The sequence below is a fragment of the Malania oleifera genome, chromosome 10 (assembly GCF_029873635.1).
Source record: "Malania oleifera isolate guangnan ecotype guangnan chromosome 10, ASM2987363v1, whole genome shotgun sequence".
Taxonomy (NCBI): Eukaryota; Viridiplantae; Streptophyta; class Magnoliopsida; order Santalales; family Ximeniaceae; genus Malania; species Malania oleifera.
Window position 1 is genome coordinate 70,693,436 of NC_080426.1, and position 144,179 is coordinate 70,837,614.

A 144,179-nucleotide genomic window follows, 5' to 3' on the forward strand; every position below is an offset into this window, starting at 1 on the left:
GACCCGGATCCAGCCAAGATGAATCTGACCCGGCCCGTTTGAAAGGACTTGAATTATTATATTTTTTTCATTTTTTTTTTCATTCTCTGTTCATTACAAATCTGACTCTTCTAGAGCCCGTTTCTCACAAAACTCAAAACTCAAAAGTTGTAGATAATTATTTCCTCTTTCTGTAGAAATTTGAATTGTCTTGATCGGAGTTTGGACGGAAAAGTTATGTGTGAAATACGAACAGGTGTCGGTTTTGGTTTCTGAGATTTTTCCTGCAACAAAAAAATTACCAAAACTTCATAAATAGTACAATAAAGTTCAAGAATGATGATTTTGGCACTTTATTAAAATATTGGACAATTTTGGACAATTAATTAAAAATACAAACCATAAAGCCCGGGTTAAGATGCCCAATTACGCAGTTTTGACGCGTAATCAGCGGCCTACATCCTTGCCTCAAGCAACACACTATGAGGATTTCCTTTCCACTTTGTTACTAGGTGAAACAACCCTCTCTCCGTTCAAGGTGGAGATCCCTCTCTAATGAGAACAACTCTCTCGCTAGGCAACAATTCAACAATCCTGAACCGTCAAACAAAACAAAACAAAACAATTTTTTGTTCATTTAATGAAATACTCTCAGCAAGAGCATATTTGTACAATGTTAGAATCAATATACTTCAATAAAAAAACACAAAAATAAAGAAGTTGAAGTTCATAGTAATATCACTAAGGTTCTAATGAAAGAGTGAGAGAATCAAGAGATTAAATCAGAATTTCGTGAGTAGTTTCAGCAATAGCACAACAGTACTTTCAGAAAACTTTGAGCAATATGGTTTCAAAAATAGGATTTGTATATGCATTGTACGTTACCCCAATGTGTGAGAATAAAACATATAAATAGTTCAAAAGGGTTTCTTACCATTTTCCCCAAGTTTTCTCTTAGTCTGGGAACCAAGAAATCAATTTTGGAAACTTTATCAGCTCTGTTAAGAGTTTCAAACATAGAATTCAGACAACTAAGGCCCGAGGGTTAGTCGCCAGAGCTTTTTAACTTTAGCGTATTTCGAAATTCAATGCTGAGTCAATTAGCGGGACTTTAAGAGGTCATTTTTCTGCTTCTCTTCTGTCCGTTTATTAACAAAGTCAACAACACATTAGTCGTCTGACAATAAATCATCAGTCACCTGTCCTGCTTTCTACTTCTTTGTGTCTAAAAATTTGGTTTCAAAACTTAACTTTGATCTTGGAAAACTTATGTAAGACTTTCTGAAAATATTTTCCATGATTTAAAACAAGTCTCTAAGTCAATGATTTTTCCTAAGAGCTTCAAACATCAGTGTTGAATTTGTGAAGAACTTACATGAGACTTTTATAAGATAAAACCATCTAAGTGCTAAGTCTTCATGCTCTATCTTCCATGCTATGTCCAGCTTTAACCCATTCTTCAACATGCTTTAACTTCATCATTACTCATGGCTTAAAGTACAGACTTCATTTAAACTTTTCAAATACTTGAACTTGATTTCGTGAATACCTTTGAAGTCCTGAAAATTTACTTAAATAACTATGTTAAGTACCCTTGATTTATTATTATCAAAATAAGATTAAGGCTTGTTAGGCCAACATATACCTCAATGATTGAACCTTCTCGTCGTGCCTTGTTGTGCACATAACCCTTCAAAGTTGACAAGAAACTGTGCATTTTACATAGCATTAGTAACTTCTACGTACAAAGAAAGCGAGGAAATCATGTGACCATTGTAGAAGGACTTTATAATTTACCTCTTAATAGGATACATCCAACGATATTGCATCGGTCCTACAATTATGACCTCCCTTGATAAATGGACGGCTAGGTGGACTATCACATTGAAGAATGCTGGTGGAAATATTTTCTCCATCTTGCAAAGTATGATTACGATGTCCTCTTCCAACCGTTCAAGTACGTTTATGCTCAATTTATTGGAGCACAACTATTGAAAAAAGATCTCTATCTCAATCAGCACCAATCGAACATCTTCAGTCAAGTGTCCACGAAGGAAAATGGGTAAAACCTATTGCAAAAGGACGTGATAATCATGAATTTTCATTCCTAACATCTTCCCTGCCTTCGTGTTTATGCATCGAGATATGTAGGATGCATAACCATTAAGGAACTTCACTGATTTAAACCATTCGAAGAAATTATTCTTTTCATCCTTCTAAAATGTGTAACATGCTGATGGTATGAGAAGCTTGTCCCCATCTCATATCAGATGCAACTCAGGCCGTATTCCCATATCTTCTATATCCCAATGAGCATTTGCATTGTCCTTTGTCTTCCCATTTGTATCCAGCAATGTACAAATGACATTCTCACAAATGTTCTTCTCGATGTGCATAACATACAAGTTGTGGCATAGTGGAAGATCTTTTCAGTATGGCAACTCAAAGAAGATGTTTCTTTTTGTCCAATTTAACTCATTCTCAACACATTTCCTTTTTCTACTGCTCGTACTTTCCCAAATTTCACATCTCCTATCAATTTTAGCTGGTTTAATATCTCTTCCCCACTTAGTCAGTTTGACTGCAACCTTCATTTAGGTTTTTCATTAAAGCTTCTAGCAGCACGAGTCCTCCAAGGATGTCCAAATCATAGAAAACGACGATGACTCATAAAGCACAACTTGTATCCATGCTTCAAGGATAAGGACCCAACATCCCTATTACACATTGGGCATGCTAAGTAACCTTTTGTGTTCTCCAGCTTGATAGATTGCCACAAGCAGGGAAATTATTAATTGTCCACATTAGTGCAAAATGCATTCGAAATATTGTCTCAGTTTTCACATCAAATGTCTCCACTCCTTTTTCCCATAGTTTTTTCAAATCATCAATGAATGGCCTCAAGTAAACATCAATATCATTGCCAGGTGTCCTCGGTTCGAGAATAAGCAGAGACATGTAAATGAAGGGTTCTTTCATACATCGCCATGATGACATATTGTATGGCATCATCATAATTGGCCACATGCTATACATATTGTTCATGTTACTAAAAGGATTGAAACCATCTAAAGCAAGGCCAAACATAATGTTGTGAGGATCACTACCAAACCACAAATGCATTTTATCAAATTTAGCCTGAGCTTTCGAATTCTCTGGATGGCTAAGGGTTTTTTCCTTGTGAAGATGTTTTTCTTTATGCCATCTCATATCTACAGCAGTCTTTCTGCACATGTATAATCTTCAAAGCCTTGATATTAATGGACAATATTGCAAAACCTTTTATGGGATCTTTTTACCCTTCTTTTGATTAGTTTTATACCTCGGTTCACCACATTCTGGACACTCGTTTGTATTTTCAAGTTCACCATGAAAAAAAGTGCGCACGCATACCTACACACATGTATTGGAGTGTAACCAAGACCTAATTCATGCATGTATGCCATTGCCTCATAAAATGACATTGGAAGTGTTTCACCATCAGGCAGTGCCACCTTAATGAGGCCAAAATATGCATATTAAATGAGCTATAAGATAACCCATGCATTGTCCTTGCATGAAGTAACTTTATCAGGAACTCTAATTTTGAGAACTTTTTATAATTTGGATATAGGGGCACCCGTGTGTCCCTCACAAGATTAGCAAATGGTTTACCAAGTTGATTTAATTGACTAGTATCGCAAGGTATGGTACCTACTGAAGTAGATTCAGCACTAGTACCTGACACATTGACATCCTCCATGTCCACTGCAATCCTTCTTTGCAAGTCACCTAACCTTTTGATTAACTCTTACGAACATGTACACCACCCACTATATTTGTCCCCTCGTCTTCATCTTCACCATCATCGCTCTAAAGTGGGTAATATTCAACATAGAACACCTATTTTGTGTAGCTTTTCTGCATTTCATAGTCTAATAAATGTGTTTCAACCAAACCAATGTGTCAAAATGTTATATTTTGGCATTTCTTACAAGGACACCTTATTTTACTAGATTTTTCTGCACGAGGTCAATGCAAACTCTATGAAATCATGTACCTCTTTCACGTTCTGGAAAAAACCTACCCCGAGCCTTCATTCAACTCTTATCTAGGTTCATTAATTAGCCAATAACATATTCAACTAAACGATGTTGATTATATTCTCATAATGTTTATGAGGCATGCATCGTGAATCCTTAAATCAACCACCTTTTGTCTAAAGGGTGCAGATCCTATCCCATTTAGGAATGTTGCATTTACATTGGAGTCAATTATGCAAATTCATTGATCATAGTCATTATATATTTTGGCAACATCTCCCCATGGCTCTCCAAGTACATGAGATGGGGGAGGTGAACATGTTGCTAGTTTTTCATCACTAACAAATTGTCACGACATCCCACTATGCACCCAAAAGAGAGAAGTAAAGACGCTCCCAAAATATTTAATGACAATGAACAAAGCGTGAACAATGAGAAAAATGTAAATACAACTTCCAAAATTGTTCACATTGGACAATTCAAGAATGGTTGAAATATCTCACATATATGATGGGGCATGAATGTATAGTAACCATTCTTGAATGGGTCTAAGCTACAATGAACACATGCATATAATGATTGAATGTATAGGAACCATTCTTGAATGGGTCTAAGCTTCAATGAACACATGCATATAATGATTGACTAAAGAGAACAATGAAATGACAGTAAGTAATTTGGAATTTTGGTTCATATGGGATACAATTCTCAACTTTTCACTAGTCTTTTAAACATTGTTGTTCTGAAGGGGTTCCCATCTCAACTGTTTAAAAAAACTGGAAGGTAACTTTTTATTTTCATTATTTTCTAGTCTATTATGGCATCTTCGTGGTTTTTGGAATAGGACTCAGTTTTGGTTTGCAAAGGCGTTCATAGCTACACAGGGAGGGGAAAGTTATTGGCCTCATCCCACTCACAACTTTTAAGATGGTGTACATGGAAATGAGAATAGCGTTGTGTTTGTAAGCATAGATTTGGAATAATTGCATAAAATTTTCTCTTACATCTTATCCAAATACAAGGTCTATCCAAACTATTTGAAGACCAAGCATAGCAAATGGGTGATAGAAAAATAATCCCTAAAGATCCTCAATTCCTCCCTGCTCTTTTACCAAATGCATCAAACCACAAGCAAAAAACCCAAAACAATCCAACAATACTTCCTAAAACCAAAGCCCCAAAATTTGAAGAAAAAACAAGTCCTCGTTGGAAAATGGACAATAGGATTGTGAAATGAAAAATAAATAAATAAATAACTTGCTATTAATATCTAGGGATTGAATTGAATTACTTTTTTTCTCCACTCCTTAAATGCCACTATTAATCAAATGGTGCGGCAAAAAAGTCCTAACTTCTATAATGATTTCGTTCTTTAAAATTACACAAACTAATATTACATTTTATAGGAAATATGATGAAAGGAAATAACAAGAATATAAAGTTGTTTTACCCAATAATTAGAATGGATGCGCAACAAAAAAGGGGTTGCATAGTTCAACTATTAGATCAATAAAGTTTTCTGTCCTCCAATCCATCTTTGTTTCCTACTAAACACAACTTTAAAATTTAAGAAGATTGATGTCTAATGGTGAAGATATTTTGGTCCAACTTTAGGGATACTAGGAAAATTTAATTAATCCTATTGAACGCAACCGTTAAATGTTATGATGATTAGTGTGGTGAAGATATTTAGACCCAACTTTAGGAATATTAGGAAAACTTTAAATAGCATAAATAGAATTGCACGACCGAAGCTTGAAGTAATGTTGGCACAATATTGTTTAGTTGTTTAGAGTTGAAATTGGAATCAAATCATTCTTACTAAAAAAGAATCATAATGGATATTTATGATCAGTGCATTTGGATAACTAAAATTAGTTAACGAATTGATGCATTCAACAAAATAGAATTATTTGTGCCAGTATTTAAAAAATGCCTTAAAAAAAGTTCATGTCGCTGTAAAGAAACAAATAGAAAAAAGCATATAAAAATTGAACATGTCCATAAAACGAGTATTTAGAAAAGTCACATAGCCTTTAATAATTAAGCAGGTGCACCATAAGTGAGCTTTTTTCCTGGGCTATGACCTACATAATGATATGCATTAAATAGGAATCCCAAAGCAACATACGATTGCCAAACCTAATGTATCTTATGCTGGACAACTTTAATAAAAAAGGATAACTATTTTTCATTAACCAAAAAAATAAAATTATTAAATAAAATGAAATATGGACAATGCTATCAACCAATTCCCCATGTCTTCCATGCGCTTTTAATTTTCCGCACTTAAATTCCTGCACATGCATGCTCATATTTAAATTTACTATGAATGTACACATGTTTTAAATATAGTGAATAATTGGGAAATACTGAGCCTATTGTATGTGCTTTAAATATCTGCTGAGCTAAAATTTGTTGGGTTTTGCAATTGCTTAGAGGGATCCTAGGTTGTGCTATACTGCTTGTGATTAAAACTAAGCTTAGGAGAAAATTTTAAATACCCAATTCACCTCCCTCTTGGGAATACCCAAATTCCATTAGAACTATCACTAATATTGTTTACTTTTCCTAGGTCAACAAATACATTATTAGTGACGGTTCTATAAACCGTTACTAATAATACACTATTAGTGATGATTTATGAGAACTATCACTAATATTATTGACTTTTTCTAGGTCAACATTGCATTATTAGTGACGGGTTAAAAAACCATTACTAATAGTCCATTGTTAGTGATGCTTTTAATTCATCACCGATACAAATAAAACGTCGCTATTTTCTTGCGATAGTTTGAGCAGGAAAACTGGTTTTTAGTGACAAAAGTATTAGTGATGCTTTGAATTTCATCACTAAAAGTGTAGTATTAGTGACAGTTTGTAAACCAGTTTTTTGTAGTTTGTATTTCTTTAAGTGTTGGCTAAGTGCTCTCTGTTGATGCCCATTTTTATCCAGGAGTCTATTACTTAAGTCTATGGGCTTAAGAGAAGTATAAAGGCTTTAATTGCAATTCAGAGGCCCCTTAGGGGCCTTATGGAGTTATATTTGTGTTTTGAAGGTCTTAAGAAACCTCTTAAAGTTTTCAAGAGCCTCCCAAAGTCCCTTAGGCTTTTTATAAGGATCTTTTGAGCTTACAGGGCCTCTTTGGGCTTCTTTGGCACTCTTTGAGCCTTTCAAAGAGGATCCTTGCAGCATTAGGGATCTTAATTGTGCCTCATGGGCCTAAAAGCATGCTTTTTAAGCTTTAGGGGCAAGGTTGTTACTAACGTTGCCCCCAAGGGCACTCTTGTCCTTTTAATTTTTAGGAGAAACCCTAACTCCTCCTTTTTTCCTATAAATTGGAGGGGTAGAGAAAACTAAAAGGTGGGGTTCACTATTGGAGAGAAGGAGCTCAATTATGAGAAGAAGATTAGGAGCTTAAAGAGAAGAGGTGAGACTCAAGGAAAAAAAAGGAAAAATGAGGGAAAAGAGAAAGAAAAAGAAAGAGTACAAAAGAAAGAGAAAATGAGAGTGAGAAAAAAGAAAAGAAAAAAAATAAAATAAGAATAAAAAGAAAGAGGAGGAAAAAGAAAAAGAAGTAAGAGAGAGAAAAAAGAAAAAATAGATGTTGGCCTTACAAGGCTTAAAATCTTGTTATCATGTTTTGATGCTAACAAACAAGTGGAATTTAACATATTTGTGTGAGTAATGTTATTTCAGGGCTCGCATATGACAAAGCAAGGTCAAAGTGCTTACAAGGATCAAATGAAGCTTAAAAGAGGGAAAGCATGGATTTAAAGATGATATATTAAACCTTGAAGAATATGAGGTCATGCATGCCAAGAAATGTTTAAAGTAAAAAGAGCCAAAGAAAAGTAAAGTGAGAGAGCTCAAAGAATATTAAATCTTGAAGACCAAGAAAGGGCCAAAAAAAGCATGAAGACTCAAGAACCTAAAATGAGAAAAGTCTTATAAGTTTTCATGTAAGTACTTTAATGTTTAAAAAATCGTTTGAAATACTTTGAAGCTCTTAGGATAACTTCTTGGACCTAAATACCTTTTAAAATATATGGAAAATATTTTTATAAGGTCAAAAATTATTCTAAAAGGGTTAGAATCATTTTTCGAATGAAAAGCACAAAAAAGAGTTCTTCCAAATGTTGTCAGTTTTTATACAGCCACATTGAGGTGAATTTTTCTCTATCAAGATCTCATTATTTAAAAATTTGTTCAACATGAAAGTTGTATAATTTTATCTTAGCTTTCATTTGACACCAAGAAACCTATATGGCCAAAACACTGAAAAGGGGTCACTATTGTCAGACATCTGAACACTGTTCATGGGAGGGACTTTAGATAACTGAATAGCTGACCTCAGACTTCTGAAGATTTTCTGGATAGAATATACAGAAGGCAGTAGCAGTTCAGACATCTAAACTCGCGACTTCAGACGTCCGAACACTGTTCAACGGGAAGATTTTTTAAATTTTAATATTTTAAAATATAGCCGTTTGAGCTCTAAACTTTCTAAAAGTTTGGGAAACACTTAAAGGAAACTTTTGTAACATGGAAACAAGTTTGAAAGCCTATAAATACATGATTTTTCAAATCAAAATATATCCAAGAATTGAAAAATCTGCTTGTAAAGCTGAAAGAACTCTTGTTCTTTCAAAGCTCTTTTGCTCACTCATTGCAAATCTATTTTGCTAAGATATTCTGAAGTGCTAATCCTTCCTCCTCTAAATTCCTACTGCTAATCCTCATCTAAGAAGGATATTGGTGAATTCTACACTTGAGCTTTACTCTATTTCTTATTGATATTTTACATTGAAGTATATAGTACTGAAATTGTACTAACTTGCTATTTCTAGAGAGTGTTTCTTGTACACAGCTATTCTTTTTTATTTTTCTTGTAGATTGACAATTCCAAGGGTTGTTTGGATCATTGGCTAAGCAAGGAGTTTTTGCTTAGAGAGGCGGGCTCTAGCCTAAAGGAGTGACCGAACGAGGGGACATCGTTTGGAGAGGCGGGCTCTAGCCTAGTGAAGGAGTGTTTGAGCGTGGGGTATCACTTGTAAAGGTTTTGTTCCACCCATCAACGAAACAGGTTTAGTGAATCCTTTGGTGGTTTGCCAAGGGCGAGGACGTAGGCTGGGTATAAGCCGAACCTCGTAAAAATCCTCATCTCACTCTCTCTTTCCCTATTCTTTATTTTCAGTGCATATTTAAATTGCGTGGATGGTTTAAATTTGAAAATCATATAAACTACGTATATTTGGAAATAAAAAAAATTTAAGGTTTAATTTTGATTTGGGTTGCGGAAACTGAAAGGGAGTACGTTGGTTACACCATATCTTGCGGAAACCATACGGGAGTACGTTACTTGGTTAACATCTCAAAGATAAGTTTACCAAGAGTTTATTTGAGTTCTAAATATTTGGAAAGAGTGATTGGATTCATCTATACAGGGCTTTACATCAGCAAGCACAAATTCTCATACAGGGCTTGGTTCAAACAAACAACCATCTTGAGTTGTTATATTACATAAGTGTTGTGTATTGGCTTGTTTGTTTACTTTCTAATTGTGGTTGATTGGTTTGGTTGAATGATTGGATGTTTGTATGGTTAAAAATTAAGTAAAGAAACTAAGTTCTTGAGTGCTTAACAAATTAAACAAATCAGTCACGAATTGGTTAAAAGAAATAAAATAAGTTTAAGAATTCTAAAAGGAATTAAAAGAAATTTTTAAAAGCCAATTCACCCCCCCCCTCTTGGGAAGCTATTCCTAATAAAATAAAATAAATTTAAGAATTCTAAAAAGAATTAAAAGAAATTTTTAAAAGCCAATTCACCCCCCATCTTGGGAAGCTATTCCTAATTTCAATTGGTATCAGAGTGGGGTTATAGTAACTTTTAACTAAAAGCTATAAAAGGATCGTAATGGCTAACTTAGGCGTAGCTCCCTTTGGAGAGGGACAATCTTCAATTAGGCCACCAATCTTTTGTGGACAAAACTATACATTTTGGAAAAAGAGAATGCAAATATACATTCAAACCATGGATTGGAATGCTTGGGTGGTTGTCATGGATGGTAATCTAATTCCTACCACATTAGTAGATGGAAGACAAATACCAAAGGAAAAGAAAGACATGATTGAAAGAAATTATAAAATGTCGCAAATAAACTCTAGTGCCATGAATGCTTTATATTGTGCCTTGGATGCTAACAAATTTAATCGAGTAATGGCTTGTAAATCAGCTAAGGAGATATGGAATAAGATTGAAGTAACATATGAAGGAACAACGGATGTTAGGGATAATAGGGTTGATATGCTCTCAAGCGAGTATGAACCCGGATGAATCAATTACAAATATGTTTACTAGGTTTACTCATATAATAAATTCCCTAAATGCCTTAGGAAAAACTTACACTACTTATGAGACGATAAGAAAAATTCGAAGAGGCCTTCCCTCCATATGGGAACCAAAGGTTACTGCCATCACGGAAGGTAGAAATCTAAAAAATACATCCTTAGATGAGCTTATAGGTTCTCTTCTCACATACGAAATGGCAATGAATGAAAAGAGTGGAAAAACCAAAGCCCAAGAAAAAATAGCCTTTAAAGCCTTAGAAGAAAACTTAAGTTGTGAAATGGATGAAGATGAAGATGCCGTCATATCTAAAAAGCTAGCAAGGATACTAAGAAGGAGAAACAAATTCAAGAGAAAAAATCAAAAATCTGAATCAGATGAATCAGAAGAAGAAGTTACCAAGAAATCAAAGAATAAAACTCCTAAATGCTACAATTGCAATAAAGTTGGACATTTAAAACGGAATATCCACTATTAAAGAAAGAGTTTAAAAAGAAAAGCAAGAAAGCCATGAAAGCCACTACTTGGGATCGGAGGATGAAATAAGTGACCAAGAGGTTACTTACACGTGCTTTATGGCATGGGATAATGAAGAAAGCTCCTCAACTAAATCTTCAAATAATTCTTGTAGTGATGAATCAAGTGATGAGGGTATGCCATCTTATGATGAACTTCAAAATGATCTATTCAAAATACATAAGATATTGATGATAGCAAATAAACAAAACACCTCATTGAAGAATAAGAATGAAAGTTTAATGAAAGAGTTAGAATTCCTAAAGAATGCTGAAAGAGATAAAGAATCAAAACTCAAGCAATTAGAACATAAGTATGAATCGGCAATGAAAGAAATAGAATCCAAAAATCTTACTGAAAAAGAAAACAACTTGAAAATTGAGAAACTAGAAAGCAAGAAGGAACAAATGATAGAAGACCTTCGATCCCTATCCTCTACAGTATATGAGAAAGATATGTATATTTCTGGATTAGAGGATAGAATAAGAAAATCATCTCTAGAGTTAGAGAAATTACAAAAAAAGGTTGATAACAAGAAAGAGATAGAAAATCTTAAGAGTCAAATTGAAGATAAAGATAATATCATTCACAACTTCACAAAAGGAAAGGAAAACTTTGATAAAATGATTGGCTTACAAAGAATATCTCTAAATAAAGAAGGCATTGGTTTCAATGGGATTGAAAATAAAGAGAAAAAGAATTCTTACATGGGATATTTCTCGAAAGAATCCAAAGACTATACTTGCACATCTTCTAATGCCTACACAAACACCATATGCTATCAATGCAAGAAAAAGGGGCATATAAAATTTGATTGTTCATTTAAGAGGAAATGTGTTAAAACAAAACAAGTATGGAAGATAAAAGAAACCTCCCTTGAAAAATCCTCCAGACCCAAGAAAATATGGGTACCAAAAATGAAATAATGACTTCACACATATAAAATAGAGAATTGCATTGTTGGCCAAAATCATAGGATGATTTTTTTATAAGGCTTAACTTAAGAAAATATCAAATCTAAGCTTATTATATAAGCGTCTTGATGTTACATGCTACATGCTTACTTGCCTACATGTGATGTATTAATATGCTATATGCTACATGTGTATTAATTAACTTGACTTGATTTATATTGAAAAGTATGCCTCACTATGTTGAAAATTGAGAATGAGATTATTGAGTTTAAGCATAAATTTTTGATATAAGAATAATTCTTGAACATGCATGATTTTAAATGAATCACATGGATAAACATACTGTTTTTTTATCTATGAGCTATGAAAGATATAGTAGTTATATTAGTATCCATGAATTATACATTATGTGATATTAAGCTTTGGTATCTATAAAGTATTTTTGGTTTCACATGTTAAAAATTTCAATAGATATCAAATCTAAAAGCTCACTTGGTATCACAAAGTGAAATTATTTATGAGCATGATTGTGTCTATGAGCATGATGTGACATTGATGATCTTAGCATGATATTGGTATTTGATGAATGTGTTCATGAGAACATACATGATATGATTCAATATTTTACATGGGATGATAAAAGCAAAATTAATAACAAAACTGAATGCATTGAATTCAGGGGGAGTGTCATGAATCATTAATCAATTGATATCATGAATTAAATTTTAAATTATAAATTGGTATCATAAAAACCATCAAATTAATATCAGCTGGTATCTTGAATAAATGCTGTGAGCTACACACTACACATGCTATATTGAAAAACAATAACTTGAGTGTGTACATGTTTGGAATGCATGGTTATTGATATGCTTAAAATGATTTGTATTTGAATTTAAATCATTTCTTTTATTTTTGATTGATGTCAAAAGGGGGAGAAGTTGTGAAGCAAAAATTGAGCATGAACATTATATCTATTCAAAAATTAATATTGATTTTTTTAAGATGAAGCTTATTGAAAGGGGGACCCTTTTTAAGGCTTACTCACATTTTTCCTCATTGTTTGTCATCATCAAAAAGGGAGAGATTGTTAGCTTTATAAAGCTTAAAATCTTGTTATCGTGTTTTGATGCTAACAAACAAGTGGAATTTAACATATTTGTGTGAGTAATGTTATTTCAGGGCTCGCATATGACAAAGCAAGGTCAAAGTGCTTACAAGGATCAAATGAAGCTTAAAAGGGGGAAAGCATGGATTTAAAGATGATATATTAAACCTTGAAGAATATGAGGTCATGCATGCCAAGAAATGTTTAAAATCAAAAGAGCCAAAGAAAAGTAAAGTGAGAGAGCTCAAAGAATATTAAAGCTTGAAGACCAAGAAAGGGTCAAAGAAAGCACGAAGACTCAAGAACCTAAAATGAGAAAAGTCTTATAAGTTTTCATGTAAGTACTTTCATGTTTAAAATATCGTTTGAAATATTTTGAAGCTCTTAAGATAACTTCTTGGACTTAAATACCTTTTAAAATATCTAGAAAATATTTTAATAACGTCAAAAATTATTTTAAAAGGGTTAAAATCATTTTTCGAATGAAAAGCACAAAAAAGAGTTCTTCCAAATGTTGTCAGTTTTTATATAGCCACAGTGAGGTGAATTTTTCTCTATCAATCTCTCATTATTTTAAAATTTGTTCAACATAAAAGTTGTATAATTTTATCTTTTCTTTATTTTGAAATCAAGAACACCTAATTTGGAGTTATACAGAAAAAGTTATGGCCAAAACACTGAAGAGGGGTCACTGTTGTCAGACATCTGAACATTGTTCACAGGAGGGACTTCAGATAACTGAACAGCTGACCTCAGATGTCTGAAGATTAAGTTTAGACGTTTGAAGATTTCTTGGATAGAATATATAGATGGCAGTAGCAGTTTAGATGTCTGAACTCGCGACTTTAGACGTCTGAACACTGTCCAATGGGAAAATTTTTTAAATTCGAATATTTTAAAATATAGCCGTTTGAACTCTAAACTTTCTAAAATTTTGGGAATCACTTAAAGGAAAATTTTTCAATATGGAAAAAAGTTTGAAAGCTTATAAATACATGGTTTTTCAAATCAAAATATATCCAAGAATTGAAAAATCTGCTTGTAAAGCTAAAAGCACTCTTGTTCTTTCAAAGCTCTCTTGCTCACTCATTGCAAATCTATTTTGCTAAGATATTCTAAAGTGCTAATCCTTCCTCCTCTGAATTCCTACTGCTAATCCTCATCTAAGAAGGATATTGGTGAATTCTACACCTGAGCTTCATTCTATTTCTTATTGATATTTTACATTAAAGTAACAGTGCTGAAATTGTACTAACTTGCTCTTTCTAGAGAGTGTTTCTTGTACACAACTATTCTTTTTATTTTTCTTGTAGATTGACGATTCCAAGGGTTGTTTGGATCATTAGCTAAGCAAGGGTTTTTTTCTTAGAGAGGCGGGCTCTAGCCTAAAGGAGTGACCGAATGAGGGGACATCGTTTGGAGAGGCGGGCTCTAGCTTAGTGAAGGAGTGTTTGTGCGTGGGGTATCTCTTGTAAAGGTTTTGTTCCAGCCATCAATGGAACAGGTTTAGTGAATCCTTTGGTGGTTTTCCAAGGGCGAGGACATAGGCTGGGTATAAGCCGAACCTCGTAAAAATCCCCATCTCACTCTCTCTTTCCCTATTCTTTATTTTCAGTGCATATTTAAATTGCGTGGATGGTTTAAATTTGAAAATCATATAAACTACGTATATTTGGAAATCAAACAAACTTAAGATTTAATTTTGATTTGGGTTGCGGAAACCGAAAGCGAGTACGTTAGTTACACCATATCTTGCGGAAACCATACGTGAGTACGTTACTTGGTTAACATCCCAAAGATAAATTTACCAAGAGTTTATTTGAGTTCTAAATATTTAGAAAGAGTGATTGAATTCATCTATATAGGGCTTTACATCAGCAAGCATAAATTCTCATACAGGGCTTGGTTCAAACAAACAACCATCTTGAGTTGTTATATTACATAAGTGTTGTGTATTGGTTTGTTTGTTTACTTTCTAATTTTAGTTGATTGGTTTGGTTGAATGATTGGATGTTTGTATGGTTAAAAATTAAGTAAAGAAACTAAGTTCTTGAGTGCTTAACAAATTAAACAAATCAGTCACGAATTGGTTAAAAGAAATAAAATAAGTTTAAGAATTCTAAAAGGAATTAAAAGAAATTTTTAAAAACCAATTCACCCCCCCCCCCTCTTGGGAAGCTATTCCTAATAAAATAAAATAAGTTTAAGAATTCTAAATGGAATTAAAAGAAATTTTTAAAAGCCAATTCACCCCCCCCTTTTGGGAAGCTATTCCTAATTTCAATAGAAAAAAAAAAAAGAGAAAAATGATGAGAAAAAAGAAAAAGAGGATAAGAAAGGAAAAAGAAGAAGGGAAAAAAAAGAAGGGAAAAAGGAGGAAAAAAGAAGGAAAAATAAAAATAAAGAAGAGAGCTAGAAAGGCAAGACATGAAAAACTCTAAAGGATAGAGTAGGGGGAAGAGAAAGGGAAAAAGAAAGAGGGGAGTCGGCCTGCACACAGCCATGGTCGTATGGCCACCTGCATCGATCTCATACTTCCTCTCTTGAATGCGCACACCACTGCATGCAACCACGTTTACTTGCATACAACCTACTTTTACTATGCCTACCTTAGCCTCTCTTTTTCACTCCCACACGCCCACTCTTGCACGATTCACTGCTGCACACAAACCCAACCTCACATTCCCCCCTTTACTTCGATCTTTATCTCATCCCTCCCCTGTACGATTCATCACCCCTTGCCACTTATGCTCCTACACCTGTCCTACACCCTGCTAACACTACTCATGTGACTACATCCCATACCTGGATCTTGGCCCAATGATGTGTGCACCTACATAACATTCATCCCTTACACTTTTACACACCCATATTCACCCATAGATCTACTTGCACTAGTCCCACAAATCACCATGCTGCTGCCGCCCATCATAAACAACCCCAACCACCACCCACCACCAACTTCTCTCAACCGTTAGCACACACACACACACACTCTCTCTCTCTCTAGTACGTATTTCACCATTGCCTTGTCATCATCATCTTTTTCTTGATGTTGAGCTCAATAATACACATCTTCCTGCAAATATTGAAGATTTTTTCTTTATTCTTTATTTCTTTGCATGTTTTTAATGTATTCATTTTCTTTAAAAATCCCATTGTTTTGGCCTAGATTCATATGCAAAGGAATACTTTGGTACTTGCAGCATAAGTATTTTGTTGTCGTTGTTAATGAGTGTAGACACCCCATTTTTTTGGGGCTAATATAATAAAAATTAGGCAAAATTTTTATTCAATAAAATGAGAAAATATAGGACAAAATTTTTGAATACAAAATTTTCACATTGAAATTTTTTTTTTTAAAAAAAGGAAAAAACTGAAATAAAAAGAAGTAAGCTAGCATCCTCAGCTTCAAATTCAAACCTGCAAAAGAAAATCCTACAGTTAGATGTGTAGAAAATGTGAAAAAAATGAAATAAATTTGACTGATTAAATTTAGTGCTGAATGACCTAATCAGTATTAAACTGAATGAATCCCCAAATAGGATTTCTATGGGTGGGAAGAAACAAACACTGAGATTTAGGCACATAGAGAGAATTAGAAAGGACTTACTTTTCAGAAGAATTAAAAGAGAATTAATAGATCTTGGGTGATTGAAATTGAGGAAGTGAAAGGAAATTGTGGATTGAAAAGCTTGAAATGCACAAGCAGTGACAAATTGGCAGTAGGCTTAAACATTGGAGGATTTAGAAAGCAAAGAATGGTTTCCTTTAATTTTGTTTAGTTCTATTTAACTTCTTGGATAATTAAAATTACAAAATTCAAGATTTTATGGTTTGAATACAACTAGGAATTCTAATTTAGTTTGATTTTCCATCCGGATTCAAGATTTAGATTCGAATACCCATATTTGGCTACTTGAGATCCGACCCAAAAACCTAAGTAAATTGGATTTGGGTCAACTAACTTAAATAGCCAGGTCCAATGACCCAGGTCTGACCCAAATATTTGGACCCAAGTCAATGTTGACTTGGGTCGATTTCGCCCAACTAACATATTACTTCTTCATCGGTCTAAATGGCCGAATTCAATTAGAGCCCAGACACACGTTAAAGCCAAAAATATAGGAAGCCTAATTGGGCTTGATTCAAATGAAGCCAGCCGGCCCACAGTCAGTTTAAGCCCAACATTTTAAGACTTAGTTGGGTCTTACCCAATTAGGCCTGAGATAGTACAACCCATAAATCTAAACATGAAACTATTCAAATTCACGGCCCAACTGGGCTCGACTCAATTCAACCATAGCTTAAATCCCTACTCCTGACCCAATTTAACCACTAGTCAAATTCAACATAGCCCAAATCCCAACCCAATTAACTGAACCTAGCTAGCCAAAACCTAACCTAGGTTAGAACCTAGGTCAAACAAACCCCAATCCCCATTTGGCTCACAAGAATTTTCTTTGAAAATTTAGAGAAAACTACAAAAAATATAAAATATAAAAGCAGGAACTAGTAAATGAACGTATCTCTAAAATTTCTTATGTGAGCTTAAAAAAAAGGAAATGATTACATGCTTAAACTACGTAATTAGACGTTTTAATTCGTGCATTAAGACTTATATTTTTAATTAAATGCATAATTACTCTCAATATTTTAACAAGGTGTCCTATTTATAATCTCTGGGTTTTATTGAGCAATTGAAGAATTTTTGGTATTTTTTATCGTAGAAAATTTATCGGGAGCTAAAACCAGCATTAGTTTGTAATTCATGTATAACTTTTCCACCCAACCTCTGATCATGATGATTCAAAATTATGAAGAAAGATGAGAAGCTTATCTACAACTTCCATGTTTCGATCTTTGAGAGAAATGAGCTCCATGAGGGTCAAAATTGGCCTTGTTCTCAAAGAGAAAAATGAAAAAAAAAATAAATAAATAAACAAAAATTCAAACTTGATGTGACCCGGCCATGCAGTCGGTCCGGTGTTTTTTTTCGAGCCTCGTTGGGTAGGGTAGCCCCCCCTTCCCTATTTATTTGTTTCTTTCTTTCTTTTGTAGAGAAAGCCACAGCGCACCCTAACTCACCGTTCTCCCTTCTCTCTGCTCTCCCCTTCTCTTCCCTCCCTCTCTCTCTCTCTCTCTCTCTCTCTCTCTCTTTTCTTCCCTCTCCTTCTCCTTCTCCTTCTCCTTATCCTCTTTCTCCTCCCTATCTCCTTCTTCCAAACCACCCCATGAACAAGCCAACCCACGATACTTCTCCTGCTGTTTTCTCCTTCTCTCCAGCCGTTGTCTATACCTACTGCCATACCCGAAGCTACTGCACACCCGAGACCCGTCTGCTGCCCATTGTAGCTACTGTTGATCCCATGTGCTACTACCATGAAGGTCCTCAAGCCCAGCCACCCCAAACTCCGTACTAGTGAAGACCCAAAGGTCTAGCCACACGCACTACAACCACTGCCCCTCTCCACCTACCACCACGAGAAGCCCTTCTGCTACTTTTTAGCCAACTCAGAGCCTGTGGTTGCTGCTAGCTTCCCGCGAAGCTTCTCTTCCAGCCACATCCGAAGGTTCTCCACCATTTCTAATGAAGCCTCCAACCATAGCCACACCACTATAGCTACTCCCTCCTACAGCTCTAGCCACAGCTCAATGAAGCCCCATAGTCATGGCTCTCTCTCTCTCTCTCTCTTCTTTTTCTTTTCTTTTTTATTGTTAGTTGAACATTGTTATTTTTTTTATTGAGGTTTATTTGAAAAGTTTGAATTTTGAATATTGTTTAAGGTGTTTTATAATTATTGCAGTTTATTTATTTATTTATTTTCTCAATTAAATTTAGTGGTAGATTCAATTAGCGATTCGATATATTTAATTAATTAAGTTAAGTCTGGTTTGATTCTAAAAGAAAAGAATAATAATAAAATACAAAAAGAAAAAAATTGTTTTTGTTTTTAGAAATTAAATTAGTTGTTCTTTTTAAAATTTAATTTTTGTTGAAACTCAATTTAGTTTAGGTTTAGTCTTATTAAAGTTTGTATTTTTATTGCATTTAGTTATTGTTTATGTCATTAAAGATTTAATTTTTGTTCGAGTTCTTGGTTGCCTTTAAATTTTGATTTTGGTTCAAGTTCTTGCTTTTTTTAAAGATTCGATTTTTATTATTTGCGTATGTGTTTAATTGAGCTTTATTATTGCATGTTTTAATTATGTGTTAAAGTTACCGTCTTTAGTTTCCCTCTCGGAGTTTAATGTGTGTTTCGATATCTGCCTGATTAGACATAGGTTTTCTATTTATCGTTATTAAATTAAGTGCATGCTAGGATTAGGGTTTAATTTGCGTGTTCGTTTAATTTGTCAAAAGAAATCCCAAATAATCTTGAAAACCCCAAATCTGAACTGAGTTCAGTAACTTTTTATTTTCGATTGGAAATACGTAAAATTTGAGATTAAACCACATTTCCTAAGGAGACAATCTGGCCTTTAAACTGAATATTACATGACAGAACTCCTATACTTGGGATAGCTTCTGAACTGCTCATTTTTTGAGTGAGTCAAATTTTTGGCGCCGTTGCCGAGGAGTGCCCGTTTTAATTTCAAATTTTTTATTTTTCCAATTATTTTTGATTTTTCATTAAATAAATAAATAAAAATCATAAAAACATAATTAAAATTGATAAATTTGAAAAAAATTGATCATGCTTGTTTGCTGCTGTGTTGGTGGATTTGTGCTAATTGCATTGATGTTTGATGCCCTGGGTTCGAGATAATTTGAATTGACTGTCAAAAATTTCACCTACCACTAGTAGGGACACATAGAGCACAGAATCTGACTGTTCCCCTGTTACATTTACGAGTGATTCTGAAATTGATTTGAGCAATCTTTTTGACCAATTCTTTGAGGAAGTTGTGGTTGCACCTGCACCACGTACACTTCATGATTTTCTATAGCCCACACGCACATATACACCTTTATGCATTGTGTTGCCACAAGATGCACCAAACTTTAATATTAAGCATGGCATGTTATCTGTGATACCCTAGTTTCAAGGGATGGATTCTAAGAGTCCATACCAACATTTGACAGATTTGGAGTTAGTCTGCACCACTTTCATTAATAGGGCTAGAACTGGTGAATATATCAAACTTCGCTTGTTTCCTTTTTCTTTGAAAGATAAGACAAAAATCTAGTTTAATTCTCTACGATCTAACTCTATTACTAGTTAGGCTGAAATGCAGGGTGAGTTCTTACATAAGTTCTTTCCTTTTCAGAGAACTTAGTACCTGCAAGAGCAGATAAGTCAGTTTATGCAAAAATATAATGAGAAATTCCAGGCTTGCTGGGAGAGACTCAAGGACCTAATGAACATATGTCCACACCATAGATTCAAATCTTGGAGGTTAGTGAATTATTTTTATATTGCTCTAACCCCTGCATGTAAACAATTTGTTCAGACTATGTGCAATGGGGAGTTCTTTTGCAAGGAACCAGATAAGGCTTTATCATTCTTTGATTATTTAGCTGAGAGTGCCCAACAATGGAACACGTGCCATGAATGGGCACCAATAGCAGCACAACCTCTCAGAGCGATTAGTGGTGGATGTAGATACAAGGTCAAAGAGGAAACTAGCTTGTAGGCTCTTGTTGCTGCATTGTCGAAGAAAGTGGAGGTTATGGAATCAGAAAAAGTGAAATTAGAGGATTGTTCTATCTATGAGACCTCGAACCATAGAATTCAGGATTGTCATTTACTACCAGTTTGGTAGGAGAGTAGAGCTGATTGGGTACCATCGGCGAATTGGGTCAACAAAACATAGAATTAGCCGTTCTCGAACACTTATAACTCTAGATGAAGGAATTATTTGAACCTATCATGGAAAAATGATCAGTCTGGTTCATCATCCTCACAGTATCAGCAAGTTCCTCAACCTTATGTACCGTCTCCGCAACCAACATATCACCCAGTTGCAGCTCCTCAATCGCAGTATCAGCTACAATAGATTTCTCAGAGCTACGCACCTCCGAGATTTCAACCAAATTTAGTTGCTATTTCAGGAAAGAAATCTCCTGATGATAGCATGGCACTGATAGCGAACATGTTTCATCAATTCATGCAGATTCACATCATGACCAACAATTAGAGTAATTAAGGCTTCAGTGAATTGAAAGATGCCATGAATAAGATAAGTATGCAATTGAACACCATGAAGAAAGAGAAATTCCCTATACAGCCTCAACCTAATCCCCAGGTATATAGATAGCAATAGCAACCGGTGCACAATGTTTCACGGGATGCTTTTGAGTCAGCTAAGGCAGTTATCACCTTGCAAAGCAGAAAAGAGGTTACCTGTCCTAAAATGCCCACTGATCAATGAACAGTTACTCCAGCACCTAAAGTGATAGCTGAGCCAGATAAAGGAAAAGAAAAATCAGATGAAGTCAGCTTAAGTTTAACAAAGTGAGATAATAAGGAGGATGAGCCGGTTAAAGAGAATCAACCTGTGGTACCTTATCCTTAGCGATTGACATCTGGTCAAAAGAGTAAGTATCACACTGAGATCCAAAAAATATTTAAACAGGTGGAGATCAACATTCCGCTTCTAGAGGCTATACAGCAAATCCCTACATATGCAAAATTTTTGAAAGACCTATGCACAGTAAAATGGAAATTAAACGTGAAGAAAAAAGCTTTCTTGACTGAGCAAGTTAGAGCGTTCATATTAGGTTAGACTTCGCAGAAGCTTAGAGACACTAGGTCTCCCACTATTTTGATCATGATTGGTGAATCTCGTATCGGGAGAGCTCTACTTTATTTGGGGAGTAGTGTGAACTTGCTCCTGTTTTCGATATATAAACAGTTGGGTTTAGGTGAGCTGAAGAAAACTACTATGATGTTATGGTTAGCAGACAGATCCGTAAAAGCTCCACAAGGCGTTGTTGAGGATGTATTGATTCAAGTCGACAATTTTACTACCCAGTGGACTTCGTTGTTCTGGACATGCAACAGCCTGTTTCCACCATCTATCAGACCCCTATTATTCTTGGCCAAGCATTCCTTGCTACTTCTAATGCCTTGATTAACTGTTGAAGTGGAGTACTCAAGCTTACGTTCAGAAATATAACACTGGAGATGAACGTGTTTAATAAGATGCCAACTAGGTGTGATGATTCAGAAGTGCATGCGTTAGATGTGGTAGATGATGTGGATATGCTGAAGTTGTTTACATTTGGTCCTGATGGTGCATTTGAGAATGAAGCTCTCGAACAACCTGAGGTGATCGATGAAAAAGTTCCTTTGGTTAGCGCGGTACATGAATCAGAGGGCCAGTACACAGAGATAGATGCAATACCAATTCATGATGTGCGATGGAAACCACCAAGTTTGACAATATTAGACATCATCTATCCTATCACTGACATGTCATGCAGCCCTTGAGTTGATGATATTGTGAACTACTTTGCCACCAATCAAACACCAACGTAGGATAAGCGACAGTTCTTTTCAAAAGTCAAAATCTTATTTGAGAAGATGGGTTGCCCTAACCGAAAAGCCTGGCTTGAGAAATTGGTTGATGAGCGCTGGGCTTACAGAGCTGCAATCAAGAAAATTTCAAGGATGACTCCATGCAGGTTGAACTACAATAAGGTATGTTATGTACCTGTTAAAATTCAACATTATGTATTATGGATTATAAAACATGACTTTTTACTTGATAATGCCATAGGGTTGAGAAAGTTACAGGTGCGTGCGCTTACAAAATCCAAGGGGAAAGTCTATAACAAGGACCGCTTAGTGAAGAAGTGGATGATGGTGCTACATAAACTCAAGGATAAACAATCCTTCCCAAATCAGCAAGACCCTCTCTGTAACTCTAGACACTGTATGTTTCCTTGGAAGCTGAGATCCCAATATGGCTCGTATATCGTTGAACATGCTCAAGCCCAAGGAACAATAGAACTGGTGGATCCAATGAATGATAAGAGAGTCATGGTCAAGGAACAGCAGCTCAATCCTCCCACGATCCCATTCGATCCCAATAAAGAGGTCTTGCTTCTGCAAGACCCTAGGGGAGTCATTTGACCTTTCTATTTTACTATTTTTATTTTTCATTTTTTTCTTCTTTTTGTCTTATTTGTTTTTTCTTTCTTTTCCTTTTTTAGTCGCATTAGTTGATAGTGATGTTCTATTAGTTGTACACTCGTGCACAGTTTTTCTATTTCCCCTATGCTTTCACATTAAGGACAATGTTCAACTTTAGTTGGGGGGGTGAGCATTTGCATGTGACACTATGCACGTATACGTGCTCAGTTTTATATATTAAAATTGAAAAAAAAGATTCAAAACAAGAAAGAATGAGTGAGCATTGAGGATAAACGATTATGCCATGATTAAAACTGACTTATACCCTTCACATACTTGCATATAACCTAAGAATTACAAACTTGAGTCATTTATGTATAGTTTCTCTTTATATGACTTTGTAACTCCATAAAGAATTGATTGGTAGTACACTCGTGTTAATCTGACTATATAAACTCTTGCATTTACATGGCATCTCACGAGACTGAATAGACACATTCACGCAATTCATTGCACTTAGGGTTCCTTGTGAGTACTGAGAGAACACCCATGGAGACTATGACACCTAGTGAGATATCCTTGAGCTATTTATTGTCCTTTTGAGTGTTAACATAAAATTAGACTTCATAAAACTTCATTCTCTTTTCTTATGGATGATTCTTTGTACACTAGTCTCTATTTTTTATTTACTAGCCTAGAGGTGACATCTAGTGGGGAGATAGAAACCTAGGTTTTGTAGCCCACTCAAGATGTTAAGGCTGAACCACCACTAGAAATAAAGTTAGTTCATGGACCATTGTCTGAGCTTAATTCCCATTGATGGTATGAAGATAACAAAAGAAGTGTAATGATTGTCCTAATTGACTAAGAAAAGACAAAAATTAAAGAATGAGTAGAAGAAAGAATAACAAATATAAATGCACATGAAATGAAATGTCAATGCCTGCTCCACACAAGAACAACGAAAATTCAAGGACACAACACATGTTCTCCATGTATGAAGATTCTTCAACTGTTTAATGCCTCAGATGTATTCACACCAAGTTTGTGAATAATTTGATTTAGAGTGGTCTCGGTTGGACATGGCGAGTAGGTGAGAAGATGCTAGGGTGAAGGACCCGACACCTCACAAATAGGCTAGATCTCTTTTAGACTAGTCCATTCCATATACTTAGCGTTTGTTCCTTTCAATATGTGGGATGTTTGATTGCGACACTCCTCCTCACATATGATGAGTAAACCCATTCCTTTTGAGTGTTCTTGATGGTATACCAGTTAGGCTAAGTCAAAACGGCCATTCTATAGGTGTCCACTGGTATCCTAGGTGTAATGTGTCACACATATCACACACTTCTCGAGATTCACCTATTTATACTCAAACTTATATGACCGCATTAACTATGAATTGTACCACTAGTTAACTTCATGTGAGTATATTGTTCTTAAATGCTATATAATGATGAAACTTGCATAAGTGAAGTGCTTCAGAGTTGTGTGCATTGAATATGAACGAGTTTGCATGAAATTCAATTATATTCTTGTCTTTGAAACCATATGATTGTGTTGCATGTGTAATAATTTCATGTTTTCTAAATTCATTGACATTACTTGCTAGAAACTAGCAAAATGTTAGTTGGGGGGTGTGATTACGCGCTTAAACTGTGTAATTAGACATTTTAATTCATGTATTAGGACTAATATTTGTAATTAAATGCATAATTATTCTCAATATTTTAACAAGGTGTCCTATTTATAATCTGGGTTTTTTCTAAGCAATTTATGAATTTTTGGTATTTTTTTATTGCAAAATATTTATCGGGAGCTAAAACCGGCATTAGTTTGTAATTCACGCATAACGTTTCCATCCGAGCTCAAATCGAGATGATTCAAAATTTTTGAGAAAGATGAGAAGATTATCTATAACTTCCGTGTTTTGATATTTGAGAGAAATGGGCTCTAGAAGGGTCAAAATTGGCCTCGTTCACGGAGAGAAAAATGAGAAAAAAAATAAAAATAAAAATTCAAACTTGATGTGACCCGTCCATGCAGTAAGGTGGGCAGTTTTTTTTTTAGCCTCGTGGGGTAGGGCAGCCCCCCCCCCCTTCCCTATTTATTTGTTTCTTTCTGTCTTCTGAAGAGGAATCCCCAACGCACCCTAACTCACCCTTCTCCCTTTCCTATGCTCTCCCCTTCTCTTCCCTCTCTCACTCTCTTTTTCCCTCTCTCTCTCTCTCTCTTGGTTTCTCTCCCTCTCCTTCCCTTTTCTTCCCTCTCCTTCTCCTTCTCCTATTTCTCATACTTGTCTCCTTCTTCCAGACCCTCGTGAACCAGCCAGCCCATGAGACTTCTCCTACTATTTTCTCCTTCTCTCTAGCAGCTGCTTGTACCTACTGCCATACTCGAAGCTGCTACACACCTGAGACCCCTTTGGTGCCCGCTGTAGCTACTACTGATCCCATGTGCTGCTACCATGAAGGGCCTCAAGCCCAGCCACCACAAATTCCCTGTTGGTGAAGACCTGAAGGTCCAGCCACACCCACTGCAGCCAATACTCCTCTCCACCATTGCTGCGATTGCACACCAACCACCACGAGCAGCCCCTCTGCTGCTTTTCAGCCAACCTGAAGCCTGCGGTTGCTACTAGCTTCCCATGGAGCATCTCTTCCAGCCACACTCAAAGGTGCTCCACCATTCCTCCTGAAGCCTCTAGCCACAGCCACACCACTACGGCTGCTCCATCCTGCAACTCCAGCCACAGCTCAATGAAGCCCCATAGTCACGACTCTCTCTCTCTCTCTCTCTTTCTCTCTCTCTCTCTCTCCTCTCTCTCTCTCTCTCTCTCTCTCTCTCTCTCTCTTTTATTGTTAGTTGAATATTGTTATTTTTTTATTGAAGTTTATTTGAAAAGTTTGAATTTTGAATATTGTTTAAGGTGTATTATTATTGTTGTAGTTTATTTGTTTATTTATTTTTCTCAAGTAAATTTAGCGGTAGATTCAATTAGCGATTCAAGATAGAAATTAAATTATTTGTTCTTTTTAAAATTTAATTTTTGTTGAAACTCGATTTAGTTTAGGGTTAGTGTTATTAAAGTTTGTAATTTTATCATGTCTAGTTATTGATTAAGTCATTAAAGATTTAATTTGCGTTCAAGTTCTTGGTTGCCTTTAAATTTTGATTTTGGTTCAAGTTCTTGATTTTGTTAAAGAATCGATTGTTATCGTTCGTGTATGTGTTTAATTGAGCTTTATTACTGCATGTTTTAATTACATGTTAAAGTTACCGTCTTTAGTTTCTATCCCAAAGTTTAACGCGTGTTTCAATGTCTTCCTGATTAGATGTAGGTTTTCTATTTATTGTTATTAAATTGAGTGCATGCTAGGATTAGGGTTTAATTTGCATGTTTGTTTAATTTGTCAAAAGAAATCTCGAACAATCTTGAAAACCCCGAATCTCAACTGAGTTCAGTAACTTTTTATTTTTGATTGGAAATAAATAAAATTTGAGATTAAACCACTTTCCATGGGGAGACGATCTGACCTTTGGGCTGAAATTACATGACTGAACTCCTATACTTGGGATAGCTTCCGAGCTGCTCATTTTTTGAGTGAGTCAGGAAACCAACACTCACTTTTCGATATAGATCTATAGAACCAAGAGAAAAAGGGGTGAAATCTTAGATGAGAAGGAAAAATAAAACAAAAGAGAAAACATAAAGGAAAAAAAAAAAGATATTAGGGAAGGAAAGGAAGAAAGACTAGTGAGAGAATCACGAGGGAAAATAGAGAGAAAAAGAGAAAAAGAGAGGTTTATGGAGGGAGCAAGAGAGAAGAAGAGATAAAAAAGAAATAAAAAGAGATGAGAGAGGGAGAGAGAGAGAGAGAGAGAGAGAGAGAGAGAGAGAGAAAGAGAGAGAGAGAGGAGAAGAGATTGAAGAGGGAAAAGGAGAGAGAGAGAGAAGAGAGTGCAAGCGAGAGAGAACAAAGAAGAAAGAAACAGAGAGAGAGAGAGAGAGCGAGAGAGAGAGAGAGAGAGAGGGAGAGAGAGAGAGAGAGAGAAGAAAATATTGAAGATAGAAAAAAGGAGAGAGAAGAAAGCACAGAAGAGAAAGAAAATGGAGAAGAAAGACAAAGAAAGAGAGAGAGAGAGAAAAAAAAACTTTTTATATATCAATGGGACACGTATCACCATTTGTATGGTGACATGTGTCATAATCATGACTACGTACATGGGGAACGATGTGACACAATAATGGTCATCTAATCTGTGTTTTCTCTAGATGACCGAATCAGTACTACGTCAGCGATTCCTGTTACACTCCCTACGTGAACCACATTCTGCCACGTGGAAGCTAACATCATGATGATGTCACCGAGTTAAAAAAAATTCACAAAAATTTGAATAAAAACAAAAATAAAAAAATAATGCCATGTGTCACTACCAATGGGTGACATGTTGCCCTTGACCTAACTGGATCCAATCAATTTGACCCAAGTTCACTTGGGTTAACCCATTGACCCCATTCAAACCGGTTGAACCAATCTAAATCATCCTAAATTACTGGTTAATTTATTTAATTTTAAATTTCATTTTTAATTAATTTTTAATTGTTAAAAATTAAAAAATACAGTAAAAAATTAGGAAAAAAATTTAAAAAAAATAAGTAAAACTTATTTGAGTTATTTTGACACAAATAATGAAAAAAAAAATAAAAACAAGAAAAATAAAGAAAAAGTCTTTTAAAATCCTAGAAAATGTTTATAAAATATTGGAAAGGTTTTAGAAATTTTTTTCTTTTTTTTTTTTTTGAAAAAATTAGGGAATGTTTTAAAGACTCGTTTTGATCAAATTTATTGGCCTAGCAAGGCTTAATCTCAAGTTTTGATGATAACAAATTAAGAATACTTAGCATGTTTGTTTAAGTAGGATTCCAGGACTCAAATGCTTTTATGTGATCAAGATTGAGTACTGGAAGAACTCTTATAAAGCTCGTGCTTGAAATCACAAGGAATGATGAAGTTGAAACATGTTGAAGATGACATTTCAAGCTGAATATAAAGAGCAAGCCAAAGCATGAAGACTTAGTTCTCAAGATAGAGTTATAGTATATAAGTCTCATGTAAGTACTTCACAAATTCAATATTGATGCATGAAACTCTTAGGACATATTATTGACTTAGAGACCTGGTTTTAAATTATGGAAAATGTTTTCATAAAGTCTCACTTACCTTTTCCAAGATCAAAGTTAAAGTTTTGAAATCAATTTTTGAAAAAACATATAAGTTGCAAGCAAGACAGTCGACTAATGAATTTTCCTTAGGCGACAAACTTTTTATTTTGATGAATTATAAAGCAAACAGAGCTAAGATAGGCAACTGACCTTTAAAGCCCAGTTGACTGACTCTTTATGGTGTTTTCAAAGTACGTTGAACTTAAAAAGCTTAGGCGATTAACCTTGGGGGCATAGTCGACTGAGGTGCATGTTTTAACTTTTAAACATAAGATTTTAGGTATACTCCCAAAAGGGGGGGGGTGAATTGGGTTTTTAAAATTTCTTTGTAACCTTAAGTTTGTAAATACCTTAGTTAAGAATTAACGCTAGAAAATTTTATTTCTAGAAATCACACAATCACAACTATATTGATCAGCAACCTTACAAGAACATCCAACAATTCTTAATATGACAATGAAATGTTTCAATCTAAATTGAATCTCTTATATGAATGAATGATATTCATAATCAATTGTTGAATTCTAAGAACAAATATCAATATATGATTATTTAGAAATATCAAATATCAATATATGAATTGGGTTTTTAAAATTTCTTTGTCACCTTAAGTTTGTAAATACTGTAGTTAAGAATTAACCCTAGCAAACTTTATTTCCAGAAATCACACAATCACAACTATATTGATCAGCAACCTTACAAGAATCAGAAAATAATCATATATTGATATTTGTTCTTAGAATTCAACAATTGATTTTGAATATCATTCATTCATATAAGAGATTCAATTTAGATTGAAACATTGCATTGTCATATTAAGAATTATTGGATGTTCTTGTAAGGTTGCTGATCAATATATGTGATTGTGTGATTTCTAGAAATAAAATTTACTGGAGTTAATTCTTAACTAAGGTATTTACAAACTTAAGGTTACAAAGAAATTTTAAAAACCCAATTCACCCCCCCCCCCCGCCCCTTTTGGGAGTATACCTAAAATCTCATGTTTAAAAGTTAAAACATACACCTCAGTCGACTATGCCCCCAAGGTCAGTCGCCTAATCTTTTTAAGTTTAGCATACTTTGAAAACACAGTGAAGAGTCAGTTGACTGGGATTTAAAGGTCAGTTACCTATCTTAGCTCTATTTGCTTCATAATTCATTGAAATAAAATGCTAGTCGCATGATGAAAATTCATCAGTCGACTGTCCTGCTTGCAACTTATATGTTTTTTCAAAAATTGATTTCAAAACTTTAACTTTGATCTTGGAAAAGGTAAGTGAGACTTTATGAAAAAATTTTCCATAATTAAAAACCAGGTCTCTAAGTCAATAATATGTCCTAAGAACTTCATGCATCAATATTGAATTTGTGAAGTACTTACATAAGGCTTATATACGATAACTCTATCTTAAGAACTAAGTCTTCATGCTTTGGCTTGCTCTTTATATCCAACGTGAAATGTCATCTTCAACATTTTTCAACTTCATCATTCCTTGTGACTTCAAGCACAAGCTTTATAAGAGTTCTTCCAATACTCGATCTTGATCACATGAAAGCATTTGATTCCTGAAATCTTACTTAAACAAACATGTTAAGTATTCTTAAGTTGTTATCATCAAAACTTGAGATTAAGCTTTGTTAGGCCAACAAATTTGATCCAAAAGAGTCTTTAAAATATTCCCTAAGTTTTGCCAAAAAAAAAAAAAATTCTAAAACCTTTCCAATATTTTATAAACATTTTTAAGGATTTTTAAAGACTTTTTATTTATTTTTCATGTTTTTTATTTTTTTTTCAACTTTTTGTTCATTATTTGAGTCAAAATAACTCAAATAAGTTTTACTTAGTTTTTTACAATGTTTTTTTTTCTAATTTTTACTATATTTTTCAATTTTTAATAGTTAAAAATTAATTATAAATGAACTTCAAAATTAAATAAATTAACCAACAGTTTAGGATGAGTTAGATTGGTTCAATCGGTTTGAATGGGGTCAATGGGTTAATCCAGGTTGATTTGGGTCAAACCGATTGGATTTGGTTAGGCCAAGGGCAACGTGTCACCCATTGGTGTTGTCACGTGGCACTATTTTTTTTTTTTTATTCAAATTTTTGTGAATTTTTTTTTTCAAAAGATTGAATAAATCAAGCTTGCAACTTTTTTGTAATAGAATAATGAATTTCAAAAAAATTACTTTAGATTGTGATATTCAAAAATAGGGTTCAAGTTTACTTCTACAATTGTCAAGCCAACAAACAAGATAGTGTGCTAATTTCAAATATGAATCACACTTAGTATTTCAACAACTTCCAATATGCAGCAAGTGTAGACCAGATTGTTTACAAGGTTTGGCCAGCAGCCTATGTCCTTGCCCCAAGCAACTGCTGTGAGGATTATCCTTTCCAACTTTTTCAAGGCAAAGTTACAACCTCTTTTCTTATAAGGTGGATATCCCTCTCTAACAAGAATACCCCTTCTTGCTAGGCAATGAGCCAATATCCCTAAATCGTCAAAAATAGAAACAAGAAACATTTTTTGTTCATACAAGTAAAACTCTCTATTAGAGCATATTTGTACAAGTGAAAATCAATATACTTCAGCAATAAACAAGATAAGAGAGTAAAGCTCGGATGAATATAACCGGGGTTGTGATTTGATTTAAAAGTCTCAATAGAAAACGATCACGAGTTATATAAGTACAAGCTTAGAAATAACATCAGAAAATATTTCAGTTAGCAATTTTTAATTTTTAAGATGGGAATGCTTGATTGTTGGGTGTAATTTGTGAAAACAACAAGTATTTATAGAGTTATAAAGCATATTTACATTTTCCCCAAGTTACTTGCAGTGTTTCCCAAGTAATCTCAAAGTTTGGGACTTGAGAAATCAATTTTGGAAACTTTCCCTCATTGTTTTAAAAGTTAAAATACGAACTTCAATCGACTGTGACCCAAGGGTCGGTTGCATGAGCCTTTTAAATTCTACGTATTTTGAAAACACAGTGTTGAGTCAGTTGACTGTGACCTGAAGGTCAATCGCCTATCTAGGTTCCATTTGCTCAAATTATCAGCATAAAAATATAAGTCGCCTAATGAAACTTCATCAGTAGCCTATCCTTCTTGCAACTTATATGCTTTCAAAAATTTGTTTCCAAAACTCTTATTTTTTAAACATGGAAAACTGAAATGAGACATTTAAAGGTATTTTTCATGGTTTTCAAAAATGGGTCTCTAAGTCAATTATAGTTCCCATGAGCTTCAAACATCTATATTGAAATCAAGAAGTACTTACATGAGACTTCTTATAAACTATAACTTTCTAAGCACTAAGTATTCATGCATTTGCTTCCATTATTTGTGCTTATCTTGAGCTTTTTTCTTCAATTATCTTGAGCTTCATCATTACTCATGTCTCTAAGAATAACCATCATTCAATCTCTTCACACACTTGATCTTGATCTTTGTGAAAGTATTTGAGCCCCGAAATGTCACTTAGCCAAACATGTTAAGTACCCTTGATTTGTTATCATCATAATAAGATCCTAAGCTTTGTTAGGCCAACAATCTCCCCCTTTTTGACGATGAAAAATAAGGAGCAAAAATCAGTAAGCCTAAATAAGGCTCCCCCGTACAACAGGCATAATCTTAATAATATTTGTAAAGTAAAACATATATCATATTAATACAATGAACATATCATGATATCGTCAATATATTAATGTCATGCTCAGTTCAATGTCATGTTCAATTTAAGCTCAGAGTTCAAGATCAATATACTTAAGTAATGTCATGCTCAGTTTCCTAATTCATGTTAATGTCATTCTATATATTTTCATGCTGATTTTTGCATGTCAAGCTCAGTATGTCAATGTATCAATAGAATGCTCATTTTTAGTTCATCAAAATCATGCTTTATTATGCTTTCATCAATGCTAAATTTTTGCTCAACCTTCTCCCCCTTTTGACATCAATCAAAAAGAGAAGACCAATCATAAAAACATATGAATGTGAAGGCATGTAGCCATCACAAGCACAAATTCATAATATTACCATTCACCATGCATAAAAAGAGAAAATAACAAGTCCTAAAAGAGCATAAGAAAAGTCATAAGAGCATAAGAAATGAAATTGTATCAGAATTATCTATTACAACCAAAATATGTTAAAGCTAAGTAAAACCTCTAAGAATCAGCTGCATCTTCATCTTCATCTTTGTCATCTGCATCATCTTCAACTTCACCTTTAGCATCACTAGAGTTGGTCTCTATTGAAGCCTTGCCACATGAAGATCCGGTCATGTGTTGTTCAATCCGACCAAGCCTTTGATCAAGAGAAGTGTAATCATCTTGAATAGATGTATAATTTGCCTAAAGCGAACTAAAACCAAAGCGCATTTCACCATGAAAATCAGTGAATTGTTGTTGACACGCAATAAACCAAGAAAGAGTGTCGTCTGCCTAAGGAGTAGGTTGCTGAGCTGGTTGCTGAATAGGAGGTTGCGATTCCTGAGCTTGTCATCGTCTCCAACCACATTTAGGAAATTATCCTTAATCATGTTTCTCATTACCCATTTGCTTAAGTGTTGTAGCGGAAAAAAGATCACAATGGGTTCTTTTTATGAACATTGTGGAAGGAGTGGCTACACTAAGATGTGCAAAGACAAGATTCAAAACACCACCATATGGAAGAATGACTCGATGAGCTTCTTCTCTAAAGATCATCCACTTCAAAATTAAGCTTGGCAAGTCAAGTTTTTTACATTTGAGTAGACACCACAATACAAAGCAATCCAAATAAGAAACATGGTCGTGTGATCCTACTCTTGGAAAAAATATTATACATAATAAGCTTTTGTAGGATTTGAGCCTGTAAGTTTAGTTGGTTATAAAGTGGAGGATGACCAAAGTATACAGGGCCTTCAAACATTATTGACCTTATTGGTCACACCCAGTTTTGATTATGACAAATACTCTTGGTACTGATGTTTGTATTGAGAATTGCATGCGGGTTCACCTTGTGCGCACTTAGGACTGAAAGTCATATCACGATGGCGTGAGGTGTTTGTGCCGAAGAATGAAGATATATGTGTTATATTTTGTATTCATTTAATTATTTCTTCATTCTGAGATGTAATTTATTATGGACTGTGCGCGTATATGGCTTGTAATAATTTGCATCATGCATGATAGGTAGGTATGCTCAAAACGACCATAGTTGGTCTTTAGGGGCTTACTCGGACCCTAGGTCACTAAACAAATGCACAAAGGTCCCCATTATCATCTTCATATCAAGGGAATCACAATTGGCTAAAAAATGGACTTAAATTGAATAAGCTAAGTGGGTTCGGGTGACCGAACATATGCCATGTAAAGTAGCTCGGGTGACTGAACAAAGTCAACATATTGACTTAGCTTCGGGCAACCGAACCTCTTTTGAATGTATCTTCATCGGGCACCTGAATGCTTTTCAGAGCACTTTTCAACTACTAGAGCGGCCGTCCGTTTACATTCAAATAGAGGCTCGGGCGACCAAACTACCTGGTTTGGTTAACCGAACTATGCTTCGGGCACCCGAACCTTGAACATTTGGCTACTAACTTTGTTTCAGCCAACCAAACCTCAACTCGGGCACCTAAACTTCTTAAAGTTGATTTCTTGACTGTGTCTGTTTGGGCACCAGAACCTTAGGCCAGGCACCCGAACCTCGAGAGTTAAAATAATTTTTACTGATTTTTAAATGGGGTAAACTGGGTTAATTTTCTTAATGGTCTTTTGGACAATTCTAATAATACCCATTGTGTCCCCAACGGTCAAAAAATCTTCCTTGCCTATATATACCAATTCATTTGTCTTAATTAGCAAGGGGATTAGCAAACTTGATTAGGGCAAAAATTCTCTCATCTTTCAAAACCCTAAAAACCCTATTTTAGCCAAATATTCTTTCAAGCACTCACATATTTCTCACTCGTGATTTCTCTAAGCATTGTAAGTATTTCAAGGCTATTGTGCTTAACCTACTTTGCTAGAACTCTCACTTGGATTATTTTCTTGATTGATTTTCTTTGAAAGTTTAGCATTAAAGTTCTTCCACGGATTTCATTTGATAAATCTAGTGTGGAAAAACATTAAGAGTTTTGGTTCTTGCATCTTTGTTGTAAGTTAACTAAACCAAGATTTTGTGTGCAAAAATCCTTTACTAAAAGCTAGTCTTTCAAACAATTCCATTGTGCTTTGTAGATTGAAAAATCCTATTGAGTTTGTTTGATTTTATCTTGCTTAGCATATTTGAAACCCTGATCTGATTCTGTGATATTCAAATAGTGTGTTTGAAATCTTGCTTAGATATATACTCTAGATCTGGACTGAAAATATATACGTGATTGAGTGTTTAGCACACATTAGAGCACTGAGCATATTTACATGTCATTCGTGCTTGCATTATTGACTGAGCTATATTGGTGCACACATCTTCTTGTGTTGAAGTGCATTTACGTGTACAAAAAAATTTATACACATTGGTTGTATTCCAGGCATGGGCCTGAAGAGGAAGACTAGCCCTGTGGAATAGTCTCGGATTGGCTTAGACGTAGTTAGGAAAGCTAGGTGTGCCATCCTATTAAGGCGTGTCGATTGAGGTCAGCCCCTTGAATTGACCTAGTTTGTATAGGTGCCACTCCACCCATTTAAGTGAGCATTAAAGTGGTAATCCTTGTGCCGGTGTGGCCAAGGTGGGGACGTAGGCACTGCTGGCCGAACCTCGATAACATATTATGCGTATTCTTTATATTTCCGCAATTTACATTTACTGCACGTGTATGTTTGTTTGATGGTTGCATAGACTGGCCCTAGGTTAAATTACATTGTTGTTTAAATTTGGTGACCTAGGCAACAAATTTTTAAATACCCAATTCATCCCCCCTCTTGGGGTTACACCATAACTATCAGACATAACTAAAGGTAAAAATTCCTCACGAGAGAATTATTGAACTATGATCCAAGATTGTCCGAAGGACGGACACTCAAACTCGCTTGTTTGATCTCTAGAATTTTGGCAAATGTTTGTAGGGTAAAGGCAATTAATTTCCCCATTACCTCAGTAGAGGTTATCGTGTCTCCTTTGACCATATTTTCATAAAATAGTTTAACCAAATTTGGATATACTCCCTTATCTTGATAGGTAATGAACTTCTTCCATCCTAACGCTTTGAATAAGGGTAAAATGGCGAGAAAATCATTTTCAAAAAAGGTAGTATCTAAAACTTTACTGAAAATAGGTTCAGTTGATCAAAGATGCTCTCTGTATAGTTGCTTCACATGTAGAGTCACAAGCCATTGTTCTCTGTTGTTGCTATCATCTTTCACAAAAGTGGAGCCTTTGTTTGCTGTAGTTGTTGTTCTTAGCTTGATGATTCCAAGCAAAAACTAATAGTGAGATCTTCTGAGATCGAGTGAAAATGAAGTAGGATAATGAGTTTCGAGATTTAATCAAAAGATTTTAAGTAAGGGAAGACTGGTAGATAAAGGAGGAAATGGTTTAGAAGAGAAGAGAAGCAAGGTCAGTAGACTAAGGATTTGAAAAATTAGGTTTTTTGTTCTATTGGTACTTAAATTGCCATCAGTTAGTCGACTGATCTCGAGGAGTCAGTTGCCTAACAATTGTGCTTATTTGAATGTTTACCAAACAATAGCGAGTCAGTCGACTGTGCCTTATAGAGTCAGTCGCCTGACCTTACTGATCCTAAGAACCTTAGCAAGTCAGAAAGGGCTCAGTTGACTGTGAATTACTTGTCAGTCGCCCAACCTTACTTGCTAGCTTAACACTCATCCAATTTCTTTTCTCTAGATTACTTCTCTACTATGCAATAAACCTAGTTTACTTTAGATTTCTCTCTTTTGATTTTAGGTTATTCTTTAGCATATGAATACCCAGATTTTATATTTCTTCCCAATTTTGCAATTGATGCATATGACTCTTTAAATTTAATTATTTTGAAGTTAAGCCTTTTACTATTCATCCCCTGATTATGGCCAACAATATTTATTCTTATATTCTTGATTTTCACACTAATGTCATCAATAAATCTAGAAATTAATCTTCAAGAAGGTAATCATTCATTTTGATTTTGTTCAACACTCTTGTATTAATTGTGACTTTGTGAACTTTCTTAATTTCTTAGCAGTAGCTTCTAATATGAAGTCAGATAAACTACTTTTGTCCACGGGGAATTAATCAACTTGATTATGCTATCTTATCTCTTGAGTTGTAGCTGTTATTTTAACCATGATATGCTCAGTTTACTTTGGCTTTAGATTGATTCTTAGAATTCATCATCTTTACTTAGCTTCTTAAGGTCTCTATTATAGTAGACATATCTATTAATAATTTATACTTTAAGCATTATCTATTATTAAAACACAATTTTAATTATTACTAAATCTCTTCTTGTTTTCGGATTAGCTAACTTAAACTCTATAGGTTGTTGAAGCAATACTAACCCCCTTTTTTTTGGTACAACTGAACCTTCTTGTCTCCTAAAAGGGAAAAGGTTAATTCTAAGATCTTTGGAGGCTTTAGTTCGTGAACTAGGCTATCATTTTGGTACCCATACTTTCTTGGGTTTGGATGGTTTAATGGTAGATGATTCTTTTACTCTCCAAACCTATTTAGTTTTCACACCCTTTAATGGACATTCAAACTTTGTGTGTCCCTTCTTTTTACATAGGAAATATGTGGTGTGTGTGTGTGTGTGTGTGTGTGTGTGTGTGTGTGTGTGTAAGAATTTGAGGAAGTGCTAGCATAGTCTTTTAAAGCTTTTACAAATTACCCCATGTAGAGGTTTTTTTTCTTCTTATTTTCAACTCCATTGAATCCTATACCTTCCTTATCCAAGGACATTCTTTGTGATCCAACTAGTTTCTCAAAGTTCTCCTTTCCTCTAATATACTTCTAAATTATTTTATTTTGATCCTCATTTTTTCTTTCAAGGAAAAGTATTTCTGAATCTTTTATTCCTTTTACTAAAATCTTATAAACCTTGAATAGTTCACTTTATAGTTCTTCATAAGATGGCAAACTCTCATTACTAGATTCATCAAATGAATAATCACAGGATTCATTGCATGAATTATCAAAATATTTGGACAAGGAACTTTGTTCTTCATCATCATCCCATGCCATAAGACATGCATTAGCAAACTCTTGGTCAATTGATTCACTTTCTAAACTACTGGAACTTACATTGTCCCATATAGTGGCCTTCATTGCCTTTTTCTTCTTCTTCATAGAATTCTTCTTAAGCTGTGGACAATCCGATTTTATGTGGCCTACCTATTTACAGTTATAACATGTTGGAAGTTTAGCCTTTGTTTCCTTCTTACTGGTTTCTACTGTATTTGATTTGGAGTCCTTGAATTTTATTGTAAACTTATTCTTCCTAATAAGGAATTTTGCAATTTTCATGGTTATAAAGGCTATATCATTAACATCCATTATCTCTTCATCTTCATTGCAAGAGCTTTCATTTGAGGCTTTAAATGCGATGGATTACTTGGTTTTAGATTTTCCTTTAGCTTTTTTATTTATTGTCATCTCATATGTGAGGAGTGATCCTATTAATTCATCTTGGGAGGTGTTTTTCAAGATTCTTCATTTCGTTATGGCAATGGAATTATGTTCCCAAATCGGTGGAAGTCCTCTAAGGATTTTTCGAATCATCTCATAAGTAGAGTAGTTTTTCCCTAATGCATTAAGAGAGTTTATAATATGGGTAAACCTAGTATACATACTAGTGATGGTTTCTTTTGGGTTCATCCTAAATGCCTCATACTCACTTGGGAGCATGTCAATTCTACTATCCCTTATGCAACCGTTCCTTCATAGGTTACTTCAAGCTTATCCTAGATTTTTTTAGCTGATTTGCATCCCATAATCCTATTGAACTCATTTACATCTAAAGCACAACATAAGACATTCATTGCACTAGAATTTATTTGTAGCATCTTTAGATCATTGTCAATCATCTCTTTTTCTTCCTATGGTAATTATTTGTTATCTACGTTTTTAGTGGGTATAAGGTCACCATGTGTGACTACTTTCCAAGCTTTCCAATCCATGGTTTACAAATAGATTCTCATTCGCAGTTTCTAGAAGGTGTAATTTACACTGGAGAAGATAAGTGGTCTAAAAGAGAATTGGCCCTCACCAAAAGGAGATACATCTAGGTGTGCCAATGGGATCTCTTTGTAGCTTCTAGTTTAAGATTTACTACAACCTAGGGCTCTGATACCAATTGCGAATTTAGGTATACTCCCAAGAGGTGGGGTGAATTGGATTTTAAAAATTTATTTGTAACCTTAAGTTTGTAAATACCTTAGTTAAGAATCAACCCCGACAAATTTTATTTCTAGCAATCACACAATCACAACTACATTGACCAACAACCTTACAAGAACATCTAACAATTCTTAATATGACAATGTAATGAATCAATCTAAATTCAATCTCTTGTATGAATGAATGATATTGAAAATCAATTGTTGAATTCTGAGAACAAATATCAATATATGATTAATTAGAACTCTCAGAACTTTATGTGTTCAAAATTAGAATTTTTTCCTTTAGCAAAGAATAGTGATAATATCAAGGATATTTTTCAGAAGATTGAATAAATCAAGCCTGCAACTTTTCTGTAATAGAATAATGAGTTTGAGCAAAATAACTTCAGCTTGTGATATTCAAAAATAGTGTTCATGTTTACTTCTAAATTTGTCAAACCAACCGACAACCAACAAGATAGTGCGTTGATTTCAAATATGAATCACACTCAGTATTTCAGCAACTTCCAATGTGCAACAAATGTTCAATAAACATACACACAAGTTATATACTTGAAGTAAAGAAAAAATATTAGGGAGGAAGAAATGTAGACCATATTTTTTACAGGGTTCAACCAGTAGCCTACAACCTTGCCCCAAACAACCGCTGTGAGGATTATCCTTTCCAACTTTTTACTAGGCAAGGTTACAACCTCTCTCCTTATGAGGTGGAGATCCCTCTCTAGCAAGAATACCCCTTCTTGCTAGGCAACCATCCAATTTCCTTAAATAGTCAACAATAGAAATAAGAAACATTTTTTGTTCGTACAAGTAAAACTCTCTATTAGAGCAAATTTGTACAAGTGAAAATCAATATACTTCACCAATAATCAATATAAGGAGAGTGAAGCTCAGATGAATATCACTGGGGTTCTAATTTGACTTCAAAATCTCAGTAGAAAACAATCAAAAATCATGATTTGTATAAGTACAAGCTCGAAAATAACTTCAGAAAATATTTCAGTAGGGAATTTTGAATTTTCAAGATGTGTATGCTTGATTGTTGTGTGTAATTTGTGAAAACAACATGTATTTATAGAGTTATAAAGCATATTTACGTTTTCCCCAAGTTACTTGCAGTGTTTCCCAAGTAATCTCAAAGTTTGGGAATCAAGAAATCAATTTTGGAAACTTTACCTCGCTGTTTTAAAAGTTAAAATACGAACTTCAGTCAAGTATGACACAAGGGTCAGTCGCCTAAGCCTTTTAAATTCAATATATTTTGAAAACACAGTGTTGAGTCAGTCAACAGTCGCCTAAAGGTTAGTCACCTGTCTAGGTTCTGTTTGTTAATTTATCAGCATAAATATATCAGTCGCCTGATGAAACTTCATCAGTCGCCTGTCTTGTTTGCAACTTATATGCTTTCAAAATTTTGTTTCCAAAACTCTTATCTTTTAAACTTAGAAAACAAAAATGAGACTTTTAAAAGTATTTTCTATGGTTATCAAAAGCAGGTCTCTAAGTCAATTGTAGTTCCTAAGAGCTTCAAACATCTATATTGAAATCAAGAAGTACTTACATGAGACTTCTTATAACTATTACTTTCTAAGTACTGAGTCTTTATGCATTTACCTCAATTAATTCTCTGTGTTTATCTTGAGCCTCTTTCTTCAATTATATTGAGCTTCATTATTACTCATGTCTCTAAGTATAATCATCAATTAATCTCTTCACATACTTGTGCTGAATCAAGTGTAATCCCAAGAAGGGGGGGGGGTGAATTGGGTATTTAAAAAATTCTTTGACACTTATTTTCCGTTTAAACCCTTCTTATATATTTACCAATGAATTCTTGTTACTCAATTACTTATGTGTAAGGCTATCCAACCTATACATGCAATATACACAATTTAAATGTAGTGCTGAAAATAAAGAGTAAAGGGAAGAGAGAAGACAAACATGGTTTTTACAAGGTTCCGCTGACTTGGCCTCCATCCTCGCCTTGAGCAATCACTCAAAGATTTCACTAAATCCCCACTCCTTAATTGGGACGGAACTTCCTTTACAATCTGCTGCTTACAAGAGGCACAACTCCCTTTTACTCCGCTGCTTACAAGAGATATAGCTCTCTCCTCACACACCGGTTCACACACTGAACCATGTATACAATAGAATCTAAAAAATAAGACTAAAAAATGCTTCTAACAAAAGCGTGTGAGTACAAATCAAATTCCTAACACATTAACATATGATTAAACTTAAAGCTCATGAATGTATGAAAATGATACAATCGTTTTATGTATGATATGCTTCAACACACAAACCCTCTTTAATCAAAACTCCCACGTAATAATATATTTAAAATGCTTTGGAGTATACTAGGGTTCTAGTTCACTTTGTAAAGATGCACACATATATCTAATGTGAACTTGATAAATGCCTTATCTTGAATATTTTATCAATCTTTATCAAATATTTAATCACAACTCGATCTTTGAAATATGTAAATGTATATGATATGTAATTCAAAGAACAAAATCTTGAGTATAAGATTTTCCAAACAAGATATCCCTTAATAAAATAAATATTTATGAATACCAAGGGTATATTCTCAAGTGTTTTAATATATATAAAATATGAATCCCATAACTGAATGCACACTTGAATCAAACTATTAAATCAATAACACAACCTTAATCAAGTAACGATCTTGTTTAAAATAAATATGTATATGTATAAGCAATTTCAAGATCAACCTTTTAATACCTAATAAAAAATAGATTTTTCAATAATATGCTCTATGAAAACTATATATATATATATATATATACACTCTTGAATCAAAAACAATCAATTAATAGCTAAACAACTTTCTCAAGTAGTGATCTTTTCAAAAAATAATTTTTTTATATGTTTGAGCACACACAAGATCAAACTTTTCTAAAGATAATCAAGAATAAGTAATGAGATGAGAAGTTCTTGAAGATAATAACTTGAATAATCAAACCTCAATACTAGAATGAGAATTCATATGAGTAAACAAGTTCCCTTTGAGATTCAAAGTTGATTTGCCCAAGTTTGATGGTTATAGATTGAAGTGTAGGCAATCGTATAGCAATAGGAGCAAGTTTTCAATGTTCTTTCAACAAGATGTGTTCTTCTCTTTCTTGAGTGTCTTAGCTAGGTTCTAGGGTTTAGATATTTAGTATTCATAGTGTCTTACCCTTAGGATTGTTCTCAATCGTTAGATCAAAGAAATAGCTCACGAGTTCGTTTGATAAAAATATGATTTTTAAACTTTCCCACGACTTCAGGCTACTAATGTTGAAGTTCAGGCTCCTAAAGTGACTTCAGGCGACTGAAGTTCCAGGGTCAGGAAACCGAAGTACCTCGGCCTTCTTGCTGTGTTTTCCCATTAATTCTTCAGGCTACCGAACTTAATCTTCAGGCTACTAAGGGTGAGTTCAGGCTACTGAAGTCCCCTTTTTCTTAATTTTCCTTTTTTTTTAATTTAAAAATCTATTTTACTTTATTTCTTGGCTCTTTTATAAAGGTACTTTCCAAGGTTTAAAGAATATTTCTAGGTCCATGAAAGTCCCCTAATGATATACATGAAATGCATGAATCCTAAAATCATTCTAAGTTATATTGAGCCTCAAATTAACTCATATGAAAATGTAAGTACATGAGTTCTAAATACCCATTCCCAAGATGTTCTTGAACTTTGCCGCTTGCATCTTGATCCTTGTACTCTTTGAGTTCCATGGATCTTACCAAGATGTGTCAACTTTACTTTATGGCTTCCATAACTCGTTATCATTCCGTGCATGCTTAATATGGTTCCTATTCACAAACTCAATGCACAGATCAAATGCCAAGTGATTTGTCATTATCAAAACTGGATTGGACTCATAGAGTCAACAATCTCCCCTTTTTTTATGATGACAAATGTACAAGCAAAAATATATAATGGGTTACGCCTAACAAGTCTCCCCCTCAATTAATGCATCAAAATTCAATGAATGACAACATGCTCATGTTCATACACAAAGTTCCTGAATCTAAATGAAGTATGAAATATGATCATAATGAATATGCTCATGATATTTCAACCATGACATCAACAACAGTTTCTCCCCCTTTGTATATTTCACCCTTTGCATAACTTCAATAGCATCTTATGAAATTTAAATAAATCATTTTGAAGTTCTTCATATGATGCCATGCTCTCAACATCGGATTCATCACTGCAAGAATTATTTGAAGATTTAGATGAGGAACTTTCCTCATTATCCCAAGCCATAAAGCACGTGTAGGCAACCTCTTGGTCACTTATTTCATTCTCCGAACTACTTGAACTATCCCAAGTAGTGGCATTCATGGCCTTCTTGTTTTTCTTTTTAGACTCTTTCTTTAATAGTGGGCATTCTGGTTTTATATGTCCAACTTTATTACAATTGTAGCACATAGGAGTTCTATTCTTTGATTTCTTGCTAACTTCATCTTCTGATTCATCTGATTCATATTTTTTATTTCTTCTTTTTAATTTGTTTCTTCTTCTTAGTATTCTTGCTAACTTTTTAGATATGAAGGCTACTTCATCTTCATCCATTTCTTCTTCACTACTTGAGTTGTCTTTTAAGGCTTTGAAGGCTATTGAATCTTGGGTTTTGGCTTTTCCATTCTTTTCATTCATAGCCATTTCATATGTAAGTAGAGAACCTATAAGCTCATTTAAGGATGTTTTTTTCAGATTTCTACCTTCTGTGATGGTAGTGGCTTTTGGTTCCCATTTTGGTGGCTGCCCTCTAAGAATTTTTCTTATCATCTCATGAGTAGTGTAAGTTTTTCCTAAGACATTTAAGGAATTTATTATATGAGTGAACCTAGTATACATGCTAGATATGGATTCATCCAAGTTCATTCTAAATGCTTCATATTCACTTGTAAGCATATCAACCCTATTATCCCTAATATCCATTGTTCCTTCATATGTTACTTCTAGCTTATCCCATATCTCCTTAGCTGATTTGCAGGCTATTACTCTATTAAATTCATTGGCATCTAAAGCACAATATAGAGCATTCATGGCACTAGAATTTACTTGCAGCATCTTATAGTCTAAATCTGTCATAACAATTTTCTCCTTAGGGACTTGTTTTCCATTAACTATCTTAGTGGGGATTTAGTCACCTTCTATGACAACCTCCCATGCTTTCCAATTCATAGTTTGGAGATATATTTGCATTCTCTTTTTCCAGAAAGTATAGTTCAAACCACAAAATATTGGTGACCTAATTGAAGATTGTCCCTCTCCAAAGGGAGTTACGCCTAAGTTAGCCATTTAGATCTTTTTATAACTTCTAGTTAAGAGTTACTATAATCCCGCTCTGATACCAATTTAAAATTGAATTCATGATATCTATTTAAAATTTATGATATCAATTGAGAATTGATACCAATTGAAAATTTAATTCATGATACCAATTGAAAATTCTCTGGATTGATTAATAGGGAAACAATCATAATATAAGCAATATGACATAACACTCCCTCTGAATTTAATGCATTCATTTTTGTTATCAATTTTGCTTTCATCATCCTATATTTCAAAACATTGATTCACATTATGTATCAAATATCAATATTATGCTCATATCATCAATGTTATACCATGCTCATAGATATAATCATACTTGTCATGTTTAAAAGAGGAATTTAACTTTTAGATTGTGATACCAAGTGAGCTTTGTAAAATTGTGATAGCAATTAAAATTTTTAAAATGTGATACCAAAAATATTCGTGGATACCAAAGACTTTATAGATACCAAAGTCATTATCATATTATACACAACTCATGGATACCAAAATAACCATTATATCTCTCATAGCTCATGGATATCAATATAAAAAGCAATAAGTCTATCCATGTAATTCATCAATAGCATGCATGATAAAAAATTAATCTCATATCAAAATTCATGCTTATACTCAATAATCTTATGCTCAAATTTTCAACATAGTGAGCCATAAATTTTCAATACAAGTCAAGCATATCATGTAGCATAGGCATGTAAGCATGTAGCATATAGCATATCATATAGGCTTCAAAAACACTTTCATTCGTGCTCCCCAAGTTTCCTTTTAGTACCCCCAAAGTTTCCAAAAATATTAGGGTGTGAGTCACATAGATTTAAAAAAGTGACTTTAGGCGACTAAAGTTCTAGGGTCAGGCAACTGAAGTACCTTGACCTTCTTGCTATGTTTTCCCATTAATTCTTTATGCTACCGAACTTAAACTTTAGGCTCCTGAAGAAATTCTTCATGCTACTGAAGTCCCTTTTTTCTTAATTTTCTTTTTTTTTTTAATTTAAAAATCTATTTTACTTTCTTTCTTGGCTCTTTTATAAAAGTACTTTCCAAGGTTTTAAGAATATTTCTAAGTCCATGAAAGTCCTCTAATGATATACACGAAATGCATGAATCCTAAAATCATTCTAAGTTATATTGAGCCTCAAATTAAATCATATGAAAATGTAAGTACATGAGTTATAAATACCCATTCCCAAGATGTTCTTGAACTTTGCCACTTGCATCTTGATTCTCATACTCTTTGAGTTCTATGGATCTTGCCAAGATGTGTTAGCTTTACTTTATGGCTACCATGACTCATTATCTTTCTGTGCATACTTAATATGGTTCCTTTTCACAAACTCAATACATAGATCAAATACCAAGTGATTTGTCATTATCAAAATCGGATTGGACTTATAGAGTCAACAATCTCCCCTTTTTTTATGATGACAAATGCATGAGCAAAAATATATAATGGGTTACGCCTAACAAGGCTCCCCGTCAATTAATGCATCAAATATTCAATGAATGACAATATGCTCATGTTCATACACAAAGTGCCTGAATCTAAATGAAGTATGAAATATGCTCATAATGAATATGCTCATGATGTTTCAACCATGACATCAACAACAGTTTCTCCCCCTTTGTATATCTCACCCTTTGCATGACTTCAATAACAATTTTTGCTCCCAATTTTTCTTTGCTTCTTATTTTTTTGTGTAATTTTTTTTGCTCCCAATTTTTCTCCCCCTTTTGACATCAACAAAAAGGTGTAAACTAATAAAGCATGAGTAGACGTACCCTTATGTTCTCCTCCCCTTAGAAATCTTAAGGTTTTAAACGTGTCCAATTGTTTATTAATGCAGTACCAAGTGATTATATCGCAAGTGACGTTGCTGCCCTTGAATTATATCATCTAACATGATTCTAAGCAACCTCTCGACTATGCATGAGACCTAATTCACGCCTAATTTGGATAAACCTATCCTATGCAAGTGACATGAATATATCTGCCCATTGTTCATTCATGCATACAAACTCTAGTGTTACATCCCCTTTTTGTACATGATCACGAAGAAAGTGATGTCGTATTTCTATGTGCTTAGTTCATGAATGTAAAATGAGATTCTTTGAGATATTTATTACACTCATATTATCACATCTTATAGGGATTGTTTCATAACTTAATCCAAAATCCTTCAGTTGTTGCTTCATGTAAAGCGTTTGAGCACAACAGCTACTTGCCACTATGTATTCAGCCTCAGCTGTGGAAAGAGCAAATGAATTTTGTTTCTTGGAAAACCAAGAGACCAAGGAGTGTCCTAAGAAATGACAAGTACCACTAGTGCTCTTCCTATCCACTTTGCTACCTGCAAAATCAGCATTTGAATAACTAAGAATATCAAAGGATGTGTACTTAGGATACCATAACCCAATGTCTATGGTTCTTATCAGATATCTAAGTATCCATTTAGCAGCTAGCAAATGAGACTCTTTTGGCGCAGAATGAAATGTTGCGCACAAACATGCGCTAAACATTATATCTGGTCTACTGGTAGTCACGTATTACAAGCTACCTATCATTCCACAATATTGTTTGACGTCTACTGGTATACCTTGTTCATCTTTGTCTAATTTCAATGAAGTGCTCATAGGTGTACCTAGTATTTTTCCTTCTTCCATATTAAACTTTTTGAGTAAGTCTCTAATATACTTTGATTGATTTATGAATATTCCATGATTTTCTTGTCTGATTTGAAGTCCTAGGAAGAAATTTAGTTTGCCCATCATGCTCATCTCAAATTCATTTTGCATGGTATTGGAAAATTCATTACACAATTCTTTATTTGTATTGCCAAATATGATGTCATCTACATATACTTGTACTAGGAGAATATCATCTTTCTTATACTTTATGAACAGGGTTGTATCTATCTTTCCTCTTATAAATCCATTTTCTAATAGAAAATCGCTTAGCCTTTCATACCACACTCTAGGACCTTGTTTTAAACTGTACGAGACTTTCGTCAGTCTATACACGTAATCTAGATTCTTATGGTTTTCAAAACCTGGGGGTTGTTTTACGTACACTTCTTTATTTTTGTAGCCATTTAAAAATGTGCTTTTGACGTCCATTTGATATAGCTTGAAATCCTTAAAAGTTGCATATGCTAAAAGCATTTGTATGGCTTCCATCCTAACTACAGGGGCAAATGTTTCTTCAAAATCTATACCTTCTTCTTGATTATATCCCTAAGCTACTAATCTTGCCTTATTTCTCACAACAACTCCTTATTCATCTTTCTTATTCTTATATATCCATTTGGTCCCTATGATTGACTTATCCTTAGGTCTGGGAACTAATTTCCATACTTTGTTTCTCTCAAATTGATTCAATTCTTCTTGCATGGACAGCACCCAAGATTCATCCTCTACAGCTTTACTCACATTCTTAGGTTCTTCTTGAGATAGAAATGCAAAATGACTAACCATGTTCCTAAGAGAGGAGCGAGTGGCTACTCCACGTAATGGTTCACCTATTATTTGATCTATGAGATGATTCTTTATGTATTTCCATTTTCTAGGTGGTTTATTAACTTCATTTTCAGTTTGATCAATTTCAATGGATGGTTCCTTAAGTTCATTTTTCTTTTCTAAATCATTCTCAATTAATAGTTCTTCTAGTTCCTTGTTTAATTCAATTTCATCTTCATCAGTTCTTTTGGAAAAAGGATTTGACTCATCGAACATTACATGAATAGATTCTATGACTGTCAATGTTCATTTGTTATATACTCTATAGGCTTTACTATCTAAGGCATACCCTAGGAAGATACCTTCATTAGATTTTACATCGAATTTTCCTAAATGCTCATTGTCTCTAAGCTCAAAACACTTACAGCCAAAGACATGAAAATATCATATATTTGGTCTATGGCCATTCCATAACTAGTATGGAGTTTTACTTAGTGATGGTCTAATCAGAACTCTATTTAGCACATAGCAGACAGTATTCACTGCCTCGGCCCAGAAGTACTTAGGTAATTTATGTTCATTAAGCATAATTCTGGCCATTTCTTGTATAGACCTATTCTTCCTTTCAACTACACCATTCTGTTATGGTGTTCTAGGTGCTGAAAAATTATGGGCAATTCCTAATGAATTACAATAGTCTTCCATGCCTTGATTTTTAAATTCTCTACCCTTATCACTTTGAATTTTAGTAATTGTATATCCCTTTCCATTTTGGAATTTCTTGCACGGGTTTATAAATTGTTCACATGCTTCATCTTTGTGGCCTAAGAATAGTACCCATGTGTATCTTGAAAAATCACCAACCATGACAAAAGCGTATGATTTTCCTCCTAAACTCTGAATTAGGTTTGGTCTAAATAAGTCTGAGTGTAGCATTTGGAGTGGCCTAGTAGTGGAGATCTATTTCTTCTTCTTAAAGCTTGTTCTTGCTTGTTTTCCTAGTTGGCATGCATCACAGATTTTATCTTTCACAAATTTAGTCTTAGGCAGTCCCTTAACTAATTCTTTCTTAACTAGTTTTGAGATTAAATCCATGTTTGCGTGTCCTAGTCTCCTATGCTAAATCCAGTTTATTTCATTCATAGAAAATAAGCATGTCACACTCTATGAGGTTAAGTTATCAAAGCTTGTGGTATATATGTTTTCATGACGCTTAGCAATGAACAGTATCTTATTATCAGTTTTGTGTTCAACTATGCACTTGTCATGTTCAAATGATACTTTGTAGCCTTTATCACATAGTTGACTTATGCTTAATAAATTGTGCTTTAAACCTTCAACTAATAAAACATCATCTATAATGAGTGAGGAATCATTACCGACTTTACCTACACCTGTGATCCTTCCCTTAACATTATCTCCAAAAGTAACAAACCCTTCATCCTTGGGTATGATGGATGTGAACTTTGCTTTATCCCTGGTCATGTGACGTGAGCATCCTCTATCCATATGCCATCTATCTTTTGACGATGTTGATCTTAAGCATATCTACAAGACACAATTAAATAACTAGCTTTAGTACCCAGATTGTCTTGGGTCCTGGAGGGTTAGTGCTAGATTGACCTTTGACCTTCCATACTTTATTTATTTTTACATCTTTATTTTTGAAAGGACAGTCGAATTGTATGTGACCCAACCTTCTACATTTAAAGCATGTAGTATTTCTATAATAATTCTTAGTTGGAGCATATGACTTTGACTCTTTTGTAAAATAACCCATGTAAAGATGTCTTTTCTTTATATTTTCCTTACCATTAAAATCGAGCCCTTCCTTTTCTAAGGAATTTCTTTGAGATCCTAGGAGCTTTCCAAAATTGTTTTTTCTTTCAGTAAATTTACAAATAATTTCAGATTTATCTTTCAAATCCTTTTCTAACTCCTCAATTTTCAAATCTTTATCTTTTATGAAAAATGCATGGGATTCATTTTGGTGTTCAACTAGATTTGAAAGTTCTTTGATTTTGCTTCTCAACTCAGAAATTTTCTTTATTTTCTTCTCAAGCATTTTAATAGTGTACAGGTATTCTTGTTTCAGTTCATCATATAAAATCATATCATTTTCATTTTCAGATTCACTAGAATAATATGAAGATGATGAAAAAGATGATTGTACCTCAAGGTCATCATGTGCCATTAGACACAGATTGTCAGCCTCGTCGTCACTGGATTCATATTCTACACTACTAGTGTTGTGTGTATCCCAACCGACTTTCAGTGCCTTCTTCTTTTTCTTTGAGGCTTTCACGAGCTTAGGGCACTCATCCTTGATGTGTCCAACTTCTCGGTAGTTGTAGCATGTGGGTGGATCCTCTTTCTTTTTTTTCATGCTTTGCTCTCCTCTTTCCGATTTAGAGTTCTTGAATTTTCTATTGAACTTCTTGTTCTTCTTTAAGAACTTCCCAAACTTCTTTGTTAGCAAGGCCATGTCATCATCCATTTTGAAATCGCTTCTTTCACTTGAATAACTTGATGATGCCTTAAGTGTAGTGACCTTCTTAGCTTTGCTTTGCTCATTTTTCCTCTCATTTATTGTCAGCTCATAGGTGATGAGTGATCCAAAGAGTTCTTCCACTGACATCTCCTTGAGATTTCTCCCTTCTGCTATTGTCGTAGCTTTCGCTTCCCACACTGGAGGTAATCGCCTGAGTATTTTCCTGATCAACTCAAAAGTAGGGTAAGTTTTTCCAAGAGCATTTAAAGAGTTAATGATGTGTGTGAATCTAGTGTACATGGATTGTATGGATTCATCAATCCTCATTTTAAATGCTTCATATTCACTAGTGAGCATGTCTATCCTACTATCCTTGACTTCCTTAGTGTCTTCATATGTAACATCCAATTTTTTCCAAATTTCTTTAATTGAGTTACATGCCATTACCCTATTAAATTCATTGACAAATCATGCATAGAAAAGTAAGTTCATGGCAGTGGCATTGATTTGTACTGACTTCCAATCCTCTTCAATATATTCATCTTCAGTTTTAGGTACATTAATCTTATTAATTACTTTCATGGGAATGTGATTTCTCTTAGTCACTATTTTCCAAACCTTCCAATCTACGTTCAGTAGATATATGCTCATCCTACATTTCCAATAGGTGTAATTTATACCACAAAAAATGGATGGCCTAGTGGATGAGTGTCCCTCACCGAATGGAGTTACACCAATGTGTGCCATGTGATCATTTTACAATTTAACTATCAAGTCTATGTAAACCCACTCTGATACCAAATGTTGAATCAAGTGTAATCCCAAGAGGGGGGGTGAAATGGGTATTTAAAAAATTCTTTGACACTTATTTACCACTTAAACCCTTCTTATATATTTACCAATGAATTATTGTTACTCAATTACTTATGTGTAAGGCTATCCAACCTATACATGCAATATACACAATTTAAATGCAGTGCTGAAAATAAAGAGTAAAGGGAAGAGAGAAGACAAACATGGTTTTTATGAGGTTCAGTCGACTTGGCCTACGTCCTCGCCTTGAGCAAACACTCAAGGATTTCACTAAATCCCTGCTCCTTAAATTGGGACGGAACTTCCCTTATAATCCGCTGCTTACAAGAGGCACAACTCCCTCTTACTCCGCTGCTTACAAGAGATACAGCTCTCTCCTCACACACCAGTTCACACACCAAACCATATGTATAATAGAATCTAAAAAATAAGACTCAAAAATGCTTCTAACAAAAGCATGTGAGTACAAATCCAATTCCTAACACATTAACATATGATTAAACTTGAAGCTCATGAATGTATGAAAACGATACAATCATTTTATGTATGATATGCTTCAACACACAAACCCTCTTTAATCAAAACTCCCACGTAATGATATATTTAAAATTCTTTGGAGTATACTAGGGTTCTAGTTCACTTTGTAAAGATGGACACATATATCTAATGTGAACTTTATAAAAGCCTTACCTTGAATATTTTATCATTCTATATCAAAAAGATTTCTATCAAATATTTAATCACAGCTCAATCTTTGTAATATGTAAATGTATATGATATGTAATTCAAAGAACAAAATCCTGAGTATAAGATTTTCCAAACAAGATATCCCTTAATAAAATAAATATTTATGAATACCAAGGATAAATTCTCAAGTGTTTTATTATACATAAAATATGAATCCTATAACTGAATGCACACTTGAATCAAACCATTACATCAATAACACAACCTTAATCAAGTAACGATCTTGTTTAAAACAAATATGTATATGTATAAGCAATTTCAAGATCAACCTTTTAATACCTAATCAAAAATAGATTTTTCAATAATATGCTCTATGAAAACAATATATATATATATATATATATATATATATATATATATATATATATACACTCTTGAATAAAAAACAATCAAGTAATAGCTAAACAACTTTCTCAAGTAATGATCGTTTCAAAAAACAATTTTTTTATATGTATGAACACACACAAGATCAAACTTTTCTAAAGATAATCAAGAACAAGTAATGAGATGAGAAGTTCTTGAAGATAATAACTTGAATGATCAAATCTCAATACTAGAATGAGAATTCATATGATTAAACAAGTTCCCTTTGAGATTCAAAGTTGATTTGCCTATGCTTGATGGTTAGAGATTGAAGTGTAGGCAATCGTATAGCAATAGGAGCAAGTTTTCAATGTTCTTTCAACAAGATGTGCTCTTCTCTTTCTTGAGTGTCTTAACTTGGTTCTAGGGTTTAGATATTTAGTATTTATAGTGTCTTGCCCTTAGGATTGATCTCAATTGTTGGATCAAAGAAATAGCTCACGAGTTCATTTATTAAAAATCTGATTTTTAAACTTTCCCACGACTTCAGCCTACAAATGTTGAAGTTCAGGCTCCTAAAGTGACTTCAGGCGACTGAAGTTCCAGGGTTAGGAAACCGAAGTACCTCAGCCTTCTTGCTATGTTTTCCCATTAATTCTTCAAGCTACTGAACTTAATCTTCAGGCTACTGAGGGTGAGTTTAGGTTACTAAAGTCCTCTTTTTCTCACTTTTCCTTTTTTTTTTTTTTTAATTTAAAAATCTATTTTAATTTATTTCTTGGCTCTTCAGGTACTTTCCAAGGTTTAAAGAATATTTCTAAGTCCATGAAAGTCCCCTAATGATATACATGAAATGCATGAATCCTAAAATCATTCTAAGTTATGTTGAACCTCAAATTAACTCATATGAAAATGTAAGTACATGAGTTCTAAATACCCATTCCCAAGATGTTCTTGAATTTTGCTGCTTGCATCTTGATTCTCATACTCTTTGAGTTCCATGGATCTTGCCAAGATGTGTCAGCTTTACTTTATGGCTTCCATGACTCATTATCTTTCTGTGCATGCTTAATATGGTTTCTGTTCACAAACTCAATGCACAGATCAAATATCAAGTGATTTGTCATTATCAAAACCGGATTGGACTCATAGAGTCAACAACTTGATCTTGATCCCTATGAAAGTATTTGAGCCTTGAAACGTCACGTAACCAAACATGCTAAGTATTCTTGATTTGTTATCATCAAAATAAGATTATAAGCCTTGTTAGGCCAATAAAACAGCGTCGAGAAGGTTTCTAAAATTGATTTTTTAGGCTCCAAACTAAAAGTAAACTTGAGGAAAACGGTGAGATACTTTATTACTCTATATATATAGATGATATGTTTGTAAAAAAAATACAACGTGAAGCACATATGAATCAAAAATTCAAAGTTATCTTGCTAAGTATCTTTCTAAAACTACTGTTATGTTATTGTTGAAATAATTCACGGATTTCTGATCTATTCTACTGAAATTCTCAACTCTAAATCAGAACCTTGGTGATATTATTTTGAGCTTCATCTTCTATATTGTTTATTAATTGAAGTATACTAATTTCAATTGTACCAATGTGCTCTAACTCAGAGTACTTGTTGTATGAACAAAGTTGTTTCCTTATTCTCATTTTTGTTTGACGATTTAGGATTATTGGATCATTGCCTAGTGAAAGGGGATTCTCTTTATAGAGGCAAACTCCACCTTTGAGGGAGAGAGGTTGTAACTTCACCTAGTAACAAAGTTGGAAAGGAATCCTCACAGCGTGTTGCTTAGGGCAAGGACGTAGGCCGCCGACCGAACCTTGTAAAAAATCTAGTCTTCACCTCTTCTTCCCTTAATTTCTTTAAATTATTGCTAGTTTATCAACTGCGTGTATGCTTATTTAAATATTAAAAACTTATTGGTTATCAGGAAATTGTTGGAAAACTGATCAAAGGAATTATATTGATTGTTTGGTTGAATAATCAGATTATACTTGAATACTGAATTACTGAATATTGGAGCTCACTGAAATCCTGATTTTGATTAATATTTGAATAAAGAAATTGATTAGTTGTATGATTTGGAAATTTCTGAATATTGAAGTTTTGAAAATACAGCTGAAGTAAACCTTGTGAATTTGAATATCTCATTAAAGATTTATTACATGGTATTTGAGAACAATCCTCTAAAATCCCATCTTAATATTTCTTATTGAAATTTATAGCTGATCTTGAATATTTTTCATTCATAGAAGATTGAACTTGGATTGTGATAATATATATTTAAATACAAAGGATTGATTGTTATTGAGAAGTTGTTGATTAGTATTATTGTGATTGTGTGATTGTAGTTATACTAAATTAAAAAGGGTTATGAAGAAATTTTTAAAAACCCAATTCACCCCCCTCTTGGGAGTACACCTTAATTCTCATTTGGTATTAGAGAACTAGGTTGTAGTAAATCTTAAACTAGAAACTACATAAAGTTCCCTATGGCACACGTAGGTCTATCCCCTTATGGTGAAGGCCAATCCTTATTTGGACCACCCATCTTTTGCGGTGTAAATTACAACTTCCGAAAACAAATATTTTTGCAAACCATGAATTGGAAGGTTTGGGAAGTACAAACACATGGTGACCTCATCCCCACTAAAAATGTAGATAACAAGGAAATACCTAAGGAAGAAAAAGAGATGACTGACAATGATTTGAAGATGTTAGAGAAAAATTCTAGTGCAATGAATGCACTATAATGTGCCTTAGATGTCAATGAATTCAATAGGATCATAGGATGTAAATCAGGTAAACATCTAGGATAAACTTGAAGTTACTTATGAAGGAATTGTTGACATAAGAGACAACAAAATTGACAAGCTCACCAGCAACTATAAGGTGTTTAGGATGAACCCTGAAGAGACCATTACTAGTGTGTATACTAGGTTCACCCACATAATAAATTCCCTTAGTGCATTAGGGGAAAACTACTGTACATATAAGATGATTCAAAAAATTCTTAGAGTACTTCCACCAATTTGAGAACGTAAGGCCACTACCATAACGGAAGGCAATAATTTGAAGAATACCTCTTTAGATGAATTGATAGGATTGCTCCTCACGTATAAGATGGCAATAAATGAAAGAAACAGTGAAGGTATCAAAAAAAGGAAGTCAATAGCTTTAAAAACTGCAAAATAAAGCTCTAGTAAATAAGAAGACAACGAATTAGACGATGATGATATAGTCTTATTCACTAGAAGACTAGGAAAATTCTTCAAAAAGAGCAAGAAATTTTCTCAAAAATTTAGAGACTCAAAATATGATAAAGAAGAAAATGGCAATAAAGAAACAAAAAATGAACCTCCTATATGCTATAATTGCAACAAAATTTGACATATAAAACCTAATTGTCCACAGCTAAAGAAAGACTCCAAGAAGAATAAAAAGAAGGCGATGAAAGCAACTACGTAGGATGAATCAAGCTCGAGTGATCCAGAAAATGAATCAAGTGATCAAGACATAGCAAAATATGGACTTTGGTATATTCCCAAGAGGGGGGTGAATTCGTATTTTAAAATTTATCTCCTAGGTTAAAATATACAGCAGCAGTATATACACAACCTAGGGTCTGTCTATGCAATTCCAAATGCGCAGATAAATATAATGTGTGGAAATTAAATCATCCAAAGTATTCACAGACAATTAAAAATAACATACATGTGCAGTAAATATAAAGTGCTGAAATATAAAGTGCACACACGATATGTTATCGAGATTTAGCCAATACTACCTACATCCTTGCCTCAGCTCGCAAGCCTGAGGATTACCACTATTGCTCACTTAACGGGTGAAGTGACACTATTTACAACCAAGTCAAATTAAATTAGGGCTAACCTCAACCTTTACAAACTCTCTTTGTGGGGCGGAGAAGGCCCTAGGTCAAATTCACAGGGCTGACCCACACCTGATCCTTACAAGTTAGATCAAACTCCCTCAAGCCATGCCTGGAATACAACAATCCGTATGATTTTTGCGTATAATTAAAGATGCTTCTAATACAAGTATATTTGTACCAATACGCACAAGCTATAATCAATGCACATCAAACAGAGAAGAACTATAAGCTCAGTGTAATATGTGTGATAACACTCAATCTAATGTCTATAGTCAATTAAGAACAAGAGTGTATTCTCAAACTATCTTTGAAATAATATATCAATATATCAATCACAAAATCCGGTTTCAAAGATTTCCAATAGAATGATAAAATATCTCAAAAGTAATTTTCAAAAATATTAAGCATAAGAAATATTTGTAAAAACAAGCTTATCAAAAATATTTTTCTTCACAACACAAGAGAAGCTTTTGAGTCTGGTAATGAGAGTGCAAAGACTCACAAGCTTAAGAATGTTTCCCCACAGTGAATTTAGGAATTAAGTCACTGGGGAAGACCTATAGGCTTACTCTCACTAAAATAAAAAATCAATACACTTATATGAGAGTATTAGCACGTAGGAACTATATGGAATAACTCAAGACACTCTCACCAAGGTTGATTTTTCAAAGGAATAAAAAGGTTGGAGTATATAGGCTTGTATGCTCAAGGAATTTTAAAGAGAAAAAAAATTTTAATCTAATCTCTAATCTCTCTCTAATTTTTTGCAAATGAAGGCATATATATAGCCTTCACTAAAAATATGACTGTTAGGACACAAAGGGTATTCTTAAATTTTTTTAATAAAATTAAAAATAAATTTACCCTTAATTAATCCCATTTACCCGCTATAAAAATTGAGCAACTTGAGAGTTTCGGTCACCCGGACCTTAGGTTCAGTTTCTCCAATAGACATAAGTGAAAAAGTTATTTTTCATGTTCAGGTGCCCGAGGAAAGGGTCGATTTGTTGAACTAAGGCAATTTTCCAATCATTCGAGGTTCGGTCGCCTGGTCTCAAGTTTAGTCTGCAAAACTTGCACTTTCGGTTGCTCGAGGGTATTTTGAACGTGAAGTTCAAGCGCCTGAGTTGTTGGAATCGGACATCATACATATTCAGTTGACCAAGGATGGTGAAGTCTCTTTTGGTTCAGCGGCCCGAAGTCAGGTTAACACGCTGACTCATTCAACGGTTCGGTCGCTAGAAACCCTATTCTTTTATTCCTTGAAACCCTATTTTAATTCAATTGATTCCCTTGATAATATATGTTATTTTGGGGACTATCTTACGTGTAAGTGCAAGGACCTAGGGTCATTCTAAGGCCTTTTGAGTTTGTCCCAAAAATCTAGCGTTGGTCGGCCGAAAGGTTACTCTATGGTCTTGAGCTTATAGGTTCCTACATACATGATACATAGATTATTACAGACCGATAATAAATTATTATAGACCCAATAAATTGAATATAAATTACAAAGAAATTTGACACTTTGGGTCTTCTTTTTCTTCAAGCCATTGTGTGCCTCCATATGATTTCGCCAATGTGATCCTGTACGCAAACTTGACAAACATTGAATACCTTGTATTTGTCATTATCAAAAATGAGATAGGACTAAAAAAGTCAACAATCTCCCCCCTTTCGATGATAACAAATACAAATGCAAAAATGGGTAAATTCAAATAAAGCTCCCCCTAAGAATATGCATACCAATTTTCGCAAGTATATTTCTCCCCCTTTTGGCATTAGCAAAAAGGGTATAAAAATATAACTGTTTTTGAAAAATATGGCAATTGAGCACACAATATCAGTATGATTGGTTAGTTAAAAGATTTAAATGACATGAAAACCATAGTCCAACCAGAATTATCCACAAACCATTTTAGTTCAAATATTTCACAAGACCCATGAAAGATTTTAGTTCAAAGCGCACAACATATGAAAACAAATAGAAGGTTTGAGCATAAAAATAGTCTAACTAGTTTGCACGCATTTTCATGTGAAGTTACTGAACTAGTTATGCAATTTAAAAACATATATATATATATATATAATAATGTTAATAATAATAATAATAATAATAATAATAATAATAATAATAAGGCAAGAGATAAAGAGTTTTAGTTTTGAAATTAGATCTTGCCATAAAGTATATGTAAATATATATATATATATATATATATATATATATATATATATATCCCCCTTTGATATTTGCAAAAAGGCACTAGGGGTGTGCTTGCTGAAAATGAAACTTTAATTTAATTTATTTTATTTTATTTTTTTAAGTTCAAGAAAGCAACATTCATATGGTTAAGCATTTAAGCATATCCTCCATATAACCAGACAAAAAGCAGCCATATAAATCCTAAGGATCTTAGGAATTTAAAAACAAGGATCATATGGAAAACCGATGACACTGGCAAAACAATCATATCTCAATTTAAGATTTTTAAGAAAAACATTTCATTTAAGCACATGCCACCATGAATTCAAAGTAGATCTAAGCTAAAAAGTATTGGTGAGCATAACAGGCTAGGAATTTTAATTCTAGTTGCTCCCCCTTTCAATTTGAATTCTAGCTTAGATATAGTGAATTACTTATATTAGCCAAAGTTTAAATTCGTTTAACATGCCAATCAGTATAAGCCTTCAATTTTTTTAAAAGTCTTTTAAAATGAGTATACTAGTTTAAGATTTATTCATTTTACCATGAGACCAATATAATGAACCCTATAGGTCACAGATGCATCAAAGAGTATATATTAAGGCATACTTTAGAGTTAATAACCCAAGAACACTCCATATCAAATCATAAAGCTCCAAGCGCAGGATATAATGTTCAGGGATTTTAGAAGAGTCTCAATATTCAATAAGCGTAGTGATACATGTAAGACTTTTGCGCCATTTCTATAGAGATGGAGCTGAGCTCCCCTAAATACCTGATGATTTTGTAAGGACGAAATTTAATTTTCATTACACTCCATATCAAATCATAAAGCTCCAAACACAGGATATAATGTTCATGGATTTTAGAAGAGCCTCAATATTCAATAAGCGTAGTGATGCATGTGAGACTTTTACGCCATTTCTATAGGGATGAAGCTGAGCTCCCCTAAATACCCAATGATTATGTAAGGATGAAATTTAATTTTCATTTAGTTTTCACTCATCTTGTGAAAATGATTTTAACGTTTATTTTATCATAATCATCTTTATACAAGGTTTTATTTTGAAAAATTCTTGTCGCAATTTTGGTAGCATATTATCTGAAAATCAAACATTTTCCTATAAAACCTGTACCTGATAGGTTCAAATAAGCAATGTATAATTCAGTTTAAGGCACACGAAAACCTATATCCACTACCATCATGCAATACACATCACTGCATCTGCCATGCAGGAGGCTATCAGTACAAGCATGCAATCCAATAGTAATCAATAGTTCAAGAAAAATAAGCTATCCATAAAAAATATTTAACTAATTAGTATGTTATGGATAGCAATGTGCAAATCAGTTTCCATAAAGGCATATGAGCATATAGTATGATATTAGATCAAGAGAACATTTCAATTTATAACCATAGAAGATAAATGCTTCCCTTAAATTATATGCTAAACCATTTTTACGCCTTTTTCATTATCTAATTACTTAGTCAAGTGTTTTATATTCTTCGTGATTTAATCTTGGCTTATCATACTTGGCTTTGAGGACCAAAAAGTCACAATGAAAATTTCTTTAAATGAACTAAGCCTACAATGCCTCTTTTCTTTGAGAGGCACAAGTTCGAATGGCTTTGAATGATAATTACATGTGCATAGGTCACTTTAATTTTGTACATTCATCTAGATTGAGACTTGCGGCAACCAAATTAGTCATTCAACTCATCATGGAGGAAATGAAGCTCTAATGGATTTGATTTAATTTTGAGAGCTTATGATGCGAAAAATAGTAAATACTCTTAACAAATAAATTATCATTTAGTTCATAAGAGTATTTAGAATGAGTGGACATTCTCCAAAATATTTTCATGCTTAGTAATCATGTCCAGGTATGAGCAAAGAACATTTAGGAGTACAACACTTTGAATAGTGGTATGTATCCTTTAAATATAATTACAATTATGAAGCAAGGGTACAACTGGTGAGTAGAAGGGATGTCTTATGATGAGCACTCAATATATATTAGTCATTTATGATCAATAGTACTTCAGCCTAGAGTAATGAATGCTACTTGTTCAAGGTTTTTAAAGGTGGGTTTAGGATCAAATGATATAGTAGATGGATCCCCTAAACCACAAGCTTGTGTGATGGACAGTGTGTACTTAACTTAAGATGTTTTATCTTTAAGCATGAGTTAAGCAGTAGGAAATATGTACCGAGCACAATTGTCCTGTCCATTTGGAAGCGGATATGTATACTAAACTTCTAAATTTTGAACCAAAGCCACCTCCCAAGCCTATTAACATTAGTAACCCCTAAATCTAATCCTAGGGTTTAAGGGAAAATTAACAAGTTTGATAAATTTAATTTAAATCCATTTTTCCTTAGGTTGTATGGGGTTTCCTTTGCTGATTATCCATTTCATTTCTTTTTCTAAGCCTTTGACACTTTTGGATGAGGCATGAATGTCGGTTTGATATGACAATCCTAACTCCTTTTTGAAAAAAATTTTCTTTTTAATTTCTAAGGATTTATTATGAATCTTCACTTCCTTTCAAGCAGACAATTTTCAATATTTTCTCAAACTTCTTTTTTTCTAAGACAATGTGATATTCTTTAAATTTTTCAAGCTGTGTTGTCAGCTTCTTATTTCCATTCTTAAAAATATTTTTCTGCTTAGATAACTTAACTAGAAATTTATTCATTTTCAATAAAGTTTTTTCTAGTTTTTCATATGACAACATGCTTTCATTATTCAATTTAGCACATCATTCATCAAAAGAATTAACATAATAATTTTCACATAAATCATTGCATGCATCATCAATAGATTTATCATAAAATACAGTAGATGATTCATCCCATAATATATTACAACATTCAGCATAAGAATCATCACATGCTTCATTGCACGAATCAGCAAATGAGGTAGAGTAAGAGTCATATATCTCATCGTCAACTAATGCAACCTGCTCACGATTAGCCACTACTTGATCATTTAGGCTTGGAGCATTTGAAGTGGCAAACTCCTTTTCCTTGGTCTCTCCATATTTCTTTTCCAACTCAACCCAGATCTCTTGTACACTTCTACATGCCATGATCTCAAGAAAAATATTAGAATCTAAAGCGCAATATAGTAAATCCATGACATATGAACTTGCATGCACTATATTAATCTCATTTTCATTAACGGGTCTACAAATTCCATTAACAATCACACGCCAAGCCATCCAATCCATTGATTTTATAAAAACGCTCATTCTAATTTTCCAAGTAGTGTAATCAACACCACAAAACAATGGAGGATAAGAAAGTGATCATCCCTCTTTGAATGGGGATACACCAATGTGAGTCATCTCGATCTTTAGCCAAAATGTTTAAGTAAATGCCACGAGGCTCCAATACCAATTGTTGACTTTGGTGTATTCCCAAGAGGGGGTGACTTGGTATTTTAAAATTTATCTCCTTAATTAAACTATCCACCAGCAGTGTATACACAACGTAGGGTTTGTCTATGCAATTCCAAAATGCGCATATAAATATAATGTGTGAAAATTAAATCATGTGTAGCATTCATAGACAATTGAGAATAACACACATGTACAGTAAATATAAGGTGCTGAAATGTAAAGTGCACATACGATATGTTATCGGGGTTCAACCAATACTGCCTACGTCCCCACCTCAGCTCGCAAGCCCAAGGATTACCACTATTGCTCACTTAACGGGTGGAGCGGCACCGTTTACAACTAGGTCAAATTAAAGTAAGGCTGACCTCAAACTTTACAAACTTTCCTTGTAAGGCAAAGAAGGCCTTAGGTCAAATTCACAGGGCTGACCCAAACCTGATCCTTAAGCGCTAGATAAAAACCCCTCAGGCCACGCCTGGAATACAACAATCAGCATGATTTTTGCATACAATTAAAGATGCTTATAATACGAGCAGATTTGTACCAATACGCACAAGCTATAATCAATTCACATCACACAGATAAGAACTATAAGCTCAGTGCAATTTGTGTGATAACACTCGATCTAATGTCTATAGTCAATCAAGAAAAAGAGTGTATTCTCAAACTATCTTTGAAACAATATATCAATATATCAATCACAAAATCAAGTTTCAAAGATTTCCAATAGAGTGATCAAATATCTCAAAAGTAATTTTTGAAAATATTAAGCATGAGAGATATTTGTAAAAACAAGCTTGTCAAAAATATTTTTCTTCATAACACAAGACAAGATTTTGAGTCTGGCAATGAGAGTGCAAAAACTCACAAGCTTAAGAAGATTTCCCCACAATGAATTTATGAATTAAATCACTGGTGAAGACCTCTAGGCTTACTCTAACTAAAATAAAAAATCAATACACTTGTATGAGAGTATAAGCACGTAGGAACTATATGGAATAACTCAAGATACTCTCACGAAGGTTGATTTTTCAAAGGAATAAAAAGGTTGGAGTATATAGGCTTGTATGCTCACAGAATTTTAGAGAGAAAAAAAATTTTAATCTATCCTCTAATCTCTCTCTAATTTTTGCAAATGATGGCATATATATAGCCTTCACTAAAAATATAACTGTTAGGACACAAAGGGTTCTTAAATTTGTTTAAGGAATTTAAAAATCAATTTACCCTTAATTAATCTCAATTACCCGCAGTAAAAATTAAGCAACCCAAAAGTTTCAGTCACCCAAACCTTAGGTTCGGTCGCCCGAACAGAGACAAGTGAAAAAGTTATTTTTCAAGTTCGGGTGCCCGAGGAAAGGGTTGATTTGCTGAACTAAGGTGATTTTCCAAATGCTCGAGGTTTGATCACCTGGTCTCAAGTTTGATTTGCCAAACTTGCACTTTCGGTCGCCCGAGGGTATTTTGAGCGTGAAGTTCGGGCGTTCGAGTTGTTGGAAAAGGATAGGGTACATGTTTGGTTGATCGAGGACGATGCAGTCCTTTTTGGTTCGGTCACCCGAAGATAGGTTAACACGCTGACTCATTTAATGGTTTGGTCGACCGAGGTGTTTTGAACACCAAGGTTCAGTCAGCGGAAGCCCTATTCTTTTATTCCTTCAAGTCCTATTTTAATTCAATTGATTCCCCTGATAATATATGTGATTTTGGGAACTATTTTACGTGTAATTGTAAGGACCTAGATTCATTTTATGGCCTTTTGAATTAGTCCCAAAAACCCAACGTCGGTGGACCAAAAGGTTACTTTATGGTCATGAGCTTATAGGTTCCTACATGCAAGATATGCATATTATTACAGACCGATAATTAAAAGTTATAGACCCAATAAATTGAATATGAATTACAAAAAAATTTGACACTTTGGGTCTTCTTTTTCTTCAAGTCACTATGTGCCACCATATGATTTTGCCAATGTGATCCTGCACATAAACTCGGCAAACATTAAATACCCTTTATTTGTCATTATCAAAAATGATATAGGACTTAAAAAGTCAACACAAACCTCTGCTTCATGGCGAGAGATGACGAGGTAAATTCCTGCTTTAGATCATCTGAAGATTCTAGTGATGAATCATATAGTGACTCATGTGAAAGCATGCCTTCATATAGAGAAATCTAGGCTGAACTAGGTTTATAAAAGTAACCAAAAGAAACATAGCGATGAAAGAACAAAATGTAAAACTAATGAACCAACTAGAGACATCAACATCAGTTGAAAAAGAAGAAGACTCACTTATTGATGAATGAATGAGTAAAATCAACAAGATGTCTCAAGACCTAGTAAAGCTGCAAGTAAAACTGAATCAAAAAGACCTAAGAAGGTTTGGGTACCAAAAGTAACACCTTGAAACCCTTCTTGTAGGTATGTTTTAGGTCCTCCCCATCAAAATACAAATGGTACGTGGATAGTGGATTTTCAAGACATATGATTGGAGACAAAAGCAAGTTTACCTCATTGAATTGAAAAGATGGAGTCATGTCACCTTCAGAGACAATGCTAAAGGAGGAATAATCAATATCGAAAAAGTCGGTAAGGAACCCTCTTCAATAATTGATGATGTTTTATTGGTAGATGGGTTGAAACATAATCTGCTTAGCATTAGTCAATTAAGTGACAAAGATTTCTGATGTAACCTTCAAACAAGATAAATGCATAGTTGAAAATTGATAAAAACATGACACCTTGTTCATTGCAAATAGGGTTGACAACGTATATTGCATAAATTTTTAAAACTTGATATCTTAGGAAGTTGCATGCTTCACAACTGTGAATGAAGCCAACTGGTATAGCATATTTTAGGACACACTAGTATGGATCTATTGTCAAAATTAGCTAAAAATAATTTGGTCAAAGGACTACCCAACACTAAGTTTATAAAAGACAAGGTATGTGATGCTTGTCAACTTGGGAAGCAAACTAAAACAACTTTTAAAAAGAAGAAACACATCTCCACTAGTAGGCCTTTAGAACTTATTCACTTAGACTTATTTGATCCTACCAGAGAACAAAGTCTAGGAGGAAAGCAATACATATTCGTCATTATTGATGACTACTCCAGGTTTACTTGGGTTCTTTTCTTATCCTCCAAAGATGATATGTGTAAGATGTTAATCAACTTATGCAAGAGGCTTTAAAACAAAAAAGGGTTCATAGTTTTAAAGATTTGAAGTGATCGAGGTAGAGAATTCAAAAATAAAGACATTGAGAAATTTTGGGATGAATATGGAATAACTCACAACTTTTCAACACCTCACACTCCTAAAAAAAATGGACTTTTTGAAAGGAAAAATAGACCACTTCAGAAAATGGCTAGAACCATGCTAAATGAGCATAACTTACCCTAAGTATTTTTGGGGCTAAAGTGGTAAATATCGTATGTTATGTGATGAATAGAGTCTCCATCAGAACTAGCCTAGAAAAGACCCCCTATGAACTTTGAAAAGGAAGAAAACCAAACATATCTTATTTTCATGTATTTGGGTGTAAATGCTTCATATTTAATGATAAAAAGGACATAGGAAAATTTGACACAAAATCAGATGAAGGAATTTTCTTAGGATATGCATTGAATAGTAAAGCCTTTAGAGTCTACAACAAGAGGACCCTTTCAATCATAGAATTAGTCCATTTATTCTCTAAACCATCTGATATTGAGGAAGCTGAAACTAAAGAAGGACTAGAAGATTTAAATATTCAAGAAGTAAAAGACGAGAGTAAGGAATCAAGCTCATCTTTGGATGATAGCCCACTAAATCAGTATGAATTACCTAAAGAATTGAAGTTCGTAAGTAATCAACCAAAGGATCAAATCATTGGTGAACCTTCACAAGGAGTATCCACCCGGATTTCATTAAAGAACATGTGTAAGCATTGTGCGTTTCTATCTCAGGAGGAACCTAAGAGTATAACTAAATGTCTACTCTCAAAATAATGCAAGTATAGCAATCAGAGTGTGAGAGTGTATGTGTTAGGATCTTTGAATCAAGATAACAATATCAATCACAAAGTTCAAAATCAAAGATCTTAAGTACACAAGAAAATATCTCAAAAATGTTTATTCCAAAAATCAACCACAAGAGATATTTGAAAATAAGTTTGTAAAAAGATATTTCACAAACAAATACAATACAAGCTCTTGATTTTTACAACAATTATGCAAGAATCACAAGCTCAAGAGAGTTTTCCCAAGGAAGGCTTATTAACAAAGTCCCAAGAGAAAGACTCAAAGCTTACTCTCAAATAAAATCAATCTCAATCAAATGCAAGCAATGAGACTGTAAGCTTTATAATATGATCTCCAAAACACTCTTACTAAATGATTTTCAATAAGGAGGATGAGTAAGAATGGAAGTAGTAGGCTTGTATGTGAAAAATGACTATTTGAAAATTCAAAGAAAATATTGCTAATGATGTTTTCTAATCGGTTACTAATTAAACCAAATGAGGGAGTATATATAGACACTCCAAAAAATATAACCATTCAGGACTCATTCGGTATTTTTAAAAAAATTTAAGTAAGGTTAATAAAATATAAACTCGATTTAACCTCGATAAAAATTGAGCAACCCGAGAGTTTCGGTCGACTGAGCCCGAAGACTTTATTAGATCTTCTGAGATTGCATATTCGTTGCAACATCTTGAGAAGCTCATATTTGCTTTTGGTTGCGAAATATTTTCAAAATCATTTACAAATATCTAGTGTTCTTTATCTTGAAAACCATTTGAGGATATATTTGTTTTTGAGGTGAAACATCTTTGTTGCAATATTTATTCACTCATATATTATTTTCTGAAAACAAAGATTATATATATTTTGCAGTCCAAGCATATACATATTTATGTGATTGAGATATTCTGCAGATTGATACTCTTGAGGCTTGCTTGATATTTTGTGTGAGCACGTTTGATTGAATATTTTGAAATACACAGATTGTCGTTCACACTCTCACGTATGTATTATACTGATAGTAAATATATTTGAGAGTTGAACGATTTAGACCACACTGAGCTTACATTTTAAATCATCTGTGGTGTTTGTGATTGTACACATTTAGGGTACAAATCTGCTTTACTTGAAAGCACCCTTATATTGTACCTTTTGATTGAATATCTGAGAGATTCCAGACGCAACCTGAGGGGGCGGTAATCCAGCCTGGTAAGGATTGGTATAAAGGTTGAGGTCAGCCCTATGCTAATTAACCTGGTTTTTATAGATGCCGCTCCACCCGTTTAAGTGAGCAAGTTATTGTGATAAACCTTGTGCTAGTTAGCCAAGGTGGGGACGTAGGCAGTTGGCCGAACCTCGATAACATATCTGCTTGTCACACTTTCTTTATTGTTTTCTAGTGCTTGTGTGAATAATTAAACTACTTTACTTAATTTCTTATATATTTATATTACTTGCACTAGATTGGTCATAGGCTTGTGAACATACTGCTGTTAGGAGGAATACCTAGGGGATAAATTTTTAAAATACCAATTCACCCCCCCCCCCCTCTTGGGATCACGGTAAAGCTAACATACTCACAAGCTAAAGAAGGTTTCCCCAAAAATGAATTTATAAATTAAATCCCGCGGAAAACCTTTTGGCCTAACTCTTAACAAAATCAACAATTAATCAAGCCAATGAGAGTATAAGCAATGTAGGGTCTCTTAAGATACACTCACTCAAATGATTTTGCAATGGAATGGGTAAAAGTACGGAGCATTTTGGCTTTGAGTAAGAAGAGGGGCTCTCAAAAATTTAGAGAAAACTTTAGCTAATTAAATCCCTAATCTTCTATTATTCTTTGCAAATGAACTCATATTTATAGGCATACAAAAAAAAATTAACCTTTGGGGACATAAAGGTAATATTTAAAATTGTTTTAAGCATGTTTAATCAAAATAACCCTGATTTACCCTTAATTATCCGCTATAAAAGTTAGATAACCCGAGAGTTTTGATCAATTGAGCCATAGGTTCGGTCGCCCGAATAGACATATAAGGAAAAATACATTTTTGAAGTTCGGGTGCCCGTGGAATGGTTTGGGTGGCTAAATTAGGTGATTTTCCAACCTGCTCAAGGTTTGGTCGCCTAATTAGAAGTCCAGTCTGTCGAACTTCAATATTTGGTAGCCCGAGCTCAAAATGAATTTGAAGTTCAAGTGCCCAAGGATCCTGGGTAAAGTCAAGATTTGGGTTCGATTGATCATAGATGTTTAGTTCAAATAAGTTCAGTCACCTGAAGTCAAGTCAACATTTTGACTTTCCCTACGTTCGATTGATCGAGGCATTTTTAACGCCAAGGTTCGGTCACCCGAATACCTTTCAATTTTCAACTTAGGTTATATTTTACCCTTATTATTTTCCTTAAGTGAAGTGCAGGGACCTACGGTCTCTCTAAGGTCAAGGCTCTTTGACTAGGCCTAAAAAACCTGGCATCGGTTGACCGAAGTTGACCCTAAAGACTGTCTATGGCCTTTGATTGTTCCTATAGTCATTATTGAGCTTATAGTCCTATTATTCATGATATGCATCAATTATTACAGACCTTTGGAATAATTATTACAAACCCAAATAGAAAAATTAAATACAATTACAAAGAAAAATAATTGTATTCTTCTTCTTTTGCTCCTTTGATTATGAAATACACCAAACGGTATGATCGTTATGTCTTTCAAGCTTCCATCAATCCTTTCTCATGTGTGTGTTATGAATTAATAACCTGTTCAAGTACTAGGCACACACATTAGTAACATACGGTTTGTTATTATCAAAACTAGGGATTGGACACAAAAAGTCAACAAGACTCGATTTAAAAACTGAAAGGACTCTATTTTAAAAGTATCCTGAACTCATTTTTGAAAATAACCTGGACTCAATTTCAAAATGGGACTCCGATTTAAAATAAAACGGGACTTGATTTGAAACAAAATGGAACTTTAAAGGATCCTCCAATTTCCGAGAATCGAAATCAAATTTTATTACGCTGAGTCTCCTCAGGGTTGCCTAGTTAAAATTGGGGTGTGTACACCATTCACGCATGCTAGATTATAAACCTATTCAAGTACTCAATGCACAGGTAACATACTTTGGATTTGTCATAATCAAGAACGGGATTTGACTCATAAAGTCAATAGTCATGACTAAGTACTTGGATAGTGGATAGTACTTAAGATGTCAAATCCTTGTATATGCATTTACTATACTGAGGACTTTAGAGAAGTAAGCTAATATGAGAAATTCAAATGATACGTCCAACATAACCTTTTAACTATATATATCATTGTTGATTGGTTAATATATGAAAGTATTGGCTATAATTCAAGGGATGAGATAGCATGCTTAGGAGTAGAAAGGAATGAAAAAGCATCTGCTTTATTGGGACATTTGTCTCCACATAAATCCAAAAGATATCATTCCTCCAAAATGTCCAAAGTAAAGGTTAAAGGCTTAACCAGCCTATTTAAGGATTACAATAAGAAATTCTTCTTGGAACCTTGTATTTCTGAGATGATTAACTTAGGACTATCTTCTCTTAAAATCTTATAAGCATGCTCTAGAAAATCCACTTCTGATGGACAAAGGTGTCATCCTCATTTACATAATTCTAAATGCTTTATGTTTAAACATGAATATCTAAAGTATAACATAAGTTTGACCATTGCACAGAATTGAGATTTAGGGGAGTTAATCATAACAATGTAAGTACTATCTATCATCCAACCCTAAAGTCATTTTGGAACTTTAATGTTTAACCAAGTCACATGAATGTGTATTTTCAGCCTCATGAGATAGGATGTAAGTACAAGATTTTATATAGCCAGATTAACATGAATGAACTACTACTCAACCTACATAGAGTTACAATTCCTAAATTAGCCATATAAAGAGAAACTACACATAAATAACCCATTATACAACTTAAGTGTGTAACTCCTAAGTTATATGCAAGTATATAAGGGTATAAGTAAGTGTTAATCATGGCCTAATCATCCATATTCAATTTTTTTTTCAATTTATTTTCTCATCCCCCCCCCCCTAACTAAATTAGAACATTGTCCTTAGTTTGAAAGCATAAGGAAAATAGAAAAGATGTGCACGGGGGAAGCAGAGCGTACTTAGGTGGAGAAGTAAAGGAAAAGAAAAACTAAAACTAAGGAAAAATGTACCTGAAAAATAACTAAAAATAAAATAAGGTAAAACAAAATGAAAAGAAAGGAAAGAAAAACATCACAATCTGTCTGGTGGAGGCTCTGGAGGAATTTCATCTAGTGGGTGCAGTTTTATAAATTAAACTGGTGAGTCTTCAAATTTGAGCCACCACAATGAATCAGTCTTATTACTTGCACAAAAGTTAGCCTCAAATGAATTAATGCTCTTCAAAATACCAGAAAATGCATGTGTAGATTGACTTTCTTGTTTTAACAAGAAAGGATCTTTATTCAATATATTTTCCAGGAAATTTACTTCTTTAAGAACTAGTTTTTGAGGAAAAGTTGTTGGAACAGTTACCTTTGATTCTTAAGAAGCATCAACATTAAAATTTTTACTTGGTTCCTTGAAAATTGAACTCTCACCGTTATACTCAACTTCTTCATCTAGTGCACCAATTACCTTACCGTTGCAAAGATCTGCTTCGGCATTACAATCCTTGACATTCACTATAGTAGGTAATGACGGTTCCATAACTGCCAATCTCTGAGGATAAGGTACCACATGTTAGTACTCCTTATTAGTCTCAACCTCCTCATTAACTGACTTCTTCACTTCCTCCAATTTTTCTCTAACTTCATATATCTTAGTTGTAACTTTAGGTGTCGGGACAACTGTTTGTCTATCAATAAGTATCTCAGGTTGGGAAACTTCTTTTCCACTTCTCCAAGTAATAATTGCCTCCGTTGTATCAAGAGAAACATTATGTATTTGTTGTTATTGCTACTGGTATTCTTGAGGATTAGGCTAAGGTTGTTTCATAAATTCCCCTTTTTCTAAGATATTCAACTGTGTGTTCATCTCATTAATGGTGTCCCACAATTCATTCATGGCCTAAGTTTACTACTTGTTAGTTGTGACCTAAATTTGCATGAATTGCTGAAGTGTATCCTCAAGAGACTTCTCCGGTAGAGCAGGTGCTACATTAGATTAAAATCCTGGAGGTGCATAGGTCTAAGAGATCTATTGTGGCTAATACTAATGTTGAGGAACAACCAAATGATATATCGGCTGATAAGGGGATGCATAGGACGGGGAAGGTTGATTCCAAAATTGCTCTGTACTATTCTCCTTTTTCAGCATAGCATCCAAACTTCTAGTGATTTCAACCTAATGTACCTTAACATCAAAATCATCTTTAAGTTCATACTAGTATCCACCATGTATTGCTCTCAATGATTGAGCTGCAATTGGTCTTCTATCAGTCCTAGTGTTCCACTGTCAAGCATAGTCAGCTAAATGATCCAGAAAACCCAATGCCTCATCAGGCTCCTTGTCGAAGAAATTTCCTAAACACATAGTATGGACAAACTATTTCAACTCAAGAGTCAACACAGTGTAAAAGTAGTTGATAAGGCACTAGGATTCAAATCCATGGTAGGGATACATATTTACCAGATCTTTAAATCGCTCCCAACTTTCATGAAATTTCTTGCCAGCTCTTTGCTTGAATTGATTGATCTGCTCCTGCAAAAATTGAGTTCTTTGTAAGGGAGAAAATTTATACAGAAATTCACGTTCCATATCAACCCAATTAGAGACGGAATGAGGCACCAAAGAATTAAACCACATCTTCACTCTATCCTTCAAAGAGGAAGTAAATAAATGAAGTCTAGTAAATTCACTAGTTCAAGCACTAGGAAGAAAAAAAGTATTGCAAGTCCACTCAAACCCCATTAGGTGCCGATAAGGACACTTGGATTCCATCCTATAGAACTGAGGTATCAATGACGTCCTCCTATGCTGAATCATGAAATTAAGTGCATTATTAGGCAACGCAATGTAAGATGGTGCAGTGGTGCATATAGGCTGCAAAAAATCCATAAGATTGTGTGGTGCAGGTGTAGCCGTATTTTCCTCAAAACTCCTTTTTTTCTTTTTCTTTTTATTTTTCATGATAAAAAATAAAATAACAGTAAAAACACTAGTTTGAAACTAAAACTAACATTCCCCCACAATGGTGCCAAAAACTTGACTCACTCTAAAAATGAGCAGCTTGAAAGCTATCCCAAGTATATGAATTCAGTCATGTAACAATTAGCCCAAGAGCCAGATCGTCTCCTCAGGGAATGTAGTTTAATTCCAAACTTTGTGTAAACCCAAAAGAAAATAAGAAAAGAAAGTTTTATTAAACACAATTCAGATTTAGTTTCTTGGATTTTTGAGATTTTGTGATGATATTAAAACGATGCAAGTTCTAAACTATAAACCTATCACGTAGAATATTAATGACAAGAAATAGGAAACATGCACAGTGAGATTGATGATGACAAAATTAAATGCCAAACACAATCCTACTTTCAATCATTCAGGCAAGAAATAAATCCCACCTTTGAAATTTTAGACAAAAAAACCTAAAGATGATAACTTTACTACGTAATTGAAACATGCAACCCAAAAATCCTAAATTAAACACCAACTTAAAATTAGACTTAATTCAAAAAATATTCAAATACTAAAGAAAAACTTTTAACAAGAACAAATCGAACTTGACAATAAAAAAAATAACCGAAACCAAAATTAAATAAAAAGAGAAAAAAAAATAAATTGAATTTAATAATAATAACCCAACAAAAATTTAAATTTTCAATACTTTAATTAAATTTCAACTGAAAATTAACAATAATGATTAACCAAGTATTTAAATGCAAGAAAAAAAAACTAGGGAAGAAGAGAAGAGAGAGAGAGAGATGCAAGCCATGTGGTGTGGGAGAAGAAAAGAGGGTAGCTCTCAAGTTGGAGCAGCACAATAGGGAGCAGCAGTAGTAGAGAAAATTTGAGGGACAGAGAGAGATGTCCGAACTGAGAGAAAACTGAGGGCTGGAGATGGAGAACCAAGAGGGTTGAGAGAGCTAAGGGAGATGAGAGGAGAGCAACAGCAGCGTTGGAGAAGAATCGACCTCTAGAACCACCCAAAAACCTTACCCATAGCCTCTTGGTCCTTCCTTTTTAAATGCAAAAACAACCCTAAAGCTGCCCTCAAAAGCCTTTTTTTTAATACCTTGTAGCCCTCTCCGTTTCTCGATTTGACCAGGCCTCTCCTCTTTTTTTTTTCTTCTGTTCCCAGTGCACACACAAGCCCAACTGGCCTCATAACCCACTTTGACACGCACACAACCCATCCAAGCATGCACGTCCAACTCCTCTCTTTAATGTTCAAATACCCGTAAGCCTTCATGCATGACTATTCACGTGGGTCTTCACCAACATTTCTCAAGTGAGTTCTTTTCCTCGACGCCCTATGTGCAAGCATATGGTTGACATTCATGTCGAGTGGCAACAAGCAGTATTCAATATCGAGCTCTCTGAACACCTCAATAATCTTCTAGATCAGCAGGGCTCTCCTTTGTTTCCAAAAGTATCTTGCGATAATTAAAACACGAATACCGTAAATTTTTAGATAAAAACCAAATATTATAAATTGAACCCACTATTAAAATATTAAACATGATTAGACATTTAATTTAAAATTATAATCTTTAGTACACGATTTCAAACGCTTAATTACGCAACTTTGATGCGTAATCAATGCTATTCAAGTTTTAAAATCCTAGCCTCCATGCTGAAAAATAAATCTTACTCTGCTTATACAATCACTCAAATTCTAAAGGAATGATACTCAATTTGAGGAAACTAGGCAAACAAAACATATGAGCTTGAAGAATTTGACTTCTTTTAAAGATATAAAAAGGGGGAGAATTAAAAGCAAAATGAAGTTATGCCAAATGGAGTTCTTATATGTCCAAAAAATGGAGATCTCATTTTTTAGATCAAAAAGGGGAGAATTTTGAATACAAATGCAGAATGAATGAACTTAGATCAAAAAGGGGAGAACTTGAAAGCTAAAAGAGCATAGAATGAAATGGAAATTTTATGGCAAGAAAAGAACATAAAACAAAAATGGAAATCTTATCTGTTGATAATATCAAAAGAAGGAAACTTCTAGCTGCAAGATGGAGAATTAAAAGCATTCATGACATTTGGTATTGGAAATATTATGCAATTTAAATTTAAGTCATGAAATTCAAAAGTCTAAGCTAACAATAGATAGTTGAAAATTCTTCTAAATTCATACTATAACTTTTTAAGATATTATGTTTAGATGACACCTTTTGCTGATGTCAAAAATGGGAGACTTATGAGCAAAATGATTATAAGCAAAATACTTTTGAGTTCTAAATCAAAAGGGAGAGAATTATAAGCATATGGTTAAATTTTTGGGAGAATTATGAGAAAAATATATTTTGGAAAGCTAATCAAAATTGAATTTAAATGAATATAACTTGAAGAATTCTAAGTCTAAATCTAAATATGTCTAACATGCTTTACATTGCTTATTCTTATGTTTAAGCATATTGTGAGGGGGAGCAATGTAAATACTACCTCATTTTGCTCCTTGTTTTTCATCATCAAAAAGGGGTAGAATGTGGTTTTTCTAAAATTCATCCCATTTCGATAATGACAAACAAAGGCATCAAATTGTGCTTTTAAGTGTGTTCATAGGTATTAAGGTATTAAGCATAATAACAAATGCAAATTGGAAAGCCATGAAGCATACAAGACGATGTTATTTGGCTATGAACATTGAGCTTATTAAGACCAAGCTTGAAGACTATGGCTATGATTATGAAGCATATGAAGTTAAAGCTTGAAGAATTAAAAGAATTTATGTCATGTATTTTGCAAATAGGACCTATATGAGTACACTATCATTGATTATGTGAAGAAACTCGTAGGTGACCTTAGTTGGACCCTAAGCACTCTATATTTCATTGAAAATCATTTTATAAATGTGCAAATATTATTTCAAATAGTTAAAATCATTGTTGGAATGATAACCCCAAAACAAGATTCTCCAAATCCCCTTCTTTTTTCTTCCGCTGCATGGATGTGCAATTTTCTCTATTAATAACTTCCCATCTTTAAAAATCGTCAACACAAAAGTTGTAGGATACTTTCTTAGCTTTCTATTGAAATCAAGATCGTCCTATTTCGAGTTCCCAGGAAAAAGGTATGCCCCAAATACTAAAGGGTGTCTCAGGAAAATCACGGCTGAAATCTCCAGGCCATTCGGGCGACCGAGTCCCCAATTCAGTTGACCGAACCGTGCTGCAAAAAGTTGCAATGGCTAGTTTTCAAAATAATAAATTACTTTCAAAGTCCAATTGCCATAAAATGGCTAGTAGACTATCTGCCTATAAATACAAGGTTTATAACTTGTTTTAGGAGGAAGGAAAAAGAAATATGCATCCATTATACACATCCAAGATTTTTTTATCTTGATTGAATATCCTTTTCAAGCACTTTGCTTTTTCATTTTTCAAGTGCATGCTGACTCTTTTGCTCAAAAATCATTCTTGAAATTCATTGATTGAAGAGAGAAATTCTAGTTACTCCTTGAGCTTCATTTCATAATCATATTAAGAGTGTATTAGCTTGATATTTCTACTGTACTTATCTGCTCAAGTTTGGAGCATTTATTGTACAACAATTTCTATTGATTCCACTTTTTAAGGGCATCTCCACCTATTAAAGAAGAGAGGTGACTCTGCCTAGTGAATTAGAGAGGTGACTCCCCTTATTGAAAGAGAGAGGTAGCTCCGCCTAAGTAAAAGAGATAGGCATCTCAGCCTAGCGAAGGAGAGATGTAACTGCACCTATTAAAAGAGGGATTGTAATTACTTCTTTGCCTACTAAAAAAGAGAGGTTTTCTCGAGCACATAGTGGAATCCTCAAGTGGCTTACTTGAGGCAATGACGTAGGAAAGGATTGCCAAACCTTGTAAAAATATGAGTTTTATTCTCTTTTCCCTAATTTCTTTAAATTAAGCACTTTTATATTTATTCATATTTGTTGTGGATATTGATTGCATTTGCTCATTTAGATCATGTGCCTAAATTGTGGTTATAATTGTTAAAGCATTAGCTTAAACTTTTAATCCCCAATTCACTCTCCTCCCTCTCTTGGGACTATACCTTTTCTAATAGACACTCATTTGCATTTTTGAATTCACCATTAAAAAAGTGCACCTACATGCATGTATTGGAGTGTAACCAAGACCCAAATCACGCATGTATGTCTTCTCCTCATAAAAATACTTTGCAAGTGTTTCACCATCAGGTAATGTCGCCTTAATTAGCCTTAAATTCATGTTGAATGCACTATGAGATAACTCATACATTGTCTTTGCATGCAGTAAGTTTATCAGGAACTCCAATTTTGAGAACTTTTTACAGTTTGGATATAGGGGCACCCTTGCATCCCTCACAACATTAACAAATGGTTTACTGAGCTTATTTAACTAACTAGAATCTTATGAACCTTAAATAATTCTCTTTGTAGCTCCTCATAAGATAGCATGCTTTCATCATTAGATTCATCATATGATTCATCACAAGATTCATCACATTAATCATTAAATGAGTTCAAAGAAGAACTTTATTCCTCATCGTTATTCCATGCCATAAGGCACAAGTTAGCAACCATTTGGTCGCTTGATTCACGTTCTGAACTACTTGAACTTGAATTATCCCAAGTAGTGGCCTTTATAACCTTCTTCTTCTTTTTCTTAGAGTCCCTTTTAAGTAGTGGATACTCTGGTTTATAATGTCCAACCTACATGCAGTTGTAACGTGTAGGCCGTTCTACTTTTAATTCTCTTCTTCTTGATTCTCCTTAATCCATCTTGGAGTCCCAAAATTTTCATGTAAATTTCATATTCTTCTTGAAGAACTTTCCAAGTATGTTGGTTATAAAGTCTAGGTCATTTACATCAATCTCTTCTTCATCTTCATCACTTAAGCTTTCTTTGGAAGCTTTGAGTGTGATCGATTTCTTAGCTTTAGGGTTTTCACTTGCTCTTTCATTGATAGTCATCTCATGCGTGAAAAGTGACACGATGAGCTCGTCTACACTTATTGCCTTCAAATTCCTACCTTCAACTTTAGCTATAGCCTTAGGTTCCCATATGGATGAGAGTCCTCCAAGAATTTTCCTAATCATTTCATAGGTGGGATAAATCTTTCCAAAGGCATTGAGAAAGTTTATAATGTGAGTGAACCTAGTGTATATACTAGAGATAGATTCATTAGGGTTCATTCTAAAGGCTTCATACTCACTAGTGAGCATGTTTATATGACTATCCCGAACATCTACGGTTCCTTCATAAGTTATTTCTAACTTCTTGTTGGCCTAACAAGGCTTTATCTCTATTTTGATGATAACAAACTAAGGAATCTAATTGTACTTCAAGTAAGTTTACAAGTATCATTACTCACAAAACATTAGATCATGCTTAAATCTTACAAGCCATGAAGAACAAAAGCTAAATGAAGATTGGCTAAATCTTGGACGAAGTCAAAGCTTCAGGATATGAGGACTTAATTTTTTATTTGACATGTATTGTATTAGGAGTCTCATGTAAGTACTTCTTAATGTTAAGATTGTGTATGAAACTCATAGGATAAAATTGGACTTAAAGACCTATTTCTAAAACTCATAAAATGTCTTTCCAAAGTTGAAATATGTTTTAAAAAGAACACAAAAGAATTTTGCAATAAAGAAGATGCAATTTCACAAGAATATGAACAAACTAGCCTGGCCCAGCTGGCCAAAGTGGTACTACATGTGTCAAAAGCCAAGATAGTGTATGTTCAGGCAACCAAAGTCAAGGACCGAAGTGCTACTTCTTGTTTTGAAATTCCTATTTCTTAATGGTTTGGGCAATCGAGGCATAAGCTCAGGCAACTAAAGTACCGTGGTATAAGTTTTAAACAGCGCAATTTCTTACCGTTTTGAGAATATATTGTTCCCAAAATTTGGGGAAACGGTCAGATTTCAAACCTATGTATTTAAGGGCAACCCTAGTCGTATTGGGACAACTGATTTGCACAAAAAATTATATTGTTTTCATCTTTCATAGCTACTATGCGTCGTGTTTCTCTATTGAAATTCAAAATCTAGTTTTTGCCCTTCATTATCATACCTCTCATTCCAGAAAACCCTACAATTCTCTTGAGCTTCATTACAACTTATTATTGAGAGGTTATTAGTGATTTTATATTGTATAAATTCATTCTTCTGAGAGAGTATTTACTTGTACGAAAATCTGCTACAATATTGCATTTTAAACTTTCGATTTTGGGATAGAATCGAACAAGCAAAAGGGTGTTCTTGCTTGAGAGGTGTCTCTACCTCCTAAAAAAAGAGAGGGAACTCCACCTATTGAATGGAGAGAGTAAAGGAAATCCTCACAACAGGTTGCTTGACGTAAGGACGTAGGCAGGCTGTCGAACCATGTAAAAAACCTTGATGTTCTTCTTTCCCCTATTCTCTTTACTTTCCGTCACTTATAAATTGATTATTATCTACTGTGAATGAATTAAAATTGATTTGGAAAGTGTATGAATGTTGAGGTTGACTTGTTTATATTGTGAATGATTTAAGTTTCCATAGTAAATCAAACATTGCTGAAATTATAAATTCAGGTTTGAATTAATCAGTTAAGATAATTTAGTATTGACTGATGTTAGTTGATTGGTTGTTCAAATATAAGATGAATATTTAATTGGTTCAATTTCTTGCTATCAATAGATTTACTTGGAATATAATAGACTTTGTGGTTTGATATTATATATAGGATTTTTCATTAGTATAGTCATTCGCTGATTAGACTTTTGTGTTGATTTGAATATTTAGAGTATGTGATAAATACGTTTCAAAATTAATCAAGCTTCTGCACATTAAAACTTTAAAATACCTAATTCTCCCCCCTCTTGGGACAATACCATCACTTTCAATTGGTATCAGAGCATAGGTTATAAAATTTCCTAATAGGTAGCTGCACAAAAATCACAATGGCTAACCTAGGTGTATCCCCATTCGGTGAAGGACAATCCTCCACTAGAACCCCAATCTTTTGCAGTGTAAATTACACATTCTGGAAACAAAGAATGAGGATATTCTTAAAAACTATTGATTGGAAAGTTTGTAGAGTTGTTATTCAAGGAAACGATGTTCCTTAGGCAGAAAATGAAATGAATGAAGCTAATATAAAACAATTGCAGATAAACTCTAGTGCGATGATGCCCTGTATTGTGCATGAGATGCAAATGAGTTTAATAGGACAATAAGTTGTAAGACTGCCAAAGAAATCTAGGAAAAGTGAGAAGTAACATATGAGGGAACCATAGAAGTTAGGGATAGTAGAATAGACATGCTCACTAGTGAGTATGAAGCCTTCAAGATGAACCCAGAAGAATCTATATCAAGTATGTATACTAGGTTCACCCATATAATAATTCCATAAACGTACTTGGGAAAAGCTACCTAACTTACGAAATGATTAGGAAAATCCTTAAAGGACTTCCACCTGTTTGGGAACCCAAGGCCACAGCTATAACTGAAGGTAGAAACCTAAAAGCTATAACTGAAGGTAGAAACCTAAAAGCTATAACCTTAGATGAACTCATTGGGTCACTTCTCACGTACAAGATGGCCATTAATGAAAAATCAACTGAAGTTGGAAAATATAAGAAATCCATTGCACTCAAAGCTTCCAAGGAAATCCCAAGTGATGAGGAAGAAGAAGAGATGGATGATGATGACCTAGCTTTATTCACCAAATGACTAGGTAGATTCTTTAAAAAGAATAAGAAATTTGCTAGAAAATTTCGAGGATCTAAAATAGACAAAGGTGAAACTAGCAAGAAATAAACTAAAGCAGAACCTCCAATATGTTATAATTGCAAAAAAGTGGGTCACATAAAACATGACTGTCCACAGCTTAAGAATGAGTCTAAGAAGAGAAAGAAGAAAGCAATGAAGGCCACAACTTGGGACGACTGCAGCTCAATTTGCTCGAAAAGTTACTCGAGTGATCAGGAAGTGGCAAACCTCAGCTTCATGGCATTAAATGATGAGGTAAATTCTTATTCAAGCTCATTCAATGACTCTAGTGATGAATCTTGTAATGAATCATGTGAGAGCATGCCATCATACACTGAAATTCAAATCAAACTTTATAAACTGCATAAAAGCTTTGGTAAGGTGTCTAAAAGAAACAACACACTAAAAGGCAAGAATGAAATATTAATGAACAAACTAGAGTCAACTCACTCTATTGAAAAAGAAAAGGACTCCTAAGCTAGAGAGTAAGATCAACAAGATGTCAAAAGAACTAGAGAATGTTAAATTACAACCGACTTATGAAAATAAGAAAGACTAAAAAATAACTAGTTGTGAATTTATGTGTAATCAAAAGAGGGGGTGAATTGGGTATTTTAAAAAATCTTGATCTTTAAGTACTAATTTTGAAAACTTACAACCACACACGTACAAGCTAGGTGACAAGTAGTTCAGTATTACACAACCTAGAAATTTTAGAGTATGACTTTATCAATCAATCAATATTACCCAATCACTCACAAGTGTGATAGATATTTAATACATACACAATATTCAAATAATTAAGTGCAAGCAGAAATTAAATGAGTTAAGTATTTTTAGCCTTTGATCATATTTCAACAGTTGGATCATTTAATTAAAAAATATTTGTCTGTTTCTGCACTGAAGCGTCGTTCTACACCATGAATTCATCATTGAATGTCTGTACCAGTTGAAGAATGTCCTTCAGTCGCTCATTAATGAGAATAGGGGATTCGGAGACAAGTGTCCAATCTGAGAAAATCAAGATCTCAACATTTTCTCATCGACGAGTGTACTACACTCGTTCGTTGATGACTTCATGTGGCTAGTTGACGAGTGCCTTGTTTTTAAGCCCTATGATCTATAACAAATGCATATGAATATCTCATGAAAAAACATGCATCCTACGGTCAGTGCGGATTTCAATATTGTGCTTAGCATCTGTGGATTGAGCCAAGTGGTATGTACTTCATGTTCCTCGTGGATTTCAATAGCGTGCTTACCATCCATGCATGCTAAGTCATGATCCTATTCAAAATCTCAATGCACAGGTAAAATACTAAGTGATTTGTCATTATCAAAATAAGATTAGACTCATAGAGTAAACAATCTCCCCCTTTTTGATGATGACAAATACACGAGTAAAAATGGGTTTAGCCTAATAAGGCTCCCCCTAAGATAATGCATGATTTATAATATAGCAATGTAATCCAAATATGCGTCTTCCTTAAAATATGCTCGATTTTGCAATATGCCCAAAAATACTTGTTTCCATTTCTCTCTCTATTGCTATAAAAGTTATTTTTCTCTAGAGAATATCTCTCCTTTTGATCTTGAAAAAAAATTTTGCTCTAGTATCTCTCCCCCTTTTAGCATCAATCAAAAAGGTAAAAAAAAAAAAAAAATGTACAAACTTAAATATCTCTCCCCTTCGTTAAAATTTTTTTTATTTCTCCCCCTTTTCTAAAAGTATAATTGTTTTGTGAAAAGTAGTTATCATGTTGAACATACAACAGTAAATCAATCAACATTTATATAGACAAGCAATCAATTCAGTTCATTCAAGTCCAAAATTCATGGGCGTATCAACATATATCATATATCCGTAAAACATTTAACATGCAATTCTCTATAAATAGCAATTACTTAATTTTAATTTAAGTTGCTCCCCCTCAGTTATGTATTCTAATATATCTCTAGACAACTTCTCTACTGTGCATCAAGCCTAATTCATGTCTAATTTGGATAAACCTATCCTCTTGAAGTGGTTTCATGAATATATCTGCCCATTGTTCATCTGTGCACACAAACTCAAGTGTCACATCCCCCTTTTGTACATGGTTATGAAGAAAGTGATGTCTAATTTCTATGTGCTTAGTTTGTGAGTGTGATATAAGATTCTTTGAGATATTTATTGCACTAGTATTATCACATTTATGAGAACAGTTTCATAGTGCAATCTATAGTCCATTAGTTGTCACTTCATGTATAGCGTTTGAGTACAACAACTTCCAATCGCTATGTATTTAGCCTTAGCTATGGACAGTGCAACTGAGTTTTGTTTCTTGGAGAACCAAGAAACTAAGAATTATCCTAAAAAATGACAAGTGCAGCTCGTGCTTTTTCTATCTACTTTACTACTGGCAAAGTCAGCATCAGAATAACTGACAATCTCAAGAGATGTGTACTTAGTATACCATAATCCAAGCTCAATAGTCCCAATAAGGTATCTAAATATTCTTTTAACTCTAATAAATGTGATTCTTTAGGTGCAACCTGAAATTGTGCGCACAAACATATGCTAAACATAATTTTAGGCCTGCTAGCAGTTAGATATAACAGACTACCAATCATTCCACGATAGATCTTAACATCCACCGATATACCTTGCTCATCTTTATCTAATTTTGTGGAAGAAATTATAGGTGTTCCTAAAATTTTACCATCTTCCATGTTAAACTTTTTGAGCAAGTCTCTAATGTATTTGGATTGGTTTATAAAAATTTCATGTTTTTCCTATGTGATCTGAAGTCCTAGAAAGAAGTTAAGTTCACCTATCATGCTCATTTCGAATTCACTTTGCATGCAGATGGCAAACTCATTACACAACTCTTCGTTTGTTGCTCCAAAAATGATATCATCTATGTATATTTGTACTAGGAGAAAGTCATCATTTTTAGCCTTTATGAAGAGTTTTATATCAAACTTCCCTCTAGTAAACCCATTATCTAGTAAAAAACCACTAAGCATTTCATACCAAGCTTTAGGAGTTTGCTTCAATCCATGCAAGGTTGTAGTCAATCTATAAACATGATTTGGAAATTTATGGTTTTCAAATCCTGGGGGTTGTTCAACATAAACTTCCTCATTTATATAGCCATTTAGAAATGTTCTTTTAACATCCATTTTATATAACTTGAAATTCTTAAAAGCATTATATGCGAACAACATCTGAATGGCTTCCATTCTAACTAGAGGAGCATATGTTTCCTTAAAATCTATGCCTTCCTCCTGGTTATATCCTTGAGCTACTAGTCTGGCTTATTTCTAGTTACTATGTCATTTTCATCTTTCTTGTTCTTATAAACCCTATTTTGTTCCAATAATAGTATGATTATCAAGTCTAGGAACTAATGTCCAAACTTTGTTTCTTTCAAATTGATTTAATTCTTCTTGTATAGATATCATCCATGATTCATCCTCAATTTCCTCACTTACATTCTTAGGCTCTTCTTGTGATAAGAATGCAAAGTGACTAACCATATTTCTAAGTGATGATCGTGTAGCTACTCCACGTGATTGTTCACCTATAATTTGATCTATGGGCTGATTCCTTACATACTTCCATTCCCTAGGTAGTTCATGAACCTCCCTTTCTACTTGATTGTTCTCAGAAGATGTTTCCTTAATTTCAGTGTTCTTATCTGAATTATTTTCAATGAAAAAATTTTCTAATCCCTTACTTATCTCAAAATCATCCTCATCAGGCCTTTTAGAGAAAGGATTGGACTCATTGAATACTACATGAATGAACTCTACTACGATCAATGTTCTCTTGTTATAGACCCTATAGGCTTTACTATCTAAGGCATAACCTAGAAAGATACCTTCATCAGATTTTGCGTCAAATTTTCCTAGGTGCTCATTATCTCTAAAAATAAAACATTTACATCCAAAAACATGAAAATATGAAATATTACGTCTATAACCTTTCTACAATTCATAGGGGGTTTTATTAAGAGTAGGCCTAATCAGGACTCTATTCAATACATAGCAAGCAGTGCTCACTGCTTCGGCCCAAAAATATTTCGGTAACTTGTGTTCATTTAGCATCATTCTACTCATTTCCTGTAAAGATCTGTTCTTTCTCTCAACTACTCCATTCTATTGTGGTGTCCTAGGTGCAGAAAAGTTATGAGAGATTCCTAGAGAATCACAGTATTCTTCCATACCTTTGTTTTGAAGCTCTCTACCCCTATCACTTCGTATGTGTGTGATCGTATAGCCCTTTTCATTTTGAATTCTTCTACATAATTTAATAAAATTTTCATATGTTTCATCTGTATGTGCAAGAAACAATACCCATGTGAATCTAGAATAGTCTTTAACAATGACGAAAGCATATGACATACCTCCTAAACTTTGAGTTTGATTAGGACCAAATATGTAACAACCTGCCTATTTTACCATAATTTTTTTCCTTTAATAACATTTAACATAATAATCCTAATATCCTGTTCAGCTGATAAAACATGATCAACCTGGACCCATGTGTACTAGGGATATATCTGCCATACAACTCTGATACCTAAGCAGCGGAAAACATAAAATCATATACATATCAAGTCATCCAACCAACATAATACTAGAGTTCTACCAAACCTGTCATATGCATATACACATCCCAAAAAGACCAAAAAGTGTCATAGGGTCATAACCCAAAAATCCATCAGACCCTAGCATAACGACTTACCCTTCTGACAAGGTAGGACAATCGACCTCTAACGTTGCGAAGTTCTATCTGCTCTTCTATCTAGGTCTCCTGAAATGTTTATATAGTTGGGGTGAGACACCTCTCAGTAAGGGAAATAAACTAATATCAGTGTGTGGCAACATGAGTATTTTCGTGTTATACATGTAATAGTTTATAAATCATATCTGGTAAAACTGTCTATATCATATATGAATAAAACATAGTTTATCATAACATGGTACAACATAGTGAGTTTCTATACATGGAAATCATCTTATATAACTATACATGAAATAACACCCTGAATGGATAGCTAGATGGTGTCATGTCTTACCCCTACATGACTAGGTTGTGTGGCTCGAATGTGAGACCTAGCACTAGCCAGCCGACCACGCTAGATCAACATAAGTCTGTAAGTATGATGGGTCTACCCCTCCTGGTCCGGATGCTAGATGGATGCCTGCACTACCATAAAACCACATCGACTGCAGTTCTCCTACATTCCTTTACGACATGTGATAGCACTAACATATACATAATTGTAAACATATAGCTACGATATCATGCTTCTTGAAAGCCTAAACCAAGTCATCTGGGTTCTGATAATATATAGTAAGTTTCATATAAAGAGTCATAGCTGTTTCATAATAATATCTGTCATAATAATATTTTCATGAACTTTTGCATATCATATCATGTAAATCACGACCTTTGCATAGGCATATTAAATTTTGTAAAACACGGCCCTTACACCGGTATAGTATATCATGTAAAACCGCGGCCCTTACATCGGCATAGTATATCATGTAAAATCATAGCCCTTACGATGGCATAATATATCATGTAAAATCACAGCCCTTACGCTAGCATAGTATATCATGTAAAATCACTGTCCTTACGTCGGCATATTATAACATACATAATTTTGAAAACCTTGTATTATTTCAATACCATACTTTAAACATAGTTCCTGTCGCGACGTCCCGCGGGCGCGTGTGCCCCGGGCTGCGAAATTAAAAATCAATTTTAATTTTCAATTTAAAATAGGGATGTTAGAGTCGCCACTAACCTTTTAGTGTGGTTAGAACACATGATTACTATCCCGTTAGGGGTAGAATGGGTCTATGTTACCAGAGTTAGGCTCGGGAGTTCAGTTACGCGAGGGGAAGGTACAAGCACCCCCTACGCGCCCGTTCTTACAAATGGTACCTGATTAATTTGAAATTATCCCTAAGTTAATCTAATAAGTCTTTAAATTACTCCTTTTTATGAATTTATAAATACATATGAAAAATAAATAAATAACTAAATAAATATAATATATACATATATATTCCCTCAGAGCTTAAGCCCGAAGGCTAATACCCCCCGCAATAAAATCATAGGGATAAGTATACACGAAAATAAATAATACTATAACATAATAAAAATAAATATCATAATACATGATACAAAATATACCAAAGGAACAAAAATACTAAAAATATTTAACATTAGTACTAATTAAAAGTGATGACAATATTGACAATAATAAAAACATATTACTATAATAATAGTCTTATACTAATAATATCATATTAATATTGCGACGCTACACTATAATAGTATCATAATAATACCATACTAATATACGTAGTAAATATAATAGTAATAACAACGAATAAATAATAATAGTAAATAATAGATATGATAATAATTGTAAGTAATAAATGATAAGGATAATAATAAGTAATGATAAGAATAATAACAATATTTATGGTGACAGTAATATACATATTTTATTTACCTTAATATTGACACCCCCATTAAAGATACAATACACGCGTATATAAGCAATCAATTAATAAAACAAATCAAATTAAAGGGAAGCAAATAATGGACTTATGGAAACCTATTCAAGCTATTACTAATATGCAAGCAATCAGTTTGGTAACTTCTAGACATATAGTAATAAATCAAATCAAATTCAATATATAATCCTAAATAGTTAACATGATAATGATACAATATTTCATGGTAGACCATTATATTACATATAATGCAAAATAATGAATTATAGCATATACATGATAATAGAAACAATATCATGAACCCTAAGGTACCTAAATCATATATGCATAACAACCTTATAACCTAATAAACCATAATAATAAAAATAATATGAAATAATATACCACCATATTACCTAAATATATACATGACAAAAATACCAATGAACAACAATATTACAACATACCCTAAAGAGCTATAAATTCAATAATAATATTTAAATATCAAGCAAATATCTAATTTGAACAAAAATCCAGCACCCAAAAAAAAGAAATCAATTTGTATTTAATCTGCATAAACAAAAGAAAAAATTAAATATGAATAAAAATCATGCACCCAAGAAAAAGAAATCAATTAGTATTTAATATGCATAAACAAAAAAAAATTAAATATGAACAAAAATCCTGCACCCAAGAAAAATTAAACAATTAGTATTTAATATGCATAAACAAAAAAAAAATTAAATATAAACAAAAATCCTGCACCCAAGAAAAATAAAACAATTAGAAAATAATATTAACAATACTAATATTAACAATCATAATAACAATATATGTATATTGGCTATAAAATAAGACATACATGAGATGCATACCTATATATATATATATATGTAAATAATAATCATAAAAATATATACATATATACCTGCTGGTTAGGGAGGAGCGGTGTTGCGTATGTGTGTGGAGGCCGAGTGGTGGGGAAGCAGCAGTTGGGTGATGCTGCGGCTGTGGTGACGAACGAAGAAGACACGGCGATGGTGATGAGGCTGTGAGTGACCAGAGGGAAGCTGGCCTGGGCTGTTGTGGTGTTGGCCGTGAGGTAGCCTGCTGCAGGGATGGTCCTCGGATTGCAGTAGATGAAGGAGCTGGAGCAGAGCATGGAGTCTGTGGAGAGGCCTCGGGTTGACCTGCTGGTGGCTTACGGCTGCTGCAGGTTTGTGGGTCTTCGGATGGAGCAAGGTGGGGAGGCCTCGGGTTGGCCTGCTGGAGGCTCTACGGGCAGCTGCTGTGTGGACGGAGTTGCAGCAGATGGCTTTGTTCTGCTGTGGAGGCTGGCCGTGAGCTGTTGCAGGTGTATCCTGGTGCCTCGGTCTACTATGGAGTTGAGGATGGGACAAAGGTTGTTAGAGAATCCTGCTGGCAGAGGAGTAGAGGAAAAGGAAAGATGGGCTGGAGTTATGGTGCTCGGGAAGCAGAAGAAGAAGAAGAAGAAGGAGAAAAAGATCTCTTTTTTTTTTAGCTGTGCGCTACCCCCCCTTGTCTCCGCTGCCTTCTGCCTTTATATAAAAAAACTTGAAACCCTAAAACAAAACTTCCTTTTTTTGATTTTATTTTTCTTTTCCTTTTTTTTTTTATGCTTTTATCCTTATGGTAATAATGAAAATGGTAATAATTATCATAATAATATTAGTATCAATAAGGTAATAATAATAATAATACTACTACTAATAGTAAATAAGAATAAATAATTATAGTAAAAATAAAAATTAAGATACTATTGGTAAAATAATAATATTAATAAAAATAAAGTAATAATACTAATATTAAAAGTAATAAATAATAATAATGATAACATTACTAAAAATAATAATAGCCAAAATAAGATACTAATGCTAATAATAATAATAATAATAATAATAATAATAATAATAATAATAATAATAATAGTACTAGTAATAATAATAATAATAATAATAATAATAATAATAATAATATATCAAAAACAATAAAATAAATGAAAAATAAAAAATAATTATAGTAAAGTGAAAATAAAATAAAGATAATAAAAGTACTAGTAATAATAATAAAAATGAAAAATAATAATAATAATGATAATAAAAATACTAGCAAAATAATAGTAAAGTACTAATAATATAGGAAAATAATAATAATAATAACAATAATAATAATAATAATAATAATAATAATAATAATAATAATAATAATAATAATAATAATAAATATATCCAAAATAGTAGTAAAGTAATACTAATAATACTACTAGTAATAATAATAAATAAAAAATGATTATAAGAAAGTTATAATAAAAATATTAATAATAATAATAATAAAATAATAATAATGAAAATAAGGTGATAATAATGAAAATAATAAGAGGGGACCCCTTGTTTTATTTGGTTAGGGCAAAAATAGGGTGTCTACAGCTGCCCCTCTTTGTAGGCTTGGTTGCTTCAATGTAACGGTAGGAACTCTCATATGTTTTTTGTAGCAACAAGCCTACAAAGATAAAAGACACCTATTTTAGTCAGGCCACACAACTACTTAGAGTTTTTTGATCAGGTACTGTTCACTTCCAAGTCAATAAAAGAATGTTCAACACGATTCTTTGAAATATGACTTCTTGAATGAACAAGGTAATCCAACTGGTATTTTTGAAAGGGTCAGTAGGAACTGAAAAGGATGACTTGCATCAGGTTTGAGAATTTGAGCGCCAAAGTATGTGAGAATTACTTGCACTGGGTTTAAGAATTTGAGCGTCAAAGTATGTGAGAATTACATGCACTGGGTTTGAGAACCCGAGCGCCAAAGTACATGAGACTAACTTGCACTGGGTTTGAGAACCCGAGCGCCAAAGTATATGAGACTAACTTGCATTGGGTTTGAGAAACCGAACGCCAAAGTACAATGATGGTTTGCTTCGAATGTAAGAATTCAAGCCATAGGGATACAATGATCCAGCCATGGGACACAATGATGGCTTGCTTCGAATGTAAGAATCCGAGCCGTAGGGATACGATGATCCAGCCATGGGACACAATGATGACTTGCTTCGAATGTAAGAATCTGAGTCGTAGGGATACGATGATCCAGCCATGGGACACAATGATGGCTTGCTTCAAATGTAAGAATCTGAGCCATAGGACACAATGATGGCTTGCTTCAAATGTAAGAATCCGAGTCGTAGGGATACAATGATCCAGCCATAAGACACCATGATGGCTTGCTTCGAATGTAAGAATCCTAGTCGTAGGGATACGATGATCCAGCCATGAGACACAATGATGGCTTGCTTCGAATGTAAGAATCCGAGCCATAGGGATACGATGATCCAGCCATAGGACACAATGATGGCTTGCTTCGAATGTAAGAATCCGAGCCGTAGGGATACGATGATCCAGCCATGGGACACAATGATGGCTTGCTTCCAATGTAAGAATCTGAACCGTAGGGATACGATGATCCAGTCATGGGGCACAATGATGGCTTGCTTCGAATGTAAGAATCTGAGCCGTAGGGATACCATGATCCAGCCATGTAACACAATGATGGCTTGCTTCGAATGTAAGAATTCGAGCCGTAGTGATACAACCATGGGATACAATGATGGCTTGCTTCGAATGTAAGAATCCGAGCCGTAGGGATATGATGATCCAGCCATGGGACGCAATGATGGCTTGCTTCGAATGTAAGAATCCGAGTCGTAGCGGATATGATGATCCGAGCCACCTCAACCAGTAACAAGGTGTGAAAGCAAAGTTTGGAAAGTTATTACTCTGTTTGGAAAATGCACTTGGGGTAAAGTCTGAATGTCAATGAATGAATCCCCTTGTCTTTGGGATCTGTTGCCCCAGTTTCAAAATAAATCAATGTGTGTCTGGGGTCAACTTACCCCAGTTTTCCAAGTAAATCAATGTGCACTTGGGGTCAGCTACCCCAACTCAGATATTTGCACAACAAGAATCTCTCAGTCAAATGATCATTTGAAAGCTTATTCAACAAGACAAGTATGACGGGTGTTCTATTGCTGCCTGTGATGCTAGAATGCAAAGATATGCTACTGTATGCATGTTGATAAATTATGATACTGGAATGCAGTGATATGTTGCTATTAATATGCATGCTGCTAACTTGTGATTTTTTTATTTTTTATTTTTTATTATTTGTACAATGCATGAAATGCATAATGATACATGAAATGTGTGAAATGTATGGTAATGCGTAAAATGTAAGGTAACACATGAAATACATGACAGTGCATGATATGTAAGGTAATGCATGAGATGCATAACAATGCATAAAATGTAGGTAATACATGAAATGCAAGGCAATGCAAGCATGACATGTAGGGTAATGCATGAGATGCATGACAATGCATGAAATGTAGGTAATACATGAAATGCAAGGCAATGCACGCATGACATGTAGGGTAATGCATGAGATGCATGACAAAGCATGAAATGTAGGTAATACATGAAATGCAAGGCAATGCACGCATGACATATAGGGTAATGCATGAGATGCGTGGGAATGCATGAAATATAGGGAAATGCATGAAATGCGTGGCAATGCATGAATCTTTTCTCTCAATGCGCTTGTGATCAATGACCTCATATTTGATCTGTACTTGAAACTCGCCGCATTTGAATGGATCTGTAACTGATATTGGCTCAATCTCTTTGATTTATCCGGTTATGGAAGTGATTTACTTAGCTCAAATAAAAATCACAAAATCTGCTCCAATTGAATGGACCTACAGCTGATCTTGACCTTGATTTCATATTCCAATATGATAAGAAGGCACTTAAATAGGGCCCACTGAAACTCAACTCAAAATTTGCCCCAGTTAAATTCATCTGCCACCGATCTTGACTCTATTGTTGGATTCTCTTTGAAACTTGACATAACATTTGCCCTAGTTAGGCTGCTCTTTCTCCACAGGTATCTTGTTGTAGAAACTACTAGGGATTTTGAAACTCTTTGACTATCCATCCTCTTTTAACGCTCTAAAGAGTAAGAAGGATTCTTTCTTTTTTCTTTTTCTTCTTCCTTTTTTTTTTTTTTTTTAAGGAACAAGGAATGATTATGCAACTATGACATCAACCTGCTAAATCAAAAGGCCATCCACACAGAATAAATGTTTTACCATGTTTCAATGCTATTATAGGGAAAAATTCATACCAGTATTCAAGAGTCGTATAACGTTGATTTCCTAGCCTAGACGACTGTCATTCCTTCAACTTGCCCCAGTTCCATCAACCCATGCTTTGATCTCAAGATGGTCTTTAAGACTCGGGACGAAATGTAGGCTTAGGGATGTAGGCTTTTAGAATAAAAGGTAAACTAAACCCCAAAAATACCACCCCAAATAATTTGTTATGCCCCCAATTCGAGTTGAGGCGTTTTGCAAGATGTTGACTGAACTTGTTATTTAAACAAGCTACCTACGTACCTTTTCAGGATCAAGTCATTACGTAGTTCAGACTCAATATTGAGTTTAACAAATCATTTGAGACAACAATGTATACCAATCTGGTCAGGACTTTCATTTGGACTGTAATGTAGGCTAAGGATATGGGTAAAAGAAGAAAGGAATTACATAAGGCTCAAAATCATCAATTTCATCAAGGGTAATTTGGTCAAAGATCATATATGTAGTAAGTCCCTTATTCTCTTTCTTCTTTCTCCTGCTTTTCTTTTTTTCTTTCCCTTTTAATCTTCTTTTCCTTCTTTTACTGCAACTTTCACTTTTTCTTTTATAAAGGAATCTTGACTTTATTTTCATTTGAACTTCAATTGGGACCAATCTTTTAAAAACTTCCCCAGTGTGGGGTGTGATCCTTTGATGGGTTAATCAAGAAATGAATCTTTCAGGCTCAAAAAGGGTTTGCAAAGGATTTCTTCTTTGACTTTCTTTTGGGTAGTAGAAAAATGGCCTGTCATCCTTTTGGTAATGACTATTGTCTCAAATGATTTGCCAAACGCTAAGGGACCCAAACCCAGGTTGGATTTTTGGTGATCTGACTTTAAAGAAAAAACTAGTTTAACATTCAGGCTCAATTTGGTTAACAAATGGTAAATCATTGTTTGGGTTCTTTTTAGGGATAACTTGTCAGCCAAAGAGGGCTATCCATCATTTGATCAAAACATGAGTGAATAATTGATAGGAAATTATCAGAACAGTGCAGCCACTTCATTGAATTCCTTGGAAAGTAAAAAAAAACCTTCTTCATAACGTTTGAATTCAATGATTGTTTCATCCTTTAACATCTCTTTCTAGCTCATGAACACTAGCAATATTACTTTCCCTATTCCGGTATGAAACATAAGCAAACAAAATTTGGCAACTGGACTCATGATGCAAGTGAGATAACGAAATGCATAATTCACTTTATTGAATATAGAAAATCTTCCGAGACACAGTCGTCCACGGATTACACAATGCAAATAACAATGGGGAAAACAAAAGAACATCAATTAAAAAGGATTAGATAGTCAAAAGGTCACTACTCCAGGACTTTAGCCTCTATGGATAACAACTGAAACCATTGATTTGGGAGCCTCCTTGATATGTTAACCACTTCCTTCCTCGTGTTTGGGCAAAGGATTCCCCTGTACTCCCGGTTGCTTGTCGTCGAACGCTAACCATCCAGCATCTCTTAATAATTGCACCTTATACGTGAAGGCCCAACATTGGTCAATAATATGGCTGGGAGAGTTAGCATGGTACTCACAACGAACCCCAGGATCATACCACTGTGGAGGAGGGTTCGTAATAGGCATCCCAGGGATTGCAGATACCATCCCCCTTTCCCACAGCTGAGGAAATAATTCAACATATGTCATGGGAATGGGGTCCACCCTTCAGAAGTTTCTAGTCACATTCCTATCTTGTGCTTGCTGATTTAGCGGGGTGAACGTAGGACCAGAGTAAACAATATGGGGCCTTGTGCCTGTATGCGCCTTTTGATTTACCATGGACTCAAAACCAAAGTTTCTCTTGGGCCATTGGTTCACATCTCTAGTGTACTGATTCTTCCAATTAAACTGCCCCTGTATCATTTGTGCCTCTTCCTTCTTCTTACTATTAGTCCACATTTTGCCTAAACAAGTTTCTGCGCCACTATCCTTGACTAGGCTTGCCTTGATATTGCCTTCAATTCTTCCTCCCGCAGTCACAATATCCATAAAATCATGGGGAGTTGCTCCCCGAAGGTGCGTGCGGTAGGGGTCTTTTAATGTGCTTACAAACAAAGAGATGGCTTCTCAGTCACTCACTGGGGGGTCCACTTGGATCGACATGTCCCTCTACCTATAAGCATATTCTCTGAATGTTTTGGTGGATTTCTTCTCCATTTCTTGTAGCAGGCGCCATTTCCGTCACATGGCGGTAGTGAGTGATAAAGGCATTGGCCAAGTCCTTCCAAGTGCGGACTCGAGCCTTATCTTGCTGAATGTACCAACGGATAGCGGACCCAGTCAAACTGTTTTGAAAACAATGCATCATTAGTTTTTCATCGTCTGAGTAAGCGGCCATTGCTTGGCAGTACATTACTAAATGCATTCGAGGGCACCGGGTCCCGTCAAACTTTTCAAAGTCTCGCATTTTGAACTTTGGCGACAGGGTGACTTTTGGCACCAAGCAAAGGTCATTTGGGTTAACTGAATTGAAAGTATTAGAACCTTCCATTGCTTTTAAGTGCTCTTCTAATACGTCGCAGCGACGCTCAGCCTCAGATTTTCTTATTCCCATATCAGAAGGTACTAATGGAGGAGTTCCTACCACTGGGAACCACTGTGCTGGAATAGCAGGGATGAAAGGAGGCATATTTGGTAGTGGACCCCCCATGACACCAGGTGGTGGAATTGATGTTTGTCCATGATCTGGGGTGAACCCTGGGGGATGAGCGAGGTCAACATCTACTTCAGGATCAATATGCACTGCCTTTCCCTTATTCATCAGTAACTCCATAACCTTACTTATCTTATCATTTATCTCTTCTTGTCCTTGTTCTAGACCCAGGACTCTATTTTCCAATTGTTCACTCATTTCTCTCGCTCTCTGCCTGGTATTGTACTGATGCATGGTGGACTCAATTATTACTTTATATTACTTAAACCACCTCTTTGATTAGGAACTGAAAACCAAAAAATTTCTTTTTAGAACCATGAATGCACAATTATGTACTGCATGAGTGAATGTGTTTTGATGCATGATCAAGGTATGCAATAGGTGTTTATGTATGGATACAACTAATATACTTATACAAAGATATGAGTGTGCAAGCAACTTATCGTGCATGACTATGTATAAAATGAAATGCATGAATACGATGTAACCTAAATGACTACTTTGCCAATATTCTAGAAAAATTCCACTAATGAGAAATTTCAAGATTAACATGACCACTAATGGGCCACGATTTCAGTTCAAATCTTCCCTTAACCATTCCTTTCCTAATTAACGGTCCATGTACCTCAGGTTCTATGAAAGGTCGGATTATGTTCTAAGGTTAGGGTTGACCCAGGCTTAGTCAACCCGTTGGATTCATTCAATGTGGACTTGTGGACTTTAATGTGCACTTGAGCCTCAAGTATTTTATACTATGGGCTACGAGCTATTTCATGATGGGTTAAGGCTAGTTGAAAAGGAATTGGGCTTGGATTACTTGAAAAATGTTGGCCCAAATTTTTAGGTAATAGGGCCAAAGCCTATTTTTGAAATTTGGGTTTGACCCCTTTTGAAAATCAAGCCTGGGCCGAGTTTTTGCTTAGAAAAAGGTCGGGCCCAAGTTTATTTTTAAAGAATTTGGTCCAAGTTATTTGGAAAGGGTTGGGCCGACCCATAAAATGTTTGGGCCAAGTTCTTCATTCTTTTGAAAGGATGGGCCATGGTCTCATTATTGGGCTTTTTCAGAATACTGGCTAAGTAGTACGTAAGTCTAAAATGGATGTAGAATGCATGGTATAATACAAGGTATCTCACAACATATATACAATAAATGGTATGGGGAGAAGGATGTCCCGACCCAGGGTAGGTATGTATATACAGGGTTCATCATGGCACTATCCTAGTTAAGGAAAACTATATACAAGTATGTGTGGGTAGGCTCTAACCCTATTGACAAAAGGTCCCTAGTTTGGAATTTCATCCTCCCCCATAGGGGTCCGGATAAAACCCGCACTGAGTGGAGTGGTTCGCAGGTCCCATCAAGCTCTGCCACGAAGGGACTGACTCTATTACACTCCTATCTCATCCTAGTAAGGAAAGCTCGGGTATAGAGCGTGAAAGTGTGTGAATTCAAATTTTAACCTAATCCCACTATCCCCACATTTATTCACATGCTATTAAGAATATGAAAACAAGATATCTACAATTAATATATTTATTCAAAAGATATGGAAACATAATATCTGCAATTAATATGTTGATTCAAAAAATTTGGAAACAAAATATTTTTAGTTAATATGTTTACTTAAAAAAAATTTGGAAACAAAATATTTTTAGTTAATATGTTTACTTAAAAAAAATATGGAAACAAAATATTTACGATTAGCATACAAAATATCTATAATTAATATGCTTATTCAAAATATCTACAATTAATATACTTATTGGAAACAAAATATCTACACTTAATGTTCAAAAAATTAGGAAACAAAATATTTTTAATTAATTAAGGTTGTTTGTAAATTATGGAAATAAAATATTTACAATTAATCAAGGTTATTTACAAATTATGATATTCACAAAATAAGGAGTAATTAAAAGATTTATTAAATTTGAACTTGGGATAATTTCTAATTAATTAATGGCTCGACTCTCTAATGTCCCCAGAGGAGTCGCCAAGCTGTCGCAACATCGCACGGGCACGTGTGCCCCGGGTGGCGAAATTAAATATCATTTTTAATTTTCAATTATAAATAGGGATGTTGGAGTCGCCACTAACCTTTTAGTGTGGTTAGAACACATGATTACTACTCCGTTAGGGGTAGAATGGGTCTACGTTACCAGAGTTAGGCTCGAGAGTTCAGTTACGCGAGGGGAAGGTACAAGCACCCCCTACGCGCCCGTTCTTATGAACGGTACCTGATTAATTTGAAATTATCCCTAAGTTAATCATATAAGTCTTTAAATTACTCCTTTTTATGAATTTATAAATACATATGAAAAATAAATAAATAACTAAATAAATATAATATATACATATATATTCCCTCAGAGCTTAAAGGTACGTAAAGTCCGAAGGCTAATACTCCCCGCAATAAAATCATAGAGATAAGTATACACGAAAATAAATAATACTATAACATAATAAAAATAAATATCATAATACATGATACAAAATATACCAATGGAACAAAAATACTAAAAATATTTAACATTAGTACTAATTAAAAGTGATGACAATATTGACAATAATAAAAACATATTACTATAATAATAGTCTTATACTAATAATATCATATTAATATTGCGACGCTACACTATAATAGTATCATAATAATACCATACTAATATACGTAGTAAATATAATAGTAATAACAACGAATAAATAATAATAGTAAATAATAGATATGATAATAATTGTAAGTAATAAATGATAAGGATAATAATAATTAATGATAGGAATAATAACAATATTTATGGTGACACTAATATACATATTTTATTTACCATAATATTGACATCCCCATTAAAGATACAATACACGCGTATCTAAGCAATCAATTAATAAAATAAATCAAATTAAAGGGAAGCAAATAATGGACTTATGGAAACCTATTCAAGCTATTACTAATATGCAAGCAATCAGTTTGGTAACTTCTAGACATATAGTAATAAATCAAATCAAATTCAATATATAATCCTAAATAGTTAACATGATAATGATACAATATTTCATGGTAGACCATTATATTACATATAATGCAAAATAATGAATTATAGCATATACATGATAATAGAAACAATATCATGAACCCTAAGGTACCTAAATCATATATGCATAACAACCTTATAACCTAATAAACCATAATAATAAAAATAATATGAAATAATATACCACCATATTACCTAAATATATACATGACAAAAATACCAATGAACAATAATATTACAACATACCCTAAAGAGCTATAAATTCAATAATAATATTTAAATATCACGCAAATATCTAATTTGAACAAAAATCCAGCACCCAAGAAAAAGAAATCAATTTGTATTTAATATGCATAAACAAAAGAAAAAATTAAATATGAATAAAAATCATGCACCCAAGAAAAAGAAATCAATTAGTATTTAATATGCATAAACAAAAAAAAATTAAATATGAACAAAAATCCTGCACCCAAGAAAAATTAAACAATTAGTATTTAATATGCATAAACAAAAAAAAAATTAAATATGAACAAAAATCCTGCATCCAAGAAAAATAAAACAATTAGAAAATAATATTAACAATACTAATATTAACAATCATAATAACAATATATGTATATTGGCTATAAGATAAGACATACATGAGATGCATACCTATACATATATATGTAAATAATAATCATAAAAATATATACATATATACCTGCTGGTTAGGGAGGAGCGGTGTTGCGTATGTGTGTGGAGGCCGAGTGGTGGGGAAGCAGCAGTTGGGTGATGCTGCGGCTGTGGTGACGAACGAAGAAGACACGGCGATGGTGATGAGGCTGTGAGTGACTGGAGGGAAGCTGGCCTGGGCTGTTGTGGTGTTGGCCGTGAGGTAGCCTGCTACAGGGATGGTCCTCGAATTGCAGTAGATGAAGGAGCTGGAGCAGAGCGTGGAGTCTGTGGAGAGGCCTCTGGTTGGCCTGCTGGTGGCTTACGGCTGCTGCAGGTTCGTGGGTCTTCGGATGGAGCAAGGTGGAGGCCTCGGGTTGCCTGCTGGAGGCTCTGCGGGCAGCTGCTGTGTGGACGGAGTTGCAGCTGATGGCCTTGTTCTGCTGTGGAGGCTGGCCGTGAGCTGTTGCAGGTGTATCCTGGTGCCTCGGTTTGCTGTGGAGTTGAGGATGGGGTGAAGGTTGTTAGAGAATCCTGCTGGTAGAGGAGTAGAGGAAGAGGAAAGATGGGCTGGAGTTCTGGTGCTCGGGAAGCAGAAGAAGAAGAAGAAGGAGAAAAAGATCTCTTTTTTTTTTAGCTGTGCGCTGCCCCCCCTTGTCTCCGCTGCCTTCTGCCCTTATATAAAAAAATTTGAAAACCCTAAAACAAAACTTCCTTTTTTTGATTTTATTTTTCTTTTCCTTTTTTTTTTTGTGCTTTTATCCTTATGGTAATAATGAAAATGGTAATAATAATAATAATAATTATCATAATAATATTAGTATCAATAAGGTAATAATAATAATAATACTACTACTAATAGTAAATAATAATAAATAATTATAGTAAAAATAAAAATTAAGGTACTATTGGTAAAATAATAATATTAATAAAAATAAAGTAATAATACTAATATTAAAAGTAATAAATAATAATAATGATAACATTACTAAAAATAATAATAGCCAAAATAAGATACTAATGCTAATAATAATAATAATAATAATAATAATAATAATAATAATAATAATAATAATAATAGTAGTAGTAGTAGTAGTAGTAGTAGTAATAATAATAATAATAATAACAACAATAATATATCAAAAACAATAAAATAAATGAAAAATAAAAAATAATTATAGTAAGTAAAAATAAAAAATAAAAGATAATAAAAGTACTAGTAATAATAATAAAAATGAATAATAATAATAATAATGATAATAAAAATACTAGCAAAATAATAGTAAAGTACTAATAATATAGGAAAATAATAATAATAATAATAATAATAATAATAATAATAATAATAAATATATCCAAAATAGTAGTAAAGTAATACTAATAATACTACTAGTAATAATAATAAATAAAAAATGATTATAAGAAAGTAATAATAAAAATACTAATAATAATAATAATAAAATAATAATAATGAAAATAAGGTGATAATAATGAAAATAATAAGAGGGGACCCTTTGTTCTATTTGGCTAGGGCAAAAATAGGATGTCTACAGTTCCTATATCATTTTCATGGTTTTCCTGAAAAGTAAGAAAAACATGCTTAGTATGGGAAAATCACAATATTCTGATATAATACAATTTTATGAAAATTATACTCATGCTACACAAATATGAATAATGTTTTTAAGAATAAAACTTGATCTGAAATCATATTTCCTAATAAATAACATTAAATCTATTTTCCTGTTCAACTGCATTTTCCAAAATACTGTGCTAATACATACATAATTTATAAAAAAAAAAATGTTGTAATATGGTAAACAATTTCATGAAAATTTCTAACTTAGTTTATCCCCTTACCTGACTTATTGAAAAGCCCACAAATTACTCCAAAATTACACCCATGGTGTTCCCAGCTCAACACCCTGAAATTCACATTTCTCCCAACAAAACTTTATTATAAATTCATCTAATACCTTTCCTCAATCCAGAAATATCAAATTCCTTAATAAAACTTAAAATAATCAACTTACCCAAATTTTGGGATGGTGCCCAAATTGGCCTAACCAACGATCTACTCCTATAGATGTGAAGAGAAACTTCCCACGAGTAGCGCGGCGGCTTTGGATCGTCGAATCGGCATAAATCAAGGCCAAAATTCTAGAGAAAAGGAGGAGGAGATGAGTTTTTTAGAGAAAGGAAGGGAATTCTAGATGATTCTCTCGCAAAAATGTGATTTTTGGGCTTTTATAGAATGCTGGTCCACGTGGACTCATCGACGAGACACCTTACCTCGTTGACGAGTCAATGAAGGGAGTTCATCGATGAACACCTTAGCCTCGTTGATGAGTTTCAGGCGCTGGAAATAGTCCCTCAGTAATTTATCATCACCGAGACACACGTCTCTGTCGACGAGCCCAAGAGCCCTGCTCGTCAACGAGCACTTCTTCACTCGTTGAAGAGACCCCGCTGAAATCTTTTCCTAAAATTCCTTTTCTCTCCTTTCTTTTATTATTTAATTACTATAAATTTTCGGGTCTCTACAAAATAAATCTAAGTGCAATGAGAGTTGTGGTGTATTCCCAAGAAGGGGGGTGAATTAGGAAATTTAAAATTCTTTCTAGATCAATTTATCCCTATTTTAATTTCACAAATCAATATAACACAACCTAAGGTCTTTCTAAACAAGCATCAATCCAACACAAAATAATATATGCAAATATTTAAAATAAATATAACATTCAACACAAATTGAACATAAGCATACAAGTATGGAAACTAAAGTGCAGAAATTAAATAGAGTAGGGAAGAAAAATGCAAACACGATATTTGTTATCGAGGTTAAGGAAATCCCACCTATGTCCCCACGTTGGGTAAACCACCCAAGGATTCTACTATTCCGCTCCTTAAACCCAGACGAAGCTTCCCGTTACAATCCGCTGCTTACAAGAGGCACAACTTCCTCCTAATCCGCTACTTACAAAAACCACACCTTCCTCCTAATTCGTTACTCATGAGGCGTAGCTACCTAACTCGATTCACAACCCGAAATGTAAATACAAAAGGTATGAAAATTTTAGTACAAGTAAATGCTTCTTTACAAGCTGATTTGTACAATGTAAGAACCTTAATGTACTCTCAAATGATTTTCAATTTGAAGCTTGGTAGAGTATGATAAAACCTCTCAAAAATATTTTGTAATTAATTGAGTGAGAGAATGGAAAAATAATTTTCTTAAAATGATTGACCTTATCAAATATAAGAAGTTTCCAAGCAAGAAAATATGAGAGAAAAATATTGCTTAAGGCTTTCTTCAAAAATTCAAAGAGTTTTCTCCAAAATATATATTTTCAAATGAAAAGAGTAGGAGAAATGATTTCTTTCAAGATTAGATGCTTAGAAATAGCAAGACGGATTTTCAAGCAATATATATTATAAATATATGCTCAAGCTCAAGCCTTGCTTGTAAACCTCAAAAATAATTTCTCTAAAAAAATTTTCAAGAAGAAGAATAGGAGAAATATAACCTTGATCTTCAAAATGGAGTATAAAAATATGTTTCGGATGAAAGAATATGCAAGTATGCTTTCCAAGAGTTTTTCTAACATTTTTCAAGTGTGTAGTCATGTATTTATAGGCAAAATTGGAGATATAGCCATTTTATGGCCGTCAGAGTATTAAAATATAATTTAATTTGAAAACTAGCCCTTTTTCGGTTGTTGGGGCGCTTTCTACACGAACACCCTTCAATTTTTCAATCATAATGTTTTCTGTACAACTCCAAATTGGACGTTCTTGGTATCAATAGAAATCTAAGTGAAAATCACACAACGCTTATGAAAAACAAATTTTAATATAAGGAGTGATTGATTGATAAAATCGCTCATCAAAGAGACAAAAGAAATATGAAGGGAATTTTTCTGTTGCGAGTACCCTTCAGTAATTTGGACAAAAGTTTTTCTATATAACTCCAAATTGAACTTTTTTTATACCAACAAAACACTAAGATAAAATTTCATAACTTTCATGTTGGACACTTTTTAAAATAAAAAGTTTTTAATAGAGAAAAGTACTCATTAATGAGATGAAAGAAACATGAAGGGGTTTTTTTTTTTTAAGAAACTTGTTTTGGAAAAATATTTTCATGAAAAGTTTTTGTGCCCTAAGGTCAAGTTTGAGCTTCAAATTAAATCATGATATGCATGCACAATTAAACCTAATTAATTATTACAACCCAAAAATAAATAAAGTCTTCAAGCTTGCTCTCCTGATTCCCATGGAATACGCCGATTGGTGCAAGCATGAAATGCATTTACGGCTTCCATTTTCCATCCTTCACTTATGCTTCCAGAATTATAAACATGTATATTCACTAAGTACACAAGTGAGATGTTATTGTTTGTCATAATCAAAACAGGGATCGGACCCAAAAATTCAACAATCTCCCCTTTTTGATGATGACAAACACAAGAGCAAAATTGGGTATGCCTAACAAGGCTCCCCCTCACAATATGTATAATTTAAAAGATATTCAATTAGGTTCATTTTCACACATGAAGACTTTAGAAATTTACAAGTTATATATTTAAGCACAGTGGTTCAATGTGCAGTATATGTTTGAAGCTTACATAAAAAAATAAAAAAATATTCAATTATGCACAATCATCATTTTCCATTTTTGTTAAAATACAAAAGCAGGAGAGTATAATTATAAAATTTTGCTCATTAATCTTCTCCCCCTCACAATATGTATAATTTAAAAAAATATTCAATTAGGTTCATTTTCACACTTGAAGACTTTAGAAATTTACAAGTTATATATTTAAGCATAATGGTTCAATGGGCAGTATATCTTTGAAGCTTACGTAAAAAAATATTCAATTAAGCACAATCATCATTTTCCATTTTTGTATAAATACAAAAGCAAGAGAGTATATTATAAAACTTTGCTTATTAATCTTTTCCCCCTTTTGTCATCAGCAAAAGGGTAAAAAAAAATTTCTTTGAAAAAAAAAAAAGAACATTTAAACTTTCTCCCCATTTACCCTTAAATACTATAAATATCATGACAAAATGAATTTAAGAAAAAATAAAAAATCACATGTCATGAAGACTTTTAAGCACACAGGCAAGAAAAAGATTTGAAAAATTATAAGATCATTCTTGCCATACAAGTTTTAAAAGAAAAAAAAAATTATTTTATGATACTATCAATAAATACAAGGGATCATGTTTGCAATATAATGATTTTAATCACTAAAGTTCAAGCAAGCAAGCATTTTTCTGGTAAACATTTAAGCACATTCCAAAGTATAACCAGGAAAGGCAAACAACCATATAGATCCTAAAGATATACCATTATTTAATACAAGATCATATGGCAAAAAGATGGCTGAGGCAAAACAACAAATTTCAATTTAAGATTTTCAATAAAATCACCATGCTCTAATGCACATGCCACAGAAGATTTCTAATCTAAGCTATAATGTTGGTGAGCATAACAAGATATAAACTTGATATTAAAAGTTCCGTCTTTCAATTTGAATACATGCTTAGATGCAATGAATTAATTACACTTTTCAAAAGCTGAATTTCAAGAAGAACACTAATTAGTGTAAGCAGTTGATTTAAATATTTCTACTAGATATTGATTAAACAATTTTTATTCAACTAGTAGACTCATTCCTATAGATCACATATGCATGAGAAGACAAAATCAAATCATTTTACATTCATAAACCCCAAGAACAATCCATATCATTTTATAGTTCTATAAAAATGGGATATGATGTTCATGGTTTCCTTAAGAACTTGAGGACTCAAAAACAATAGTAATGATGATCTAATGCACAAGAATCTACAAGAGTTACGTTTAATCTATTTTCTTAAAATGATGGGGCTCAACTCCCCTATATATTTGCATGCACACATGCTTGCATTTTGGTTCAAGGATAATGTTCATTTAAGATCATTCAACATATATTTATCCTTCAAAATATTTCAGTATGTAGCAACCATTAGACATTCAGCTTGTATGCACGATATATTACATTTCAATAAGCATACAATAGCCAATTAAGGCTATACTCAAATATTATGCAATAACTATGCAATTGGGGTTCAAGAAGGTAACATGACTTAAAAGACTCAATGAGCATGTGACAAATGAAAGCTACCCCAATGTCATGCAATATTTCCAAGTTTATGGACTTTAATCAAGGCATATGATTTTGAATTTAAAATATCCTGATTAACCATTTGGGTCTTAGATGAAGTTCATAACCCAAAGATTTGGACCAAATGGTGTCCATGAACTTAGACTATCTTAGGAACATAGAATATGCATAATTTAGAGCATCCTAGGAGAATTTCATGAAAAGTGTACATGTCTTTTAATTTAGCACATAGCACTTATGATTTAACATGCACAACTTAATTCAAATATTTTGCATGCAATTTTCTATATAGATATTCATAATGTTCTATCAGTATGCAGTAAACTGCGTGACCTCTTAAAATTAGGATACTAAGTGGAATATGGTCACTACTTTGAAACTACATAAGACTTGTAAAAGATAATTAGAATTTAAAATAAGTCTTATGAAGTCATGATTTCAGTTAACTAGCTAGCATGTGTGTTTATATGTCATCATTCAAAATCATCATGCAAAGCCCTAGTTAATTGCCAGCATGCATTTTACGAGAAAGACATTCAAATCAAGCATGCAGATCAGTATAGTTCAAAATAAATATAAAATATCCATCAAATAGTATAACATTTAGCAAGCAATGGATAGTGGCGTTTAGTTCTTGTAAAACATCCAATATAAATTAAGCTATACAAAATTTCTAAATTAAGCACAATACAATTTAGCTTTCATTGGATGAATTTTAACTTTTCTGCTCCCCCTCAATTATGTAGCCCAAGCATTAAAAATTTTAGCCAAAAATTTCTAATTTTCATGAGCAATCATTTGGAATTTTAAGCTTAGACTTAACCTATAATTTCTAATGGGGGAGAAGCTTCAAATGCATTTGAAAAAGTTTAAACATTTACTTTTCATTTTGAGTTTAGGTTTATAGGATACAAAGTTTAAGATTAACTCCCAAAGCTCAAATATGTGCGATGGAAAAAAATATGCTTAAATTAAGATATTCATTTAAGCGTGAATTAAGCATTAAGAATTATGTACCAAGAAAAGATGCTTGTGTCCATTTGGAAGTGGATTTACCCGAACATGCTATAGCCAATATTCTCATATTTTAACCAATCATAATGATGCATAGATGCATTATGTTTAAATTGGAGATATTACTAGAAATTTCATATTGACTTGCATATCTAATGTTCTTAGTATATAAAATAGTGTATGGTGAATGCATATAGTAAGATTTACAATTTTAAGTACACACCAATTCCTAAGCCTTTTATTTATCATTACCCCTAAGCCACCTAATCCTGAGTTCTAAGGAATAATTTATCAATCATGTAATTCCTATAGGAACCCATCCTACCTTTGGTCCAAAGGGGTTTGCTTTCTTGATTAGCCATGTCATTTCCTTATCTTTTCCTTGGGCACCTCTAAATGGACAATTATATCAGGTATGCCCTTTCATTTTACAAAATAAGCAAGTTTTGTATATTCATGAAAAATTATGCTTATTTCTTCTCTTCTTACTTGATGAGGCATGACAATGAGATTTTTGAAATAGAACCGGACCCTTTTTGAAAATATTATTTCTTTCAACTCCTAAGGGTTTATTTGAACTATTCTTTTTACTTGCAATCCTGAAAATTGCTTCAGAAAAATCATCTATTTTTCTATCTAGGCAAGTGACTTTTAGAATTTTCTTAATTTTCTTATTTTCAAGAATAGCATGATAATCTTTTAATTCTTCTAATTGTTTAGCTATCCTTTCATTTTCATTTTTCAAAAATATTTTATGCTTAGACACTCTAACTAGAAACTTATGCATTTTCAATGAGGCATTTTCCAGTTCAATGACATAAGGCATGCTTTCATTTTTACATTTATCACATAATTCAGCAAAATTTTCACAATGAGCATTAGATGATTTATCACATGATATAACATAAGAATCTACACAAGAATCATCAAATGCACCATTAACAATATTGTCACAAGAAATATTAGATGATTCAATATATGATGCATTACAGGATATAACATGAGAATCATTATATGGATCATTCAAAAAAAGAGATTGTGATACAAATACCTCCTCATCGGCTAAATCCCTTTTATCACAATTTGCCACCACTTTATCATTTGAGTTTGAAGTTTCTTGGGTAGTGGACACCTTCTTTTCGATTCCTCCATATCTCTTCTCCAGCTCCTCCCTTATATCCCTCGCACATTTACATGCCGCAATTTCAAGAAAAATTTTAGAATCTAAAGCATGATATAGCATATCCATGGCATTTGAATTTGCATGCATATCATTTTCATTCATTGGCATACAAATTCCTTTGACAATCTTTGTCAGGCCCTCTAGTGCATTGATTTTATAAAAACGCTCATTATTTATTTCTATTAAATTTGGAGAAAGACATTTTTCTATATTAGTATTCAACAATACAATGGTGTATATATATACATGAGTCAAGGAACAAGATTCCAAATTACTCCTAAATATCTGCTCTATAATAATTATACAATAATTAAAATATGGAAAGTGTAGATATTTCTTTAATACTCCCCCTCTAGTTGGAGCATGGAGATCCGTAATGCCCAACTTGCGTGATAAGTCTTGGAAATGTTCACGACCCAAAGCTTTGGTGAAGATATCGGCAAGCTGACTATGGGTAGGAATATGCTTAGTGAAGAAGAGACCAGCCTGTAACTTTTTACGAACGATATGACAATTGATTTCTATATGTTTTGTACGTTCATGGAAAAAAGGTTTCTAGGCAATGTGAAGAGCCGCTTGGTTGTCACAATATAAGAGCATAGACTCGGAATGCGGTATACCATGATCATTTAAAAGAGTTTTGAGTCATGTAAGTTCACAAGTCGTAGAAGCAAGTGCCCAATACTCAACTTCGACAGAGGAGCGAGAGACTGTAGTTTTTTTCTTAGTGCGCCAGTAAATTGGACTAGTGCCCGGCTAAATGAAAAAACCAGTGGTGGAGCAGTGAGTGAGGCAGCAACTAGCCCAATCCAAATTAGAATAGGCTGAGACTTGAAGAGTATTGGCAGTAGGAAAAAATAAGCCTTGGCCTAGAGATGCCTTAATGTATCGAAGAACACGTACAACAACATCATAATGTGGTTGTCTAGGCTGGTGCATAAATTGCCTGAGAATATTGACTGGTAATACAATGTCAGGATGAGTGATTGTGAGATATATCAAATGTCCAATGAGTCTGAAATGAGCTTGGATTGAAGAGAAGATCGCCATCAGTATTATTGAGTTTGAGATTTTGTTCCATAGGAAAGTTGGCAGGATAAGCACCAAAATGACCGTTATCAATGAGGATGTCAAGAGCATATTTTTGTTGATTAAGAAATACACCAGTGGGAGAGTGAGCAACTTCGAGGCTAGGGAAATATTTTAGTTTGCCAAGATCCTTAAGTTTGAATTTTTGAGCAAGCATGGGTTTGAAAGTGCTAATGTCAAAGAGATCATTGCCTGCCATGAGAATGTTATCAACATAAACAAGAATGAGAGTAAAAGATTGACCCCAAAAGCGAGTGAAGAGAGAGTGATTGGCCTAAGATTTGGTGAAACCCTCAGCAAGTAAAACAGAAAATAATTTAGAGAACCAATTACGAGAGGCTTGCTTAAGGCCATAAAGTGATTTCTGAAGACAACAAATACAAGTGTCCCCCTGTTTGCAATAACCCAATGGAGGGGTCATATAAACCTCCTTAGCGAGGTCACCATGGAGAAAAGCGTTGTTGACGTCCAATTGAAGGAGATGCCAATTCCAAGTTGCAGCCACTGCAAGAACACATCTAACAGTAACTAGTTTAGCAACAAAAGAAAATTTGTCATGATAATCCAAACCTTCTACCTGAGTGTAGCCCTTCGCCACCAAGTGAGCTTTATGTCGCTCTATGGATCCATCGGCCTAAATTTTTGTTTTGAACACCCATTTATAGCCACTTGGTTTTTTGTCTAGGTGGAAGGTGTTGAAGAACCCATGTATGATTGGCTTCTAAGGCTTGGATTTTAAAAGGCATGGCATCACGCCAATGTGGGTGTAGCACAACTTCATAATATGAGGTGGGTTCGAGATGTTGGGACATAATAGAAAGAAAAGCCAAATGTTCATTAGAAAAATGATGATAAGATGAAAAAGATGACAGACAATGAACCGTACTTGAGGAAGATCTTGAAACTTGTGAAGCTGAGGAGGAATTCGGTAAAAGAGGGCAGATAGAATCATCCAAGTAAAATAGATGTGTTACAGCGCATTTTGGGCCGTGAAGAGATGGGTGGAGGAGGTGGTGGGGAAGGGGGGAGGGTGAGGGTGTCGATGAGGATACTAAGGGAGAAGGAAGGAGAGATGAGGGGCTAGGGGTAGGTGTGGTTGGCTAGGTAGGTAAAGTGTAGGAAGGGTGTATATCAGGAATAGGAAGCAGAAGGACTAGAGAAGATGTAGGAGTTGGAGGTATAATATAATATGGAAAAAAATTTTCTTCAAAAGTAACATCACAAGAGATGAAATTTTTTTTGTTTTCAAGATCGTATACACGATAAGCCTTATAATGAGCAGGATAACCTAAGAAAACACATCAAAGAGCACGACGAGAAAATTTATCGTGATGTTGGCAAGTGATTTGGACATAGCACAAGAACCCAAACATTCGCAAGTGTGTATACGATGGTGGTTTCTGAAAAAGAAATTCATAAAGGGACTTATGATTGAGGCTGGGTGAAGGAGTGTGGTTAATTCAATAAGTGGTTATGAGAATGCATTCCCCCCAAAAAGAGATGGGAAGATTAGCTTGAAAACGTAAACACCGAGCCACATTAAGAAGATGGCGATGTTTACACTCGGAAACACCATTCTGTTGAGGTGTATCCACACATGTGCACTCGTGAAAAATTCCTTGATCATGGAAAAAAGTTTGAAGTGGAGTGGATAGAAATTCTCTACCATTATCAATGCATACGTGCTTAATAGTGCAAATGAATTGATTTTTAATCATGGTGACAAAATTTTTAAGGCAAGTGAAAATATCAGATTTCATGTGCATCAGATAGATCCATGTAGCACGCGAGTAGTCATCCACAATTGTTAAAAAAAAATGTGCACCAGAAAGTGAAGTTGTAGGATAACCACCCCATATATCACAATAAATCTGATTAAAACAAAATGTGCTCTTATTTTTTTTCAAAGAAAAAGGTAAACAAGTGTGCTTTGCTCTAACACAAACATCACAAGGCAAATGAGAACAAGAAATATTTAAAGTTTTCAGAATATATGAAATAGAAGGGTGACCAAGACATTGATGCCACAGAGTAGCGTCAGAAACACACTAAGAGTAGAAAACTGAGGTGGGGGGAGGTTTAAAGTGGTAAAGTCCATCCTGTACTTCACCCGTTCCAATCAGCCTCCTCGTTGATAGGTCCTAAAAAATACAAAAGGTAAGAAAAAATATAGCAACACAATTGAGATAAGTGGTAAGTACAATAAATTATATTTAAATGAAGGCACATAAAGAACATTAGAAAGGGAGAAATTAGGAGAAAAATGCATAGTGCCAGTATAAGATATAGGAACAATGTCACCATTTAGAAGCTTAATGGGGCATGGCTTATTAAGAAGTTGAATATTATTAAAATAAGAAAAATTGAAAGCCATATAATCGAAGGCACCTGAATCAACAATCCATTTAGTATTAGAAAAGGAAGCATAATGACAAGAAGCAAGGTTACCAGCAAAATTGGTAGAGTTGGTGTTCGAGGGAGATAAAAGATCCAAGAGTTTACGGTATTGTTCGCTGGTAAGACTAGGGATAGCAATCTGAGAAGAAGTTGAAGAACCTGTGACAATATTTGCAGCCATTAAAGAACCAGATGTGATGTTGGACATAATGTTAGATAAGTTTAGATGAATCAAACCGCCAAATTGGGTTAGATGCAATCTCTGCGACGACCAAAAAAAATATAAACCTTTGATTTAATAATCTTGTTGTAAGATTTGAAAGGTACATTCAAAGATTGCTTAATCTAAGAATTCTGGAGAATAGATACGATGCCATATAATGAAGATGATTGAGATCTGAGGTTCGAGACCTACTAGAGAAGAAAGAGATGATGAACACTGCAAAGACAACAATCACAAGGAGAGAGAGATGACGCTGGAAAAATGCCATCGGAAAATCAAGAACCTATTGAGACGAGGCCGAAGAAGGCAGGTTTGAATAGAGACTACCCATAAGTTTTTGGAGACTGAGATAAACTGAGACGCCTAGAGGAGATGATCGGAGTGACTACTGCTGCACGAGAGAGCCAAGAGAGAACTATGGAAAGATGCCAAAGAACAAAGATGCAGCCAAGAGGGGACCACGTGCATGCGAGTTTGAAACACGCTGGAGACAATGCTAGAGATAGACCGAAACTGAGTTGAAGGTGAATTGTAGGAAACAACAATAACTAAAAGGGATAACTAAGAGAGCCACGATGCCAGAGGAAAACTGAGCACGAACAATAATCAGCCAAAAATGATAATCAGACAAAGAGAGACTATGCCGTCGAAAATCAAGAAATATTGAGGAATAACTGTGATGCGGGAATAAAAAAGACATAGAAACAAGATTTAGTAAACAAAGGAAGACTGAGAGAATGGTGAGAGAGAGAGAGAGAGAGAGATAGAGAGAGAGAGAGAGAGAGAGAGAGAGAGAGAGAGAGAGAGAGAATGGCGATGACATTGAGGAGAATGGCGTCGAAGATGTCATCGGAGTTGGGCAACAAGAACCAATGGCGATGGAGTTCAAGGGTGGTGAAGACCATTGGGAAGCAGAGAGATTAGTGATGGGAATAGAGGCCAATGGAGGAATATGGTTCAGGGTAGTTGATGATGAAGATGATGGCAGGAAAGAGAAGCAGGGTTACAAGAGATTAGGGTTGCGGCAGCGGCGCGGTTAGGCTCTAATACTACGTTAAATTTTGAGAAAGACATTGTTCTATATTATTATTCAACATTACAAGGGTGTATATATATATACATGAGTCAAGGAACAAGATCCCAAATTACCCCTAAATATCTGCCCTATAATAATTGTACAATAATTGAAAATAGGAAAGTGTAGATATTTCTCAAGTAATTTCACTCAATAAAATTTTCACCATAGAAAATTGGAGGCTGAACCATAGTTTTCCCTCACCAAATGGGGATACATCAATGTGAGCCATCACAATATTTTACAAAAATGGTTAAGTATACGCAACGAGGCTCTGATACCAATTGAGAGTTGTGGTGTATTCCCAAGAGGGGGGTGAATTGGGTATTTTAAAAATTCTTCCTAAGTCAATTTATCACTATTTTAATTTCACAATTATTATAACACAACCTAGGGTCTTTTTAAACAAGCATTAATCCAACAAATAATAATGTATGCAAATATTTAAAATAAATATAACATTCAACAACAATTGAACATAAGCATACAAGTACGGAAAGTAAAGTGCGAAAATTAAATAGAGTAGGGAAGAAAAATGCAAACATGATATTTATTATCAGGGTTCTGCCAATCCCACCTACATCCCCACCTTGGGAACACCACCCAAGGATTCCACTATTCTGCTCCTTAAACCTGAGTGGAGCTTCCCGTTACAATCTGCTGCTTACAAGAGGCACAACTTCCTCCTAATCTGCTACTTACAAAAGGCACAACTTCCTCCTAATCCACTGCTCACGAGGCGTAGCTACCTCACCCGGTTCACAACTCGAACCATAAATACAAATGGTATAAAACTTTGAGTACAATTGAATGCTTCTTTACAAGTTGATTTGTACAATGTAAGAACCTTAATGCACTCTCAAATGATTTTTAATTTGAAGCTCGGTAGAGTACGATAAAACCTCTCAAAAATATTTTGCATTTAATTGAGTGAGAGAATGGAAAAATGATTTTCTCAAAATGATCGACCTTATCAAATAAAAGAAGTCTCCAAGCAAGAAAATATGAGTGAAAAATATTGCTTAAGGCTTTCTTCAAAAATTCAAAGAGTTTTCTCCAAAATATATATTTTCAAATGAAAGGAGTAGGAGAAATGATTTCTTTCAAGATTGGCCCCTTAAAAATAGCAAGAAGGCTTTTCAAGCAATATATATTATAAATATATGCTCCAGCTCAATCCTTGCTTGTAAACCAAAAAAATAATTTCCCCAACAAAATTTTCGAGTAGAAGAATAGGAGAAATATAACTTTGATCTTCAAAATGGAGTATAAAAATATGTTTGGGATGAAAGAATATGCAAGTATGCTTCCCAAAAGTTTTTCTAATAGTTTTCAAGTGTTTAGGCATGTATTTATAGGCCAAATTGGAGATATAGCCATTTTATGGTTGTTGGGGTATTAAAATATAATTTAATTTGAAAACTAGCCGTTTTTCGGCCATTTGAGCGCTTTCTACGCGAACACTCTTCCGTTTGTCAGCCTTACCTTTTTTTATACAACTCCAAATTGGACGTTCTTGGTATCAATAGAAATATAAGAGAAAATCCCACAACTGCCATGTAGAACACATTTTAGGATAAGGGGTGATTGATTGATAAAATTGCTCATCAATGAGACAAAAGAAACATGAAGGAAATTTTTCTACTGTGAGCACCCTTCAATAATTTTGACATAACTCTTTATATATAACTCCAATTTGAATCTATTTTATAACAACAGAAAGCTAAGATAAACTTCAATAGCTTTCATGTTGGAGACGTTTTAAAATAATGAGTTTTTAATAGATAAAAGTACTCATTAATGAGACGGAAGAAATATGAAGCGGTTTTTTTTTTTTTTTTTTAAGTTGTTTTGGAAAAATATTTTCATGAAAAGTTTATGTGCCCTAAGGTCAACCGAAGGTCAAGTTTGAGCTTCAAATTAAATCATCAGATGCATGCACAATTAAACCTAATTAATTATAACAACCCAAAAATAAATAAAGTCTTTAAGCTTGCTCTCTTATTTCTCATGGAATACGCTGATTGGTGCAAGCTTGAAGTACATTCATGGCTTCCATTTTGCATCTTTCACTTGTGCTTCTAGAATTATAAACATGTATATTCACTAAGTACACAAGTGAGATATTGTATTTTTTCATAATCAAAATAGGGATCGGACTCAAAAAGTCAACATGCAACAATTGAAGTGGTCTAGTGGTGGAGATGACTTTCTTTTTTCTTAAAAGTAGATCTAGCTTGTTTTCCTAGTTGGCATGCATCATATATTTTATCTTTCAAAAACTTAGTTCTAGGTAAACCCTTAACTAATTCTCCCTTAACTAGTTTATATAATATGTCCTTGTTTGCATGTCCTTATCTCCTATGTTGAATCCACCTTGCCTCATTTATAGCAAAAACACATTTTACATGTTGAGAGGCTAAGTTATCAAAACTAGTGGTATAGAAGTTCTCATTTCTTTCCACAGTAAACAAAATTTTATTCTCAAATTTGTTTTCTACTATGCATTTATCAGGCTCAAATGACACTATATCCTTTATCACAAAGCTGGCTTATACTTAATAGAATATGTTTCAATCCATCAACCAATAAAACATTATCTATCATAAGAGATGGATCATTACCAACCATACCTACTCTAATGATTCTACCTTTTGTGTTGTCACCAGAGGTGACAAATCCTCCACCCTTAGGTGTGATGGACACAAACTTTGCTTTATCTTCTGTCATATGTCAAGGGCATTCGCTATCAATATACCATTTTTCCTTTGAAGCAGACTATAATGACCCGAAAATCTATACCATTTTTTTTTTCCAAATAAATAAAATTTACTATATACTATATTTTACTCCGATACCCTTGGATTGTCTACTATAACATTTCAGGCCTCAAATGAGCACTAAGGAAACCCTATTCATTTTGCACAGCTACGCAGCGGAAAACATAAAATTATACATCCATATTTACAATACTAGAATTCCATAATTCCCCAAAATATACATACACAAAAACACATCTCCCAGTAACATCTACCAAGACATTGGAAAACTACCCAAAAACACATCTCCCTAAAAACACTTACCCCTCAACCAGGGCATTGCAACAACCTCTCTATCGACAAGCCTGATCTGCTCGTTTAGTTGGATCACCTGAAAAATGTAAAATCAAAGAGATGAGACAATGCATAGTAAGAGGAAATATGCTATTACTAGTGTGTGGCGACTGCGTTCCATAAACACTATACTGATAAATATCTGAAACTGTAAAAGCTAGTAAAACAACATACTATACAACTTGCATCTATCATAATTTAAAATACAACTGTCGTATTTGAGTTTTTTTCTTTTTCATATTTCTAATATCATACTATATATGTTGATATTCTGTAAAATTGTATACATATACATAACTGTGATATTTACCCCGAAAAATTGTACGTCATGATTTAACCCCTCATGATAGGGTTGTGTGGCCCATAGGCGGGACTTGACTCTGATTAGCCTACCAGGGTAAGTCAACTGTAACTCTACCAATCCTCAGTCAGGCCATCTGCAATCCCTCCAAGGCTCGGTACTAGTATCTACCTCGTCAAACAGGCCACCTCAACCCACTCTCAAGGGAGCCTGAAATCTCTTCAAGCACGGTTGACGAAAATCTTCCACACTTTATCTAAGATATATGGTTGCACTCTAATCTGTAATAGCAACGGTATTGTGCTCTACTGATATCTGAACTAATTCATTAGGGTCTGATACTGTATAACACTATTTTCTATATATACATCTTATTGTTTCATCATGATTCCAAAATAAACATAACACCGAAAATTATTTTGAAAATACTGTAATATCTGAGTTGTAATAACTGTAATAACTGATATGTAATATCTGAACTCTATATACTGTATATCATAGTTTCATGGCTTTAACATTTTGAAAATCATGGAAATTTGTGCATGCTATAAAATATCCGTCTGTAAAATATATATTTCTATAAAATATATATGCCTTTATAATATCTGTTTGTAAAATATATTTTTCTGTAAAATATATCTATTTGTATAATATCTGTTTGTATAACATATGTCTATAAAATATATATGTTTGTATAACATCTATCTGTAAAATATAACTGTCTCTATAACATCTATCTATAAAATATACATTGTATCTCATAATTCTGTATAATCTGATAATGTCTCATGCCACAACTAAATAAATAAATATTCAATATTCTGAAAACTATATCTTCTAATATATAAATAATTTGCACAATGAATAATAATCTGGAAAAACATATAATTTATTAATAAATATTCTAAAATTCCTAGCATAGCATATTTTCCTTACCTATCTGATTGGAAGGCTTGCCTTCAACTGAATCCTTATGCCCTCGGCATACCAACCTCTGAATCTTATAATTACATATATACAAATTCCCCAATAAATCATCATACTCACGTTCAATAAATCTGCCTATTCATAATTTCCTAAACTATAATTTACCTGCAAAAATATCTACTAGGGTCCTTAACGCATGCCTATAGGGTCCCAAAACACCCTAACCCTAAAATCATAACACCCTAATTTTTACTTCACAAAACACCAGTATATTCTCATATAACACAAAATCTAACCTCAGTTAAACCTGGTAATACTAGAAATACCTAATAATCAACTTACCATGAAATTGGGATGGTGCCCAAACTTCTCAAATCAACATGCTGCTCCGGCTAGGTTGTAGAGAATCTCCCCAGGATCACCGTGGTAGCTTCTGATCATCAAACAGGGAAGAAACTGAGCCAAAAATGTAGAGAGAAGGTAGAGGATTCATTTTCTAGAGAGAGAGAAAGAAATGGGACGAATTTTTCTCGCTGAAAATGAATATTTGGCTATATATAGGTGGCTGAGCACGTGGCCTTCTCGACGGGCCACAACACCTCATCAACGAGTACGAGAAGGAGGTTCGTCGACGAACACATAACCCTCATCGAAAAATTTCAAGCCTTGAAATCAGCCCTCTTAGTAAGTTCTTGTTGACGAGACATGTATCCCCATCGACATGCCCAAGAAGACTGCTCGTCAACGAATGCTCTGCGCTCTTCGACGAGACCCTATTCAATCCTCATATGAAATTTCCTTTCCTCTCCTTCCATTTATTATTTAATTGCAATAATTCTTCAGATCTCTACACATACAATCTAAAGCACACCTACAATGGACATTTAAATGACTAATTTTGGTACCCATATTTTCTTGGGTCTATGGGGGTTAGTGCTTGACTCTCCTTTGACTTTTCAGACCTTCTTAATTTTAACATCTTTGTTCTCAAAAGGACAATCAAATTTTATGTGACCTAACTTCTTACATTTAAAGCATGTAATATATCTATAAGATTCTTTAGAAGGAACACAAAATTTTGACTCTCTCACGAAGTGGCTTATGAAAAGGTGTTTCTATTTTAGGTTTTCCTTTCCATTAAAACCAAGACCTTCCTTATCTAGAGAATTTCTTTGAGCTCCAAGAAGTCTTTCAAAATTATTTTGACCTCTTTGAATTTTTAAATAATTTTATATTTTTCTTCCAAATTTCTTTCTTACTCCTCAATTTTCAAATCCTTTTCTTTTATTAAAGAGGTATGAAACTCATTTTGCTTTTCCAATAGCTTTGAAAATTCCTTTAATTTTAATTTCAAATCAGAATTTTCTTAGTCATTTTCTCAAGCATTTTAAGAGTATACAGATATTTCTATTGCAATTCATCATACAAAATCATGTTATCATCATTATCAAAATCACTAGAATAATATGATGATGTGGAGCAAAACGATTGTACCTCGTGATCTTCATGTGCCATTAGACACAAATTAGAAATCTAGTCATCACTTGACTCAATGTATAACCTACTAGTACTATGAGTGTCCCATCCTACCTTTAGTGACTTCTTCTTCTTTCTGGATACTTTCTTTAGCTAAGGACAGTCCGAATTGATGTGCCCAACTTCTCTACAATTATAGCATATTGGAGGATCATTTTTTTTTTGCTTCCTTTTTCTTGACTATCTTTTTTTCATTTTTGAGTCCCAGAATTTTCTAGTATACTTCTTATTCTTTTTTAGGAACCCTCCAAATTTCTTAGTTAGAAGAGCCATATTGTCTTCCGATTCCGAACAACTCTCTTCACTGGAATTGCAGGAAGATGCTTTGAGATCTGTTACTTTCTTACCTTTGTTCTGCTCACTGAGTCTTTCATTTATCGTCAGTTCATATGCAATGAGTGACTTAATCAACTCATCTAGTGTCATTGCTTTTAGGTTCCATCCTTCTTATATGGCTGTAGCCTTTGCCTCCTAGACTGGTGGTAGACCCCTAAGAATTTTCCTGATCATTTCATAAGTAGGGTAAGTCTTACCACGAGACCCTGCTGAGTCCTCCTATGAAATTTCCTTTCATCTCTTTCCATTTATTATTTAATTTCAATAATTCTTCGAGTCCCTACATTCTCCCCTCCTTAGAAAATTTCATCCTCAAAATTTTCTATCTGTACTACGCACCATCATTGAGAACAAACTAGCTACTTATTTATTACTTACTCTCACTTATGGCAAAGGAATACCGTGGTTACAACTAGGGTTATGGGAGATTACAAATATATATACATAAAATAAAACTCTCCAAAGACCAAAAACACTATCTATCCAATAATCTAACATACAATTCATACCTTAACTATTCTGTACTGAAATAAATAATACTAATTATCTCTAAACTATCACCCCCTAACCACTACTGATTCCCACCAAATAGTTGTGGGTACATCTGTCATATCTCCTCCTCTGGCTCCTATGAAGCCTCCTCTACTGCATGATTTCTCCATAAGACTATAATTAATGGAATTATCTTAGTGTGCAATACCTGTTCTTTCCTATTTACGATCTGCACCAGTGTCTCTTCATATGTCAATGAGTCTCTGAGTTCTATTTCTGTATAACTGATCACATGGGAAGGGTTTGGGATGCATTTCCTTAACATGGAAACATGAAATACGTCATGTATTCTGGACAATGGTGGTGGTAAAGCTAGCCTGTAGGCTAGTGGACTCACATTCTCTAATATATCGAATGGGCCAATGAACCTAGGGCTTAGCTTTCCCTTCCACCAAAATCTCACAGCTCCCTTCAATGGTGCTATTTTCAAAAATACCTAATCTTCAACATCAAACTCCAATTCCCAATGGTTAGCAGCGTAACTTTTCTACCGACTCTGAGTTGCACTGCTTCTATCTTTAATTAGTCGAACTTTATCGTATTCCTATTGCACCAACTTTGGTCCCAAAACTTGCCTCTCACCTATTTAATCCCAGTACAAAGGTGAATGAAACCTTCTACCATGCAACGCCTCGTAAGGTGTCATGCCGATGCTGGCCTAATAGTTGTTATTATAGGCAAACTCAACTAGCGACATATACTGGGTCTAACTACCCCTAAAATCCAGCGCGCATGCTCGCAACATATCTTCAAGTATATGAATTGTTCTCTCTGTCTGCCCAGCAGTTTGAGGATGACATGTCATGTTGAATGATAGCTGCCCCACCCCAAGGCCTCCTGCAAACTACTGCAAAATTGTTATGTAAAACGTGAGTCACAGTCTGAAATGATGGATACTGGCACTCCATGGGGTCGAACTATCTCCTGAATGTAAATCTCTGCCATTCTGTACATAGGGTAGATAACTTTAATGTGTAGAAAGTGGGCTATTTTTTTCAATCAGTCAACAATCACCCAAATAGCATTCTGACCATCTAGTGTCAACGGTAACCTAGTGACGAAATCCATGGATATGTGATCCCACTTCCACTCAAGGATGTGGAGTGGCTGTAACTGTCCTACCAACCTCTGGTGCTCAGCCTTCACCTACTGGCATGTCAAACACTGCTACATGAATTCAACTATCTCTCTCTTCATTCCGCTCCACTAAAAAGTCTCTCAAAGAACCCGATACATTTTAGTGCTACCAGGATGAACTGTGTACAGGGATCTGTGAGCCTTCTCCAATATAGTCCTCCTAATCTTAGCATCTGCATGAATGCATAGTCTGGCATAGAACCTCAGGGCTCCATCCTCTGAAATATTGAACTCCTCTTCCTGTGCATCCCGCACTTTCTCTATCAACTCAGCCAACTCTGCGTCATTCTTCTATGCAGCTTTAATTTTCTCCTGCAAGGCAGGTTGTACCACCAAGTTGGCAATGAATGCCTGGTGATCACCTTCTATTAGATCCACACCTAACCTCTCCAAATCCATCTATATAGGGCACTAAATCTCCACTACTGACACTGCTACTCCTACTGTTTTCTTACTCCGTGCATTAACCACCACTTTTGCTTTCCCTGGATGGTAGCGGATAGTACAATCATAATCCTTGATGAGTTCTAACCATATCTCTGCTGTATATTTAAATCTTTCTGGGTGAATAAATACTTTAATCTTTTATGATTAATGAAGATCTCACATTTCCCATCATAAAGATAATGCCTCTAGATTTTCAGAACATACACCACTACAGCAAACTCTAGATTGTGCAGCAAACTCTAGATTGTGCACATGGTAGTTCTTTTCATACTCTTTAAGCTATCTGGATGCGTAGGCGATAACTCTCCCATGCTGCATCAACACGCACCCGAGCCCCTTCTAGGATGCGTCATTGTATATCACAAAGTCATCTTCCCCTGATGGGATAGACAATACTGGTGGAGTGACTAGCTGCCACTTCAACTCTTGGAAGCTCTGCTCATGCTCATCGATCCAATCAAACTTCACGTTCTTTCTCGTGAGTCGAGTCAGTGGACCTGATAATCTGAAGAAGTCATCCACGAACCATCGATAGTACCCTGCCACACCTAGGAACCTTCTGATCTCCTGAACATTCACTGGTCTTACCCAACTCACTATTGCCTCTATTTTACTCGAATCAACTGATATATCGTCCCTGGAGATCACATGCTTGAGGAAAGTAACCTATCTCAACCAGAATTCACATTTCTTGAATTTAGCATACAGTTTCTTTTCTCTCAGGACATGCAGAACCAGTATCAAATGACCATCGTGCTCCTCAAGACTCTTCGAGTAGACTAGTATATCATCAATGAACACCACATCAAATTGGTCTAGGCACTGATGGGACACCCGATTCATTAAATCCATGAACACCGATGGTGCGTTTGTCAATCTGAACGAAATTACCTGGAACACGTAGTGCTCGTGCCTAGTTCGAAATGTGATCTTTGATACGTCCTCTGCCTTGACATACACCTGGTGATAGCCTGACCAAAGGTCAATTTTGGAGTACACCTAGGTCCCCTATAGTTGGTCAACTAGTTCATCAATTCTGGGACAAGGATATTTATTCTTGACTATCAGTTTATTTATATCCCTATAATCTATGCACATCCTCATGTTCCTGTCTTTATTTTTCACAAACAGAACTGGTGCTCCCAAGGTGAACACTAGGTCTGATAAATCTTTTATCTAGCAACTCCTACAACTGATATTTCAATTTCTTTAGTTCGGCGCTTTAGATATTGGTGCTAACCCTGGTAATAGATCCAAGGTGAATTCAATCTCTTGATCTGGTGGTAACCAGGTAAGTCCTCTAGAAAAATATCTGGAAATTCTCTAACCACTAGAATATCAGCCTGTTTCAATTCTTCCTTTGACAGCTCTTTTATGTAAGCTACATATCACTGGCATCCACCTTGAATCAGCCTCCTCACCTGAATAGCTGACACTATCTATGGCGAGGTATGCACACGTGAACCCACAAATCTATATTCTTGCTCACTTGGGGGTTTGAAAATCACTTTTTTCGGATAGCAATCTGTGCTGGTGTGATTGGATGCCAGCCCGTCCATACCTAATATTACATCAAACCCCTACATATCAAATATCACGAGATTAGCTGGTAGTACTTTCCCCTAAATGCCCACTGGAAAGTTCTAAAGTGCCTTCCTACACCTCATAATAGATCCCGTCAGCGTGGCTACAAACAACTCAACATCTAACAATTGTGCCTCTACCCCAGTTACTTTAACATACCCCACCGATACAAAGGAATGGGTGGAACCTATGTCAAATAAAACAATAACTTTATATGGAAAAATAGAAAGGATACCTATCATGACGTCTCCAAAAGCCTCAACATCTCCTGGCGTCAATGCATAAACCCTCTGAAATTAGGAATAGCTTCCCAAGAGGGGGGGTGAATTGGCTTCTTTTTAATTTTAATAATTTTTGAGCTTTTGCTTATGACACCAACAAAAACACAATTAATAACTAATAATCACACTTGAAAATACTGAAATTTAAATTCACAAGCCAATTAATGAAACCAAAGCAATTCAACCACTCAACCAAGAATATTAGTACTTTTGTCAATTTCCCTGTGAATGTTTACCTCCTTCTTTGAGTAACCTCTTCGTATGCACTTCTCTTGATTAAGATTTCCATAGATTAACCAACATACTCCCTTTTGGGTTTCCGAAAACGGTTAATCAAAACGTACTTTCTAAATATCAAGAGACTTTTATGTCTAACTTTAAAACGTGCAACCTGCACTTTAAATCACACAACACTAGCTAGTACAGAAATTAGAAAGTAAAGAAGAGAGAAAGACACAAGGTTTTTATGAGGTTCGATTTCAACACAGCCTACGTCCTCGCCCTTGGCAAAACACCGAAGGGTTCCACTATAGCAGTTACGTTACTAGGTGGAACAACGCCTGTTTACAATTACTCCTTGGCCAAGGCTAGAGCTTGCCTTCTCCAAACAATATACCCTTGTTTGGTTAGCAATCCAATAGCCTGGAATTGTCCAAAATCTACAAGAGAGATATCAAAAAGCTGGTGTACAAGAGATGCTAACACAAAGAGCAGGTTAGTACAAATTGAAACTATGTACTTCAAAGGATAAATATCAAGAAAGAAATACACTTTTGAAGCTTAACAAGGATTTCAACAAATTCCTTTTCTCTAGATGAGAAATCAGTAATCCTTCTTTAGGAATTGATGAGCAAGAATATCATAACCACAATACTTTAAGCTTGCAAGAGACTGATCAAGGTGAGACTTTGAGAGTAAGAGAGGTTAAGAGATTTTCAATGCTTGGTGTATTTTTGATTTACAAAAACCATGTATTTATAGGCTTTCAAAACAAGTTTCCTTGTTGCAAGAGTTTCCTTAAAGAGTTTCCCAAGTTGTTAGAAAAATTGGAGCTCAAACGGCTATATTTTAAAATATTCAATTTTTTAAAAATTTTCCCGTTGAACAGTGTTCAGATGTCTGAGGATTCGAGTTCAGACGTCTGAAGTTCCTGAAACCCTTTAAAAATCTAACTAGACACAGAGTCAAATATCTAAAGTGAGGGTTCAGACGTCTGAGGTGCCAGGTTCAGATGTCTGAAGTCGCGAGTTTAGACGTCTGAACTGCTACTGCCTGTTTCTGTTTTGATCCATAAAATCTTTAGACGTCTAAAGTAATTCTTCAGATGTCTGAACATGAAGTTCAATCATATGATATGCCAAGAACTTGTTTTAGAAAATTTTATTCTTTAAAAACTTATTTACTCTCTTATGATTTTTACAAGACTTTTTTTAGAAATCTTAAATAGGTCTTTGAGTCCTCAGGATCTCTTGGAAGAGCTTCAAAACATATTTCAAACGATATTTTAGCTTTTGAAATACTTACAAATTGTTTCCTAAGCCTTTATATGTCATGCTTGAATTCTTTCTCATTTGTTGCTCTTGAAGTTCTTTTAAATTTTACTTGAGCTAACTTTATCTGCAAATGCCTTAGTTTCTCCTTTGATCATTGATTAGTTGACCCACACTTGATTCATACTTGATCTTTACTTGAATCACACTTGATCTTTACTTGAACTATACTTGATCTTTTCTTGAACCATACTTGATCCATATTTCCTAAAACACAAAAGCTCAACCTTTCCAAGTTAAATAGTCCTTTGTTTGTTATCACCAAAACCGATTGAAAGACCTTGTTAGGCCAACAATCTCCCCCTTTTTGATAATGACAAATAAGGAGTAAAGATAAAGGTTTTATGAAAAATGAAGTACTCCTCCTTACTATGAACATTAATAAGCAAGCCATATAAAAATGAAGTACTCCCCCTTGCTATAAGCCATAGAAAATTCATCATGTGTTCCATATATGTTGCAAGCCATAGAAAGTTCATCATATATCCATGTTAATTTAAGTTCACATGTGTCCATATATGTCCATATTTGTTAAGGTTACATGTGTCATATATCCATCCATTGTTCACATCAAGTTCTTTCATTTGTTCATATGTGGTTCATCAAGTTCTTTCATTTGTTCACATGTGGTTTATCAAGTTCTCATCAAGTTCTTTAATTCTTCATTAGTCAAAAAGAGTCACAAGGGTATGAAAAACCATCAAAAAGTCATTCTTATAACAAAAGGTAATTAGTACAAAGAGGCAATAGAAGTTTCATGTGTTCCCATACAAAAGCATAAATGTAACACAAAAAGCTGCAATGTACCATGATTTCAAACAACTGAGGTACATGAGTCTTGATACTTTATGACAAACAAAAAAAAAAATTCATAGTGAAATAAGATAGGTAGTTTCTAACTATCCTAATCTTCTTCTTTAGAACCATCTCCTTGCTCTTCTTCTTCTTCTTCTTCTTCTTCTTCTTCTTCTTCTTCTTCTTGGGTTCCTTCTTCTTCAGTATTCCCTTCATCACCTTCTTCTTTAGAATTTCCTTCTTTTTCTGCAAAGTCATCATCATCAGCATCATTATCATCTCCACTCTGAGGAGTGGAGCTAATATCCATAGGATCACTTCCCTTAGAGGATTTTGCCTGATATTGTTCTATATGAGTGACCCGCTTATCGGGTGATGTGACTCTTTCTTTAATACTCTGAAGTCCAATGCGTACTTCAGAGGAAAAGCTAGAGAAATCCCTTTGAAAGGATAAGAACCATGAAGGTGTGTCTTGAGATGAACCAACATCCTGTGTAGAAGAAGATTGTGCTACTGTTGATATTGGTGCTAAGGCTGAGGCTGAAGCTAAACCTAAGGTTGCTGCAAATGCAGGTGGTGCATGTGAAGTTCTTCCTGTTTTCAAGTACCATCTTGAACTTCCCTTGTCATACCCCATCTGCTTGAGAGAAGTCTCATTGAAAAGATCATATGGGGTTCTCTTTATGAAGAATTCAGAAATATTTGTAATATTTAGATGAGTGAAGAGAAGAGTAAGAATTCCTCCATAAGGAAGAATGACATGAGAAGATTCCAGTTTGGTCCACATCCACCAAATGATCAACTAGCCAAGTCTAGTTTCTTTTTTTTAAGAAGACACCAAAAAACAAAGCATTCAATATAGGAAAGAAGATCAAAAGTGCCTTGTTTTGGTATGATATTGTTTGAAACAAATTTGTGTAGAATCTGGCCTTTTAAGTTCAGTTGTTTGTATAGCGGAGGATGTGCAAAATAGATGGGTTCTTTTTCCATGATCGTTGGAAGAAAAGCTTCTGGAGTGAATCCTTGTTCTAGGATCCAAGATTGAGCAAACATAGGACAATTAAAATCTCTCGGAGTAATTTTGAAAACGGGAGACAATATTTCAGAATTCAGCAAATTTTCTTTCCTTTAACTTCCGAAGAAAAAATCCCATTTTCATATGTCATATTAGCATAGAAAATTTTGACAAGTTGGGGAAAATAACCTTTGGATTGTTGAGTGATGAAATCAAGCCAACCAATGTCATGAAATAATGAAAGGATATCTGAAAATTTAGTATTGAAGAATGAAACATCCAGAATTTTACCTAAGATTGGTTCTACAGTACTTAGTGAAGTATAATAACGGATTTGAGCTCGAGGAGCAACGAACCACTTGTCAATATTTTGAGCATCTTTCCCCATTGAAGAACCCTTGTTTGCAGTCTGCTTGTGTCAAGGCATGGAGATTCGTATTTTTGAATGCCCTAGATCTCATGAGGTAAAACTTTGAAGAGTAGAAGCTTCAAATTGAAGTGAGAATGAGAGAAGATGAAGAGGGGGGTGTTCGGATGAGTGAAGCAAGCAACTTCAGAAGTCTGAAATTAGGGTTTAGTCCACAAGAAATATATAAACCCCACGACTTCATAGGTCTGAAGATTATCTTCAGATGTCTGAAGAATTTATAGCCCGAAATTTTAAAAGTTGGTAGACACTCAGACGTCTGAAGTTCCAGGTTCAGTCATCTGAACCTGTCTGCTACAGTGTTCAGACGTCTGGGGTGTGAAGTTCGGATGTTTGAAGTGCATAAAAATTTTGAAATTTCATTTCTAATATACTTCTTTGCTATGGATTAGCCCAAGTTCTCTCCTAATATGTATAAATCTTTCTTCACTTAGGGGTTTTGTAAATATGTCAGCCCATTGATCACTTGTATTTATAAATTCAAGAATTATATCCTCTCTCTGAACATGATCTCTTAAAAAATGATGTCTTATGTCTATATGCTTATTCCTGAGTGTGAAATTGGATTTTTAGATATATTTATAGCACTTGTGTTATCACACTTTATTGGTATTGTTTTATACTCTAGATTGAAATCTTTTAATTGTTGTTTCATATATAAGATTTGTGCACAACAACTTCCCGCTGCCACATATTCAGCTTCGGCGGTTGATAAGGCTATAAAATTTTGTTTCTTTGAGAACCATGATACTAAGGATTGTCCTAGAAAGTGACATGTGTCACTTGTACTTTTTCTATCAATCTTACATCTAGCGTAATCAGCATCAGAGTAACTTATCATATTAAAATCAGTGTCCTTTGGATACCATAAACCTAGATCAAGTGATCCTACCAAGTACCTAAGAATTCTCTTGACGACTGTTAAGTGAGATTCCTTGGGTGCTGATTGAAATCTAGCACACATACACACAAAAAACATAATATCAGGCCTACTAGTAGTTAAATATAGTAAACTACCAATAATTCCTCTATAGTGTGTTATGTCTACTTGTTTTCCATTTTCATCTCTATCAAGACTTGTGGATGTACTCATAGGAGTTCCTATGGGTTTACTTTGTTCCATATCAAACTTTTTGAGCATATCCTTGATGTACTTAGTTTGATTTATGAAAGTTCTATTTTTCGCTTGTTTTATTTGTAATCCCAGAAAATAATTTAGCTCCCCCATCATACTCATCTCAAATTCTTTTTGCATACATATGGCTAATTCTTTACATAGATCTTCATTTGTAGCTCCAAATATAATAGCGTCCACATATATTTGAACTATTAGCATATCTTTGTGTTTAGTTTTAATGAATAAAGTACTATCAACCATTCCTCTTGTAAATTCATTTTTAAGTAGAAATTTACTTAACCTCTCGTACCAAGCTCTTGGAGCTTGTTTCAAACCATAAAGGGCTTTTGTCAATTTGAATACATGGTTTGGATTTTTAGAATTTTCAAAACCTAGAGGTTGTTAAACATACACTACTTCATTTATATATCCATTTAAAAATGCACTCTTTACATCCATTTGATATAACTTAAAATCCTTATTGGCTGCATAAGCTAAAAGCATCCTAATTGCTTCCATCCTTGCCACAGGAGCAAAGGTTTCATCGTAATCAATTCCTTCTTCTTGATTATATCCTTGTGCTACTAGCCTAATTTTATTTCTTATAACGACTCCATTTTTATCCTTCTTATTTCTAAACACCCATTTGGTTCCTATAATTGATTTATCTTTGGGTTTAGGTATAAGTTCCCACACTTGACTTCTTTCAAACTGATTTAGTTCCTCTTGCATAGTTATAATCCAAAAGTCATCATTTAAGGCTTCTTCAATATTTTTGGGTTCATCTTGGGAAAAAAAGGCATAATGATTACAAATATTTTTTTAGTGAGGCTCTAGTGGTTATTCCTTTTGAGGTTTCACCAAGAATTTGTTCTTTTGGGTGATTTTTATCATATTTCCATTCTTTAGGAAGTTTCATATTTTCTGTAAGGTTATTATTTGGAGCATCATCATTATTTTCTTCTTTTATTTCAAGGTCTTCTTCTTTTTGTGAAGTATCTTCTTTTTCATCATTCATATCTTTAGTGTCATAATTATTTGATTCATCAAAAGTTATATGAATTGATTCCATAATTATAGAAGTTCTTTTATTACAAATCCTATAAGCTTTACTATTTGTAAAATAACCTAGGAAGATACCTTCATCAAACTTTGCATCAAACTTTCCTAAATCATCTTTAGTATTAAGTATAAAACATTTTCATCCGAATACATGAAAGTCGGAAATATTAAGTTTTCTATCTTTCCAAAGTTCATATGGTGTTTTATCTATTTTTGATCTTATTGATACCCTATTTACAATATAACATGCTATATTTACAGCTTCTGCCCAAAAGTATTTAGGTAGATTATTTTCATCAAGCATTGTTTATGTCATTTCTTGTAGAGTTCTATTTTTCCTTTCAACAACTCAATTTTGTTGTGGAGTTTTGGGTGCAAAAAAATATGAGTTATTCCATGTTCATTAAAAAATTTATCAAGTTCCTTGTTTTTAAACTCTTTTCCTTGGTCACTTCTAAAGCTTGTTACATTATAGCCTTTCTCATTTTGTAATTTCTTGCATAAGGTTATTAATTGATTAGAAGCTTCATCCTTGTTTGCTAAAAAGATTACCCAAGTAAATCTTGAATAATCATCTACTATTACAAAAGCATATTGTTTTCCACCTAAGCTTAAAGTTCTAGTTGAACCAAATAAGTCTAGGTGCAAGAGTTCTAGGGGTCTTTTGGTGGATATGTATTTTTTTTTCTTTTTAAAGCTTTTTTTTACTTGTTTTCCCTTTTGACATGCATCACACAACATGTCTTTTATGAATTTAGTATTAGGTAGTCCTTTTACAAGATTTTTCTTAGATAATTTGGATAATAGGTCCATGCCAGCATGACCTAGTTTCCTATGCCATAACCAACTTACTTCATTTATAGCTGTAAAACAAGTTATTTTTTGATTTGCTAATTTCTCAAGATTTATGCAATAGACATTATTTATTCTATGAGCCATAAACAAAGTTTCTTTATTTTTAGGATTTTGGATAACACATTTTTCTTTCATGAAAATTACTTCAAACCCTTTATCACTTAGTTGCCTAATACTTAAAAGATTATGCTTTATACCTTCCACTAATAGCACATTATCTATAGTGAGCGAAGGTTCTTTACCAATTTTTCCAATACCAATAATTTTAACTTTGGCATTGTCACCAAAGGTGACGTATCCCCCATCCTTTTGTTTTAAAGTGGTGAACTTGGTCTTGTCACCGGTCATATGCTTTGAGCACCCACTATCCAAGCACCATTTTTCTGTTGTCATTGTTGTCCTAAGGCAAACCTACAATGAGGGATACTATGTGTTAGTTTTTAGAACCCAAATTCTTTTGACTTTCTTTGTTTTGTTGTTAGTTCCACTATTTGTTTTCCATTCTTCTTGAACTTTAACATATTTTCTTTTTAATGGGCAATTAAACATCACATGACCTTTAGTCTTGCACATATAGCAAGTGGTATGTTCATATTTTTTTATTTGATGAAGTGCTAGCACAAAACTTAGCTTCCTTAACAAAGTATCCCATGTATAGCTTTTTATTCCTTTTATTTGCTTTACCATTGTAGCCTATTCCTTCTTTGTTCCCTAAAGCCATTGTTGTCCAATCATCTTTTCAAAGTTTTCTTTACCTTTGGTAAAATTATAGATGATTTTTTCTTTATCCTCAACTACCTTTTTGAGTTCATTTATTTCTAGATCCTTTTTATTCAAGTTATCTTAATGAGTTTTATCTAACTCTTGTTTTGCTATATTTATTTCTTCTTCCAACTTCTTAATACAAGTATTTCTTTCTTCTTCAATAGCTTTGAATGATTCAAGTTGCTTCACTAGTTCTTGATTTTGATCTTTCAAAGTTATATTTCTCTTGGAAATTTTTATGAATCTTTTATGTAGTGAGAATAACTTAGCTTGTAATTCCTTATAAGAAGGCAAGCTATCACACGACTCATCACAAGACTCATTTTGAGATTTGGTTAAAGAGTAGTAAGAATTTCCCTCTTCGTCATTCGCCATGAAGCATATATTTGCGATCTCTTGTTCACTTGATTCGATTTCAGTTTCTCTGAAGCTTGAGTCATCCCAAGTAGCCTTCATTGCTTCCTTCTTTTTCTTCTTGTCTTTCTTGAATAATGGGCAGTCCGGTTTGATATGCCCTGACTTTTTGCAATGATAACAAATTGGTAGTTCATTTTTACCTTTATTTTCTTTCCTACTTGTCTCTCCTTTTTTGGTTTTATTTTTATTAAACTTTCTAGGAAACTTTTTATTTCTTCTGGAGAATTTTCCTAGTCTCTTAGTAATGAATGCTAATTCATCTTGATCTAAGTCACTTGTTTCACTTTCTTCTTCACTAGTGCTGTGGCTAGATGCTTTTAGTGCTATGGATCTTTTATGCTTTGGTTCAGGATTCCTTTCTTTCAAGGTCATTTCATAGGTGAGAAGTGAGCCTATAAGTTCATCCAAAGAGGTAGTCTTAAGGTTTCTACCTTCTGTGATAGTTGTAGCCTTTGGTTCCCAAATAAAGGGAAGAGCTCTTAGAATTTTTCCGATCATTTCATAGGTAGTAAAAGTTTTTCCTAAGGCGCTTAAGGAGTTTATTATGTGGGTAAATCTGGTGTACATGCTTGAGATTGTTTCATTAGGATTCATCTTGAATACTTCATATTCACTTGTTAACATGTATATCCTATCATCTCTAACATCAACGGTTCCTTCATAAGTTACTTCTAATTTGTCCCGAATCTCCTTGACTGTTTTGTAAGCCATGACTCGGTTAAATTCATTAGCATCTAATGCACAGTGGAACGCATTTATAGTGCTTGCATTTATCTGAAGCATTTTATAATCTAAGTCGGTCATATCTTTCTTTTCATTTGGAATGTATTTACCATCAACTACCTTAGTCGGAATAATATTTCCATCCATAACGACTTCCCATGCTTTCCAATCCATGTGTTGGAGATATATTTCCATTCTCTTTTTCCAAAAGGTATAATTATGTCCACAAAAGATTAGTGGATGGGCTAAGTATTGACCTTCACCAAAGGGTGCTACTCTAATGTTTGCCATTAGATCATTTTATAGTTTCTTGTCAGGAATTTCTATAACTAGGCTCTTATACCAATTGAAATTAGGAATAGCTTCCCAAGAGAGGGGGTGAATTGGTTTTCTTTTAATTTTAATAATTTTTGAGCTTTTTCTTATGACACCAAGAAAAACACAATTAATAACTGATAATCACACTTGAAAATACTAAAATTTAAATTCACAAGCCAATCAATGAAACCAAAGCAATTCAACCACTCAACCAAGAATATTAGTACTTTTGTCAATTTCCCTGTGAATGTTTACCTCCTTCTTTGAGTAACCTCTTCGTATGCACTTCTCTTGATTAAGATTTCCGTAGATTAACCAACGTACTCCCTTTTGCATTTCCGCAAATGGTTAATCAAAACGTACTTTCTAAATATCAAGAGTCTTTTATGTCTAACTTTAAAACCTGCAACCTGCACTTTAAATCACACAACACTAGCTAGTACAGAAATTAGAAAGTAAAGAAAAGAGAAAGACACAAGGTTTTTATGAGGTTCGGTTTCAACACAGCCTACGTCCTCGCCCTTGGCAAAACACCAAAGGGTTCCACTATAGCAGTTACGTTACCAGGTGGAACAACGCCTGTTTACAATTACTCCTTGGCCAAGGCTAGAGCCCGCCTTCTCCAAACAATATACCCTTATTTGCTCAACGATCCAACAGCCTGGAATCATCCAAAATCTACAAGAGAGATATCAAAAAGCTAGTGTACAAGAGATACTCACACAAACAGCAAATTAGTACAAATTGAAACTATGTACATCAAAAGATAAATATCAAGAAAGAAATACACTTTTTAAGCTTAACAAAGATTTCATAAAATTCCTTTTCTCCATATGAGAAATTAGTAATCTTTCTTTAGGAATTGATGAGCAAGAATTTCAGAACCACAATACTTTCATCTTGCAAGAGATTGATCAAGGTAAGACTTTGAGAGCTTGAGAGATTTTCAATGCTTGGTGTATTTTTGATTTACAAAAACCATGTATTTATTGGCTTTCAAAATAATTTTCCTTATTGCAAGAGTTTCCTTAAAGAGTTTCCCAAGTTGTTAGAAAAATTGGAGCTCAAACGGCTATATTTTAAAATATTAAAATTTTAAAAAATTTTCCCATTGAACAGTGTTCAGATGTCTGAGGATTCGAGTTCAGATGTCTGAAGTTCCTAAAACCCTTTAAAAATTTAACTCGACACAGGGTAAGATATCTAAAGTTAGGGTTCAGATGTCTGAGTGCCAGGTTCAGATGTCTAAAGTCACGAGTTCAGACATCTGAACTGCTAATGCCTGTTTCTGTTTTAATCCATAAAATCTTCAGACGTTTGCACTTAATCTTTAGACATATGAAGTAATTCTTTAGATGTCTGAACATGAAGTTTAGTCATCTAAATTTGCCACCAGATATCTGAACAGAAAAGTTCAGTCATCTGATATGCCAAGAACTTGTTTTAGAAAATTTTTTTCTTTAAAAACTTATTTGCTCTCTTATGATTTTTACAAGACTTATTTCAAAAATCTTAAATAGGTCTTTGAGTCCTCATAATCTCTTGGAAGAGCTTCAAAACATATTTCAAACGATATTTTAGCTTTTGAAATACTTACAAATTGTTTCCTAAGCCTTTATATGTCATGCTTGAATTCTTTCTCATTTGTTGCTCCTGAAGTTCTTTGAAATTTTACTTGAGCTAACTTTATCTGCAAATGCCTTAGTTTCTCCTTTGATCATTGATTAGTTGACCCAAACATGATTCATACTTTATCTTTACTTGAATCACACTTGATCTTTACTTGAACTATACTTGATCTTAGCTTGAACCATACTTGATCCATATTTCCTGAAACACAAAAACTCAACCTTTCCAAGTTAAATAGTCTTTGGTTTGTCATCACCAAAATCGATTGAAAGACCTTGTTAGGCAAATACCCTCGCTAGTGCAGTGTTCCTCTGCTCGGCCCCATGAGGCACTTGAAAACCACCTCAAAATGGTCTATGAGCTGGTGTGTAGATCAGCAGTCCCTGATATGATCGTGCCATATGGCCAAATCTCCCACACCGATACCAGACATTCTCTCCCAACTAACATTCACCTGGGTGCCTCCGGCCATATCTAGGACAGATAAGAATAATCTGTCCACCCTGAACACCACTATGCCCGATCGTCTGTCTCTAGCCTCCTCCATATTGGTCTCCTCTCCATGGGCCTCGACTGGGACCTATTAGGAAACCCGGTGGCGTGGCTCTCTTCCTCTGGCTTGGTACTCCTACATCTATCTACTCACTCTCCTCTTCAACTGTAACTCTGTCAACCAGCTCAAATAAATCCTACATCTTCAGTACTACCACCTACTTGTATATATCTCCTCTCAAACCCCACTCGAACATTCTGGCTTTCTTAACTTCGTCTGGTACTATATATGGAGTGAATCATGATATATCGATGAATTTTGTAGCATACTGCAGAACTGTCAATGATCCCTAGATCAAACTCAGAAACTACTGTACTTTAACCTCTCTGACCATGGCAGGATAATATATGTCAAAGAATATGTCTCTAAATCGGGCCCAGGTCATCAGCACTGGGATGGGTCTTTGCTCCTCTAGAAATTTCGTGGTCATCCACCATCTCTTGGCCTCTCCAACCAACATATACATGGCATAAAGGACCCCCCACTCGTTGGTGCAATGGAGCACCGTTAGTATCTTTTCTATCTCTTGCATCTAGTTCTCTGCAACTGCAGGATCAGTTGTTCCTGAAAATGCTGGAGGGTTCATCTTCATGAATTTTATTGTGCACCCCTGTGTAGTAGATGGACCTCTCTGCTCCCTAGAGCTCCGTGCAAACTCAGCCATGACCTGGTGAGCTACACTGCGTAATACCACATCTGAGTCCTCACCTCCTATACTAGAAGGCCTTGCTCCATCATTGCCACTAGTGTGGGCACTACTAGCTCCTAGGTCCATCTTGCAATAATACAAATTATTTTAAGAATTCCAACCTTACAATGCTACTTTAACTAAAATACCCCATACCTCCTATCACTATTTTAGGGTCTAGTCCTACCATATGGAAATAGAAATCGATGATAGTTTACTATGGTTTTCCTAAAATCGTCACCCCAGGAAAATCGTAGAAACCACCTTGAAATTCCTGCTTTCTGACTACAAAACAGAATCCCAAAATTCTCATCCTAATTTCCCAACATTATCTCACTGATATTCTATTCTATCTCAGTTCCTGTCCTTCCTCAAAATCCATTCCTATATTCTAGTATTATTTTTTACTGCACTCTAGAGTCTACAGAACCTAGAACCCTAGGCTATGACACCAAACTATAACGACTCGAAAATCTATACCATTTTTTTTCCAAATAAATAAACCTTACTATATACTTTATTTTACTCTGATACCCTTGGATTATCTACTATAACATCTCAGACCCCAAATGAGTATTAAGGAAACCCTGTTCATTTTGCACAGCTACGCAGCGGAAAACATAAAACTGTACATCCATATTTACAATACCAGAATTCCATAATTCCTTAAAATATACATACGCAAAAACACATCTCCCAGTAACATCCACCAAGACACTGGAAAACTACCCAAAAACACATCTCCCTGAAAACACTTACCCCTCAACCAAGGTAGTGCAACAACCCCTCTATTAGCGAGCCTGATCTGCTCGTCTAACTGGATCACCTGAAAAATGTTAAATCACTTGGATAAGACAATGCTCAGAAAGAGAAAATATGCCATTACTAGTGTGTGGCGACTAAGTTCCCTAAACACTATACTGATAAATATCTGAAACTGTAAAAGCTGGTAAAATAACATATAATACAACTTGCATCTATCATAATTTAAAATACAACTGTCATATCTAAGTTTTCTACTTTTTCATACTTCTAGTATCATACTATATCTGTTGATATTTTGTAAAACTGTATACATATACATTAATGTGATATTTACCCTGGGAAACTGTACGTCATGATTTAACCCCTCATGACAGGGTTGTACGGCCCGTAGGCGGGACTTAACTCTAGTTGGCCTACCAAGATAAGTCAATTATAACTCTACCAATCCTCAATCTAGCCATTTGCAATCACTTCGAGCCATGGTATTGGTATCTACCTCTTAAAACCAGCCACCTCAACCCAGTCTCTGGGGAGCCTACAATCTCTCTAGGCACGATTGACGAAAATCTTCCACACTCTATCTAAGATGTGTGGTTGCACTCTAATCTGTAATTCATCAAGTTCTAATATTGTATAATACTATTTTCTATATAAACATCTTACTATTTCATCATGATTCCAAAATAACCATAACACCAAAAACTATTTTGAAAATATTGTAATATCTAAGTTGTAATAACCGTAATAACTAATCTATAATATCTGAACTATATATACTGTATATCATAGTATTATGGCTTTATTATTTTGGAAATCATGGTAATATGTACAAGCTATAAAATATCTGTCTATAAAATATATTTGTCTGTACAATATCTGTTAGTAAAATATATCTGTCTGTATAATATGTGTTTGTAAAATATATCTTTCTGTATAATATTTTTCTATCAAATATATCTTTCTATATAACATCTGTCTATAAAATATATCTGTCTATATAACATCTGTCTATAAAATATAAACTGTAATTCATAATTCTGTATAATCTGATAATGTCTCATGCCACACAACTAAATAAATAAATAAATATTCGGTATTCTAAAAACTATATCTTCTAATATACAAATAATTTGCACGCTGAATAATAATCTAGAAAAACATATAATTTACTGATAAATATTCTAAAATTCCTAGCATAGCATATTTCCCTTGCCTATCTAATTGGGAGGCTTGCCTTCAACTCAACTCTCATGCCCTCGACGTACCAACCTCTAAATCCTGTAATTACATATATACAAATTCCCCAGAAAATCATCATACTCACATTTCTTGAATCTACCTATTCATGATTTCCTAAACTATAATTTACCTAGAAAAATATCTGCTAGGGTCATCAACCCATGCTTGCAGGGCCCCAAAACACCCTAACCCTGAAGTCATAACACCCTAATTTTGACTTCACAAAATACCAATATATTATCATATAACACAAAATCTAGCCTTAGTTAAAACTGGTAATACTAGAAATAAAAAATAATCTACTTACCCTGAAATTGGGATGGTGCCTAAACTTCCCAAATCAACATTCTGCTTCAGTTAGGTTGTAGAGAATCTCCCCAGGATCATTGTGGTACCTTATAATCATCGAACTAGGGAAAAACGGAGTCGGAAATCTAGAGAGAAGGTAGAGCATTCATTTTCTAGAGAGAGAGAAAGAAATGGGATGAATTTTTTTCGCTAAAAATAAAATTTCGGCCATATATAGGTGGTTGACCACGTGGCCTCATTGATGAGCCATGACACCTCGTCGATGAGTACAAGAAGGAGGTTCGTTGACAAACACATAACCTTCATCGACGAATTTCAAGCCTTGAAATCAACCCTCTCCGTAAGTTCTCGTCAACGAGACACGTGTCCCCATCAACGTTCCCATGAAGACTGCTCGTCAATGAACGTTCTACGCTCGTCGACAAGACCCTGCTGAGTCCTCCTATGAAATTTCCTTTCCTCTCCTTCCATTTATTATTTAATTGTAATAATTCTTTGGGTATCTACACAGACAATCTCAAGCACACCTACAATGGACATTTAAATGACTAATTTTGGTACCCATATTTTTTTGGGTCAATGGGGGTTAGTGCTCGACTCTCCTTTGACTTTCTAGACCTTCTTAATTTTAACATCTTTATTCTCAAATCTCGCACCAGATGTCCCTACCTACCGTGGTGATAGCAGACAACTTTTCCCACTCAACACTCTCCCAAGTGTCTCTTCCCATAAGTCTAACAAACAAGAAATGTTTGCACCTCCTGAAACTCACAACCTCCAGTCTCCTGCCTTTGTCCTCTACCATAATTTCCCCTTCTCCACTGGCCCTACCTAGCTCCCTACTGGAAACCTGAAGGCGTAGATCTCTTCTTCTGTCCCTGCTCCTCTACATCCATGTGCTCATTAGCCTTGGCCAAAGCTGCTCTGTCAACTAACTTAGTAAAATCATGTATCTTCAGCACTACCACCTGCTTGTATATTCCTTGCCTCAATCCTTTTTCAAATTGTCTTGCCCTCTTTACTTCATCGGGAACAATATACGGAGTGAAGCGGGAAAGCTCTATAAATCACGCTGTATACTTCTGAACCGACTATTGGCCCTGCTTCAGACTCAGGAACTCTTCCACTTTACCTTCCTTAATAGTGGCTAGGAAATATCTATCAAAGAATAATTTATTAAATCGGTTCCATGTCATAGCTATCGGCGTCATCCTCTGCTGCTCCATAAGTCTCACAGCAGTCCACCACCTCTCAGCCTCCCTTGTCAGTTTATAGGTGGCGAAGAAGACTGACCGGTGCAAACTGCAAGTGCACAGTATCGTAATTTTATAATATAATGATGTGTAGAGTATCGTCCTCAGGGATTGATGTCTTAATTTTACCAAGTACCGAAATTTTACTAACCTTGATTTTATTTAGAAAAATTAATAATTTTAGACTACAAAATTTAAACAAAGCTACTTTAAATAAACTATTCAGGAGAATTTAAAACTGGATGTCGCGTGTCAAATTAGTGATGGTGAAAACTTCTAGGAAACCGATTTCACCTAGTTTCTCACTATACTTTACTCATTTAGCTAATTCAACTTCGTTTTCTCTGTTTGTTAGCAAATCGCCAATTTTTCCAAAAGCCTCTTTCGATAGTCAATCAAAACCTATTCTTGTTTATTATTTAACATAAGAGTATGCAAATTAATAACGCAAGAACACAGTAAGACCAATGCTATATAGGTTCATACAAGTCTTTCAATCTCTATATTTACCTACGCTAAATTATCCAAGATCTATCCTATAATCCCCCCTTTCAGTAGCAAATCACAAGACTAAAATCATTTAATTAATGGCCAGTTAATTAAAAGCATTAGGCACAGAATAACTCAAACAAACATTAATGAAAACTACTTCAGATTAGCATCAAAGAGCAAGCATAGTTCGAAACTAGCTACATCGTTTTTCTAGAATTCAAAAATTTAGTTCATTTTGAAAATTAAATCCAACATAATAGATTTCACCATATTTTCTTCAATTTGGAGCATACAGGAAAGATTAACACTCGCCGCATAGCCGTCGCATGTCACGAATACCCCGAACACCGCCGTTGTTCGCCGCCTTCCGATTTTAAAAAGATATTATTTTTGCGTGCCTCCAACTCTTCTTTGCTAGTTGTGTGTATCTTCATAGCACCTCAAAAGAAAACCACAAGAAAGCTCTCAAAAAATAATCTTTCCAAGAAACTTTCTGTCGTTTTTTCTCCCTTCTGTCTCTCACCATAAAAATAAATTCTTTTTTTCTCTAATGGTCCGGCCTTCCTCTCTAGCCCAGCGCACGCTGCCCCCCTTTCTTCTCTTCTTGTGCACTCCTCTCTCCCAAGGAAACCCACTTCTTTTACTTTTTCATTCCTTCCTTTCCTTTTGACTTTTCTTTCTTTGCTTTTCTTTCCTTTCTTTTGTCTTTCCATTCTTTTGTCTTTCCTTTCTTTATACCCAACACCTCACCCATCTGAGATGACCTGGCTACATAGCTAGGTCACATCTCATTTTTTTATTTTTTTTATTTTCTTTTTCTCTTTTTTTTTCAAAGGTACACGAACTGCCCTCCTCTTTCAAGCCCACTTTTGACCCTCTTATAGCTCGTAACTCTCACAACTTAAAACACAAAAGATGTAGAGATCTTTTTCAGATTTTCCTAGAATTTTGAATTGTCTCGATTGGAGCTCGGATGAGAAAGTTACGCCAAGATTACGAAGAATTGTTGAAATAATCCATAAAACAGCGTATACTAACTTCACGTCTGATTTCAATCTTGATGCATTCATTATTTCACAAAATGCAAAACATGAAAATTGTAGAAAATTTTCTTACCTTTCTATGGCATCTTGAATCATCTGAATCGGAGGTTGGACGAGAGAGTTACGCATAGATTAAAAAGTGTTGTCGGTTATTGGCTTCCGATAGTTGCCCTACAATAAAAAAATAAAAAATAAAAATAAAAAACCAAAATTTCATAAATTACTTAATAAAACTCAAATATTATAAATAGAACACAATGTTAAAATATTGAGAGTAATTAGGCATTTAAATACAAAATGTTATTCGCAATGCATGAATTAAAGCACCTAATTACACAATTTAAGCGCGTAATCAAAGACCCTCTGCTCCTCTGTACACTATAATACTACCAAAACTTTTTCAATCTCCTGCATCCAATTCTCAGCGGTAGCAGGATCAAATCCTTCTGAAAATGTTAGAGGATTTATCTTGGTAAATTTCTCTATCATGCACCCATGTCCTACAGAAGGACCTCCCTGCTCTTTGGACTTTCTAACAATCTCAATCATAACCTACTGAGCTACGCTACGTAGTACTGCATTTGAATTAGACCCGCCTACACTCGAGGGCCCTGCACTGTCACTGCCGCTCGCATGGGCACTACTTTCTCCAAGGTCTATCTGGAAAAGACAATAAACATGGCTTAAGGACCCTATTCTTATAATTTACACATCTAACCAGAATCCCCTATCTTGACATCCTTATCTTATTTCAAGATTCAATCTATACTTTAAAAACACAACCCGACAATAGTTTACCATGGTTTTCACTACAGAAGTCTTGTCTCTAACCTATAGAATAAAACCTTAAATTATTTTCCTATACTCTAGTATCGTTTCCACTATACTCTAAAGTCTGCAAAACTTAGCAACCTAGACTTTGATACCAAAACTATAACGACCTACCTAATTTACCAAAAAAAATTTCCATAATAATATCCAATATAATAATCCTGACAAATCATAATCAACCTGGACCCATTGGTACCAGGGATATATCTGAAATACAACATGGATACCTAAGCAGTAGGAAACGTAAAATCATATTCATATCAAATTATCCAACAAACACAATACCAGAGTTTTTCTACAACTGTCATATACATACCCGCATCCCAAAATATCCAAAAGTGGCCTGGGGACACCACCCAAAAATTAGTCAGACCCTAGTAAAATGACTTACCCTTCAGACAGGGTAGAACAGTTGAACCCTAATGCTTATCCGCTCTTTTATCTGGGGCTCTTGAAATGTTTATATAGCTGAGGTGAGACACTTCTCAGTAAGGGAAATAAACTAATATCAGTATGTGGCAACCTGAGTATTTTCGTTTTATACATATAACAGTACATAAATCATACTTGATAAAACTATCTATAACATATCTAGGAAAAACATATTTTATCATAATATGGTATAACATACTGAATTTCTATACATATACATCATCTCATATAACTGTACATGGAAAACACCCTGGATGGATAGCTAGTTAGTGTCTTGTCTTACCCCTACATGACTGGGTTGTGCAACCCGAAGGCAAGACCTAACAATGGCTGACTGACCACACTAGATCAATATAAGTCTGTAAGTACGATAGAATTTCCCCTCCTAGTCTAGACTCCGGAGGGACGCCTGCACTATCATAAAACCACATCGACTGCCAATCTCATACTACCCCTTATGGCAAGTGGTACCACTAACATATACATGATCGTGATCATATAGCTATGGTATCGTACTTCGTGAAAGCCAAAACCAAACCAACCAGGTTCTGATAACATATAATATATTTCCAAATAATGATACACGGCTATTTCATAATAATATCAATCATGTTTTCATAAAACCTTGCATAACACATCATATAAAATTTACGGCCCTTACATCGGCATGACATATCATAAAAAAACCCTCGGCCCTTACGCCAATATATCATATAAAACCTCCGCCCTTACGTTGGCATATCATATAAAATCCTCAGCCCTTACGCCAACATATCATATAAAATCCTTAGTTTGAAAATCCCTATATCATTTTAATATTTTCCTAAAAGCTGTAATAACCTGCTTATTTTGTAAACATAATATTTCATCATTATAATTTTCATGGTAAATATTCTCATGCCATGCCAAAGGGGTAATACTCAGATCATAAAACCTGTTCTAAAATCACATTTCTAATATTATACATGAAAACCATATTTATGAACAGCAGCATAATTTTCAACATAATTCTACAATATACATATATACCTAAAATTAAATGTTGTAAAATAGTAAATACATTTTCACAAGAAACCTAACTTAGTTTATCCCCTTACCTGACTTTCAAGGAAGCCCACAAAATACCCAAAATCATCCTCGTGTGTTGCCCAGCTCAACACCTAAAAATTGATATTTTCCCAACAAAACTTCAGTATTATCTTACCTTACATATTATTCTCAGTCCATAAACACCAAAAACTTAATAAAACTGAAATTAACTAACTTACCCAAATTTTGGGATGATTCCCAAGTAGGCCTAATCAACGATCCACTCCAATAGATGTGAAGAGAATCTTCCCAGGAGTGACGTGGTAGCTTCAGATCGTCAAACCAGTGAAGACCCAACCCAGAATCTTAGAAAGAAGGGGTGGAGGATGAAGTGTAGTTAGAGAGAGGAGGGTTTCATACAAAATTTCACACTGGAAAACTGAGTTTGAACCATTTATACTCCTGCCTTCGTTGACGAGACACGTCACTTCGTCGATGAGGCCAGGTAAAGAGTTTGTTGATAAGCACTTAATCTTCATCGATGAATTTTAGGCCCTGCAACAATCCTCTTGGTAATTTCTCGTCGATGAGACACGTGTCCCCGTTGACAATTCCAATAAGCCACTTCGTCAATGAACGCGACCCCCTCTAAAATTTCCTTTTCCTCTCCTTCCTTTTATTATTTAATTGTTATAACTCACTAGGTCTCTATGTATATCCTCATTCGTTGTTTCCAAAAAGTACAATTAACCCCACAAAAGAGGGCTAGTCTATAAGAGGATTGACCCTCGGCAAAGGGAGATACACCTGGGTGTGCTATAGGGATCTTTGGGTAGCTTCTAGGTTAAGATTTACTACAACCTCTCTCTAATACCAATTGAAAAGTAAGGTGTACTCCCAAGAGGGGGGTGAATTGGGTTTTTAAATTTTTCTTTGAAACCTATTTTATTTTACAAATTCTTTTGGTTAATTATTAACCCCTTTTTCAATTTGAGTTAATTTGCAATCACACTCTACAATACAGCAATTTCACAAGTACAATTGATTTGTAGTAACCTACACTCAATCCAAGACTTAGTATTTATTTATGAATGATGATGATAATCAAAACTTAAAAATTCAAATTCTAGTTTTTCAATATCAATCCAATCAATGAGGTGAGCTTGATATCGCAATATGAAATAAAAAAATTTAATCAAGCTTCTAAAATTTAAATATTGATATCAAAAAAGTATCTTGAATTTAAGTATGTAACCAACCAATATATTAATAAGCTTTGGTACTAATCAATTAACATACTCCCTTACGGTTTCCGTAATATAATATTGATCAATCAACATACTCCCTTACGGTTTCCGAAATTCCCAAAGGCAAACTAATTTTTAGTAAATCAAGTACACAACAACGCAGTTTATATTTGCAGAAAATTAAAGAGAATAGGGAAGAGAGTGACACCAAGATTTTTACGAGGTTCCGCTATACCTGTCTACATCCTCGCCTTAGGTAAACCACACAAGGATTTCACTATACCATTCCCTTGACTAGGCAAAGTAAACCTTTTATACACTCCTTCAAGTAGGATAGAGTCCTCCTCTCCAAGCGATACCCCCACACTTGGTACAATGATTCAACAACTTGAACTGTAAAAAAAAAATAACGAAAAAAAAGAACCTTGTGTACAAAACAACTCTCAATAAGAGCAAATTAGTACAATTGATTAGCACAATATACTTCAATCAAAATTCAATATAGAAAAATGAAGCTCAAGAATTTATCACCAGGGTTCTTTAGATTTGAATAAATCTTAACTAGTGCACAAGAACCTCAAGCTTTAATTCAGCAAATACTCAGCAAATGGCTTCTTAGAAAATATTCAGCAAGAACTCTTTGAATGTGAAAGAATTTGATCAACAGCTGATTTTGATCATTTTTTTTGTGTATGTAATCCTTGACTTTAGCATGTATTTATAGAGTTTAAAATTTTTTTTTCATGTTTCCCAAGTTTCTTGGAGTATTCCCCAAGTTTTCACAAAGTTTGGTGGCCAAGAAATCACTTTTGGAAAGTTTCCTAATTGTTAAAATTTGAATTTTATGAAGGTCAGTCGCGTGTCAAGAAGTGTCAGGCGCCTGTCACCTAAAAAACCAGAAAATTTCAAAGTCAATGTTGTGTTAGGCACCTGAGTATGTTCATTTAGTCATCTGACTCAACCTCAGAAGCCTATCAATCGCATGAGAAGGATGTGTGAGGCGTCTCTCAAATTTGACCACCCTTCAGTATTTTGGTCATAACATTTCCTTTACAACTCCAAATTGGATGTTATTTTTATCAATAGAAAGCTAAGAAAAACACACACAACTTTCATGCTAAAAACATTTTAAGATAAGGAGTTTTTGATAGAGAAAAGAGCTCATTAATGCAGATGTAGAAAAAAGAAAGGATTTTGGAGAATATTGTTTTGGTGCTTTTCATTCCAAAAATAATTTTAACCTTTTTTAAATAACTTTTGACCTTATAAAAGTATTTTCGAAGTATTTTAAAAGGTATTTAGGTTCAAATAATTAACTTAAGAGTTTCATACATCCATATTGAAATTATTTGAAGTACTTACATGAGACTTTTTAAAAGACTATAACTTTCTAAGCGCTAAGTCTTCATGTATTGGCTTCCATTCTTTGTATCTCTCTTGAGCTTCTTCCTTCAATTGACTTTTTCTTTATCATGAGCCATGTCTCTAAGCATATGTGATCTTCTTTAACTACTTGAGGTTGATCTTTTAGGAACTTGATCTTTTATAAGAACTTTTGAACTTGATCTCTTTATAAAAGCTTTTGAGCCTTGAAACTTATTTTAGCAAAATATGTTAAGTTCCTTTGGTTTGTTATCATCAAAATAAGATTCTAAACCTTATAAGGTCAACATAATGAATTTGTGATGTGGGTAAACCTAGTGTACATAGATTGGATTGATTCATTAGAAGACATTTTAAATGCTTCGTATTCACTTGTAAGCACATCCAACCTACTGTCTTTTACATCTTTAGTGCCTTCATATATGACTTCTAATTTATCTCATATTTCCTTAGCAGTTGTACAAGCCATGACCCTGTTAAATTCTTTTACGTCTAAAGCACAGTATTAAAAATTCATTGTAGTAGCATTTATTTAAATAGCTTACATGTCCTCATCTGTATATTCATCTTCACTCTTAGGTACATTTTCTTTTTCTACAATATTCATAGGAATATGATTTCCTCTAGAGACAACTTTCCATACTTTCCAATCAGCATTTTGAATAAAGATACCCATTTTTGGTTTCCAGTATGTGTAATCAACACCACAAAAAATCGGTGGTTGTGTGGATGAGTGTCCCTCATCAAATGAAGTTACATCGATGTGTGTCATCGTCATCTTTTACAAAAAAAAAATGTTTAAGTTTAGTGCAACCTCACTCTGATACCAAATGTAAATTAATGTGAAATCCCAAGAGGAGGTGAATTGGGTATTTTAAAAAATCTTGGTCTTTAAGTCCAAATTTTGAAAACTTACAACTACACACGTACAAACTAGGTGACAAGCAGTTCAGTATTACACAACCTTGCAATTTCAAAGTATGACCTTATCAATCAATCAATATTACCCAATCACTCACAAGTGTGATAGATATTTAATACATACACAATATACAAATAATTAAGTGCAAGCGGAAATTAAATGAGTTAAGTATTCTTGACCTTTGATCAATTTTCAATGGTTGGATCATTTAATTAAAAAATATTCATCCGTTTCAGCACTGAAGCGCCATTCTATGCCACAAATTCATCGACTAATGTTCATACTAGTCAACGAATGTCCTTTAGTCACTCATCAACAAGAACAAGGGGCAACGAGTGGCCTGTCTAAGAAAATCAGGGTCTCAACATTTTCTCATCGACGAGATGACTCACTAGTCGACAAGTGTACTACACTCACTCATCAACAACTCCATGTGGCTAGATGACGAGTGCCCTATTTTTCAGCCCTATGATCCTTCTAAAATGCATATCCACTCTATGACAAATGCATATGAATATCTCATGAAAAACATGCATTTTAGGGTCAGTCTATACGTCATTTTGAGCTTCGCATCATATCTTATGAGTTATGCAAATACAATCAAACCAAATTTATGAAATACAATTGAAAATCTGGATTGTCTTTATCCTTCTGCTCTTCTGCTTCCATTGATTGATCCAAGTGGTATGTACTTCGTGTTCCTCATGGCTTTCCATAGCATGCTTACCATCCGTGCATGCTAAGTCATG